Genomic DNA, 144179 nt, shown 5'->3' with positions numbered 1-144179 from the left:
ACGGAGATAATACTGCAGCTTACTACGGTTTTATCTCCAGCCAAAAATCCAGAACACTTGCCGGAATGCCGGATCTGGCATTTTTTTTCCATAGGAATGTATTAGTGCCGGATCCGGTATTTTAAATACTGCAATGCCGGATCCGTTTTTCCGGATGACACCAGAAAGACGGATCTGGTATTTCAATGCAATTGTAAGACAGATCAGGATTCTGATTAGTCTTACAAATTTCCATCAGTTGGCATACGTTTGACAGATCCGGCAGGCAGTTCCAGCGACAGAACTGCCTGCCGGATTCCTCTGCCGCAAGTGTGAAAGTACCCTTAGAGAGAAATGAAAGTTGTTGCTCCCAGAGGATGTAGGAGGAGTTCAAGTTTCCAGGCAAGAGAGATGGTGTGCTGCGTCCCTGCTGAGGTGTACAGAGAGAGTCTGCTGTTGTGGGACAGAGCTACAGGGACTATAAAGTGATTTTTCCTGGTTGCTGTGGGACAGATCAACAGAGACTGCAAAGTGTGTTCCAGAGAAGCAAAGTGTTCAATTCAGAAACCTGTGACAGGACGGGTTTCTCCTATGAGAGCTGAACTATGTGGATGCCTGCAATCTAGAGAGAGAGGACAAGACCGCGCGGAGACAAGCAAGCGACCGGATCAGGAGCCAGACTGCAACCGCCTTCACGTGCCAGACCAAGACAAGCAGCTTCCTGCAGAATTGTGAGTGTGCACCGGTGCTAATCTGTGGTAGGACATAGAGCAGGAGACTTAGTCAGTGCATTTTAGAAATGTGCCCTGGTTAGCAGGGACAGACAGGAGAATATTAGAGGAGAGTAGCTTGCATTTTTTTATGTGTTCAGTTCCTGGGTCCAGTTTTCCTTCCTGTACATTTATGTAAACCTGTTTACACTATTTCTGTCATTTGTCGATTGTGCCTCTGGTGCATCTGCGCAATACTGTTAATCCGATTTTCCGGCCGATATATTTTGCCCTTTAATAAAGCCGGTATCTGCTTCAGCCTCCTTGTCTACTGTACTGTATTTGAATCGTGCCCTGCAGTCTTTTCCTCCCCGACCGCTACATACGAAAGCCAAGCCATCATCTTCATGGTGGGAGAGTCTGTTTGTATACAGCACCAAAGTTACTTTGTTTTTCAATCTGCCAATTAACCCTGTGAAAGTCCTTTGTTTCCTGGTGGTCTTACCTTGGACTGTTCTTCATTTACCGACAGATGAAAGGACTGGCCAGCCAAATACAGCAAGGCCAAGGAAAAAGTCATGAACTAACAAAAAGACGGGTTAAGGACTTGACTCGGATATGGTCCTGTGGCCCCAAAATTGTGCATATTTGTATTTCTTCAACAAATGTACCCATAGACACTCTAGGTGTAAATGTGTGACAGCCTATACCCAGAGAAATTCACCCAACATACTGCATTGAGTTGGTATATGGGTGTACATATATTTGGAACCTATAGTTGTTTCCCATTGACACTTGGGTTTGTGACATGCACGTGTTTGTGGATGTGTAAGGAAGATATGCTATGTTGCATAAGTCTCTCTGGGTCTGAGAGGGTTATAAGACAGTAGGAACCACTAGGGACAGATAAGGTAACCACACTGTTTAAGGTATTTGCCACATCAACTCTAGGAATGGTGGAGTTTGTTTGCGATGGATTGAATGACGGTAGTGATAGATGGTGTTTGTTACAGCGGTTAGGATTTAGGTTCTGTGACATCACCTCCTACTCAGGGATTCTGACCTGCCTTAATAAAGACCTGCATATTTTTTTATGGAAGAAGTAAACTCGTCGATGATCCCTACTTCAATCAAGGAGACAAGAAGAAGTGTTTGGTGAAAGTCATGTTGAGAGGATGCCATTCAGGTTCACCGTACCCCAAGATGAAGGAGGTGCTGTGTCGATATAATGGACTGTGAGAGCAAAGCCATTCCTCAATCTGACCAGGCAAATTTGGAAAAAGACAACTTTGAGATAGGCTGGTACCTTACCCTCGGCAGAGATAAGACAGCAAAGAGCTTCAATCCTGACGTGAGAAAAGAGAAGTAAGATCAAGGAAGGCAAAGATGGTTTATTCTGTAGGAGGAGACGTTGGGTCAGAGTGACGGGCAGGAAAGAGTGCAAAATTATACTTCATTCCATCCTGGACTGTTACCAGCAACAAGTAGGGTTGAGGAGGCAAATATAGCCCAACACAACACTTCCCCAAATTTCATTGTTGTGTTCCTGAAAACAGGGGGATTGTAAAGGGAAGTGCTGTTTATGGCATGTGTTTATCTATCTATCTTTCTATAAGTGTGTGTGTGCCATTGTGTCATTTCATTTCCTCTCAGGACTACTTGGGCGGGAGGATGCTTTCATTTACACATTGGACAGGAATTGTACCCTTTACTGTACAGATCCTGAGACCCTATGTTCTAGTAGCCTCAAGCCACAGGGGGGTCTTTGTCAGTTACCTGTTACAATCTGAGACCTGCATTTCTGCACACGCACATGATGATATCATATCCCTGTACCTTAGGGCCCATTCATATGGGGGTCAGCATAAGACATGGTCTATCTTTTTTGCGGGGCTGCAGAACAAAAGTACAGATGTGGATCATGAGCCAATAGATCATGAAACATAGAAACATAGAATGTGTCGGCAGATAAGAACCATTTGGCCCATCTAGTCTGCCCAATATACTGAGTACTATGGATAGCCCCTGGCCCTATCTTATATGAAGGATGGCCTTATGCCTATCCTTCACTGTATTCACTGTATTTGCAGCTACCACTTCTGCAGGAAGGCTATTCCATGCATCCACTACTCTCTCAGTAAAGTAATACTTCCTGATATTACTTTTAAACCTTTGCCCCTCTAATTTAAAACGATGTCCTCTTGTAGCAGTTTTTCTTCTTTTAAATATTCTCTCCTCTTTTACCTTGTTGATTCCCTTTATGTATTTAAAAGTTTCTATCATATCCCCTCTGTCTCGTCTTTCTTCCAAGCTATACATGTTAAGGTCCTTTAATCTTTCCTAAGTTTTATCTTGCAATCCATGTACTAGTTTAGTAGCTCTTCTCTGAACTCTCTCCAAAGTATCAATATCCTTCTGGAGATATGGTCTCCAGTACTGAGCATAATACTCCAAATGAGGTCTCACTAGTGCTCTGTAGAGCGGCATGAGCACCTCCCTCTTTCTACTGGTAATGCCTCTCCCTATACACCCAAGCATTCTGCTAGCATTTCCTGCTGCTTTATGACATTGTCTGCCTACCTTTAAGTCTTCTGAAATAATGACCCCTAAATCCCTTTCATCAGATACTGAGGTTAGGACTGTATCACTGATTTTATATTCTGCTCTTGGGTTTGACAGGTCCATTTAATAGCATAGAATGCGGAATTATTCTGGCAAAAATATCAGAACACCTATATGTAGGGGTGTTTTCCACAGCAGGTAGGGTTGAGGGTGCTATAATAATTGAACAGGCAGCAGATGGGAAGAAACAAACTCAAGAAGGCATTGCTACATAGAGGTTTAAAAGCATGGTGGTTACAGTTGACTACACAAATAGAGGCACAGTCTTATAACACAGTGATGCTGCTACAAATTCTGTTACAGACACACCTTCTGAGACTAGTAGACCTCTGGGGCTTCTGTATACATACACATTACAGAATGGACTGGCTGCTTTGTCTTACTGTTAAAGCCTCCTGCAATGTTTTGTATGGATGCTTTTTTGGTCTTCCATATTTCTCTACTGGGTGACACTGCTCCTGACCCCCTTTACTAGGGGGCCTCCTATTAGCTACTAATTCCACTGCTATACTGTGTGGAAAACCACCAGCCTAACATGTCAGCATTAGGCTACGACCGTTATGTGTTTTGCGGTCCGCAAATTGCGGATCCGCAAAACATGGATGGCGTCCGCGTGCGTTCCACAATTTGCTGAATAGCACGGACAGCCTTTAATATAACTGCCTATTCTTGTCCGCAAAGCGCTGACAAGACTAGGACATGTTATATTTTTTTTGCGGGGCCACGGAACGGATGGGTCCGCATCCGAGCCGCCAATACTGCGGCTCGGATGCGGACCAAAACAACAGCCGTGTGCATGAGGCCTTAGTTGGCTGATATTTTTAAAGATGTAAGCACAAAATATGTAAAACATAAAAAATATACAAATGGACCATATTAACCCCTTCCCCGAAATAAGTCTGCCCTAAAAAAGAAAGAAAGTGCAATTCATGTGCAAAACATATCAACTTGGCAATTCCAACAGTCAGTCTCCATATCTTGTAGAGAGGGTGCTGCCACTCCTCTACTTACTGGAACCTGACAGATCCCATGATAAGGAATTGGGATTCTCCGGGTTCTACTGGGATCATTTCAAAAAGATCTGTGCCATTTAGGACAGTCTGGATGTAGATGAAAAAGAGAATAAAGGGTGTATTAGACAGGCAGATTGTTTGCCAGTAGTAACGCTCATTAGCGATGATCTGGCAGTGCAATACTGCTACCGATTACCCAATGAACGACCCAATGCTTGATGGTTTAAAAATCATAATTTGCTGGTGGCAGGTTGTGCCGTGTAATCACGACCTGCTGCTCGCAAATAAAGATTCAGTATGGCATTAGCGATCACTTCTCCCCATACTGAGGAGGAGATTGCTGCATGATAGATGAAGCTTTATTGCAAGATAAACGTGTTCCTTCCCGACAATGGCCTGCTCCTCAGGGGAGGTGACCGCGGTCCGCTGAGGAGCAGGCGATTGTCAGGAAGGAATGCTTCTCTCCCGACAATTGTGCGCATATTGTCCCTATTATTGGTAAGTAGAGGAAGCTGCACCTATCTCGTACGGCCGAGGTTGACGCAAAGGGTTAAGGCGCTTCGACTCCCCCTCTGTGCGCGTCCAATTGGCCGCATGTTCTTCACTCCTCCTGGGGGTGTGGCTAACTCCCCTTTATATTCCGCCAGCTTGCGCGGCGGCCTCTCGGCCGCTACAGAGCCGGAGGTGCTGTCACACAACACCAGTGTGGCAGCATATGATTCCACTACACGCTCTTTGAATTTGCTTTATATTCGCTCCTGATGAAGCTCCAATGAAACGCATCGAGCCTGCATACGCAGCATACTTGGGAACTTCTTGTTAGTGGTGGGCAGGTTGTGAGGTGTCTTTAGAGCTTTCCCATTTTAGGTGGTTGTTGTTAGATACAACCATCCGGTGGGTATCACATAGAAGGGGTCAGTCTGTGGCTGCTGGTCATATTCCAGTGAGCAGTATACTGACCACTAGGATATACTTATAGTCATCATACACCCAACCTTGTCCTATTAGTTACCTCAATATTGAAACTGGGCATGCAAAATAGACCAAATCTGACTATTAGGTATTTGGGACAGGTGATTTTATATGAGTAAACATTGTTATATATCCCCCTGTTTTTACTAGTATCAATATCAAAGTATAAATTAGTTTTAGTGTCCCAATTTTCCGTGATAGTAGCCTGTGCTTTATGTCGTGTTACGCTCAGTACGTTGAATGGTATTATTTATTTAGTGCTGCCTCTTGTCCTGCTGAGTACTATATATGTTTGATGGCAACAAATAGACAATAAAGCATTTTCAATCAAAAAAAAATATATAATCTGTCATGGATGTCACTGCTGTTATGAAGGGAAGAAATTACGCTAGTGTGAATAGAGCCTAAGGCTAGCCGAATACAACCTGACCCCAACAGAGCCCTTTCACTAGAATGGGACTCGGCAGGGATCTGGCCTGTTTCTGGTATTAGTGCCAAGATTCGGCCGGACAAAAACTGTTGCTTGTAGCGCCAATGTATTTGTCCAGCCGAATTACGGCACTAATGCCGGAAACAGGCCAGATCCTTGCCGAGTCCCATTATAGTCAATGGGGCGTGGCGGTGCTCTGGCCTTTTCCAGCTATGCTGGATATAATGTTTTCTGACAGGCTGTTCCTCTGCTGGAAGAATTTAGCGGTAGTGTGAAACTAGCCTAACATATATAAATGGAAGGACAGGTGCTGTGGCTGGGCATTACAGAGGCCATCATCTTATTTCAGAAATATTTTACTGTGAGAAGATGCAACAAAAGGGATGGGGATGGGGTGAGCTGTTGGAAATGAACAGCAGAACTTCCAACTACAAGGGAAGCATAGGTTTCTATCTGACCTGATGAACAGAACTGTCCGCTCTGAAAGGTGTTCACTATAGATATAGAAACCTGCATACCTGTATACCTCGTACTTGGAAGTTCTGCTGTTTCTTTCTGGCAGTACATCCTGGACCCACTGCTTCTATTTTTATCTTCCCTCAAGTTTAAGGCTACTGCACACAACCGTATCTGTTTTTTCAGTACGCAAATCGCAGATCTGCAATATATGGATACCGGCAGAGAGCCTGCTGCCTATTTTTTTTTACTCCTTCAGAAAGGTCCACAAAACGGACAAGAATAGGACATGTTCAATTTATTTTGAGGGACCGCGGGACAAACTTATGGATGCAGACACATGAGTGTTCTGTTCTCATCTTTTGCGGCCCCATTGAGATGAATGGATGTGGCAGGAGCAGCACTATGAAGTGCCTTTTGCGTTGCGCTGTGGCATTAGAAGAATTTTGATATCTCTGACCTTTTAGTCTAACCAGACTGTCCATTACTCTGTAATTCCTCTAGCGCCGTTCTATGGAAACAGTAGGTTTAAAGAGCACACCAAATGCTTGAAATAACTTCTTTATTAACTTCAACTTTTCTTCATATACAGTCATGTGAAAAAATTAGGACACCCTTTGAAAGCATGTGGTTTTTTGTAACATTTTTAATAAATGGTTATTTCATCTCCGTTTCAACAATACAGAGAGATTAAAGTAATCCGACTAAACAAAGAAAACTGAAGAAAAGTCTTTTCAAGATCTTCTGTAAATGTCATTCTACAAAAATGCCTATTCTAACTGAGGAAAAAGATAGGACACCCTTGCCCCTAATAGCGAGTGTTACCTCCTTTGGCTGAAATAACTGCAGTGAGACGGTTCTTGTAGCCATCTACCAGTCTTCGACATCGGTCTGAGGAAATTTTACCCCACTCCTCAATGCAGAACTTTTTCAGCTGTGAGATGTTTGAGGGGTTTCTTGCACGTACAGCCCTTTTCAAGTCACCCCACAGCATCTCAATGGGATTCAAATCTGGACTTTGACTTGGCCATTCCAGGACTCTCCATTTCTTCTTTTTCAGCCAATCTTTGGTTGATTTACTAGTATGTTTTGGGTCATTGTCATGTTGCATGGTCCAGTTCCGCTTCAGCTTTAATTTTCTAACTGATGGTCTCACATGTTCTTCAAGCACCTTCTGATACACAGTAGAATTCATCGTGGATTCTATGATGGTGAGCTGACCAGGTCCTGCTGCAGCAAAGCAGCCCCAAACCATGACACTTCCACCTCCATGCTTCACAGTTGGTATGAGGTTCTTTTCTTGGAATGCTGTGTTTGGTTTACGCCAAACATGTCCTCTGCTGTTGTGTCCAAATAATTCAATTTTGGACTCATCTGTCCAAAGAACATTATTCCAGAAGTCCTGGTCTTTGTCAACTTTATCTCTGGCAAATGTCAGTCTGGCCTCGATGTTTCTCTTGGAAAGCAAAGGTTTCCTCCTTGCACACCTCCCATGCAAGTTAAACTTGTACAGTCTCTTTCTGATTGTAGAGGCATGTACTTCTACATCAACAGTAGCCAGAGCCTGCTGTAGTTCTCGAGATGACACTTTAGGGTTTTTGGAGACCTCTTTTAGCATCTTGCGGTCTGCTCTTGGGGTGAACTTGCTGGGGCGACCAGTCCTGGGCATGTTGGCAGTTGTTTTGAAAGCCCTCCACTTGTAGACTATCTTCCGGACAGTGGAATGGCTGATTTCAAAATCTTTTGAGATCTTTTTAAATCCCTTCCCAGACTCATAGGCTGCTACAATCTTTTTTCTGAAGTCCTCTGACAGCTCTTTTGCTCTCACCATGGTGCTCACTCTCACTTCAACAGTCAGGAGCACACCAAACTAAATGTCTGAGGTTTAAATAGGGCAAGCCTCATTCAACATGCAGAGTAACGATCTACTAATTATGTGCACCTGGTGTGATATACCTGTGTGAGATCTGAGCCAATTTAAGAGGGAATACATGTGAGGGTGTCCTATCTTTTTCCTCAGTTAGAATAGGCATTTTTGTAGAATGACATTTACAGAAGATCTTGAAAAGACTTTTCTTCAGTTTTCTTTGTTTAGTTGGATTACTTTAATCTCTCTGTATTGTTGAAACGGAGATGAAATAACCATTTATTAAAAATGTTACAAAAAACCACATGCTTTCAAAGGGTGTCCTAATTTTTTCACATGACTGTAACACTGCCGCCTCCGCAGCAGATAGTACATGTACATAACACGTGTTGAAAAGATATCACAAAATGGCGGCATGCATAAGATGGTGGTTCAACTGTTCAATCTTGTCATTCAACATAAAATGGTGGAAATATTTCTCTCTTGAGTATCTGTACTCTCACTTTAAGTTATTTAAGCACTTTATGATCTCTCTGAGAGGTATATCTGAGGTCTAACTAATAGTTTACTTTCTGAATATGGTCACAATTTGCAAGATGCAGTTAGCAGTAACTATTTACAGATTGGTTGAGTATGATCTGGTATGGTTGTATGCAATTTGGATTGCAATATGGAATTTGAATCTGAATTGTGAACTTTGTAGTTTGCAATTGTATGGTATTTGCAATTGGTAAGTAAGCACACATATAACTGGTTCAGTATACAGTTCTAATCACTATATTAACAATAGTAACATTATATAACTGTTTTAAATACCTATTTGGCCTCTCTGCTTCTCTCTCTGGTGAATAATAATTTCTTGCAGCTCCTGCTAGGGAATTTCCCACACAGGCTGTGTGTGAGGCTGGCTGTGATTGACCGAGACTCCTGCTGTGTGTAAAGTTGGCTGTGATTGGTCTAGACTCCTGCCCAGCAACAACTGTTTAACTCTATGCTTTCTGTTGTTTCTGCTGTGTTATTGAGCTTACCTCACATCCATATAATGAATCTTAAAGGGTTTCTGTCACCCCATTAAACCGTTTTTTTTTCTTTTCTTTACTAATAATCCCTACACTGCGATCTCCTCATACATAATCTAATTAATGATTTTGGTTCAGTAGAATTTCTTAAAAATCGATTTTTATAATATGTAAATTACCTTGCTACCAGCAAGTAGGGCGGCTACTTGCTGGTAGCAGCCGCATCCTCCGATGGTAATGACGCCCCCTCTGCTTGTTGATTGACAGGGCCAGCGGATGGGATCTTTCTCTGCTGGCCCTGCCTGTTTTGATTCAATATCTTGCGCCTGCGCCGCGGCCGTACCTATATTCAATCTGCGCAGGCGCCCTGAGAGGCGGCCACTCACTCGGCCGCTCGCTCCTCAATGCGCCTGCGCCGGGTGTAGACGTGACGTCATCGGCGCAGGCGCATTGAGGATGGAGCGGCCGAGTGAGTGGCCGCCTCTCAGTGCGCCTGCGCAGATTGAATATAGGTACGGCCGCGGCGCAGGCGCCAGATATTGAATCAAAACAGGCAGGGCCAGCGGAGAAAGATCCCGTCCGCTGGCCCTGTCAATCAACAAGCAGAGGGGGCGTCATTACCATCGGAGGATGCGGCTGCTACCAGCAAGTAGCCACCCTACTTGCTGGTAGCAAGGTAATTTACATATTATAAAAATCGATTTTTAAGAAATTCTACTGAACCAAAATCATTAATTAGATTATGTATGAGGAGATCGCAGTGTAGGGATTATTAGTAAAGAAAAAAAAAATAAACGGTTTAATGGGGTGACAGAAACCCTTTAAAGGCATATTATCTTTTCTGCTTCTGTTAACACAATATACAGTACAGACCAAAAGTTTGGACACACCTTCCCATTCAAAGAGTTTTCTTTATTTTTTATGACTATGAAGGCATCAAAACTATGAATTAACACATGTGGAATTATATACATAACAAACAAGTGGGAAACAACTGAAGATATGTCATATTCTAGGTTCTTCAAAGTAGCCACCTTTTGCTTTGATTACTGCTTTGCACACTCTTGGCATTCTCTTGATGAGCTTCAAGAGGTAGTCACCTGAAATGGTCTTCCAACAGTCTTGAAGGAGTTCCAAGAGATGCTTAGCACTTGTTGGCCCTTTTGCCTTCACTCTGCGGTCCAGCTCACCCCAAACCATCTCGATTGGGTTCAGGTCCGGTGACTGTGGAGGCCAGGTTATCTGGCGCAGCACACCATCACTCTCCTTCATGGTCAAATAGGCCTTACTTTCAAAGTTTTCCCAATTTTTCGGCTGACTGACTGACCTTCATTTCTTAAAGTAATGATGGCTACTCGTTTTTCTTTACTTAGCTGCTTTTTTCTTGCCATAATACAAATTCTAACAGTCTATTCAGTAGGACTATCAGCTGTGTATCCACCTGACTTCTCCTCAACGCAAAAGATGGTCCCAACCCCATTTCTAAGGCAAGAAATCCCACTTATTAAACCTGACAGGGCACACCTGTGAAGTGAAAACCATTTCAGGGGACTACCTCTTGAAGCTCATCAAGAGAATGCCAAGAGTGTGCAAAGCAGTAATCAAAGCAAAAGATGGCTACTTTGAAGAACCTAGAATATGACATATTTTCAGTTGTTTCACACTTGTTTGTTATGTGGTAGGCAAACGTGTTTGCCGTATTTGTGGGAGGGGAGGCTGGTTACCCTATATAAACCCCCCTCCCCCCAATAGGGTTCTCGACGGCGAATGCTTAGAGCAGCGCTACTCAGCTGACAGGCACTTCCGGTTTCACGGCCAGACGAGGTTCGCGTTCATTGCAGCAAGCAGCGTGCAGAAGATTGTGGTAGGATCGGGGCTGGGTTGGGGAGGGGAGGGAAAAGCTCTGGACGGTAACCTGGCGCGGGTAGTTGGGGGGCGAGGGGGATCGCAGGCAAGCCTGATCATGCAGGGGTTTGATGTCGGCATTAGCGCCGCGGCAAGGGGGCGTGTATCGGGTGCGCGGCGTTCTCTCAGCTCGACACTGACGCTCAGGTCGGGGATGCTTTATACTGGCCTCTGGTGTAAGGGGTAGCATGGCAATATGCGTGTGATAAATGGAAGTGAGGTCGTAGTAATACGGGAGATGCAGCAGAGGACATATATAAAAAAAAAAAAAAAAGAGAGGGGGGGGCAGGGAAGTGGGGGGGAATATATGGGCTAAAAATATATACTATAGGATAGATTGTAGTAGGTTTTAGGTGGCGCAAGCAGGGGTTGAAAAAAAAAAAAAAAATAGAGACAGGGAAGTGATTTAAAGTAGATTACAATAAAGTTATATCATAGAGGGGGGAGGGGAGTTTTATAAAAAAAAAAAAAAAAGGGGGGGGGGGGATAGGTACATAGTGGGGATTATTCAGTTAGATATACAGTTAGGTTAGTGGCTACGCTGGTAGCTTAAGTCTATAATATAATGCATTTCGCAGGTTACAAGCTTGTCGACTGGTAGGAGTATACGGCTCGTCACTTCAATTTTTGTTTCGTTGGAAGCCTGATAGCAGGTAATAAAAAAAAAAATAAAAAAAAGGGAAGGGGAGGAATACAGTCAAGGGGGAAGGGAGGAGTGTGTATTAAAAAATATATATACATTGTTATTTCAGCATACGTTCAGATACAGCATAAAGACCTGCGCATCTTTAAAATTCGATTTTTCAAGCGAGAAGGCTGTCACGTCTACAGACTCAATGTAAGTCCTGTCACGCCTTCAGGCAAGTGTACGTGCTGCCACGTCTGCAGCTATTAAGACCACATCCTCTATCAACACCCTCTTCTAATCTGAAGTAATAACTCAGATATATGTATACACCACAATACAGGCAGAAGTCTTCCCAATAAAAACAATAATTATCCAACTAAAAGAACACCTGGATCCCCAATCCCCCTCTCTATATACATACATATATATACAATTAGGGAACCATAATACTCAGGAATCCACCTCCAATATAACATATCCAACATTGTTGATAATATCCCCAATCTAGAGGTCCCAGACTTATACTCATTCCTACATTCACCTTCGTAATAGAATGTAAGGACTCCTCTATAAGCTGACGATACGTATATATGTATATTCACATATACAAAAATGTGTATTGATACACACATAGCTATATTGATTTTATGAATTTTATTCTGTTTTTATCTTATCTTATTTTCATCTTTATTTTTATTTTTATTTTTATCTTTATTATTATTACAAATATTATACATTGAGATACAATATTGCCGTATCTTGTCTGTCTGTTTTTTATATCCATCACATTGTTCTGTTTGAATCCAATCCATTCTACCTGCAAGTCCAGGACAATTGTTACTAAACACCGATTATCAAAGTCCTTAACCACGCCTCCAGAACCTCAATTGGATCCAATCAGGACCATATATATAGGACAAAGTAAAAAGGCTACCAATTCCCACTGATGAAGGAGCAGCAAGCTCCGAAACGCGTATGGGGTAATTTGAGGTAGCCATACTCATACCAAGCTAGCTAAAAGGATCCTAGAATCTCAAAAGCTCCGGAGCTCCCTTAAACTTTTGAAAAAGCCGCAGCCTCTCATTCCCGCCATCGGACACCACGTGTAACGCCGATGAGAATCGAGCGGGAGAGTCAGCAAGCGCAAGTGACGTCACCGGAAGTGACGATCAGCCACAGCAGAAGACAGGCTGAGCACACAGCTCCGTAAGCAGAAACAAAGATTTCGAGCGGGAAGAACACACGTGGACGCCACCCGCCCGCCAGGAGCCGCTCACCAACCTACCTCTGACCTACAGGAGGGTAACGTATCTGCTAAATCAGCAGCACTTTATTATAACACTACTGTTGGACAAATTGTGGAAACAAAACTACCGATCGGAGGTGAAACACCCTATTGATCCAGAACAAAGGGGGCAAACTTAGATCGGATTGAACTACTATTTCCCACAAAAGGGATGTCCCCAGTTCTCACCCACAGCTGTTCCCTTTCTTACCTCATTGGACAGTATACCTGCACCTATCTCCAATAGGTTTATTTGACCTTTGTATATATATTTTTATCTGACTTCTATTTATTGTAAATCTACCTCCTATGCATTGGTATTATTTGTGCATTGTCTAAACATTTACCTCCAAAGTTTACGCCAACTGGCCTAATACTATTATCTACATTATGTCCAGCTGACATAGACCAGTCATATTGGCTCATACCGGCAATTAACTTTTTATGCATTGTTGTTATATCCACTATTTATGCATTGTTATTATTCTGTCTCTATTTTATACTTCTAGGAGTACGATATTTTATACCTAAGTTTTATTACATGATCCAATCAACTTTTATACTTATATTCATTGCCAACAGCTGGTATCTACCAGCCAGTTAATACTAATAAAATACTCATTTCCATGCATTACGTATGACTAGAGTGCCATCCCTTTACTTTTCCTACAGCTATTAAGACCTGTCACGACTTCAGGCAGTGGGTTCGGTCTGGCACGTCTTCAGACATATAAGTCCTGTCACGGCTTCAGGCGTCACGTATAGTCTGGCACGTCCTCAGACTCAGTAAGTCCTGACATGACTTCAGGGTCTCATATAGTCTGTCACGTCTTCAGACTCAGTAAGTCCTGACACGACTTCAGGCACTACGCATGGGGGCCTTACATATCACATTGTGGTTCCGGTCATTGCACGATTGCGGTTCATGGGTCAGGCACAGAGTTGGGTTTAAGAGCACTAGCTGGGGTTATAATTATTTCATCTTGTCTGCAGGGGAGTGGTTCCTTTATACAGAGTTCTGTTGATAGTTCTGCACCTTTCAGGTGGGTGGCAGGGGCTTGGTGATGGGCCTTTTCATAGTGAGATTACAAGTTCTATGCTCAAAGTTCTCTTACTATTCTAGTGCAAGATGTCTAATATCTCGGAAATTGGGGAGACTCCTAGCTGTCATGGGAGCATTGATCTACAGTCTGAGAGTGGAGGACCTACCTACAGGTCATGGACCGTGCCTAAACTGATGGCAGAATTAACGAGAAGAGGGGTCCCATTTTCCACCGCAGCCAGGAAGGCTGAACTATATAGACTATTACAGTCAGAGTCTGCAGGGTCAAGTCAGGACGTGGTCTCTATAAACACAATTCAGACGTCCCTGACGCAACTGCACACTTTGATCAATTCAATGGCTACCTCACTGTCTGAGGTGCAATAATTGGGATCCAACCTTACAAAAACATCAAATTACTGTGATGTAAGGAGGGACAAACAACAGTCATTAAGGGGGAAGACAAAGTAAAGGGGAGAGAGGTGGGGGGGGAATAGAATAAAAAGAGAATATGAAATCAAGCCAATAAGGTCTGATACTCTGGGGTGTTTTGGAACGTCCATGTAGTGGCAAACACTTCGTGGATGTTTCTCAAAGTAGCAGTCAGTTCTTCCATTCTCCGGATATCCTCTACTTTCTGGATCCAAAGGTCGGCCGATGTTGGGATTGGCGATTTCCATCTCGCTGGTATACAGGCCGTAGCAGCACTAACCAAAGGCCATATTATGGACTTATTAAGTAACCGGTTAGGTAACTCTGAGATTAGCAGCAAGAAAAATCCTGGGGTGTTTGGGATGGGGAAGGAAAAGATTGAGTACATGGTCCAACTCCCAAAAGTTTCTGAGTTTGCTGCAATGTCAGAAAACATGGATCAAAGACCCCTGTGCTGAATCACATCACCAACATAGTGGAGTAGCCGAGGGGAACATTTTATGAAGGCGAGTCGGGACATAATACCATCTCGACAACAGTTTATATCCAGCTTCCTAAAATTTGCTAGCAATCGAGGACTTATGAGTGAAATGGCATAGTTTAGGACATTGGTCAGAGGGAATTTCCACTCCCAAGTCAGAACTCCATTTGTCAATGTACGGAGGACGGAAACTTGGGTCAGGAGCGACCAGTTCTCTATAACCTTCAGCCAGGGAGTGTCGGTAAATACCTAAGCCAATACATGCTTTTTCGAAAGAAGTAAGAGATCTATCCAGGCTCGTTGTAGAGGGGATAGAAGAGAGAAAGTGTGCAAGTTGTCTGACCCTCCAAGGACCCAGAGAACACGGTTCTAATTGATCTAGTAATTCCGTATACAGGTGAAACACGAAAAATTTGAATATCGTGCAAAAGTCCATTTATTTCAGTAATGCAAATTAAAAGTAAGTGCATTAATGCAGATTAAAATTAGAATTTTGTGAAAAGGTTCAATATTCTAGGCTCAAAGTTTCACACTCTAGTCAGTTAATTAATCCATACCCCCTGAGCAAAGGGTACCTCAAAATTGAGACTTTGGGGTTTCATAAGCTGTAAGCCATAATTATCCAAATTATAACAAATAAAGGCTTAAAATAGCTCGCTTTGCATGTAAGGCTACTTTCACACCTGCGTTCGGGTGTCCGCTCGTGAGCTCCGTTTGAAGGGGCTCACAAGCGGCCCCGAACGCATCCGTCCAGCCCTAATGCATTCTGAGTGGATGCGGATCCGCTCAGAATGCATCAGTCTGGCAGCGTTCAGCCTCCGCTCCGCTCAGCAAGCGGACACCTGAACGCTGCTTGCAGCGTTCGGCTGTCCGCCTGGCCGTGCGGAGGCAAGCGGATCCGTCTAGACTTACAATGTAAGTCAATAGGGACGGATCCGTTTGAAGATGACACAATATGGCTCAATCTTCAAACGGATCCGTCCCCCATTGACTTTCAATGTAAAGTCTGGACGGATCCGTTCAGGCTACTTTCACACTTAGAATTTTTTCTAAGTTATAATGCAGACGGATCCGTTCTGAACGGATACAAACATCTGAATTATAGGAGCGGATCCGTCTGAGCAGACATCAGACGGACCCGCTGTGAACGCTAGTGTGAAAGTAGCCTAAGGCCTCAGGCACACGACCGTAGTTATGGTCCCCATCCGAGCAGCAGTTTGCGGCTCGGATGCGAACCCATTACCTTCAATGGGGCCACAAAAGATGCGGACAGCACTCCATGTGCTGTCCTCATCTGTTGCACCGTTCCGTGGCCCCGCAAAAAAATATAGTGCAACAGCACTCTTCAAACCAAATAGAGTACAAAAGTATATTATATTGCAAATGCTATGCTATGCTAATAACTTAGAGATGCTTAGCAAATACATTTTGTACAAAATCATTTGAGCCCGTCTGCCGCACGCCAAGGCCATTTTGGCACCACACAGATATAAACCAAAAGGGGCCCAGCATGCACATGGGACCTGCACTTCCTGAATTTCATGGTCGCTGTCATGGCACCCAACAGGTGAGTTTTAGTGTTAGGGCCCGTCTTATAGAGATCGCCTTGGCATGCGGCAGACGGGCTCAAATGATTTTGTACAAAATGTATTTGCTAAGCATCTCTAAGTTATTAGCATAGCATTTGCAATATAATATACTTTTGTACTCTATTTGGTTTGTAGAGTGCTGTTGCATTATGTGTTTGCCCGCAAAAAAATATAGCATGTCCTATTCTTGTCCGTTTTGCGGACAAGAATAGGCATTTCTACAATGGGCAAATTGCGGAAGCGCACACGGGCGGCTTCAGTTTTTTGCAGATCCGCGGATTGCGGACCGCAAAAAACGGCACGGTCGTGTGCATGAGGCCTTATGAGTCTATCTCATATATTAATTTCAACTTTTAAGTTGCATTACTGAAATAAATGAACTTTTCACAATATTCTAATTTTTCGAGTTTCATCTGTACGTGTATCATCGTCTCGTAGCTCTAAAGAATGGGGCTCGACATTTACCTGCCCTTCACCACTGTGTAAAAGGGCCAGGTGGCCAGACGGCTGGAAAGTCCGGGTGGCCCAGGATAGGAAATAGTGGGGAGGGGGTTGGTGAGATCCCTCTCCTATCAGCATTCCTTTGATATTGGAGTAAAGTCGGGCCTATGATGGGGTGAGAGGAGAGCGCCGAGGGGGTTTTCATAATCGCGCAGGGCAATAGATCAAGGGGATATTGGGAGCATAGTTGTTCAATGGTAACCCATCCAGAACCCGTTGGAGCATGGAGGCTGCATAATATTTACGAAGGTCAGGTATCCCCAGACCTCTCTGTTCCTTCGGAACATGTAGCAATGAGCGGGATAGCCTTGGTCTACGCCCCCCCCATATGAATCTGAAGAGGTACCTGTGGGCGGAGACGAAGAAGCTGGAGGGAAGGTGTATGGGGAGTGTTTGAAAAAGATACAACAAGCGTGGAAGTACATTCATCTTATAGATGACACACCTACCAAACCATGTGTATAGGCCTTTAGACCATCTCTGTAGATCTTCTCTTATCCGAGTAAGGAGAGGGGTAAAGTTCCTGCTGTAACTTTACCATAGATCCCTCAGGAGCCATGTTTCCAGGCATTTGATTGCTTCAGTTGTCCATCTAAATGGGAAAGCGGTAGCCAGGACTGATTCCTGTGAGCTTGTCAGTGATATGTTTAGCGCTTCTGATTTTTGAACTATCATTTTCAAGATAGCAAAAGAGTTATATGTGTTGAATTCTGTAATTAAGTTTGAGAATGAGGTCAGTGTCTAGTAATGGTAAGCATCTTAAATTCCTGGTCGCCAACTGAGATGCCAGTGATATTGGGGTTCATTTGTATTTTGCGGAGCAGGGGCTCCAGGGTAAGTACGAAAATTAAAGGGGACAGGGGGCACCCCTGACGAGTTCCATTTCTTATGCCGAACTCAGAGGATAGGACCCCGTTAACTTTCATTGAGGCAGTGGGGAGGTATAGAGGGAACGGATCCAGGCCATCATAGAGTCACCTATACCTATATGGGTTAAAACCTCAAAAAGAAAAGGCCAGCTTACCCTGTCAAAAGCCTTTTCGGCATTTGTAGACCGGAGACATAATGAGGAGCTTTGTAGTTTGACCTGGTGAATCAGAATTACAACTTTAGTCGTGTTATCACAGGCCTCTCTGGAGGGTATTAAACCTACTTGGTCGGTGTGGATAAGGTCTGTTAAATGAGGGATCAGGAGTGAAGCTAAAATTTTTGTAAATAGTTTTAGGTCTACTTTTAATAGGGAGATCGGGCGTTAGCTTCTGCAGGCTGCTGGATCCTTTCCCTTTTATGTATAACTGTGATATGTGCATGCGTCATGTCTCTAGGGAGTGTGTTCCCTACTGCTATTGAGTTCAGCGCCTTCATGAGTGGAGTTTTTAGAAAGTTTAAAGGGCTTCTGTCACCCCACAAAAGTCATTTTTTTTTATTTTCGATAGTTACATTCCTTATAGCGCGATATAGGAGAATATAATCTTATCACTTACTTTCATGCGGCCGTTTCTTTAGAAAACGAAGTTTTATAATATGTAAATCCGGTCTCTACCAGCAAGTAGGGCGTCTACTTGCTGGTAGCCGCAGCAGAAAACCGCCCCCCTCGCCGTGTTGATTGACAGGGCCAGCCGTGATCTCGTCCTCCGGCCGGCCCTGTCAGTATTTCAAAAATCGCGCACCTCTGTTCATTCGGCGCAGGCGCTCTGAGATGAGGAGGCTCGTCTCCTCAGAACTCCCTCAGTGCGCCTGCGCCGATGACATCACCTAAAGAGAAGACGTCATCGGCGCAGGCGCACTGAGGGAAAGAAACGGCCGCATGAACGTAAGTGATAAGATTATATTCTCCTATATCGCGCTATAAGGAATGTAACTATCCAAAAAAAAAAATATGACTTTTGTGGGGTGACAGAAGCCCTTTAAATACTTCTTGTAGCACTGGCGGATCCGGGGGGGCAACGGGGCAATTGCCCCCCCCCCAAGCTGGCGGCGCGGCCCTGCTTAGAAGTGGGGGGCGGGGGCAGCGGCGGGGCACAGGGAGATGAGCGCTTCCATTGTGGAAGCGCTCATCTCCATAATGGAAGCGCTCATCTCCATAGTCATCTGTATCGCCGTCCTCAGGACAGCGATACAGATGGCTGTGCTGAGGCAGGGGAGGGAGAGGTGTGTCCCTTTCCCTTCCTCTGATAGGCTGCAGGCACTAGGCCTGCAGCCTATCAGAGGCCAGTGCAGGCGGCGCGATGACGTCATCTCGCCACCTGAGCCGTACAGCGCGGGACACAGGCCGGAAGAGGCCTGCATCGCATCGCTGACACGGAGGTAAGTATAAGTTGTTTTTTATATACACTCACCTAAAGAATTATCTATTTCTCATTAATGCAATTATCTAGTCAACCAATCACATGGCAGTTACTTCAATGCATTTAGGGGTGTGGTCCTGGTCAAGACAATCTCCTGAACTCCAAACTGAATGTCAGAATGGGAAAGAAAGGTGATTTAAGCTATTTTGAGCGTGGCATGGTTGTTGGTGCCAGACGGGCCGGTCTGAGTATTTCACAATCTGCTCAGTTACTGGGATTTTCACACACAACCATTTCTAGGTTTTACAAAGAATGGTGTGAAAAGGGAAAAACATCCAGTATGCGGCAGTCCTGTGGGCAAAAATGCCTTGTGGATGCTAGAGGTCAGAAGAGAATGGGCCGACTGATTCAAGCTGATAGAAGAGCAACGTTGACTGTTACAACCGAGGTATGCAGCAAAGCATTTGTGAAGCCACAACACGCACAACCTTGAGGCGGATGGGCTACAACAGCAGAAGACCCCACCGGGTACCACTCATCTCCACTACAAATAGGAAAAAGAGGCTACAATTTGCACGAGCTCACCAAAATTGGACTGTTGAAGACTGGAAAAATGTTGCCTGGTCTGATGAGTCTCGATTTCTGTTGAGACATTCAAATGGTAGAATCCGAATTTGGCGTAAACAGAATAAGAACATGTATCCATCCTCTGATGGCTACTTCCAGCAGGATAATGCACCATGTCATCATTTCAAATTGGTTTCTTGAACATGACAATGAGTTCACTGTACTAAAATGGCCCCCACAGTCACCAGATCTCAACCCAATAGAGCATCTTTGGGATGTGATGGAACGGGAGCATCGTGCCCTGGATGTGCATCCCTCAAATCTCCATCAACTGCAAGATGCTATCCTATCAATATGGGCCAACATTTCTAAAGAATGCTGTCAGCACCTTGTTGAATCAATGCCACGTAGAATTAAGGCAGTTCTGAAGGCAAAAGGGGGTCCAACACCGTATTAGTATGGTGTTCCTAATAATTCTTTAGGTGAGTGTGTGTGTGTATATATATATATATATATATATATATATTATAGTAAAACAAAAAACAGGAGGCAGCACCGATGCAATATGAAATAGCCGGGTGCACGCTCTGAGGGCTACAGCTTACCCAATTATTATATGTAAAAAAGAGAGCAGCACTCCAGCATCGGATAAAACAAAATCCAAAAGATTTATTCACCCATAGTGTGGCGACGTTTCGGCTCTACAATTGAGCCTTTCTCAAGCAATACATGTCAGTGAGTTTGCTTAAGGATGGCCGATTACACATTCCTAGCGAACAGTAATTAACAGCAGTACCTGCACTTTTAACTTATTATGTACTGAAGCACAGAAGCACTTGCACTTTCATATGTGATTTTATGGTTGTTTTATTTTAACACAACACTAGATATATTGTATGTATAGGTATGTTTATGGAAGTATTTTAATTATTGATTTATACACATGTATCCTTTTTTATCTTTTGTAATTATGACACAATAGATGGTTAAAAATTATTTGTATTGTAACGATCATGCGACACCTTGTTAATGATGTGGGTGTATATATTTGAATCACTGAGTCCCATGTATTGCTTGAGAAAGGCTCAATTGTAGAGCCGAAACGTCTCCACTCTATGGGTGAATAAAACTTTTGGATTTTGTTTTATCCTATGCTGGAGTGCTGCTCTCTTTTTTACACATATATATATACACTGCTCAAAAAAATAAAGGGAACACTTAAACAACACAATGTAACTCCAAGTCAATCACACTTCTGTGAAATCAAACTGTCCACTTAGGAAGCAACACTGAGTAACAATCAATTTCACATGCTGTTGTGCAAATGGGATAGACAACAGGTGGAAATTATAGGCAATTAGCAAGACACCCCCAAAAAAGCAGTGGTTCTGCAGGTGGTGACCACAGACCACTTCTCAGTTCCTATGCTTCCTGGCTCATGTTTTGGTCACTGTTGAATGCTGCCGATGCTTTCACTCTAGTGGTAGCATGAGACGGAGTCTACAACCCACACAAGTGCAGCTTATCCAGGATGGCACATCAATGCGAGCTGTGGCAAGAAGGTTTGCTGTGTCTGTCAGCGTAGTGTCCAGAGCATGGAGGCGCTACCAGGAGACAGGCCAGTACATCAGGAGACGTGGAGGAGGCCGTAGGAGGGCAACAACCCAGCAGCAGGACCGCTACCTCCGCCTTTGTGCAAGGAGGAACAGGAGGAGCACTGCCAGAGCCCTGCAAAATGACCTCCAGCAGGCCACAAATGTGCATGTGTCTGCTCAAACGGTCAGAAACAGACTCCATGAGGGTGATATGAGGGCCCGACGTCCACAGGTGGGGGTTTTGCTTACAGCCCAACACCGTGCAGGACGTTTGGCATTTGACAGAGAACACCAAGATTGGCAAATTCGCCACTGGCGCCCTGTGCTCTTCACAGATGAAAGCAGGTTCACACTGAGCACATGTGACAGACGTGACAGAGTCTTGAGACGCCGTGGAGAACATTCTGCTGCCTGCAACATCCTCCAGCATGACCGTTTTGGCATTGGGTCAGTAATGGTGTGGGGTGGCATTTCTTTGGAGGGCCGCACAGCCCTCCATGTGCTCGCCAGAGGTAGCCTGACTGCCATTAGGTACCGAGATGAGATCCTAAGACCCCTTGTGAGACCATATGCTGGTGCGGTTGGCCCTGGGTTCCTCCTAATGCAAGACAATGCTAGACCTCATGTGGCTGGAGTGTGTCAGCAGTTCCTGCAAGACGAAGGCATTGATGCTATGGACTGGCCCACCCGTTCCCCAGACCTGAATCCAATTGAGCACATCTGGGACATCATGTCTCGCTCTATCCACCAACGTCACGTTGCACCACAGACTGTCCAGGAGTTGGCAGATGCTTTAGTCCAGGTCTGGGAGGAGATCCCTCAGGAGACCGTCCGCCACCTCATCAGGAGCATGCACAGGCGTTGTAGGGAGGTCGTACAGGCACGTGGAGGCCACACACACTACTGAGCCTCATTTTGACTTGTTTTAAGGACATTACATCAAAGTTGGATCAGCCTGAAGTGTGTTTTTCAACTTTAATTTTAAGTGTGACTCCAAATCCAGACCTCCATGGGTTGAAAAATTTGATTTCCATTTTTAAATTTTTGTGTGATTCTGTTGTCAGCACATTCAACTATGCAAAGAACAAAGTATTTCAGAAGAATATTTAATTAATTCAGATCTAGGATGTGTTATTTTTGTGTTCCCTTTATTTTTTTGAGCAGTGTGTGTGTATATATATATATATATATATATATATATATATATATATATATATACTTGAGGCATGCTCATGTCCAGGGATCCAGGCGTCCAGGGATCCTATTTAATCCTGCTACTGGATCTTGGGTGTGTCTCACTCTGGAGTGTTTTGTGAAGCAGAGTCCTGGTGAGGCTCTGTGTGAGTGGTCTCAGCCGGGTGGGCTGAGGGGCCATGAGGCTAGGCGATAGCCTGAACTTTGGGGGACGCGGTGACGCCTGTGAAACAAGGATCACAAGACCAGAGTCGGGAGGACTACTGGGCCACAATCCCCCAAAAGGTATTGAAGTGTCACAGCCTGGAGGTTGCTGGACTGAATGGCTGAGGAAAGCCGCATTTGTGTTCCATGTGTGAACAGGGCTCTCTAAGTGAGTCAGGGATACGCTTATGTGTTTAGTTAGAGCCTAGCCGGGCATGGGTTTGTTATTGTGTATGGATGTCACACGTGATAAGTTGAAGCTGCGACTTCTTAACCTGTGCTTTGCTAAAGTGTCCGCAATAAAGCAAGAGTATGGACATTATAATCGTGTCTGCAAAGATATCTGTGAGTGTGACCCACTGAAAAGAGACGATCCCCCTACAAAATATATATATTTATATATATATATATACACACAGTTGAAGAGAAAGTATGTGAACCCTTTGGAATGATATGGATTTCTGCACAAATTGGTCATAAAATGTGATCTGATCAGTCACAACAATAGACAATCACAGTCTGCTTAAACTAATAACACACAAAGAATTAAATGTTACCATGTTTTTTTCGAACACACCATGTAAACATTCACAGTGCAGGTGGAAAAAGTATATGAACCCCTAGACTAATGACATCTCCAAGAGCTAATTGGAGTGAGATGTCAGCCAACTGGAGTCCAATCAATGAGATGAGATTGGAGGTGTTGGTTACAGCTGCCCTGCCCTATAAAAAACACACACCAGTTCTGGGTTTGCTTTTCACAAGAAGCATATCCTGATGTGAATGATGCCTTGCACAAAAGAGCTCTCAGAAGACCTACGATTAAGAATTGTTGACTTGCATAAAGCTGGAAAGGGTTATAAAAGAATTTCCAAAAGCCTTGCTGTTCATCAGTCCACGGTAAGACAAATTGTCTTTAAATGGAGAAAGATCAGCACTGCTGCTACTCTCCCTAGGAGTTGCCGTCCTGTAAAGATGACTGCAAGAGCACAGCGAAGACTGCTCAATGAGGTGAAGAAGAATCCTAGAGTGTCAGCTAAAGACTTACAAAAGTCTCTGGCATATGCTAACATCCCTGTTAGCGAATCTACGATACGTAAAACACTAAACAAAAATGGATTTCATGGGAGGATACCGCAGAGGAAGCCACTGCTGTCCAAAAAAAAACCATTGTTGCACATTTACAGTTTGCACAAGAGCACCTGGATGTTCCACAACAGTACTGGCAAAATATTCTGTGGACAGATGAAACCAAAGTTGCTTGGAAGAAACACACAACACTATGTGTGGAAAAAAGAGGCACAGCACACCAACATCAAAACCTCATCCCAACTGTGAAGTATGGTGGTGGGGACATCATGGTTTGGGGCTGCTTTGCTGCGTCAGGGCCTAGACGGATTGCTATAATCAAAGGAAAAATGAATTCCCAAGTTTATCAAGACATTTTGCAGGAGAACTTAAGGCCATCTGTCCACCAGCTGAAGCTCAACAGAATATGGGTGTTGCAACAGGACAACGACCCAAAGCATAAAAGTAAATCAACCGGAGGGCTTAAACAGAAGAAAATACACCTTCTGGAGTGGCCCAGTCAGAGTCCTGACCTCAACCCGATTGAGATGCTGTGGCATGACCTCAAGAAAGCGATTCCCACCAGACATCCCAAGAATATTGCTGAACTGAAACAGTTCTGTAAAGAGGAATGCCTGTGGCTATATCAGCTAGTCTTGAGTGGGACTCGCAGACTCCTCCCTCCTCCCACTGCAAGCATGGTTTTATGCTGGAGGTAACTGGTGAGTTGTTTGTCAGTCTGCCTCATGCTCCTGTAATTTGCCCACTGGCTCCTGGTATTGCCCATACGGCTCAGTTAGGAGAGTGTTAGGTCCCGGGCTACTTGAGAAACCTTGGCGTGGTGCCCGGGCTTAGACATGTCCTACACTGTAGGATATGTTGACTAATCTCTCAATTTTAAAATCAGTTTGAGGGTTTAGTAAGATTGCAGCGTGCACCTGTCTTTGCTATTATTTTGCTATATTGTTATATTAATTATCACATCCGCACTTGTTACCTTGTGTAGGATGTCTATTGTGGTACTTGTGGTTCGCCGCGGGCATCCTCCACCGTATGCATTTTGCTGGGGATTGCCATTAGCAACGGGCCACAAGTGCAGGATTTGCTCCCCTATATATATGCACGACTGCATGTCGGTTTGAGCACCTCCTGCTAATACCACGCTAGTCTTTTCAGTTTGTATATATAGAGATTCCTGGAGGTGTATAAACTCCAATTTAAATGTGCCTGTTTTCCATCTACAGGTCACATTTAGGTGCACCTGTGAAGCCTGGGCTATATCAGCCAGTCTTCAGTGGGACTCGCAGACTCCTCCCTCCTCCCATTGCAAGCATGGTTTTATGCTGGAGGTAACTGGTGAGTTGTTTGTGAGTCGGCCTCATGCTCCTGTAATTTGCCCACTGGCTCCTGGTATTGCCCATACGGCTCAGTTAGGAGAGTGTTAGGTCCCGGGCTACTTGAGAAACCTTGGCGTGGTGCCCGGGCTTAGACATGTCCTACACCGTAGGATATGTTGACTAATCTCTCAATTTTAAAATCAGTTTGAGGGTTTAGTAAGATTGCAGCGTGCACCTGTCTTTGCTATTATTTTGCTATTCTGTAAAGAGGAATGGTCAAGAATTACTGTGCACGTCTGATCTGCAACTACAGGAAACGTTTGGTTGAAGTTATTGCTGCCAAAGGAGGTTCAACCAGTTATTAAAGGGAACCTGTCACCCGGATTTTGTGTATAGAGCTGAGGACATGGGTTGCTAGATGGCCGCTAGCACATCCGCAATACCCAGTCCCCATAGCTCTGTGTGCTTTTATTGTGTAAAAAAAAAACGATTTGATGCATATGCAAATTAACATAAGAGTCATATCTTACTTGTGTGACCAGAGAAGAGTCATATTTTCAAGCTCTGACTCATCTCAGGTTAATTTGCATATGTATCAAATCTGTTTTTATACACAATAAAAGCACACAGAGCTATGGGGACTGGGTATTACAGATGGGTTGCTAGATCGCCGCTAGCACATGTCCCCTCAGCTCTATACCCAAAATCCAGGTGACAGGTTCCCTTTAAATCCAAGGGTTCACATACTTTTTCCACCTGCACTGTGAATGTTTACATGGTGTGTTCGAAAAAAACATGGTAACATTTAATTCTGTGTGTGTTATTAGTTTAAGCAGACTGTGATTGTCTATTGTTGTGACTTAGATGAAGATCAGATCACATTTTATGACCAATTTGTGCAGAAATCCATATCATTCCAAAGGGTCCACATACTTTTTCTTGCAACTGTGTATATATAATATATATAATACTTTTACTGGCACATTGGGGGGGAGGGGCTGTTATTACTGGCACATGAGGGGGCTGTTATTACTGGCACATGAGGGGGCTGTTATTACTGGCACATGAGGGGGCTGTTATTACTGGCACATGAGGGGGCTGTTATTACTGGCACATTGGGGGGGCTGTTATTAATGGCACATTGGGGTGGCTCTAATAACTGGCACATGATTGGGGGTTGCTCTTGTTACTGGCACATGATTGGGGGTTGCTCTTGTTACTGGCACATGATTGGGGGTTGCTCTTGTTACCTGCACATTATTGGGGGCACTATAGAAGCATCTGAGGCCACAAAGAAGGGGAATTTTATAAGGGGGGCTCTGTACAGTAGAATTTTATACTGGGACACATTATGGTGGGTACTATGGGGAAGGGGGAAGAGGAGTACTATGGGGTCATCTACGGGGGGCACTAATAAGGGGTATTTTATACTTGCAAATTATGGGGGAGACTGAGGGCATCTACTGGGGCATTATATACTGGTACATTATGGGGGCACTAGGAGGAAGGGGGAGAGGAGCACTATGGGGGCATTTACTGGGGGCACTATATATTGGTATTTTATACTGGCACATTATGGGGGCACTATGGGGACATTAGCTCAACTGGGGGCATTACAAGGGGGTATTTTTTGCACTGTCACATTATAAGGAGAATTTATTTCTACTGGGGGTGGCTTTATTACTCCCCCATGGTATGACCCCCTAGTAGCAGCACCAGCCTCTCCCTGCTCTGCTATCCCTCTGCCCCTTCTCCAAATCCTTATTATGAAATCTTTCTCATTAGGATACAACACATCTGCTCCACCGAGCCCCCCAGCCAAAGTGTTGAAGTGGGGTCCGAGATCCCCAAGGGCCAAGCCAAGTAATTGTAAGTTTTCATGTGAAATATGTTTGTTATACACAAATAGCATACACTGTGCCACACAATATACAGTATACCGCTACACTGTGTAGTCTGTTCTATAAGCACCATTATTTTCTGTCCGCCGCCACAAAACAATCTGGAAGTGCCCCTCCCGAGACCAGGCTCTGGATCCGCCACTGTCTTGTAGTAAGAGGCCGTTAGTCCGTCCGGGCCTGAGACTTTACTTGATTACATTGATTTTAAAGCTTCCGTTATTTCCTCATCTGAAATAGGTTCATTAAGGGCTGTGAGAGCGTCCCGTGGGATTTTCAGGAGCCCAGATTCCATCAGGTATTTGAGCATTATCATATTCTGGGTCTGGCTATTATGGTTTTAACAAGGGAGGTTATATAAATCCCTATAGTATAGCGCAAAAGCCTCTGCTATCTTTTCTGGATTATTAAGATTGGGAGCCCTGGGGGAAGTAATCAAAGGCACATAATTTCTTGCTCTTTGTTCTCTTAAAGACCGGGCCAACGTTCTACTACATTTATTGCCATATTCAAAAAAAATGTCTTCTGCCCCTAGTAAGTAGAGTTTTGCTGCGTATGTCAAGTTTCCCCCTTGCAACTAATAGAGCTGAACGAAAGGCTAGGGCTTGTTTGTGTGTTTGTTCTAAGCGGGAGACCTCAGTAAGGAGGTGTGATATTTCGGCCGCTCTCTCCTTTATTCGTCTTTCTCTATGTTTAATGAGTGCCCCTCTCACTACGCACTTATGAGCAGTCCATACTGTCAAAGGGGAGATGTCACCCACTTGATTCTCTTAAAAATAATGTGATAGGACCTGTTTGATGTCTTGCGATACTTCTATGTCTTGTAGCAGTGATTCATTTTGTCTCCACTGCCAAGACTTAGGAGTGGTAAGTGGGGTTTTCAGGGAGACGTGTAGCATTGCATGGTCTGAGAAAGTCAGAGTCTATAAAGGAGGAGTCCAGAGATGACATTGCCGCATGCTGGATCAAATAGTAATCCAGTCTAGAGTATACACCCCTTGCTGAAAAGTAATAAGTATAGTCTTGGACTTCTGGATGAATCGCTCTCCAGACATCCACCAGTTGGTATGAGTGTAGAAGATGCTAAATGCGGTGTAAGTATGAGTAGACTAAATGGGAGGCTCCCCTGGATACATCTACCAATGGGAAGTTTAAATCCCCTCCGACCAATAGCGTACCTTCTGTGAAACCTTCTAGTCTAGATAGAATACTCAATAGGGTCTTTAATTAGTTAGTATTGGGTAAATATACGTTGGGGGGCGGGAGAAGGGGAGACAAGAACACAAGGAGAGGGTGGGTACCAGCAAAAGATTACCCTACAATTAGGGGTGTACAAAAGGGTAGCTTCATGAACTAAGTATCCGTACCAGCTACTCCAGAACAGGAAAAATACAACAGTAGGTGAACCAAGACTGTGGAATCAAAAATCCACTTGGCAGTTCTAGGAAAGCCCAAAAAAACAGGGGAGCCGACCCAGAACCGCTGCCCTATATGGGGAAGGGAAGAGCACTTGAAGTTGCTTCCCTTTCCCTGAACCCAGTATATTGGATATACCAAATGACCTTTCGCGGCGAACAGGGCGAGTGTAGGAGAAAACTGTCCTACCACTAAGGGCCAGGATTTTGTCACTCTTTTAGTAAGAGGATGGAATTATGCTAAGGAGGGAGCTCCCTAAAAGGTGAGCAATAACTGAGGTGAGAAACATAGCAAAGAGCTTTAGACCCCATTTGTCAGAGTGGTATCCCCCGGAGGATCCTGAGCTGCTGACTGCGTCCCTTGAGAGAGTTTGTTTGAAGGCTTGTCACGGGAGCAATGAGGCATTGTGGCTGCTAAGGGTTTGTAGATAGGGAGATCCAGCCAGTCCGGTAGAGAGATTGATGGCATTTCCAGGAATCTGGCTAGATCCCCTGCTTGATCCGGGGAGTGTAAGGCGAAGGAGAGACCATTCCTACGAATAATGAGATGAAATTGGTGACCCCATCGGTAAGTCTCAATCTGAGATGGATTGTAAGAGAGGTTTCAGGGTACGTCTCATTAGTAGGGTTCTCCTCGACACATCCGGAAGCAATTGAATCTGGGTGTTCTCAAATATAATGGAGCCCTGTCTCCATGCTCACTGTAGGATCTCCTCTTTTTCCCTGAAGAAGTGCAGTCTGCATAGCACATCTCGGGGTGTGGGATTATCCGGACGTCTAGGTCCCAAAACCCTATGAACTCTATCCAATTCGATCTCTGTGTCCATAGGTCTTGAAAGGAGGGTGTTGAAAATGGTAGCCACAACCCTTTGTAGATCAGTCGCCTGGACATCTTCAGGGATCCCCCGTAGTTTGATATTACTGCGACGGCCTCTATTCTCCTGATCATCTAATTGCAGCAGTATGTGCCTATTCGTATCACGCTGTAAAGCCAGAGTGTCTTCCATCTTGGTAATTCGGACATCTAAAGTAGAGGAGGCTTGTATCTGTGCTGACAGCTGGTTTGAGACACTGATCAGGTCCGATTTTACTTCCGCTATGGACTGTTCTTGTTTGGATTCCACCCTTAGTGTGTCTTCCAGATAATCTTTTGTAGGCACTAGGCAGGTTATGGAGCAGACACCAAATATCTTTCAATTTTGGGTGCTTGGAGTGCCTGCTTTCGGAAGAAGAGGCAGAGGACTGCGTCTCAGGGTCATCTGAGAGAACGGGGGTGTGGAATATTGCAGGCGTAGATGGCGGGTCTGGAGCGGTATTCTGTGTGACAGGGAGTCCTTTGCCATTGTTGGGCTCAAAGTCCTTGGCAGATATAGACAGGGCTCTTGTATGCAGCGTATGTGAGGGTGATTTGCCGCCGTTTTGTGGAACTACGTGTTCCATGCCATATGCGGGGCACCTCATATCAGGAGGGTTGGGTATTGCACGGCCCACATGCTTATCATGTATTGTGGCACTCACCGGCATCGGCGTCTAGGCAGTACCCATCTCCTTTTGTGTGCTTACCTGGGGAAGCCAAGATAAAAGCATCGGGGGTTGTGTGCCTGGATCAGGAGTTGAGGCGGGTGGGTTGTCTGGTGTGAATGCACCTCCAAAGGCCGCATAGAGCTGTTGTTCTGTGGCTGCTGTTCCTGTCTCGCCCATCGCGCCATCTTGGATTCTGCTGTGACACGCACTGTAGCCGAGTTGTGCCTGAAATAGTGGGCTATATGAGGTTCTGGAGCCAGGTATGAGGTTCCGCGGCGTCCTGATCGCCTGACCATTCTCCCGTTTGGGGAAAAATTAGCTATGTGTAGCGGTAATGTCAGTTTAATGGCCCAGGGTCCGGGAGCTCTGCAAAAGTACGTGCTCACAGCAGCATGGTTAGGCCGCGCCCCTATTTCAGCCTTTTTGGGCTCACAGACAAGTGCAGGCACTAACCACATAGACTTGTTGAAACATGGACTCAAGTCACTTATAACTTGTTGCTAGGTAAACATAACTCATACAAAATAGTACAAGTGTTCAGTAAATTGCAGTAGTCATCCCATGAAGCATTCAGCAGGCATGCAAAGCATTCAATGACCCATCGTTCTCCCGGTGATACCGCATTAAAGAGTGTAAAATAACATTTATTATTACACAACCAGACGTTGCGTGATGCAGAGAGAACAATTCCTTGTAATTTGGCAATGTCTCATGACGTTACTTTACTTCAAATGCAGAAAGTGGGTGTTTTTCAATACAAAGCATTGTCCTGTTAGTTACTGTATATACAGGTGAAACTCGAAAAATAAGAATATCGTGCAAAAGTCCATTTATTTCAGTAATGAAAACTAAAAGGAATTGCATTGATGCAGCTTAAAATTAGAATATTGTGTAAAGGTTCAATATTCTAGGCTCAAAGTGTCACACTAGTCAGCTAATTAATCCAGATCCCCTGATCAAAGGGTACCTCAAAATTGAGACTTTGGGGTTTCATAAGCTGTAAGCCATAATCATCCAAATTATAACAAATAAAGGCTTGAAATATCTCACTTTGCATGTAATGAGTCTATCTCATCTGTTAGTTTCACATTTTACGTTGCATTACTGAAATAAATTAACTGCACGATATTCAAATTTTTCGAGTTTCACCTGTATATTCAGTATCTGTGTATATTGCCCTATACTAGTCACTAATGGAGGCCTGACAGAAAAATAATAATGACAGAAACATGCAACAACTGGGAACTGAAAATGTAGATGACAGCTGTGGACGATGAAAGTATCCTTTAGTAGTTCACATTGATATTATGTACCTTTTGGCCACTTACCACTGAAAGGCATGTCATGTTCCTCCCGCTATTACAGAGGTCTCCAACTGATTACATCAGAGAGATGGTCACACGTACATGTTGGTATATCCATTAGAATCATTAAAAAGGACCTGTCTCCACATCTGACGTGTCTGTTTTAGTAAATAATTGCATTCCCCATGACATGACAATTCTGGAGCATCTTTTCTTTTGACTCTGTTGTGTCATTCCTCTATTATGCCTAATAGAAGTTTATGGATACATTGACAACTGGGTGTTACCAGTTAGGGGAATGTCCCCAAGCCTGACACAATCCAACCTGTGCAGTCAGTGGCACACTGTGCAGGGATACACTGCTTTGATAAAGGGGCTGGTAGGAACAATTTGCCAATTTATCCATACACTTCTAATAGGCATAAAAGAGGAACTGTACAACATACAGTTATAAGAATAGATGCTCCAAAATTGTTATTACACAGAGAATGCAAGTAGTAACTAAACAGACAAGTAGTAACTAAACCAGCCTCCAGGGCAGACTAACTGGTCAGGTGTGCATGACTGCATGGAGATCGCCACGCCTCCAATATATACTACAAAGAAAAAATGTGGGGGATTCAGTCAGCACAACCCTGTATGCAGGTGCACATCGCTATGGCGAAATACATATACAAAGAAAAATACACAAATGCAATAGCACTCTGCAACCGCACTCCGCCCTGCCTTAAATATTGATGATGTAGGCAACAGATTCCCTTTAACAGGATCTTTTTTTCTATAATGAAACTGCCTAAACATCACTCCTGTTCAGTGTCGGACTGGGATGCTTAGGACCCACCTGGGGTGCCGCTGTAAAGTTACTTGCAAATACTATTTGCTTGCACATGGTTGCCTATGGGTGTCCCCGCAGCGACTTTGAGAAAGCAGGTCCATAATGAAAGAGGATAGTGGCTGGCATACCTCTGTACCTAGAAGTCATTTCAGCCACCCAATGCATCTGTAATAATAGACTGGGAAATAATCCAACCAGTTTTTTATATGAACATACAGTAGGTTGGTTGAGGTGCTGTATATTGCCTACCTACATGTAATGCGGTCTACTGTGCCATGTGCCACTTGTGTAGAGGGTGGGGGAATATGGGCCCACATTGCTCAGGGCCCACTAGTGGATCCACCTGTCCCCCTGTGGGCCAGTCTCAGGCTGTACAGGGATAAACATGTTTAAAATTTGGGTCAGATGTCCCATGGGGATCTTTAGGAAATGGAAGCTTTAGGCAATTGGCAAGTTTGCCACCCCCTAAACCTGTCCTAGGTATAAAATATTATGATGAGGACCATAAGAGTATATTCACAAACTACCGAACTGTAGAAGATATTTTTGCAACTGTTCCATTCATCAGCAGAAATCCATGGCTTGTAGTGAAGGATAATAAGTAGGGATGAGCGAACCCGAACTGTATAGTATACATTTTCGTAAAAGTTCGAGTTCGGTGTTCGGCGCTTTCTTGGCTCTTTTTGAAAGGCTGCAAAGCAGCCAATCAACAAGCGTCATAATACTTGCCCCAAGAGGCCATCACAGCCTTGCCTACTATTGGCATGGCTGTGATTGGCCAGTGCAGCATGTGACCCAGCCTCTATATAAGCTTGGGTCACGTAGCACTGCACGTCACTATGCTGATACAAGCATAGGGAGAGGTTGCTGCTGCGACGTTAGGGCGAGATTAGGCAGATTAACTCCTCCAAAAGACTTCATTCTGTGATCGATCTCCAGCTGTGGATCATTGAAGTGCTGATATTGAATTGCTCACTTTTTTTAGGCTGCCCAGAGCGTTTTTATATCACTTTTTTCTGGGGAGATCTGCGGCCATTTTGTGGCTTGTGGTGCGCCAGCACAAGCTACCACCAAGTGCATTTAACCATCAATAGTGTGGTTATTTTTTGCTATATCCTACATCAGGTGCAGGCTGAGCCTGTGTCACCGAAGTGCACTTAACCATCAACAGTGTGGTTATTTTTTGGCCATATACTACATCAGGTGCAGGCTGAGCCTGTGTCACCCAAGTGCATTTAACCATCAATAGTGTGGTTATTTTTTGCTATATCCTACATCAGGGTCAAGCTTTCATCAAGTGCATTTAACCATCAATAGTGTGGTTATTTTTTGGCCATATACTACATTAGGTGCAGGCTGAGCCTGTGTCACCCAAGTGCATTTAACCATCAATAGTGTGGTTATTTTTTGGCCATATACTACATCAGGGGCAAGTTGAGCCTGTCACCCAGCGCCTAAAAAATAGGCCTGACATTTCTGTTTCTCCAAATCAGTACAGTTTTAGCTGGTCAAGTTATATTTAGTGACCGTAAAAGCACAGTTTTTGTTCTGGGTTGAAAAACTATTCCCAAATTTGCCATTCTCAAAATTAGTAGTTTCTGCTATATCAGGCCTACTTTAAATCTATCCCAAAAAGGATATCTTAGATTGAAGGTGCTGATAGTGTCATTCTGAAAAACTTAACACACACGCTACCGTGCAGATACAAGTCTAATTCTGTGATTAAAGGTATATCTGTCACACAGCGCGTAAAAAATAGGCCTGACATTTCTATTCCTCCAAATCAGTACAGTTTTAGCTGGTCAAGTTATATTTAGTGACCGTAAAAGCACAGTTTTTGTTCTGGGTTGAAAAACTATTCCCAAATTTGCCATTCTCAAAATTAGTAGTTTCTGCTATATCAGGCCTACTTTAAATCTATCCCAAAAAGGATATCTTAGATTCAAGGTGCTGATAGTGTCATTCTGAAAAACTTAACACACACGCTACAGTGAAGATACAAGTCTAAGGCCTCATGCACACGACCGTTGTGTGCACACGTGGCCGTTGTGCCGTTTTCCTTTTTTTTTCGCGGACCCATTGACTTTCAATGGGTCCGTGGAAAAATCGGAAAATGCACCGTTTTGCAGCCGCATCCGTGATCCGTGTTTCCTGGCCGTGAAAAAAATATGACCTGTCCTATTTTTTTCACGGCCAACGGTTCACGGACCCATTCAAGTCAATGGGTCCGTGAAAGAACACGGATGCACACAAGATTGGCATCCGTGTCCGTGATCCATGGCCGTAGGTTAGTTTTTATACAGACGGATCCGAAGATCCGTCTGCATAAAAGCTTTTTCAAAGCTGAGTTTTCACTTCGTGAAAACTCAGAACCGACAGTATATTCTAACACAGAGGCGTTCCCATGCTGATGGGGACGCTTCAGGTTAGAATATACTAACAGAACTGTGTACATGACTGCCCCCTGCTGCCTGGAAGGTGCTGCCGGGCAGCAGGGGGCAGCCCCCCCCTGTAGTTAACTCATTGGTGGCCAGTGCGGCCGCCCCCCCCCTCCCCTGTAGTTAACTCATTGGTGGCCAGTGGGCCCCCCCTCCCCTGTAGTTAACTCATTGGTGGCCAGTGCGGCCGGCCCCCCTCCCTCCCCTGTAGTTAACTTGTTGGTGGCCAGTGGGCTCCCCCCTCCCTCCCCTGTAGTTAACTCGTTGGTGGCCAGTGGGCCCCCCCCTTCCTCCCCTGTAGTTAACTCGTTGGTGGCCAGTGGGCCTTCTCCCCTCCCTCCCCCTCCTAATTAAAATCTCCCCCCTATCATTGGTGGCAGCGGAGTGTAACGATCGGAGTCCCAGTTTAATCGCTGGGGCTCCGATCGGTAACCATGGCAACCAGGACGCTACTGCAGTCCCGGTTGCCATGGTTACTTAGCAATTTGTAGAACAATTATATTTACCTGCGAGCTGCGATGGTCTGCGTCCGGTCGGGAGCTCCTCCTACTGGTAAGTGACAGGTCCGGCCGGGAGCTCCTCCTACTGGTAAGTGACAGGTCATGGGAGGGAGGGGGGCCGGCTGCACTGGCCACCAATGAGTTAACTACAGGGGACGGGGGCCCACTGGCCACCAATGAGTTAACTACAGGGGAGGGAGGGGGGGGGGCGGCCACACTGGCCACCAATGTGTTAACTACAGGGGGGGGGCTGCCCCCTGCTGCCTGGCAGCACCTGCCAGGCAGCAGGGGGCAGTCATGTACACAGTTCTTTTAGTATATTCTAACCTGAAGTGTCCCCATCACCATGGGAACGCCTCTGTGTTAGAATATACTGTCGGATTTGAGTTTCACGATATAACTCAAATCCGACGGTATATTCTAACATAGAGGCGTTCCCATGGTGATGGGGACGCTTCAAGTTAAAATATACCATCGGATTGGAGAAAACTCTGATCCAATGGTATATTAACTCCTGACTTTACAATGAAAGTCAATGGGGGACGGATCCGTTTGAAATTGCACCATATTGTGTCAACGTCAAACGGATCCGTCCCCATTGACTTGCATTGTAATTCAGGACGGATCCGTTTGGCTCCGCACGGCCAGGCGGACACCAAAACGACTTTTTTTCCATGTCCGTGGATCCTCCAAAAATCAAGGAAGACCCACGGATGAAAAAACGGTCACGGATCACGGAAAAACGGAACCCCGTTTTGCGGACCGCAAAAAAATACGGTCGTGTGCATGAGGCCTAATTCTGTGATTAAAGGTTTATATTCAACCAAATCTGTCATTACTTGTGTGCCTGTATTAGTGTAATACGGTACCTAAATAGATAGCCAGACAGTGTTAGGTGTCTGTAAAAAAAGGCCTGAATTTTAATTCAATACATTGGCCCGAATAATATTTTTCTTATTGTGGTGAATGGTAACAATGAGGAAAACAACTAGTAAGGGACGCGGACATGGTCGTGGTGGTGTTAGTGGACCCTCTGGTGCTGGGAGAGGACATGGCCGTTCTGCCACAGCCACACGTCCTAGTGTACCAACTACCTCAGGTCCCAGTAGCCGCCAGAATTTACAGCCATATTTGGTGGGGCCCAATACCGTTCTAAGGATGGTAAGGCCTGAGCAGGTACAGGCATTAGTCAATTGGGTGGCCGACAGTGCATCCAGCACGTTCACATTATCTCCCACCCAGTCTTCTGCAGAAAGCGCACAGATGGCGCATGAAAACCAAGCCCATCAGTCTGTCACATCACCCCCATGCATATCAGGGAAACTGTCTGAGCCTCAAGTTATGCAGCAGTCTCTTATGCTGTTTGAAGACTCTGCTGCCAGGGTTTCCCAAGGGCATCCACCTAGCCCTTCCCCAGGGGTGGAAGAGATAGAATGCACTAACGCACAACCACTTATGTTTCCTGATGATGAGGACATAAGAATACCACCTCAGCACGTCTCTGATGATGACGAAACACAGGTGCCAACTGCTGCGTCTTTCTGCAGTGTGCAGACTGAACAGGAGGTCAGGGATCAAGACTGGGTGGAAGACGATGCAGGGGACGATGAGGTCCTAGACCCCACATGGAATGAAGGTTGTGCTGACTTTCACAGTTTGGAGGAAGAGGCAGTGGTGAGACCGAGCCAACAGCGTAGCAAAAGACAAAGAGGGAGCAGTGGGCAAAATCAGAACACCCGCCGCCAAGAGACTCCGCCTGCTACTGACCGCCGCCATCTGGGACCGAGCACCCCAAAGTCAGCTTCTTTAAATAATGTGCTGACAACAAGACCCGAGTGGTTTGCACGCTTTGCCATCAGAGCCTGAAGCGAGGCATTAACGTTCTGAACCTTAGCACAACCTGCATGACCAGGCACCTGCATGCAAAGCATGAACTGCAGTGGAGTAAACACCTTAAAAACAAAGAAGTCACTCAGGCTCCCCCTGCTACCTCTTCTGCTGCTGCCGCCTTGGCCTCTTCTGCTGCTGCCGCCGCCTCGGCCTCTTCCTCCGCCTCTGGAGGAACGTTGGCACCTGCCGCCCAGCAAACATGGGATGTACCACCAACACCACCACCTGCGTCACCAAGCATCTCAACCATGTCACACGGCAGCGTTCAGCTCTCCATCTCACAAACATTTGAGAGAAAGCGTAAATTCCCACCTAGCCACCCTCGATCCCTGGCCCTGAATGCCAGCATTTCTAAACTACTGGCCTATGAAATGCTGTCATTTAGGCTGGTGGACACAGACAGCTTCAAACAGCTCATGTCGCTTGCTGTCCCACAGTATGTTGTTCCCAGCCGGCACTACTTCTCCAAGAGAGACGTGCCTTCCCTGCACAACCAAGTGTCCGATAAAATCAAGTGTGCACTGCGCAACGCCATCTGTGGCAAGGTCCACCTAACCACAGATACGTGGACCAGTAAGCACGGCCAGGGACGCTATATCTCCCTAACTGCACACTGGGTAAATGTAGTGGCGGCTGGGCCCCAGGCGGAGAGCTGTTTGGCGCACGTCCTTCCGCCGCCAAGGATCGCAGGGCAACATTCTTTGCCTCCTGTCTCCTCCTCCTCCTACTCAGCTTCCTCCTCCTCTTCTTCCACCTGCTCATCCAGTCAGCCACACACCTTCACCACCAACTTCAGCACAGCCCGGGGTAAACGTCAGCAGGCCGTTCTGAAACTCATATGTTTGGGGGACAGGCCCCACACCGCACAGGAGTTGTGGCGGGGTATAGAACAACAGACCGACGAGTGGTTGCTGCCGGTGAGCCTCAAGCCCGGCCTGGTGGTGTGCGATAATGGGCGAAATCTCGTTGCAGCTCTGGGACTAGCCGGTTTGACGCACATCCCTTGCCTGGCGCATGTGCTGAATTTGGTGGTGCAGAAGTTCATTCGCAACTACCCAGACATGTCAGAGCTGCTGCATAAAGTGCGGGCCGTCTGTTCGCGCTTCCGGCGTTCACACCCTGCTGCTGCACGCCTGTCTGTGCTACAGCGTAACTTCGCCCTTCCCGCTCCCCGCCTCATATGCGATGTGCCCACCAGGTTGAACTCCACCTTGCACATGCTGGACAGACTGTGCGAGCAGCAGCAGGCCATAGTGGAGTTTCAGCTGCAGCACGCACGGGTCAGTCACACTGCGGAACAGCACCACTTCACCACCAATGACTGGGCCTCCATGCGAGACCTGTGTGCCCTGTTGCGCTGTTTCGAGTACTCCACCAACATGGTCAGTGGCGATGACGCCGTTATCAGCGTTACAATACCACTTCTATGTCTCCTTGAGAAAACACTTAGGGCGATGATGGAAGAGGAGGTGGCCCAAGAGGAAGAGGAGGAAGAGGGGTCATTTTTAGCACTTTCAGGCCAGTCTCTTCGAAGTGACTCAGAGGGAGGTTTTTTGCAACACCAGAGGCCAGGTACAAATGTGGCCAGACAGGGCCCACTACTGGAGGACGAGGAGGACGAGGATGAGGAGGAGGTGGAGGAGGATGAGGATGAAGCATGTTCACAGCGGGGTGGCACCCAAAGCAGCTCGGGCCCATCACTGGTGCGTGGCTGGGGGGAAACACAGGACGATGACGATACGCCTCCCACAGAGGACAGCTTGTCCTTACCTCTGGGCAGCCTGGCACACATGAGCGACTACATGCTGCAGTGCCTGCGCAACGACAGCAGAGTTGCCCACATTTTAACGTGTGCGGACTACTGGGTTGCCACCCTGCTGGATCCCCGGTACAAAGACAATGTGCCCACCTTACTTCCTACACTGGAGCGTGATAGGAAGATGCGCAAGTACAAGCGCACGTTGGTAGACGCGCTACTGAGAGCATTCCCAAATGTCACAGGGGAACCAGTGGAAGCCCAAGGCGAAGGCAGAGGAGGAGCAAGAGGTCGCCAACGCAGCTGTGTCACGGCCAGCTCTTCTGAGGGCAGGGTTAGCATGGCAGAGATGTGGAAAAGTTTTGTCACCACTCCACAGCTAACTGCACCACCACCTGATACGGAACGTGTTAGCAGGAGGCAACATTTCACTAACATGGTGGAACAGTACCTGTGCACACCCCTCCACGTACTGACTGATGGTTCGGCCCCATTCAACTTCTGGGTCTCCAAATTGTCCACGTGGCCAGAGCTAGCCTTTTATGCCTTGGAGGTGCTGGCCTGCCTGGCAGCCAGCGTTTTGTCCGAACGTGTATTCAGCACGGCAGAGGGCGTCATTACAGACAAACGCAGCCGTCTGTCTACAGCCAATGTGGACAAGCTGACGTTCATAAAAATGAACCAGGCATGGATCCCACAGGACCTGTCCATCCCTTGTGCAGATTAGACATTAACTACCTCCCCTTAACAATATATTATTGTACTCCAGGGCACTTCCTCATTCAATCCTATTTTTATTTTCATTTTACCATTATATTGCGGGGCAACCCAAAGTTGAATGAACCTCTCCTCTGTCTGGGTGCCGGGGCCTAAATGTGTGACAGTGGCCTGTTCCAGTGGTGGGTGACGTGAAGCCTGTTTCTCTGCTATGACATGAAGACTGATTCTGTGCTGACATGAAGCCAGATTCTCTGTTACGCGACCTCTCTCCTCTGCCTGGGTGCCTGGGCCTAAATATGTGACAGTGGCCTGTTCCAGTGGTGGGTGACGTGAAGCCTGATTCTCTGCTATGACATGAAGACTGATTCTGTGCTGACATGAAGCCAGATTCTCTGTTACGGGACCTCTCTCCTCTGTCTGGGTGCCGGGGCCTAAATATGTGACAGTGGCCTGTTCCAGTGGTGGGTGACGTGAAGCCTGATTCTCTGCTATGACATGAAGACTGATTCTCTGCTGACATGAAGCCTAAATCTCTGTTATGGGACCTCTCTCCTCTGCCTGGGTGCCTGGGCCTAAATATGTGACAGTGGCCTGTTCCAGTGGTGGGTGACGTGAAGCCTGATTCTCTGCTATAACATGAAGACTGATTCTGTGCTGACATGAAGCCAGATTCTCTGTTACGGGACCTCTCTCGTCTGTCTGGGTGCCGGGGCCTAAATATGTGACAGTGGCCTGTTCCAGTGGTGGGTGACGTGAAGCCTGATTCTCTGCTATGACATGAAGACTGATTCTGTGCTGACATGAAGCCAGATTCTCTGTTACGGGACCTCTCTCCTCTGTCTGGGTGCCAGGGCCTAAATGTGTGACAGTGGCCTGTTCCAGTAGTGGGTGACCTGAAGCCTGATTCTCTGCTATGACATGAAGACTGATTCTGTGCTGACATGAAGCCAGATTCTCTGTTACGGGACCTCTCTCCTCTGTCTGGGTGCCAGGGCCTAAATGTGTGACAGTGGCCTGTTCCAGTGGTGGGTGACGTGAAGCCTGATTCTCTGCTATGACATGAAGCCTGAATCTCTGTTATGGGACCTCTCTCCTCTGCCTGGGTGCCTGGGCCTAAATATGTGACAGTGGCCTGTTCCAGTGGTGGATGACGTGAAGCCTGATTGTCTGCTATGACATGAAGACTGATTCTGTGCTGACATGAAGCCAGATTCTCTGTTACGGGACCTCTCTCCTCTGTCTGGGTGCCAGGGCCTAAATGTGTGACAGTGGCCTGTTCCAGTGGTGGGTGACGTGAAGCCTGATTCTCTGCTATGACATGAAGACTGATTCTGTGCTGACATGAAGCCAGATTCTCTGTTACGGGACCTCTCTCCTCTGTCTGGGTGCCTGGGCCTAAATATGTGACAGTGGCCTGTTCCAGTGGTGGGTGACGTGAAGCCTGATTCTCTGCTATGACATGAAGACTGATTCTCTGCTGACATGAAGCCTGAATCTCTGTTATGGGACCTCTCTCCTCTGCCTGGGTGCCTGGGCCTAAATATGTGACAGTGGCCTGTTCCAGTGGTGGGTGACGTGAAGCCTGATTCTCTGCTATGACATGAAGACTGATTCTCTGCTGACATGAAGCCTGAATCTCTGTTATGGGACCTCTCTCCTCTGCTTGGGTGCCTGGGCCTAAATATGTGACAGTGGCCTGTTCCAGTGGTGGGTGACGTGAAGCCTGATTCTCTGCTATGACATGCAGACTGATTCTCTGCTGACATGAAGCCAGATTCTCTGTTACGGGACCTCTCTCCTCTGCCTGGGTGCCGTGGCCTAAATATATGACAATGGACTGTTACAGTGGTGGGTGACGTGAAGCCAGATTCTCTGCTATGGCATGAAGACTGATTCTCTGCTGACGTGAAGCCAGATTCTCTGCTATGGGACCTCTCTCCAATTGATATTGGTTTATTTTTATATATTTTATTTTTATTTTTATTCATTTCCCTATCCACATTTGTTTGCAGGGGATTTACCTACATGTTGCTGCCTTTTGCAGCCCTCTAGCTCTTTCCTGGGCTGTTTTACAGCCTTTTTAGTGCCGAAAAGTTCGGGTCCCTATTGACTTCAATGGGGTTCGGGACGAAGTTCGGGTCGGGTTCGGATCCCGAACCCGAACATTTCCGGGAAGTTCGGCCGAACTTCTCGAACCCGAACATCCAGGTGTTCGCTCAACTCTAATAATAAGGTGATTTTAGGTTGTTATCATTGTATAGAAATTCCCTGTTAAAAACTATGCCCCAGGAACAATTACATTCATTCCTGTCTGTCCTTGCTTGAATTGTGATACAGTGTTACATAGTACCCCTAATTGCTAACCCTACATGTTTCAATACACATTCTTCCATCAGCGGTATAGTGGCACCATCGGGTGCTTATATTTCATAACAAATTGGTACAGCAGTATCTGGCAGCTGATTCTGTCTAAAATGTAGACCGTATGGAGGTCATTTTGAACAGATATATACCACTTTTGTGGCATATATCTGGTGCAGATTCTATCATACGCAGCTGAATCTACAAAATCTTCCCGGCTCACACCAGGTCTAAAAAAGGGGGCATGGCGTGGGCGGAGAAGGAATTTTCTATGCCTGGTTTAGGCGTAGAAAATGGTCTAAATGTAAGTCAGCAAGGAAGCTGTCTTACATTTAAAATCAGCGGTGGATGCGCCATACTTATGTAGAGGCCGGCGCCTCTATTTAACTTCGGTGATCCAGTGCAGGGGCTTATTAAGACTGGTGTCTAAAGCTTAGATCAGGCAGTTAGAAGGTGAGCCAAAATCATCACAGTAGCTCACGCTGTATTATATATTTGGTGAATTGCACTACACATATTAGATACTTTTCCTTATACCACTTCTTGTTTGGCTTAGATTACACAAAAAGTAATATTACACAAATAGGTAAAAACTATGTAACTATATTTAGTATTGCTGCATCTGTACAAATCTAAGGCTACTTTCACACTAGCGTTTCTATTTTCTGGTATTGAGATCCGTCATAGGGTCTCAATACCAGAAAAAAAACACTTCCGTTTTGTCCCCATTCATTGTCAATGGGGACAAAACGTAACTGAACAGAACGGAATGCTCCAAAATGCATTCCGTTCCATTTTGTTGCGTTTTCATACCAGAGAGCACACCACAGCATGCTGCGGTTTTCTTTCCGTCATGGGATGCAGAGCAAGACGGATCCGTCATGACCCACAATGCAAGTCAATGGGGACGGATCTGTTTAACTCTGACACTATCTGACACAATAGAAAACTGATCCGTCCCCCAATTCACTTTCAATGGAGTTCATGACAGATCCGTCTTGGCTATGTTAAAGATAATACAAACGGATCAGTTCATAACGGACGCAGATGGTTGCATTATCAGTAACGGAAGCGTTTTTGCTGATCCCTGCCGGATCCAGAAAAAATGCTAGCGTGAAAGTAGCCTAAACTATACAATGATGATGTAAATTATCAACATGATGAACACAGCAAAAAAAATAAAAATTCTGAATTACTGTTTTTTGTGTTACGATTGTGGCTCAGGTGCCACATCACCTAAACCGCTTCCCATTGTGCTTTAACGGCGGTCGATGTGCCTGTTGCTGCCCCCTCCTCGGTTGCAGGCTGTAGCCTATGCACTTGGGTCTTCAACCTTAGGGTGTGCACACGCTTCTCAGCGCACCCTTAGTTTTCGCTGTCCTATAAAAAGGTCACTTCTGGGTATTTAAAGCACTCTCTCCTAGTCGTGGGTGCCTGAGCTTAGGTTCCTAGCTTGCTAGTCTGACCAGTGAAGGTGTGCTACTCTGTCCATGTACCATACCTCTAAATGTTACCGACTTTGAGATGATGCTAGCCTATCTACCGTGCTGACCCCTTGCTTTCTGCTCTGACCTCTGCCTGTTGACTACGAGTATTGCCTGATCTTCCTAGAGTTTCACACTGGTGTATCTGACCCCCATGGGTCAGCTGCCAACTACATCAAGACTATTCCAAGAGGTAGAGGCCTGGTAGCCCGCATGCAACGAAGACCAGATCCCTCTATAGGGGCTAAAGGGTGAAAACCAGGGGATCACTAGGGTAATGCCCTTAGGAATACCACAAAGTCAAACCGGTTAGTTGGCACAGTGGGTCCATTCTTATTGTCTGTTAAATTTTGCTTATACACCACACAAAAAGGAACAGAAAAAAAAGATCAAAATCTTTTATGTTCCCAAAAATGGTAACACCGAATACTACAAGCTGTGCTCTGTTGAAATAAAAAATAAAGTTATGGGTAAAGATGAGCGAAGTTTTCACTTCGACAAATTTCTCCAAGAAATTAGCTTCATTACAAATTTATTTGTCATGAATCCCGTTTAATCAGGTATATCCTGGCCTGCAGTTAAACTTTAGGGAGAATGTATCTCGGTGTGCATTGCAGCAACATAGCATAGCTAGTGCTTTATGGTAGCGAAACAGTTACTGTGCATCAGAATGACAGGCAGATCACATATATGGATGTGCACATCATCGTGCAGGCCACCAACAAACAGTCCTAGCTAATACCTAGCTAAACAAAAAGAAAAGCATACAGCAGCCTTCAGTAAAGCAAAAAATAAATAAAAAAAACACACGTCCCTGCAGGAGCTGAGTCCCAATGACTTTAGTCAAGGATATAGAGGCAGCACCAATAAAATAGAGGAGAAAAAAAAGGTTCTATTAATCCACGTTGCAATGCAAACACATGTGTTCCCTTCTGTTAGCTGTAGAATGACTGTGCGTGAATATTAGGCTTAGTTCACACTTCTCTTATTTGGTCAGTTATTCTTATCAGTTATTGTCAGCCCAAAGCGGGTTTGGGTCAAAACAACAGAACAGGTGCAGATCTATTCATGATACCTAATCTGAGAGTAGGCTTGGCTCACAATATAATACAATGGAAATAACTGACCAAATAACTGAAGTGTGAACTCAGCTTTACAGGTCAATCTTAGTGTTAGGTCTAATTTATCAGCGTGAACTTGACCGTGCAGTGGCCAAAGATTCTAGTAGTAGCCCCATTACAGTGGAGAGTGTGTCAGCAGTAAGACTATGTTCACATCACTGTTTATTTTTCTGTTCTGATCTGTCAGAAGAACGGCACAAAAAAGGCGGGTCCTGTATTTTGAGCATTTGCCTTCAACCTGTCAGTATTTGGTCAGCAATTGAGCATTATTTGTAAGGCAAAAACTGGAGTGGGTCCAAAACAGAGATAACATGTGATGGAAAGACCTGCATGTCTTCTGTGTTTTGGACTCACTCTTGCTTTTGGCTTACCTGATCAAACCTGATGCCAAATTACTGACTGTGTGATAGAAGCCTTATAGATGCTGAAACAGGAGGGTGGCAACAGCAGGAAGAGTCACAATAGTGTCCACATAAAATACTAGTGAGGGTGTAAACAACATGAAGTGTCACAAAAGTATAGTGGCCCTGGAACAGAGTGGTGAGGGTGGCAACATCATGAAGAGTCACAATAGTGGCCCCCAAAACAGACTAGTGAGGGTGGCAACAGCATGTAGAGTCACAATAGTGTCCACATAACATACTAGTGAGGGTGGTAACAGCATGAAGTGTCACAAACGTGGCCTCGGAACAGAGTGGTGAGGGCGGCAACAGCATGAAGAGCCACAATAGTGGTCCCAGAACAGAATTGTGAAGGTAGCAACAGCATGAAGAGTCACAATATTTGCCCCGGAACAGAGTGGTGAGTATCGCTACAGCATGAAGAGTCACAATAGTGGCCCCCGAAACAGACTAGTAAGGGTGGCAACAGCATGAAGAGTGACAATAGTGGACCCGAACGGAGTGGGGCAACAGAAGTGGCAGTAATGGCACAAGATGGTGGTAAGTCACAGTAGGAGAAGATGGCAGTAGAAGCAGCAGGTGTGTGGCATCAGGCGGGTGGCAGCATCAGAATAGTGGCAACAGGACGTGGCCAGAAGTAACAGGCCATTTGTCACGATGTTCCTGTGTGGAAGTACACTACGGTCAGAACATTACTGCCAGAATGATCTAGTCTGTTGCATCAGGCACCGATGTCTGGAAATGCTGAATGATCCACACCTGATTCATCTTTAGAAAGGTGAGTCCTTTTTGGGGTAACTATGCCACGCATTGCACTAAATACCTGCCCAGATTCCACACTACTTGGCTGGCAGGAAAGCTTACCCAGAGCAAACTCGGCCAGTTGCAGCCAAATTCAAGTTTTGCTGCCCAGTAGTCCAGGGGATCTTGGATCTGGGGTGACAGCATGCAGTCCAAGTATGCCACCACCTGCTGGTTCAGGTTCTGCTCCATGCCCTGCTGGTTTCTTGAGTGGGCGGCTGAATAAAACTGCTCATCAGAGACTCAAGACTTAAGTTGCTGTTAATTGAGCTGGTACCTGGCTCCTGGGACCCATACCCCTCCAGCAGTCATGGCAATGTAGCATGAACTCAGAGGGTCCCAAAGTTTAGACCTTTGTGAGTATTGGCGAGGCGCACATAGGCAGCGACCAACAGACCACAAAGGATGTCTCGATAGAAGTTGAGTTTTTCATTCCTCTCAGAATGTGTAAAAAAAGGCTCCCATTTTGGAATGGTAGTGAAGATCTAACATTGTGGATAGCCAGTAGTTATCCCTCTGCCGAATGGTGATAATGCGGCTGTCACTATGCAAGCAATGCAGCATGCATCTGGCTATTTGCGCAAGGGACTCAGAGAGACTCCCTGCCTCCATCTCCACTGCATACCGCAACAGTCTGTCAGGTCATCTGTGTCATCTTCGTAGTTGCCCTCTAGCTCCTCATGCTCCTCCGCTGTCTCTTGGGGAGATAAACCACCTAGTTCTATATAGAATTCCTGGCCATTTATGTCCTCCTCCTTGTCCTCATGCTCGCCCTGTGCCAGTTCAGCCTCCACAGGGCTCTGGTGGCCGTGAGATGTAGGCGCCACATCTTCTGTCCCTTCACCAGTCAGATTTATTAGAATCTCCAGGACATGAAGTAGTGGAATGACTCATTCATCCCGTAGTCTTGGCGACTGACAAATAAAGTGGCCTCCTCAAAGGGCCTAAGAAAATGGCAGGTGTCACGCATGAGCTGCCACTGTCTAACATCAAAGTTACATTGGGGAGTAGTGCTGTCCGTCTGCATCATCAAGAAATCGGTCACAGGTTTCTTCTGCTAAACAGTCGGTCCAACATGTGGGTCGCAGAGTTCTAATGTGTGTAAACATTGCATTTGAGGTGATGGAGGGGAACCCCATTCTGCCTTTGCAGCTCAAGGAGGGCGTGTTTTCCATGTTAAGAGTGGCTGAAGTACATGCAAAGTTTCCTTGACATTTCCAAGACGTCTTGCAGTTGGGTGGAAGACTTCAGGAACCAGGTGATAGGCAAGCTCAAGGACTGGCCACCTTAAGCTCAACATATGTGTGTAGGGCTGGTAAGTAATGGCGCCTTGTTTGGGCACAAGCCATCAGTTCTCTGAAATGTTCAGAGTCCAAGATATGGAAAGGGAGGGACTGTAGTACCAGCAACTTGGCTAGGTGCACGTTCAGCTTCTGCACCGTTGGATGAGTGTACGCATACTGTTGTCTCTATGCAATTGCCTTTATGATAGATTGGTGGTGAAACACATGACGAGGAGTAGGAGGAGCATCAGACGAAGGGAAAGAACAACAGCTTCCTTCTGATGAGGATGAGGAGCCCTGACTGCTGGAGAAGGGGTCCGGACCACTGGGAGATTTAGTGGTTACAGTGTCAGGCTGTCCCACCACATTAGTGCCACAGTTTTCCCAGGCCACTTTATGTTGACGCTCCATGTGTTGACGCAGGGCCGTGGTGCCAACATTAACACTAGGGATGAGCAAATCGATTTCGGATGAAACATCCGAAGTCGATTCGTATAAAACTTAGTTTGAATACTGTACAGAGCGAGCACTCCGCACAGTATTAGAATGTATTGGCTCAGATGAGCCAAAGTTATTACTTCTCGCAGTACTGGGGGTAATAACTTCAAAAATTAATTTCTACTGTTCAAAACCTTTTCCTGAACTCGGTTCCAAGTGATACCTTAATAACTTCGGCTTATCTGAGCCAATACATTTTAATACTGTATGGGGCGCTCGCTCCGTACAGTATTCAAATGAAGTTTTATGCGAATCGATTTCAAATGTTTCATGCTTCACCTTCTGCCCACATATCCTGCATACTGCCACGCTAACATCCTCCAGTAACATGATAAAAAATTCCCACACTGCCAAGTGTGGCATTTTACACTCACCACTGCTGACTGCCTGCCTCTGCCTTTATGAACCCGTGCACTGCTAGATGTCTCCTGACAGGGAAGCTCCTGAGTAGCAGATGGTACAGATCTCCCACTTCTTCCATCCTGCTGGCTCAACGGCATGCTGCCACCCTGCTGTTGTCTCATGAGCTTGCTGCCACCCTCACCCCCTGATGATGATGCCCCTTCTTCACCCGGATCCCACGTACGATCGGCTACATCATCATCCAAAACTGTCTGTTCGTCACTTATGCCACCAATCTCATGGCCACAACACATGCTTTCACTCAACTGTCATCATCGCTAGTTGCGGCCTAATGGAGGATGCAGTGGACCTCTCTTTCATACTTCAAACTGTCCTCACTAAGCTTGTCCTTGCTGAGTAGAGCTGGCAGCATATATTACTTCCCAAGCAGAAGGAGCAGCAAAAGAAAGAGGCAGTTGTAGGACAGGTGAGTGCACAGAGGTTGTTCCTGGGCCATGCAAACTAATTGTGGTGTCACTAAGTGTGTATCTGTTGTCACCTGAGATGATGTTGAAGAGTGAGTCAACCATTCCAGTACAGCTGGATTGTTGGTCAAAACACAGCCGCTGGATGACACTGGCACCTCTGGCCTGTTGAGGCGGCTGCTGCCACCACCACCACTTTTTCTGCAGCTATTTGGGCCGGCTACAGCAACATTATTGCCACTGCCCATTCTTTTTTCTGGGCCCAGGCAACTGTCTGTTGGCTATAGTGTACAGTAACTGAATCAGTAATGTAACTATGTATTAATGGCGCAGCAGGTGAACTAGATAAACGCACCTATATATTAGAATGTCTGTTGACAATTAGTCTGATGCACAGTAAGTCTTTGTATATGTCACCGCCAGTTCAGTGAGAAGGTCTGTTAGACGTTCTTCTCTACCTCTTGCATGATGTTCTTTGTTTTGGTTTCACTTTGCCATCTCCTTTCCTTCTCCCAGCTGTCACCTATTTACACTAATTGTCTCCCTTTATATTCCCTCCCATACTGCCTCACTTTGCGGTTTATACTACTTCCTGGATGAGTTGTTCACTGCTAGAGGCTGCTACTGCTGATTCCTCAGATAAGTCTTTTTCCTTTACTTGTGTTTCCTTGCTGGCTTGATTCTAGGTGACCCTGACTCCGTCCGTATTAAGTGCAGGGAGCCGGTGGTCATGTCCCCTCACTATTATAGGGTTTTTAGGTGTCACACAGTATTAGGTACGTGGGCATGCAATCGTCTTCCATAAAGACCTTTGCATGGGCATAGCAGTCAGGGAGAGCTCTAGGGGTTTTATAGGGCTCACCCATATGCTCCTTGGTTTGGGATCAAGCCAGTCGGATGTTTATTTATAAGTTCCAGCTTTCTGCAACACCACCCGTGACAGTATAATGGAACAGATTAAGTATGAATGGCGCAACAGATGAACTAGACAAACGTGCCTATATATTAGACCGCCTGTTGACACTGAGTCTGATGCACAATAAGTCTATGTATAACAGAAACGATTAAATATAAATGGCACAGCAGTTGAACTAGATAAACAAGCCTATATATTAGACCTCCTGTTGACAATGAGTCTGATGCACAGTAAGTCTATCTATAACAGAACACATTAAAAATGAATGGCGCAGCAGTTGATTACACTAAGCCTACACTGTCCCTGCAGTCTCCCTATTCTCTCCCTACGATCTCCCTACACTGTCCCTGCACTCTCCCTATACAATATTCTAAAATTAAAAGCTTTCTAACACACTGTCCTTATTGCTTGCCACGTATCTCCCTATGCTCAGTTCACAGTAAAATGGCGGCAAACACGCACGATGAGGCATTTATAGGGTTGTGACATCACAGGGGATGGCTATCTGCTGATTGGCTGGCTTACAGGTCATATCACGTTCCTGGTGTAGCCACCATTTTAGGAAAAAAATATTTACCACGAAGCACAAGGAAATTTGGATTCATGGCGAATTTAACTTTTTCTGAAATTAGGATGGTTATGGGTCTTGAGATGTAGTAATGCAAACCTTTTTTCTTAAGGGTTTTTTATTATGCAAAAGTAGTAAAAGAAAGAAAAACTATACATTTAATATCCCTGTCATCAAGTGCTGCTTTTTTTCAATTCTCCCTACACAGAGTTAATAAAACTTGAAATTAGTATGTTATGTGTACACCAAAATGGTGTCACTAAAATGCAACTTGTCCTGCTAAAAATAAGCCCTCATATGACTACATTGACAGAAAAATTAAAAAAAGTTATACTGGAGCTCTTAGAATGCACCAATGAAAAAAAAACAGCTTGATCATTAAGGCCCAACACAGGGGTTAAATAGGGATTAGGTTGTTGCACATGTTAGTGACTACTACAACAGCAATTTGTATGCAGGTCAAGGGTTGCACCACATTTTACTTGTCTTGTTTGGTCTATTTTTGTCTACTGTAGAAATGCATAGACTCAGATCTGCTTGATTTCACATGACCGTATGTTACCTCTTACCCCTTGTATTCATGAGTCATTGGAATTCTTTGTTCACTTTTCATTTTCTTAGTCCATTACAGAGCAGTCAAACCACAATTTGTATTTGCTGATGCAGTATATCTTTATCATGCATTTATTCACTTGATCACAATGGTTTACAAAAGTGCCACCATTGTATGAGATGTTCATTTATTTTTCAATTCTTTAGACTTTTTATAGGCAACAGAATACAGTCATGAGAAAAGAAAGTACCGGTATGTCCTCCCTCAGTTCTATGCTGGGCATAAATAACAGTTGTGTGACCTTAACTTATTTTTGATTAAATAAGTAATAGGAATAGCTCACTCCTATACGATTAGGGCCAGGTGCTCAAGTCCAGAAAAACTGTATCACCCGTACAGGAAAAATATTGGAAATAAATAGATGGACTGGACTGGCACTCTGTATGTATGGCGTAATAAGAATAGGGTACGGTAAAATATAATAAAATACTATTAAATATGAATAAGTAATGTATAAATACGATAAATACAATATGAAGTGATCACACAATTTAATAACAATAAAATATAATGTAAAATAAATCACTGCGATAGTGGACACTGCACAATAATATAAATATAAAACACTGCAAATGACAATCAATTATATCGAGTTAATACCGAAAAAAGAGTCCTTCATGTAAATCCTTAGATGAAAATAGAATAGAAGTAGTAGGTATAATGTCCTTCTTCTCAAAAACCGCTTATATGCAGTGTGTAGTTTTAATCCACGATTTGAAAAAAACTATGCAGAGAAAGGGTATCTAGATGGCTTTTTAGTTTTGATCCAAATATGCTGGATAAAATGCTATATGTTCTCAAGTAGCAGTATTATAGCCTAGACCCAGGTAATTTTCAAAGGTACCGCATACCCAATTATAGACAATTTCGTCTTATATCTGAGAACGCCAAAGTAGCGAGGTCTGTGGCGTACTACTTGCTGGTAGATACAGTGCTGTATGCTCTCAGGTAACGATAGTCTTACCTTGACCCAGATACTGTTCAAAGATACCACATACCGGATTGTAGACGGTTTCGTCCTGTATCAGAGGACGCCAAGGTAGCGAGGTCTGTGACGGGTGACCGGACTGTTCGTGTCTCAAGACGTCGGCGTCTCACGTGACCTATGACGTACCTATGTTCCGGGATGACTGAAATTAAGTCATCACAAAACAATTTCTCTATGACCATAAAAAAAATTTTGAGCTGCAATTCCTCTAGTGTAATATATTTAATCCAATGTCCTTGTGGAAAACAGTATATTGGAAGGACAAAACGATGCCTAAAAACAAGAATAAGCGAACATTTACGCAACATTAGGAATGGTTATTTGAAACACTCCTTATCAAAACATTTTAAAGAGGTCCATAATAAAGATCCCAAGGGTATGTCTTTCATGGCATTACAAAAAATTGACACACATTGGCGAGGTGGCAAACATGTAGAGAAGATGTCCAGGGCCGAGTCACGATTGATTTTTGATTTTGGGAGTTTGATCCCGATGGGCCTAAATGCCGACTTAGAGATTTTTGGATTTTTATAGATATGGGCTGCATGTCCGTTTTCCGATGGAGAACCTCAGGATTGCTGTTTATCAGCACTGAGCCTCTCCCTTGGAAACGGACATGCATCCCTTTAACATCATACAACATTTTAGGATACAACATTTTATGATCATGCAACATTTTGTAATTCTATATAACATTTTAATAGTCGTTGGTCGTTATGATATATCTTATGTGAAATGAATGTATCTGTAATATGCTCCGTTTATTTATATATTTTATATGTTGTTTTATTGTATAAATACATTGTTTTTAGCTTGTATTTTATCAATAAGTGCAGCTGCAATTCTAATTTTCTTTCTAGATTGACTAGATCAAATATTGCACATGATATTTTGAAAAAACGCAATAGCAGTTAAATAACGCATAAATACCGCATACAAAATTTCTCATTAAGAACTGGATTTTCTGCGGAATTTCGAATCCAGACCGCTTTTTGGTTTTCTCTGATGGACCTATAAAAAGCCAATCTAAGATTGGGAGATCAGCTGCCACTGAAGAAGGGGAAGAGATCCCCGAAACGCGTTTGGCGTAACCAGCTGATAGCTCCCCACTCCGTCTAAGGCCTTTTCACAGATGATATCAAGTTTGTGAACTTTTCTGCAAAATTTGGAGCGCTCCAAGAAAGACTTTGCTACACAGAAATCGCCGAGTTCACCTCCCGCGATAATCTGACACAATCCCGGAACATAGGTACGTCATAGGTCACGTGAGACGCCGACGTCTTGAGACACGAACAGTCCGGTCACCCGTCACAGACCTCGCTACCTTGGCGTCCTCTGATACAGGACGAAACCGTCTACAATCCGGTATGTGGTATCTTTGAACAGTATCTGGGTCAAGGTAAGACTATCGTTACCTGAGAGCATACAGCACTGTATCTACCAGCAAGTAGTACGCCACAGACCTCGCTACTTTGGCGTTCTCAGATATAAGACGAAATTGTCTATAATTGGGTATGCGGTACCTTTGAAAATTACCTGGGTCTAGGCTATAATACTGCTACTTGAGAACATATAGCATTTTATCCAGCATATTTGGATCAAAACTAAAAAGCCATCTAGATACCCTTTCTCTGCATAGTTTTTTTCAAATCGTGGATTAAAACTACACACTGCATATAAGCGGTTTTTGAGAAGAAGGACATTATACCTACTACTTCTATTCTATTTTCATCTAAGGATTTACATGAAGGACTCTTTTTTCGGTATTAACTCGATATAATTGATTGTCATTTGCAGTGTTTTATATTTATATTATTGTGCAGTGTCCACTATCGCAGTGATTTATTTTACATTATATTTTATTGTTATTAAATTGTGTGATCACTTCATATTGTATTTATCGTATTTATACATTACTTATTCATATTTAATAGTATTTTATTATATTTTACCGTACCCTATTCTTATTACGCCATACATACAGAGTGCCAGTCCAGTCCATCTATTTATTTCCAATATTTTTCCTGTACGGGTGATACAGTTTTTCTGGACTTGAGCACCTGGCCCTAATCGTATAGGAGTGAGCTATTCCTATTACTTATTTAATCAAGTCCATTTTTGGTTCACTCAATTTGGAATTTAGCTCCTCCGACTACGAATATGGATGTATGGAATCATATGGAACATAAAATTAAGAAAGTTGATACATTTATATTTGATGTTTCAGAGGATTTTTCACCAGTAACTAGAGAGAAATCCACATCTGAGGTATTCAGGGAATTGGAGACCCTATTATTAAAACAATTAAGACAACATTGGGAGATTAAATCACTAAAGCAGTTTTTGAGCCAAAATATAATACCAAAAGGTTTACAACTAACAAAAATACCGGCTCAAGATTTATGGAGTGAAGAATTCAACCAGGAATGGGATAATTTTTTAAATATACAATCACGGGGATTAATTGAATTAATTATCAAACGCAGAACACAAATTTTAGCTACAATAGCTGAAAAAATAAACCAAATTAAAGGGAATATGGAACATCTGGCGAAAGATGAACTATATAATAGTTGGCAAGATAAAATCTGCAGGAGTTTAGATAAGACTGAACAAGACATTATATACAAAAAAAGTAAAAAATTAAGAAAATTTGATGCACAAGTATCTAAATCTAAACCCAATGAGATAATAAATGACATTGAAAATATTGAGGAAATAATCCCCATTGAAAGACAAAGGTATAATATACCAGTGAGAAATCGATTTGAGAATTTCGCAGAACAATCTTTTTTAGACCGGACTCCACCTCATCATTCTACACGAATAAGACACAAAAGATCAGTATCTCCAACACACAAGAAAACTTCACCTCCCCCTCCAAAACACTCTTACAATTTAAGACATCACAACCCACACATAGAGAATTATTACCAACCGAGATACCCACGAGCACAGAGACACGGAGAACAACAATTCACAACACCGATACACCAACAACACCATTTAGATCAAAGAAAACACGGAGAGGACGGAAGAAGACACAAGGATCACAGAAGAGATTATTAGATAAAAATGACAACATTATCAATTTAAGTGATGTAGATTTTACACAAACACAAATTTCACTTTTAAACAAAGGGCTTAAATTTGCCCCATCTGCGAAATTGAACAAATTCGATACCTACATTGGTATACAAAAGTTTATAAAAAATATCTGCCTAAAAAAATATTTTTTAAAAAACCCCTTGGTTCCGCAAACATATACAATTGAAAAATTCCCACATACTGCTCTTAAAAATAAGTCAAAAATTTTTCCTAGAAATGAAATAGGTCCAGAAATGGCAGGATTCCAAAAATGTGTTGAGATGGATTTAAGGAAGTTAAAAGAAAAACAAATATACAATAATAATCTATCAAGAAAAGAAGTTTTGGCAATAAGGGAACTCCAAGATAAAAAAGAAATCACTATACGCCCCGCAGACAAGGGGGGCGCGATAGTGATTCTGAATACCCAAGATTATAATAGAGAATGTTTAAGACATCTATCTGATGTTGATACTTATAAGCTACTTAAAGGAGATCCTACTACCTCCTTTAAAGAAAAATTATTAGAATATAGCACAAAAGGATTACATTCAGAAATTTTAAATAAGACTGAATTTAATTTCATTATGGGAACACCAGGTAAACTTCCGGTACTATATTGCCTACCAAAAGTTCATAAGAACGCTACTTGTCCGCCAGGTCGTCCCATAATATCTGGCATTGGATCTTTAACCGCGAACTTGTCAAAATACATAGATTCGTGGTTACAACCGTTAGTTAAAAAAACAAAATCGTACTTGAAAGATACAACAGAAACTATTGAAATATTGGAGAAATTAAAAGTTGAGGATGACTGGATTCTAGCGACCCTAGATATAAAATCACTATACACAGTGATTAATCATGATCAAGGCATTCATGCCCTCAAAGTTCAATTAGAAAAAGAAAATTTTAAACAAGAACAATTATATTTTATTACGGAAGGAGTTAGACATATATTAGAACATAATTATTTCTTTTTTGAAAATAATTATTACCTACAGATCACGGGGACCGCCATGGGCACCAGGTTTGCCCCCAGTTATGCAAATTTATTTTTGGCATATTGGGAAAGTTTATTCATTGATCCTAATTTAGGGGGCAACCTGGTGCTCTGGCGTAGATATATTGACGATGTCATCCTGATCTGGAAAGGGAATGAAACTAGTTTACTTTCCTCCATTTTAGAACTTAATAATAATATTTATAATTTAAATTTTACAGCGAATATAAATCAATCAGTAACTGAATTCCTAGACTTGAATATAACCAAAAAAGAAGACAAATATATATGCTGTACTTTTCAGAAAACAACTGCGAAAAACGGCTATATATTGTATTCAAGTTGCCATTTGCCGCAATGGCTGATAAATGTTCCCTTTGGACAATTTCGCCGTTTAAAAAGAAATTGTACTGAGGAGTTGCAATATCAAAAAGAAGCTGAACTATTGAAAGATAAATTCATAGAGAAAAAATATCCTATGGACATCTCAGAAACAGCATCTCAAAAGGTAGATAAAATATCGAGAGAAACCTTTTTTACAAAAGATCCTAAAAATTCTGAGGAGGGTACAAATAATACAAAAAATGGTAAACGAACGGATTTTAGGATTGTATTACCTTTTTCCACTCAATATAAAAATATTTAACGGATAATCAACAAATACTGGCACTTATTAACACAAGATAAAATAATCGGTCCACTATTACCGACAAAGGCACTTATTACTTATACACGAGCACAAAATTTAGGTCTTAAAATTGCACCTTCAATAAAACATAACCCTAAAAAACCTTCGTTAAGTGGAAATTGGATGAGCCTCAAGGGATTTTATAGATGTGGTAAATGCCAAGGATGCAAAGTAACAAAATTCCCTAAAAAAAACGACTGAAATTAAGTCATCACAAAACAATTTCTCTATGACCATAAAAAATTTTTTGAGCTGCAATTCCTCTAGTGTAATATATTTAATCCAATGTCCTTGTGGAAAACAGTATATTGGAAGGACAAAACGATGCCTAAAAACAAGAATAAGCGAACATTTACGCAACATTAGGAATGGTTATTTGAAACACTCCTTATCAAAACATTTTAAAGAGGTCCATAATAAAGATCCCAAGGGTATGTCTTTCATGGCATTACAAAAAATTGACACACATTGGCGAGGTGGCAAACATGTAGAGAAGATGTCCAGGGCCGAGTCACGATTGATTTTTGATTTTGGGAGTTTGATCCCGATGGGCCTAAATGCCGACTTAGAGATTTTTGGATTTTTATAGATATGGGCTGCATGTCCGTTTTCCGATGGAGAACCTCAGGATTGCTGTTTATCAGCACTGAGCCTCTCCCTTGGAAACGGACATGCATCCCTTTAACATCATACAACATTTTAGGATACAACATTTTATGATCATGCAACATTTTGTAATTCTATATAACATTTTAATAGTCGTTGGTCGTTATGATATATCTTATGTGAAATGAATGTATCTGTAATATGCTCCGTTTATTTATATATTTTATATATTGTTTTATTGTATAAATACATTGTTTTTAGCTTGTATTTTATCAATAAGTGCAGCTGCAATTCTAATTTTCTTTCTAGATTGACTAGATCAAATATTGCACATGATATTTTGAAAAAACGCAATAGCAGTTAAATAACGCATAAATACCGCATACAAAATTTCTCATTAAGAACTGGATTTTCTGCGGAATTTCGAATCCAGACCGCTTTTTGGTTTTCTCTGATGGACCTATAAAAAGCCAATCTAAGATTGGGAGATCAGCTGCCACTGAAGAAGGGGAAGAGATCCCCGAAACGCGTTTGGCGTAACCAGCTGATAGCTCCCCACTCCGTCTAAGGCCTTTTCACAGATGATATCAAGTTTGTGAACTTTTCTGCAAAATTTGGAGCGCTCCAAGAAAGACTTTGCTACACAGAAATCGCCGAGTTCACCTCCCGCGATAATCTGACACAATCCCGGAACATAGGTACGTCATAGGTCACGTGAGACGCCGACGTCTTGAGACACGAACAGTCCGGTCACCCGTCACAGACCTCGCTACCTTGGCGTCCTCTGATACAGGACGAAACCGTCTACAATCCGGTATGTGGTATCTTTGAACAGTATCTGGGTCAAGGTAAGACTATCGTTACCTGAGAGCATACAGCACTGTATCTACCAGCAAGTAGTACGCCACAGACCTCGCTACTTTGGCGTTCTCAGATATAAGACGAAATTGTCTATAATTGGGTATGCGGTACCTTTGAAAATTACCTGGGTCTAGGCTATAATACTGCTACTTGAGAACATATAGCATTTTATCCAGCATATTTGGATCAAAACTAAAAAGCCATCTAGATACCCTTTCTCTGCATAGTTTTTTTCAAATCGTGGATTAAAACTACACACTGCATATAAGCGGTTTTTGAGAAGAAGGACATTATACCTACTACTTCTATTCTATTTTCATCTAAGGATTTACATGAAGGACTCTTTTTTCGGTATTAACTCGATATAATTGATTGTCATTTGCAGTGTTTTATATTTATATTATTGTGCAGTGTCCACTATCGCAGTGATTTATTTTACATTATATTTTATTGTTATTAAATTGTGTGATCACTTCATATTGTATTTATCGTATTTATACATTACTTATTCATATTTAATAGTATTTTATTATATTTTACCGTACCCTATTCTTATTACGCCATACATACAGAGTGCCAGTCCAGTCCATCTATTTATTAACTTATTTTTATTAACAAACAACCTAAGAAATAAATAGAAGAAAACCACAGAAATAAGATAATAATGCACTTAGTAAAGTAGATGCAAGCATTATATATGGACAAAGTCCTCACTCTGATATGATAATATCTGAGACACTTAGCCATATATTTTGATCAAAACACATCTGAGCCCGCCTACCAAGCGCCAAGGTGGTCTCAGGTCAGGCGTGTCCTATGCTAAACCTACCTAAGCCATTGGGCTTCTATGTTGAGGAGCGCAGACGCCGCACATATGGTGTGCTGCTCCTAGTCACCTTCATGTGCATCAAGCAACCAATGGGAGGAAGAGCAAGCACACCTATATGTACCACCTAATCAAGGCGCTCTATTAGATAGGAAGGGCAAAAGTGCAGAGGAATGCTACTCCCACAAATACTACATGGTTGCTTGATGCACATGGAGGTGACTAGGAGCAGCATACCATATGTGCGGCGTCTGCGCTCCTGAACATAGAAGCCCAATGGCTTAGGTAGGTTTAGCGCAGGACCCGCCTGACCTGAGACCACCTTGGCGCTTGGTAGGCGGGCTCAGATGTGTTTTAATCAAAATATATTGGCTAAGTGTCTCAGATATTATCATATCAGAGTGAGGACTTTGTCCATATACAGTATAATGCTTGCATCTACTTTACTAAGTGCATTATTATCTTATTTCTGTGATTTTCTTCAATAATATGGCCAGTGACATCCGCAGATTTGTATATCATACCATGCAGGATGTTTTTATCTTAGTTTTTTCAGTGATTTTTTTTGTCTAAGAAATAAATAGATTTCAATGTTGTCATTTTTTCCTAAAGGTAAAACAATATTTAGGAGCCAGGTGGAAAAAATAAGTAAACCCTTCCTACCTCTACAATCAGTGGATCCTCACATAACAGCCCCACCATAATCAAACACTTTGCCTGAGTGGGTTTTACCCCAAATCAATGCAATTTTCAAATAGATTTTTAATGTTAACGTAGTTTTGCGGGTAAGCAGAGCAACCTGTGACTGCTACATGAGCCTTAAACAAGGTTTTCAATATCAGATCGGTGGGGGTCTGAGTCCTGGCATGCCTGCCGACTAGTTGTTTGAAGAGAAGGCTGCGCTCGTGCAAGCGCAGCCTTCCCTCCATTGTTTACCTGCTTGCCGACAACATTGCAGTGGTGAGCAGGTGTAATTACAAATAGCCGTCCCATTCACTTTTAGGCCTCTTTCACACAAGACCGTTTTTTTTTTTCCATTTACGGGCCGTTTTTTTTGCGAAACCATCTTAAAAAATGTTATTCCCAGCCCAATTTTTTCTATATAATTACTGTATACTGTATATGCCATACGGAAAAACGCCATACGGTCATGTGAAAGAGGTCTTATGGGACGGCTCCTTCCTATTCAAGTGTATAGGAAAAAGTCGTCCCATTGAAGTGAATGAAACGGCTTCTTGTAATTACACCTGCTTGCCACTGCGATGTCGATGACGAGCTGGTAAACAATAAGGGATGGCTGCGCTGGCACGGAGCGCAGCCTTCTCTTCAACCAACTGATCGGCGGGGGTGCCGGGTGTTGGATCACTGCTGATCTGACATTGATGACCTATCTTGAGGATAGGTCATTAATATTAAAATCCCAGAAAACCCCTTTAACGCCTTTGCACATTATGACGTACAGTTAAATTATAATGCCTCAGGGGATGTATGGAGCGGGTCTCTGCAGTGAGCCCTCTCCATACACGGCGGGTGCTGGCTGTATGATACATGCCCACACTAAGGCCTCATGCACACGACAGTATTTTTTCACTGTCTGCAAAACGGGGTTCCGTTGGTCCGTGATCCGTGATTGTTTTTTCGTCCGTGGGTCTTCCTTGAGAGCCAAACTGATCCGTCCTGACTTACAATGCAAGTCAATGTGGACGGATCCGTTTGACGTTGACACAATATGGTGCAATTGCAAACGGATCCGTCCCCCATTGACTTTCAATATAAAGTCAGGAGTTAATATACCATAGGATCGGAGTTTTCTCCAATCCGATGGTATATTTTAACTTGAAGCGTCCCCATCACCATGGGAATGCCTCTATGTTAGAATATACCATCGGATTTGAGTTAGATCGTGAAACTCAGATCCGACAGTATATTCTAACACAGAGGCGTTACCATGGTGATGGGGACGCTTCAAGTTAGAATATACTGAGAACTGTGTACATGACTGCCCCCCGCTGCCTGACAGCCCCTGATCTCTTACAGGGGGCTGTGATCCGCACAATTAACCCCTCAGGTGCCGCACCTGAAGGGGTTAATTGTGCGTATCATAGCCCCCTGTAAGAGATCAGGGGCTGCCAGGCAGCAGGGGGCAGACCCCCCTCCCTCCCTAGTTTGAATATCATTGGTGGCCAGTGTGCGGCCCCCCCGGTTCCCCCTCCCTCCCTCTATTGTATTATCATTGGTGGCCAGTGTGCGCCCCCCCCCCCCGGCCCACCCTCCCTCCCTCTATTGTATTATCATTGGTGGCCAGTGTGCGCCCCCTCCCTCCCTCTATTGTATTATCATTGGTGGCCAGTGTGCGCCCCCCCCGGCCCCCCCTCCATCCCTCTATTGTATTATCATTGGTGGCCAGTGTGCGCCCCCCCCCGGCCCCCCCTCTATTGTATTAATATCATTGGTGGCCAGTGTGCGGCCTCCCCTCTCTCCCCCCCGATCATTGGTGGCAGCAGAGAGTTCCGATCGGAGTCCCAGTTTAATCGCTGGGGCTCCGATCGGTAACCATGGCAACCAGGACGCTACTGCAGTCCTGGTTGCCATAGTTTCTTAGCAATATTAGAAGCATCGTACTTACCTGCTGCGCTGGCTCCTCCTACTGGTAAGTGACAGGTCTGTGCAGCGCATTGCTTAATGATCTGTCACTTACCAGTAGGAGCAGCTCCCGGCCGGTCACAGACAGCGCAGCAGGTAAGTATGATGCTTTTAATATTGCTAAGTAACCATGGCAACCAGGTCTGCAGTAGCGTCCTGGTTGCCATGGTTACCGATCGTAGCCACAGTGATTAAACTGGGACTCCGATCGGAACTCTCCGCTGCCACCAATGATCGGGGGGGGGGGGGGGAGGCCGCACACTGGCCACCAATGATATTAATACAATAGAGGGGGGGCCGGGGGGGGGCGCACACTGGCCAGCAATGATAATACAATAGAGGGAGGGGGGGGGGGGGGGGGGCGAACACTGTGCCACCAATGAAAATAATACAATAGAGGGATGGAGGGGGGGGCCGCACACTGTGCCACCAATTCAAATAATACAATAGAGGGAGGGAGGGAGGGGCCGGGGGGGCCGCACATTGTGCCACCAATGAAACTAATACAATAGAGGGAGGGAGGGGGGCCGGGGGGGGCCGCACTGGCCACCAATGAAATTAAAACTGGGGAGGGAGGGGGGTCTGCCCCCTGCTGCCTGGCAGCCCCTGATCTCTTATAGGGGGCTATGATATGCACAATTAACCCCTCAGGTGCAGCACCTGAGGAGTTAATTGTGCGGATCACAGCCCCCTGTAAGAGATCGGGTGCTGCCAGGCAGCAGGGGGCAGTCATGTACACAGTTCGTAGTATATTCTAACTAGAAGCGTCCCCATCACTATGGGAACGCCTCTGTGTTAGAATATACTGTCGGATATGAGTTTTCACGAAGTGAAAACTCAGCTCTGAAAAAGCTTTCATACAGACGGATCTTCGGATCCGTCTGTATGAAAGTAACCTACGGCCACGGATCACGGACGCGGATGCCAATCTTGTGTGCATCCGTGTTCTTTCACGGACCCATTGACTTGAATCGCGGCACCTGTGAATAAAGGCAGAGAGATGCGTACTAGGCCCCTAAGGCCTCTTTCACATGGGCGTCGCGTGTGAGGGCCGGATAGGATGCAGGTGCGTTGCTGTGAGTGCAAAGCGTTTTAATGCATTTTGTACGCGCGTGAGAAAAATCAGCATATTTGGTACCCAGACCCGAAACCAGACTTCTTCACAGAAGTTCGGGTTTGGGATTGGTGTTGTGTAAATGTTATTATTTTCGCTTATAACATGGTTATAAGGGAAAATAATAGCATTCTTAATACAGAATGCTTAGTAGAATAGGGATGGAGGGGTTAAAAAATGTTTAAAAAAAAATTTAACTCCTCATCCACTTGTTCGCGCAGCCCGGCTTGTCTTCTTTCTTGTTCTTTAAGGACCTGGGAGAAAAAGACCTTTGGTGACATCACTGCGCTCATCACAACCATGTTATAAGGGAAAATAATAAAGATCGGGTCCCCATCCCCATCGTCACCTAGCAACCATGCGTGAAAATCGCACCGCATCCGCACTTGCTTGCGGATGCTTGCGATTTTCACGCAGCCCCATTCACTTCTATGGGGCCTGCGTTGCGTGAAAAACGCACAATATAGAGCATGCTGCGATTTTCACGCAACGCACAAGTGATGCGTAAAAATCACCGCTCATGTGCACAGCCCCATAGAAATTAATGGGTCCGGATTCAGTGCGGGTGCAATGCGTTCACCTCACGCATTGCACCCGCGCGGAAAAATTGCCCGTGTGAAAGGGGCCTAAGGGGTCTAATAGTTGTTGTTTTTTTAAAAGTAAAAAAAACAACAAACATCAATATATTTTAATGTTTAAATCACCCCCCCTTCCCACTTTTACATATAAAAATACTGTATATTAGGTATCGACACATCCAAAAATGTCTGAACTATTAAAAAAAAAAAATTTATTCGTGTATGGTGAATGTCGTAACGGGAAAAAAATGTAATACACGCGATTCGCCATTTTTTTGTCATCTTATCCTCCCCAAAAAATTTAAAAAGTGATTAAAAAGACGTACATTCCACAAAAATGGTACCAATAAAAAATACAGTTCGTTACAGACAAAAACAAACACTCATATGGCTCTGTAGACCGAAATGTAGCCAAGTTATGGCTGTCAGAATATGGCAAGGCAAAGAAAATTTGATTTTTTTTTGTAGTAAAACAAGTAGTAAAACAAAAAAAAAAACTATACAAGTTTAGTATCGCCGCATTTGTATTGAGCCACAGAATAAAGACGTCAGGTCATTTTTAGAGCACAGTGAACGCTGCGATTTCAAAACCCCAAAAACCTTGGCAGAACAGTTTTTTATTTTTCAATTTTGTCACCCAATTTTTTTTTTTTCCAGCAGGAAGCTGTAAGTGTATTACATTCAGTAATACATTTACAGCCAATGCTTTACAATACAGAAGTATTGCAAAGCATTGTAAATGGGATCAGACCCCCACAAGTTGAAGTCCCAGAGTAGGACAAAAAATAAAGTGAAAAAAAAAAGTTTTACAAAAAAAATTTAAGTTTCAAGTAAAAAAAAAGCGTCCTTTTCCCAAATTAAAGTACATTTTTTTTGTAAAGATAGGGAGGAAAAAGACATATTAGGTATCGCCACGTCCGTATCGACCGGCTCTATAAAAATATGACATGACCTAACCCTTCAGATGAACACCATCAAAAAAAAAAAAAAAACTGTGCTAAAAAAAAATAATTTTTGGTCACCTTATATCACTAAAAGTGCAACACCAAGCGATGATAAAGGCATATGCCCCCCAAATAGTGCCAATCTAACAGTCACCTCATCCCGCAAAAATGATACCCTACCTAAGACAATCTCCCAAAACATAAAAAAAGTATGGCTCACAGAATAACTAAAACACATGACCTAACCCCTCAGATGAACACCGTCAAAAAAATAAAATAAAAACTGTGCTAAAAAAAACATTTTTGTCCCCTTACATTCCTAAAAGTGCAACACCAAGTGATCAAAAAGGCATATGCCTTCCAAAATAGTACCAATCTAACCGTCACCTCATCCCGCAAAAAATGATACCCCACCTAACACAATCGCCCAAAACATAAAAAAAACTATGGCTCTCAGAATCACTAAAACATGATTTTTTTTTGTTTCAAAAATGATATTATTGTGTAAAACTTAAATAAAAAAAAAGCAGACATATTAGGTATTGCCACGACCATAAATGACCAGCTCTATAAAAATATAAAATGACCTAACCCCTCAGGTGAACACCACCAAAAAATTTAAATAAAAACTGCGAAAAAAAAAAAAAAATTTTGTCACCTTACATCACTAAAAGTGCAACACCAAGCAATAAAAAAGGCATATGCACTCCAAAATAGAACCAATATACCCATCACCTCATCCCGCAAAAAATGAGCCCCTACTTAAGACAATCGCCCAAAAAAATAAAATAACCATGGCTCTCAGAATATGGAAATTTGCAGACACTAAAACATTATATATTTTTTTGTTTCAAAAATGCTGTTATTGTGTAGAACGTAAGTAAATAAAAAAGTAGACATATTAGTTATTGCCGCGTCCGTAAGAACCTGCTTTATAAAAATATCACATGACCTGACCCCTCAGATGAACACCGTAAAAAAAAAAGAGATAAAGTGTGTCAAAAAAGCTATTTTTTTGTCACCTTACATCACAAAAAGTGTAATACCAAGCGATCAAAAAGTCATATGCACCCTAAAATGGTACCAACCATACCGTCATCTCATAACGAAAAAAATGAGCTCCTACATAAGACAGTCGCCCCCAAAAACATACTACGACTTTCAGAATGTGGAGACACAAAAAATATTTACCAACAAAACTTCTACCTTATTCCGTAGTTTCCAAAATGGCATCACTTTTTTGGAGTTTCTACTCTAGGGGTGCATCAGGGGGGCTTCAAATGGGACATGGTGTAAAAAAAACAGTCCAGCAAAATCTGCTTTCCAAAAACCATATGGCGTTCCTTTCCTTCTGCACCCTGCCGTGTGCCCATATAGCAGTTTACGACCACATATGGGGTGTTTCTGTAAACTACAGAATCAGGGCAATAAATATTGATTTTGTTTGGCTGTTAACCCTTGCTTTGTTACTGGAAAAATTGATTAAAATGGAAAATCTGCCAAAAAAGTAAATTTTGAAATTTCATCTCCATTTTCCACTAATTCTTGTGGAACACTTAAAGGGTTAACAAAGTTTGTAAAATCAGTTTTGAATACCTAGAGGGGTGTAGTTTCAAAATGGGGTCATTTTTGGGTGGTTTCTATTATGTAATGCCTCTTGAACGGATCAATTTTTCCGTTTTTTGTTTCAGTAGTGTTTCTTTTTCTGTTTTGCCGTTCTGTTTTTCCGTTTGTTTTCCGTTTTTTAGATCACAAATGAAAACGGAAGCATGGCATAAACAGTATACAGTAATTACATAGAAAAATTGGGCTGGGCATAACATTTTCAATCGATGGTTCTGCAAAAAAGGAATGGATACAGAAGACATACGGATGCATTCCGTATCCGTTCCGTTTTTTTACAGCCCCATTGAGGCCTCTTGCACACGGCCATATGGCTCTTTCAGTATTTTGCCGTCAGCAAAAAATGGATCCTCAAAAAATACGGATGACGTCCGTGTGCATTCCGTTTTTTGCGGAACTGAACAGCTGGTCCCTGATAGAACAGTGCTATCCTTGTCCCTTATGCGGACAATAATAGGACATGTTCTATCTTTTGAATGGAACATAAGAACGAAAATACGTAAACGGAATGCATACGGAGTACGGTCAGGTTTTTTTTTGGGACCCATTGAAATGAATGGTTCTGTATACGAACCGTATACGGAACCCAAAAAACTGAGCGTAAATGGGAAAAAAAAACATTCGTGTGCAAGAGGCCTAAGGGCTCATGCACACGAACATATTTTATTTCCGTGTCCGTTCCTTTTTTTTTGCTGACCGTATGCGGAACCATTCATTTCAATAGGTCCGGAAAAAAAATGGAAGGTACTCTGTATGCATTCTGTTACTCTGTAGAACATGTCCTATTATTATCCACATTACAGACAAGGATAGTACTGTTCTATTAGGGGCCAGCTGTTCTGTGCCGCAAAATACGGAATGCACACGGATGTCATCTATATTTTTTGCGGACAGCAAAATACATACGGTCGTGTGCATGAGGCCTAAGCTTCACCAAGTGACTTCAGACCTGAACTGGTCCTTAAAAAGTGGGTTTTGGAAATTTTCTGAAAAATTTCAAGATTTGCTTCTAAACTTTTAAGCCTTCTAACGTCCACAAAAAATAAAATGGCATTCACAAAATGATCCAAACATAAGGTAGACATATGGGGAATGTGAAGTAATAACTATTTTTGGAGGTATTACTATTGTTACACAGTCAGAGGTTTGGTCTGGGAAAACAGGTATTTTCCTCCCAGCATGTGTTGCTGGGCTGATTTACAGCCAGGTGAGGTCAAATACCGGACCGTATTTTAAATGCCAGTCCGGGTTTTGGTAGCACCTGACTGTCCTTAAATAGGCAGCTGGGCTCAGAAGCCAGGTCTCTGTGTTGGGATTTGGGAGCCTTGTGTCTGGAAGAAGGTTTGCGACCTGTTTGGTGTAAAAACAGGTTGGTGCTGCTATCAGCAAGGACTCTTTGAGGCAGAATTGCTGCATTGTGTGAATTACCACCAACACCGCAAGGTGACTTTTTGTTTGAATATGACTGTTTGTTTTGTCACTTGCCTAAAGTGTGAATAAAACACTGAACTGTTTGATCCAAAGAACTTGTTGTTGCCTCTATACTGTGTCCGCTAATCCTGTGTACTAGAGCGAGTCCCTACACTATCTATTATAAAAGTAGAGAAATTGAAATTTGAAAAGATGCACATTTTTCAAAATTTTTGGTAAATTTGGTATTTTTTTTATAAATAAAAATGAAATGTTTTGACTCCATTTTACCACTGTCATGCAGTACAATATGTGACGAGAAAACAATCTCAGATTGGCCTGGATAAGTAAAAGCATTTTAAAGTTATTACCACATAAAGTGACATGTCAGATTTGCAAAAAATGGCCTGGTCCTTAAGGGGTTAAAATTCATCTAGCTCTGAGCCTTCATTTCCCAAAAATTTTCTCGTGAAGAAGCCAATTATGATATTGGGAATTGACAGTTAGTGCTTGTTCACACGACCGTATGGCTTTTTCAGTGTTTTGCGGACCGTTTTTTCACGGATCCGTTGTTCCGTTTTTGTTTTGTCAGAGCCGAAACAATGCCAGAACAGGTCAGAAGCACAGAGGTTAAGAAATGATAAGCTCAGAGTCCTGTCTACAAATGCTCGCAGTTTAGGTAAAAAAATCAATGAACTTGGGTCAATAATGGCATCTGAGAATGTAGATTTAGTGGCTGTTACGGAGACATGGTTTAATGAAAGAAATGACTGGGACATAACCATACCAGGGTACTCTTTATACAGAAGAGACAGAGAAGGCAAGAAAGGAGGAGGAGTGGCCCTGTATGTGAAAGATAGCATTAAATCTAACCTAATACAAGTTGGTGAGGCCAACATAGAGTCAGTTTGGGTTACGTTGCAGTTTGCTAACCATGCAGTAACTCGTGTAGGTGTGATATATAGACCACCTGGTCAAGTTAAAGAACTAGATGATCTACTAGTTGAAGAAATAGCTAAAATGACAATGAAAGGAGAAGTTATCATTATGGGAGATTTCAATCTTCCAGATATAAACTGGAAAACCAAAATAGCAAGTTCTACCAGGAGTACAGATATTCTAAATTCCCTACTGGGGTTATCTCTACAACAAGTGGTTGAGGAGCCAACCCGGAGGGAGGCCATTTTGGATTTGGTATTCACAAATGGGGATTCGGTATATGATGTCATTGTAGGCGAAACCTTGGGATCTAGTGATCACCAGTCAGTGTGGTTTAATATAAGAACTGTGAAAGAGTCCCACCACACAAAAACAAAAGTTTTAGATTTTAGAAAAACAGACTTTTCAAAAATGAAATTAGTCATAAATGAGTCCTTATCAGACTGGAACGGATTACATGGAGTCCAGGAGAAATGGGACTACTTAAAAGGTGCATTATTGAAGGCAACAGAAAATTGCATTAGACTTGTCAGTAAAAGCAAAAAAAGGAAGAGACCACTGTGGTACTCAGCAGAAGTGGCCCAAATCATAAAAAATAAAAAGCTAGCATTTTGTAATTATAAAAAAACCCAGAGCAATGAAGATAAGGAAATCTACAAGATTAGGCAGAGAGAGGCCAAGCAAGTTATAAGAACTTCTAAAGCGCAGGCAGAAGAAAAACTAGCTCAGTCTATGAAAAAAGGGGATAAGACATTCTTCAGATGTATAAATGAAAAAAGGAAATTAAAACAAGGAATAACTAAATTAAAAACAAAGGACGGAAGGTATGTAGAAGAGAATAAAGGGCTAGCCGACTGCCTTAATGAATACTTCTGTTCAGTTTTTACAAAAGAAAAAGGAGAAGGACCTCCACTAGAAAGGATGACTAATAAATCGTTTGATGCATGTATCTTTACAGAGGAAGATGTTCTAAGTTTGCTGTCTAAGGTGAAGACAAATAAGTCACAGGGGCCTGATGAGATACACCCAAAATTATTAAAAGAGCTTAGTGGTGAGCTGGCAAAACCGTTAACAGATTTATTTAACCAATCATTAGTAACAGGAGTCGTCCCGGAAGATTGGAAATTGGCAAATGTCGTGCCCATTCACAAGAAAGGTAGTAGGGAGGAATCGAGCAACTATAGACCAGTGAGTCTGACATCAATAGTAGGCAAATTAATGGAAACCCTATTAAAGGATAGGATTGTGGAACATCTAAAATCCCATGGATTGCAAGATGAAAAACAACATGGGTTTACTTCAGGGAGATCATGTCAAACAAATCTTATAGATTTTTTTGACTGGGTGACTAAAATAATAGACGGTGGAGGTGCAGTAGACATCGCATATCTAGATTTTAGTAAGGCTTTTGACACTGTCCCACATAGAAGACTTATCAATAAACTGCAGTCATTGAGCATGGACTCCCATATTGTTGAGTGGATTAGGCAGTGGTTGGGTGACAGACAACAGAGGGTTGTAGTCAATGGAGAACATTCAAAACAAGGTCATGTTACCAGTGGGGTTCCACAGGGATCTGTACTGGGACCAATTTTGTTTAATATCTTCATAAGTGATATTGCAAATGCCTCGATGGTAAGGTTTGTCTTTTTGCTGATGACACAAAGATATGTAACAGGGTTGATGTTCCTGGAGGGAAACGCCAAATGGAAAAGGATTTAGGAAAACTAGAAGAATGGTCAGAACTCTGGCAACTGAAATTTAATGTGGATAAGTGCAAGATAATGCACCTGGGGCGTAAAAACCCAAGGGCAGAATATAGAATATTTGACACAGTCCTGACCTCAGTATCTGAGGAAAGGGATTTAGGAGTAATTATTTCAGAAGACTGAAAGGTGAGAAGACAATGTAATAGAGCAGCACGAAATGCCAGCAGAATGCTTGGATGTATAGGGAGAGGTATAAGCAGTAGAAAGAGAGAAGTGCTTATGCCGCTGTACAGAACACTGGTGAGACCTCACTTGGAGTATTGTGCGCAGTACTGGAGGCCATATCTCCAGAAGGATATAGATACTCTAGAGAGAGTTCAGAGAAGAGCTACTAAACTAGTACATGGATTGCAGGATAAAACTTACCAGGAAAGGTTAAAGGACCTTAATATGTATAGCTTGGAAGAAAGAAGAGACAGAGGGGATATGATAGAAACTTTTAAATACATAAAGGGAATCAACTCGGTAAAGGAGGAGAGCATATTTAAAAGAAGAAAAACTACCACAAGAGGACACAGTTTTAAATTAGAGGGGCAAAGGTTTAAAAGTAATATAAGGAAGTATTACTTTACTGAGAGAGTAGTGGATGCATGGAATAGCCTTCCTGCAGAAGTGGTAGCTGCAAATACAGTGAAGGTGTTTAAGCATGCATGGGATAGGCATAAGGCTATCCTTCATATAAGATAGGGCCAGGGACTATTCATAGGATTCAGATATATTGGGCAGACTAGATGGGCCAAATGGTTCTTATCTGCCGACACATTCTATGTTTCTATGTTTCCGTTGTTTCCATTTCTGTTCAGTGTTTCCGCTCCGTTTTTCCATATGGCATATACAGTAATTACATAGAAAAAATTGGGCTGGGCATCAAATTTTCAATAGATGGTTCCGCAAAAACTGAACGGATACGGAAGACATAGGGATACATTTCCGTATGTGTTCTGCTCTTTTTGCGGATCCATTGACTTGAATGGGGCCATGGAACATGATTTGCGGACGATAATAGGACAAGACTCAAATGTAGCGGAATGGAAATGCGGACATATGGAAACAGAATGCTCACGGAGTACATTCCGTTTTTTTTGCGGACCCATAGAAATGAATGGTTCCGTATACGGACCGTATAGAGAACGCAATAAACGGCCTGTATACGGAACGCAAAAAACGTTAGTGTGAACAATCCCTAAAATGGACGTTCAAGGGCGGCAGTACACTGTCACTGCAATCACTGATCATAACAATCTAATGTATTTAGAGTTTAAGTCCCAAACAAGCTAGAGGGACAGTGTTTTTGTTCAAGAGCAGATATTTTCTGGCCTTGGGCCTAAGAACATCAAAGCTGATGTGCTGCTACCATACCACCTGCACGGACCGCTCAGGGTCTGTGTGGAATCACCCTTATTGGGGTGGTTCTTTTGCTATATGAAGGGATCTACTTGGTGATAGGGGGGTTCAGAGTATGTCCTCCATATCCTACTTCTTGCTAAACTGAGTGTCTAGCATCAAGCCTGGCAGTGGATGTGCGTTTTGCAGGACAGGTTACCACTATTATGACATTTCCCTATTTTTTTTCCGGTCATATTGAAACAAAATGTATATTGTCTCAGGTGAACTGGGTGGCTTTGACAGATGAGATGAGCGAATCAAAGTTGACGAAGTGGACTTCAACTTCTGGAGGTCTGATCCCCTTTACAAAGCATCACAATACTTGTAATGCATTGGCTGTAAGTGTATTACTCACTGTAATACACTTACAGCCTGCTGTCACGGAAGGCAGCCACAGTGTCTAAGGAAGGCATTGATGGAAGCTCCCTCTCCAGACATTACACGTGCCGCAGTCAGCACTGACCGCGGCACATCTAGGGTTAATGCGCCAGCATCAGTGTTTTCCGGACCCCTGCCGATCAGAGCGCCGTAGCTGTACGGCGCTGGGATTTCAGACCCGGATATCAGCGCCGTACATGTGCGGCGCTAGTATCCTATGGGTTAAAGAGTTGTCCTGCCTAGAAGCCAACAACCCACTTTCACTTATACAGGGAGTGCAGAATTATTAGGCAAGTTGTATTTTTGAGGATTAATTTTATTATTGAACAACAACCATGTTCTCAATGAACCCAAAAAACTCATTAATATCAAAGCTGAATATTTTTGGAAGTAGTTTTTAGTTTGTTTTTAGTTTTAGCTATTTTAGGGGGATATCTGTGTGTGCAGGTGACTATTACTGTGCATAATTATTAGGCAACTTAACAAAAAACAAATATATACCCATTTCAATTATTTATTTTTACCAGTGAAACCAATATAACATCTCAACATTCACAAATATACATTTCTGACATTCAAAAACAAAACAAAAACAAATCAGTGACCAATATAGCCACCTTTCTTTGCAAGGACACTCAAAAGCCTGCCATCCATGGATTCTGTCAGTGTTTTGATCTGTTCACCATCAACATTGCGTGCAGCAGCAACCACAGCCTCCCAGACACTGTTCAGAGAGGTGTACTGTTTTCCCTCCTTGTAAATCTCACATTTGATGATGGACCACAGGTTCTCAATGGGGTTCAGATCAGGTGAACAAGGAGGCCATGTCATTAGATTTTCTTCTTTTATACCCTTTCTTGCCAGCCACGCTGTGGAGTACTTGGACGCGTGTGATGGAGCATTGTCCTGCATGAAAATCATGTTTTTCTTGAAGGATGCAGACTTCTTCCTGTACCACTGCTTGAAGAAGGTGTCTTCCAGAAACTGGCAGTAGGACTGGGAGTTGAGCTTGACTCCATCCTCAACCCGAAAAGGCCCCACAAGCTCATCTTTGATGATACCAGCCCAAACCAGTACTCCACCTCCACCTTGCTGGCGTCTGTGTCGGACTGGAGCTCTCTGCCCTTTACCAATCCAGCCACGGGCCCATCCATCTGGCCCATCAAGACTCACTCTCATTTCATCAGTCCATAAAACCTTAGAAAAATCAGTCTTGAGATATTTCTTGGCCCAGTCTTGACGTTTCAGCTTGTGTGTCTTGTTCAGTGGTGGTCGTCTTTCAGCCTTTCTTACCTTGGCCATGTCTCTGAGTATTGCACACCTTGTGCTTTTGGGCACTCCGGTGATGTTGCAGCTCTGAAATATGGCCAAACTGGTGGCAAGTGGCATCTTGGCAGCTGCACGCTTGACTTTTCTCAGTTCATGGGCAGTTATTTTGCGCCTTGGTTTTTCCACACGCTTCTTGCGACCCTGTTGACTATTTTGAATGAAACGCTTGATTGTTCGATGATCACGCTTCAGAAGCTTTGCAATTTTAAGAGTGCTGCATCCCTCTGCAAGATATCTCACTATTTTTGACTTTTCTGAGCCTGTCAAGTCCTTCTTTTGACCCATTTTGCCAAAGGAAAGGGAGTTGCCTAATAATTATGCACACCTAATATAGGGTGTTGATGTCATTAGACCACACCCCTTCTCATTACAGAGATGCACATCACCTAATATGCTTAATTGGTAGTAGGCTTTCGAGCCTATACAGCTTGGAGTAAGACAACATGCATAAAGAGGATGATGTGGTCAAAATACTCATTTGCCTAATAATTCTGCACTCCCTGTATAGCACTAACATATTCCGCAGAACTTTACAGACATTATCGTCAAACAAACATACAGTAAAATGGTATATGCCACCAAATTCCATAATAACATATAAAAAAGCATATAAGACCAAGATATACAAAAATTTTCAATCTTTATTAGAAGTTACAATATTAATAAAAAAACGTTTTTTGCTATTTGGCATTAAAACCGTGAATGTAATACTGAAACAAGAGAATCTTTGCATGTAAACTGTGTTACACAAGTTATTTTCTTTATGGACATAGCATATAGTAAGTGCTGCCACCAACATCTTTGCACAATATATACAACCAGATGAAATGTTTGAGGACTCAAAGTACAAGACATGTACCAAGAAGCTTCATTAAAGCCTGAAGTTGTAGAGGGCATGTAGAGATATAAAAGGAGGAGCTGGTGTTCCTCGAACATTACCTTGAAAAATATGATGTGAAAGTCAGATAACTCAGTCACTTTAACAATAGTGATGAGCGGCAGGGGCTATATTCGAATTCGCGATATTTCACAAATATTTGGACAAATTTTTGTCATATATTCACGAATTCGCAAATTCGAGATTATTTTCTTGATTGCGAAAAATCAACAATGTAATATTCACGTAATGTGTGCGAAATACAGGCGTGGGTCACTTATGCTACATTTTCCAAGCTGCTAGAAGTTTCCTGAGACTGGAGCAAATGATTGGCACGGCAGAACATTAAAAATGGCTTTCGCAATTGCGCTAATCAGCACTAATGATGGGAATATTTTGGCTCAATACGTGAAACTTCACATTTTAGCAGGTCTGACTACATATTACTGATTGGTGCACTATGTATTGTTGTAGCATGTATGTATGGACAGCAGAACCTAACACACTGCACTGGAACAGCTACACTATATCAGGATATAACCTACACTGACTAGCTCCCACTAACTATCTGTAATATATATATATATATATATATATATATATATATATATAAGCTATCTAACTAACTGATGTAGTGTGGAAAGCACAGAGCACAGCAATGACACTGCTGTCTCTCTCAGAACTTTAAAAAACTGCAGAAAATGGCTGCTGGGGAGGTTCTTATATGGTAAGGGGTAGGCAACTTTCCTATTGGTTGCTAGGGATGTTGCTAAGCTCGGACAAAGACATTACAGCCTTCTAATTGGCCCACAAGCTAGACCGGAGGTTACTAATGAAAAAAAAATCTAGAATATTCTAAATTACGAATATATATCACTATATTCTAAATATTCGTGAAGTGTCGATATTCGCGTTTAATATTTGCGATTCGAATATTCGCGCCCAACACTATGTAACAGTTAAAGGGATTCTGTCACCTGCTTTTACCATTTTAAGCTGGCACCATCGCTATGTTGACTAAAGTACCTTATTTCCAGCAGTTGTCTTTTTACTTTATTTCGTTTTGTAGTTTTGATATAAAAGCGCTTTTTATGTTATGCTAATTAGGGTCCAAGGTGCCCAGAGGGGCGTTTTTTTCACTCTCCGGTGCCCAGTGACGCCCCCCTGCAGTGCCCAGCCCGCCTTAATTTGAATTCCAAGAATGCCTCCTGATCATCAAATAACCTCCCACAGCCCCGGCAAACGGTTCCGCCCCCTCCCCACGTCATAGTCTACCTTATAGAAATGCCCCGTCCTTCTTCCTGTCTGCGGCCAGAAAACTCGCGCAGGCGCAGTACTGCCAGCGGCCTGCGCGATTATCAACGTCCTGAGGGCAACAGCCTCAAAAGTCTCACTGGGCATGCGCCGAGCCCAGTGATGTGACCTGAGCGCTGTTGCCCTCAGGACGTTGATGATCGCGCAGGCCGCTGGCAGTACTGCGCCTGCGCGAGTTTTCTGGCCGCAGACAGGAAGAAGGACGGGGCATTTCTATAAGGTAGACTATGACGTGGGGAGGGGGCGGAACCGTTTGCCGGGGCTGTGGGAGGTTATTTGATGATCAGGAGGCATTCTTGGAATTCAAATTAAGGCGGGCTGGGCACTGCAGGGGGGCGTCACTGGGCACCGGAGAGTGAAAAAAACGCCCCTCTGGGCACCTTGGACCCTAATTAGCATAACATAAAAAGCGCTTTTATATCAAAACTACAAAACGAAATAAAGTAAAAAGAAGACTGCTGGAAATAAGGTACTTTAGTCAACATAGCGATGGTGCCAGCTTAAAATGGTAAAAGCAGGTGACAGATTCCCTTTAAATTTGGACTGCGAATGACCAGTTGTAAGCCATCTTTACCTGCAATACACTTTGAGAACTTGTGCACATACTTCCATACATAGCTCATTCTTTTTTGGGAAAGATGTCCTTGGAATTTTGACAACCATATTGAAAGTATGAGTCTTGCGCTTAGTGTGTCAGACTGTGACCAATTTAGAAATACTGGAGGTGGAATTTATCATTCCTCACAAAGTTCTTATAATAATAAAAGCAAGCAATAGAGAAACCATGCTCAACGATTGATTTTAACACTGGTCTCCTATGTTTATTTGTTTTGGTTCTCTGTTTCACTAAGTCTATCAAATTATTTACTTTGTAATCAGCAAATGAGAATTTTCATTTTTTTTATTTATAGTTTCATATTCACACATTGCAGAGGATGTAATGTAACCTGTACCCAACATATTCCCCATCATATATCACCCATTTTTCATGAAAAATAAAGTACTTTGTATATTTTATATTAATGGATTAATTTAGTCACACTTAGGGATGAGCGAACCCGAACTGTATAGTTCGGGTTCGTACCGAATTTTGGGGTGTCCGTGACACGGACCCGAACATTTTCATAAAAGTCCAGGTTCGAGTTCGGTGTTCGGCGCTTTCTTGGCGCTTTTTGAAAGGCTGCAAAGCAGCCAATTACAGCCATGCCTACTATTGGCATGGCTGTGATTGGCCAGTGCAGCATGTGACCCAGCCTCTATATAAGCTTGGGTCACGTAGCGCTGCACGTCACTCTGCTGATACAAGTGTAGGGAGAGGTTGCTGCTGCGACGTTAGGGCGAGATTAGGCAGATTAACTCCTCCAAAAGACTTAATTCAGTGATCGATCTACAGCTGTGGATCATTGAACTGCTGCTATTCAATTGCTCAGTGTTTTTAGGCTGCCCAGAGCGTTTTTCAGTCACTTTTTTCTGAGGTGATCGGCGGCCATTTTGTGGCTTGTGGTGCGCCAGCACAAGCTGCCACCAAGTCCATTTAACCATCAATAGTGTGGTTATTTTTTGCTATATCCTACATCAGGGTCAAGCTTTCATCAAGTGCATTTAACCATCAATAGTGTGGTTATTTTTTGGCCATATACTACATCAGGGGCAAGTTGAGCCTGTCACGAAGTGCATTTAACCATCAATAGTGTGGTTATTTTTTGGCCATATACTACATCAGGGGCAAGTTGAGCCTGTCACCCAGCGCCTAAAAAATAGGCCTCACATTTATATTCATCCAAATCTGTCATTACTGCTTTAGCTGGTCAAGTTATTTTTAGTGTCCGTCAAAGCACAGTTTTTGTTCTGGGTTGAAAAACAATTCCCAATTTTGCAATTCTCAAAATTAGTGGTTTCTGCTGTATCAGGCCTACTTTAAATCTATCCCTAAAAGGGTATATTAGATTCAAGGTGCTGATAGGGTAATTCTCAAGAACTTCACACACACGCTACAGTGCAGATCCAAGTCTAATTCTGTGATTAAACGTATACCTGTCACCCAGCGCCTAAAAAATAGGCCTCACATTTATATTCATCCAAATCTGTCATTACTGTTTAAGCTGGTCAAGTTATTTTTAGTGTCCGTCAAAGCACAGTTTTTGTTCTGGGTTGAAAAACAATTCCCAATTTTGCAATTCTCAAAATTAGTGGATTCTGCTGTATCAGGCCTACTTTAAATCTATCCCTAAAAGGGTATATTAGATTCAAGGTGCTGATAGGGTAATTCTCAAGAACTTCACACACACGCTACAGTGCAGATCCAAGTCTAATTCTGTCCGTAAACGTATACCTGTCACCCAGCGCCTAAATAATAGGCCTCAAATTTATATTCAGCTAAATCTGTCATTACTGGTGTGCCTGTATTAGTGTAATACGGTACCTAAATAGATAGCCAGATAGTGTTAAGTGTCTGTAAAAAAAGGCCTGAATTTTAATTCAATACATTGGCCCGAATAATATTTTTCTTATTGTGGTGAACGGTAACAATGAGGAAAACATCTAGTAAGGGACGCGGACATGGTCGTGGTGGTGTTAGTGGACCCTCTGGTGCTGGGAGAGGACATGGCCGTTCTGCCACAGCCACACGTCCTAGTGTACCAACTACCTCAGGTCCCAGTAGCTGCCAGAATTTACAGCCATATTTGGTGGGGCCCAATGCCGTTCTAAGGATGGTAAGCCCTGAGCAGGTACAGGCATTAGTCAATTGGGTGGCCGACAGTGCATCCAGCACGTTCACATTATCTCCCACCCAGTCTTCTGCAGAAAGCGCACAGATGGCGCATGAAAACCAAGCCCATCAGTCTGTCACATCACCCCCATGCATATCAGGGAAACTGTCTGAGCCTCAAGTTATGCAGCAGTCTCTTATGCTGTTTGAAGACTCTGCTGGCAGGGTTTCCCAAGGGCATCCACCTAGCCCTTCCCCAGGGGTGGAAGACATAGAATGCACTAACGCACAACCACTTATGTTTCCTGATGATGAGGACATGGGAATACCACCTCAGCACGTCTCTGATGATGATGAAACACAGGTGCCAACTGCTGCGTCTTTCTGCAGTGTGCAGACTGAACAGGAGGTCAGGGATCAAGACTGGGTGGAAGACGATTCAGGGGACGATGAGGTCCTAGACCCCACATGGAATGAAGGTCGTGCCACTGATTTTCACAGTTCGGAGGAAGAGGCAGTGGTGAGACCGAGCCAACAGCGTAGCAAAAGACAAAGAGGGAGCAGTGGGCAAAAGCAGAACACCCGCCTGCTACTGACCGCCGCCATCTGGGACCGAGCACCCCAAAGGCAGCTTCAAGGAGTTCCCTGGCATGGCACTTCTTTAAACAATGTGCTGACGACAAGACCCGAGTGGTTTGCACGCTGTGCCATCAGAGCCTGAAGCGAGGCATTAACGTTCTGAACCTTAGCACAACCTGCATGACCAGGCACCTGCATGCAAAGCATGAACTGCAGTGGAGTAAACACCTTAAAAACAAGGAAGTCACTCAGGCTCCCCCTGCTACCTCTTCTGCTGCTGCCGCCTCGGCCTCTTCTGCTGCTGCCGCCGCCTCGGCCTCTTCCTCCGCCTCTGGAGGAACGTTGGCACCTGCCGCCCAGCAAACATGGGATGTACAACCAACACCACCACCTGCGTCACCAAGCATCTCAACCATGTCACACGGCAGCGTTCAGCTCTCCATCTCACAAACATTTGAGAGAAAGCGTAAATTCCCACCTAGCCACCCTTGATCCCTGGCCCTGAATGCCAGCATTTCTAAACTACTGGCCTATGAAATGCTGTCATTTAGGCTGGTGGACACAGACAGCTTCAAACAGCTCATGTCGCTTGCTGTCCCACAGTATGTTGTTCCCAGCCGGCACTACTTCTCCAAGAGAGCCGTGCCTTCCCTGCACAACCAAGTATCCGATAAAATCAAGTGTGCACTGCGCAACGCCATCTGTGGCAAGGTCCACCTAACCACAGATACGTGGACCAGTAAGCACGGCCAGGGACGCTATATCTCCCTAACTGCACACTGGGTAAATGTAGTGGCGGCTGGGCCCCAGGCGGAGAGCTGTTTGGCGCACGTCCTTCCGCCGCCAAGGATCGCAGGGCAACATTCTTTGCCTCCTGTCTCCTCCTCCTCCTCTTTTTCCACCTGCTCATCCAGTCAGCCACACACCTTCACCACCAACTTCAGCACAGCCCGGGGTAAACGTCAGCAGGCCGTTCTGAAACTCATATGTTTGGGGGACAGGCCCCACACCGCACAGGAGTTGTGGGGGGGTATAGAACAACAGACCGACGAGTGGTTGCTGCCGGTGAGCCTCAAGTCTGGCCTGGTGGTGTGCGATAATTGGCGAAATCTCATTGCAGCTCTGGGACTAGCCGGTTTGACGCACATCCCTTGCCTGGCGCATGTGCTGAATTTGGTGGTGCAGAAGTTCATTCACAACTACCCCGACATGTCAGAGCTGCTGCATAAAGTGCGGGCCGTCTGTTCGCGCTTCCGGTGTTCACATCCTGCCGCTGCTCGCCTGTCTACACTACAGCGTAACTTCGGCCTTCTCGCTCCCCGCCTCATATGCGACGTGCCCACCAGGTGGAACTCCACCTTGCACATGCTGGACAGACTGTGCGAGCAGCAGCAGGCCATAGTGGAGTTTCAGCTGCAACACGCACGGGTCAGTCGCACTGCGGATCAGCCCCACTTCACCACCAATGACTGGGCCTCCATGCGAGACCTGTGTGCCCTGTTGCGCTGTTTCGAGTACTCCACCAACATGGCCAGTGGCGATGACGCCGTTATCAGCGTTACAATACCACTTCTATGTCTCCTTGAGAAAACACTTAGGGCGATAATGGAAGAGGAGGTGGCCCAGGAGGAGGAGGAGGAAGAGGGGTAATTTTTAGCACTTTCAGGCCAGTCTCTTCGAAGTGACTCAGAGGGAGGTTTTTTGCAACAGCAGAGGCCAGGTACAAATGTTGCCAGACAGGGCCCACTACTGGAGTACGAGGAGGACGAGGAGGAGGTGGAGGAGGATGAGGATGAAGCAGGTTCACAGCGGGCTGGCACCCAACGCAGCTCGGGCCCATCACTGGTGCGTGGCTGGGGGGAAACGCAGGACGATGACGATACGCCTCCCACAGAGGACAGCTTGTCCTTACCTCTGGGCAGCCTGGCACACATGAGCGACTACATGCTGCAGTGCCTGCGCAACGACAGCAGAGTTGCCCACATTTTAACGTGTGCGGACTACTGGGTTGCCACCCTGATGGATCCACGGTACAAAGACAATGTGCCCACCTTACTTCATGCACTGGAGCGTGATAGTAAGATGCGCGAGTACAAGCGCACGTTGGTAGACGCGCTACTGAGAGCATTCCCAAATGTCACAGGGGAACAAGTGGAAGCCCAAGGCGAAGGCAGAGGAGGAGCAAGAGGTCGCCAACGCAGCTGTGTCACGGCCAGCTCCTCTGAGGGCAGGGTTAGCATGGCAGAGATGTGGAAAAGTTTTGTCACCACGCCACAGCTAACTGCACCACCACCTGATACGGAACGTGTTAGCAGGAGGCAACATTTCAATAACATGGTGGAACAGTACCTGCGCACACTCCTCCACGTACTGACTGATGGTTCGGCCCCATTCAACTTCTGGGTCTCCAAATTGTCCACGTGGCCAGAGCTAGCCTTTTATGCCTTGGAGGTGCTGGCCTGCCCGGCGGCCAGCGTTTTGTCTGAACGTGTATTCAGCACAGCAGGGGGCGTCATTACAGACAAACGCAGCCGCCTGTCTACAGCCAATGTGGACAAGCTGACGTTCATAAAAATGAACCAGGCATGGATCCCACAGGACCTGTCCATCCCTTGTGCAGATTAGACATTAACTACCTCCCCTTAACCATATATTATTGTACTCCAGGGCACTTCCTCATTCAATCCTATTTTTATTTTCATTTTACCATTATATTGCGGGGCAACCCAAAGTTGAATGAACCTCTCCTCTGTCTGGGTGCCGGGGCCTAAAAATATCTGACAGTGGCCTGTTCCAGTGGTGGGTGACATGAAGCCTGATTCTCTGCTATGACATGAAGCCAGATTCTCTGCTATGGGACCTCTCTCCTCTGCCTGGGTGCCTGGGCCTAAATATGTGACAATGGACTGTTCCAGTGGTGGGTGACGTGAAGCCTGATTCTCTGCTATGACATGAAGACTGATTCTCTGCTGACATGAAGCCTAAATCTCTGTTATGGGACCTCTCTCCTCTGTCTGGGTGCCGGGGCCTAAAAATATCTGACAGTGGCCTGTTCCAGTGGTGGGTGACATGAAACCTGATTCTCTGCTATGACATGAAGACTGATTCTCTGCTGACATGAAGCCTGAATCTCTGTTATGGGACCTCTCTCCTCTGTCTGGGTGCCGGGGCCTAAAAATATCTGACAGTGGCCTGTTCCAGTGGTGGGTGACATGAAGCCTGATTCTCTGCTATGACATGAAGACTGATTCTCTGCTGACATGAAGCCTAAATCTCTGTTATGGGACCTCTCTCCTCTGTCTGGGTGCCGGGGCCTAAAAATATCTGACAGTGGCCTGTTCCAGTGGTGGGTGACATGAAGCCTGATTCTCTGCTATGACATGAAGACTGATTCTCTGCTGAGTCGCTGACATGAAGCCTGAATCTCTGTTATGGGACCTCTCTCCTCTGTCTGGGTGCCGGGGCCTAAAAATATCTGACAGTGGCCTGTTCCAGTGGTGGGTGACATGAAGCCTGATTCTCTGCTATGACATGAAGACTGATTCTCTGCTGACATGAAGCCTGAATCTCTGTTATGGGACCTCTCTCCTCTGCCTGGGTGCCTGGGCCTAAATATGTGACAATGGACTGTTCCAGTGGTGGGTGACGTGAAGCCTGATTCTCTGCTATGACATGAAGACTGATTCTCTGCTGACATGAAGCCTGAATCTCTGTTATGGGACCTCTCTCCTCTGTCTGGGTGCCGGGGCCTAAAAATATCTGACAGTGGCCTGTTCCAGTGGTGGGTCACGTGAAGCCTGATTCTCTGCTATGACATGAAGACTGATTCTCTACTGACATGAAGCCAGATTCTCTGTTACGGGACCTCTCTCCTCTGCCTGGGTGCCTGGGCCTAAATATCGGACAATGGACTGTTCCAGTGTTGGGTGACGTAAAGCCTGATTCTCTGCTATGACATGAAGACTGATTCTCTGCTGACATGAAGCCAGATTCTCTGTTACGGGACCTCTCTCCTCTGCCTGGGTGCCTGGGCCTAAATATCTGACAATGGACTGTTCCAGTGTTGGGTGACGTGAAGCCTGATTCTCTGCTATGACATGAAGACTGATTCTCTGCTGACATGAAGCCAGATTCTCTGTTACGGGACCTCTCTCCTCTGCCTGGGTGCCTGGGCCTAAATATCTGACAATGGACTGTTCCAGTGTTGGGTGACGTAAAGCATGATTCTCTGCTATGACATGCAGACTGATTCTCTGCTGACATGAAGCCAGATTCTCTGTTATGGGACCTCTCTCCTCTGCCTGGGTGCCTGGGCCTAAATATCTGACAATGGACTGTTCCAGTGTTGGGTGACGTGAAGCCTGATTCTCTGCTATGACATGAAGACTGATTCTCTGCTGACATGAAGCAGATTCTCTGTTACGGGACCTCTCTCCTCTGCCTGGGTGCCTGGGCCTAAATATCTGACAATGGACTGTTCCAGTGTTGGGTGACGTGAAGCCTGATTCTCTGCTATGACATGAAGACTGATTCTCTGCTGACATGAAGCCAGATTCTCTGTTACGGGACCTCTCTCCTCTGCCTGGGTGCCTGGGCCTAAATATCTGACAATGGACTGTTCCAGTGTTGGGTGACGTAAAGCATGATTCTCTGCTATGACATGCAGACTGATTCTCTGCTGACATGAAGCCAGATTCTCTGTTATGGGACCTCTCTCCTCTGCCTGGGTGCCTGGGCCTAAATATCTGACAATGGACTGTTCCAGTGTTGGGTGACGTGAAGCCTGATTCTCTGCTATGACATGAAGACTGATTCTCTGCTGACATGAAGCCAGATTCTCTGTTACGGGACCTCTCTCCTCTGCCTGGGTGCCGGGGCCTAAATATATGACAATGGACTGTTACAGTGGTGGGTGACGTGAAGCCAGATTCTCTGCTATGGCATGAAGATTGATTCTCTGCTGACGTGAAGCCAGATTCTCTGCTATGGGACCTCTCTCCAATTGATATTGGTTAATTTTTATTTATTTTATTTTTATTTTAATTCATTTCCCTATCCACATTTGTTTGCAGGGGATTTACCTACATGTTGCTGCCTTTTGCAGCCCTCTAGCTCTTTCCTGGGCTGTTTTACAGCCTTTTTAGTGCCGAAAAGTTCGGGTCCCCATTGACTTCAATGGGGTTCGGGACGAAGTTCGGGTCGGGTTCGGATCCTGAACCCGAACATTTCCGGGAAGTTCGGCCGAACTTCTCGAACCCGAACATCCAGGTGTTTGCTCAACTCTAGTCACACTATCAATCCTCTCATAAGGCCTTGTTCCATTTTCCACCCTCTTACACAATATAGAGAGACTACAGTTTCTATCAACGCCCTTTCAACTACTGTAATGTGTGCCCATCTTTCACTTTGTAATGTATTGTAATTATCTGAATGCATGCAACCTCTCAGTCCTGAAGGTAGTTACATGAAGCTATCCGATCTTCTCCTGTGTCTTCCTTGTCATGTCCATTTGTTTCGAGCCTGGTCTTCTGCTTTCTGCTTAGTCCTGTAAAGTGAATGCCCATCTAATTAGCATTGCCAAGGTGAAGGTGGAGCTGTAAAACCCTCTACAATTTCAGTAGCAAAGTGGCAAGCTTTTGGTCCATGTGCTTCACTAGCAGACACCGGAACGAAGCAAAGAATTGAGCTGTTGACCTGTCAGCATGCGCAGGAAGTTCCCTGCATCGCTGCCGAGGATGCAGAGGATCTTAGAGCCCACATACTTCATGCCAATGGTAATAGATGAGCTTTCTCTCTACAGGACAAGCAGAGAGCAGAAGACCAGGCTGAAAACAAATGGAAGTAACGTCACAGGAAGTTGAAGGTGAAGAGAGGACAGGGTGAGGTAACGCATCCCAGATCAGGAGACAGCGTCCGTTCGTATAATTACAATAGGTTACAACGTGAAAGATGAGCACTCATTAGATTAAAAGAAACTGAAAAAACATATGGACATACATTTTTTTTTCGGGTTTTCATATTTCCAGAGACAGTCTTATGAGGACTTGTTTTTTGTGGAACAAGTTGTATAGTTGTATTTGTACAGTTTTGGGGTATATAAAATGTATTGAAAAACCTGTATTGATTTTTGTGAGCAAAAATGAATATTTTTTTAATATATTTTTTTTACAGTGTTGACCATGCTGTATAAATGACTGGTAAACTTTATTCTGTTGAGCAGTGTGATTATGGCAGCACCAAATTTACATAGCTATATTTGCACTATAAAACACGAAAGCACTTATAAAACAAAAAAAATAGTTTTTTGTGTCGCACTTGATATATTCTGAGAGACTTAACGTTTTATGGACACAGCTGTCTGAGGGATTTTGTTGCTGACATTTTCAAAATACCATTTTTAGGATTGCATACAATTTTTGATCACGTTTTATTTAGTTTGGGGGGGGGGATGAACAAAAACAGCAATTATGGGATTTATTAAATGGCTTCACAGGTTAAAGAACAATTTTATGGTTCAAATTATTACAGACTGGGCAATACTAGTGTAATAATGTATACTTTTGCTTTCTATTTTTCTTATTTTTTATTGGAAAACATGTTTTTGCTTCTTTCTTTTTTTCTTTCACTTTTTTACATTGATAAGTATGATCCAGATAACTCTTAAAATACACTGCAATACTTCTTTATCACTGCATGCATATTGAAACTGTGGCATGACAGTTCTCTTAGCTTAGTGGAGCAGGCAGAAGCAGGAGCCCACTCCGCTCAGCTAATCCTGGCATAGCACAGGGGTACAGGGTACCACTGTGCTATGCCAGGAGTTAGTAATTGTCTGGGGAGCCAGAGCAGGAGCAGCAATTTTAATTTTATTTTTATTTGGGGGACTAGGGACAACATATTAAAAAGTTTTATAAAAGTTTAGTTACTCTAAGTGTATTTTTGTCATTTTTTTAATGGTGTATTGCCACATGTTATTTTAGAGCCTATAGTGAAATATAAAATGCAGTACATTACAAAGTGTTTTTGGCCTTTCAAATATTATAACCTAAAAAGATGCCAACAAAACTCCCTTATAATAGGCTTGAAACATGACCTTTTTTTACATGACTTTAAAAACAGTGAAAATTGTGTGTGGGAAAGCAGTTTAGAGCTGTTTAGAGCTTCAAGAGACTTTTCTGCTAGAGAATATTCATATGGTTTTACACAACTAACCTGTGTGCTATTGTAACATTGGTTTACAAAGCATTTAAAAGTAAATGTGGCTGTGCACATGTTGTAGACTTTTAGTTAAATATGCATAGTGGACCCTGAGAATTATTTCTTCAGTTGGGTCTAAAGTAGCCCAGTGTGACCCTGCCAGGTAAGTTACATTATCAAGAGAAAAAAAAGAACACTTTTGTGGGAGACCAAGATTACTTCATAATACAAAAGACCAGTAAAGGAATCTCTCTAATGAGATTTGTGTACATATAGAGAAAATAAGGGAATTATTAGCATAAGAGCAGGGAGACTGTGGAACTCTGCTGAATGATGTGCTGATTAATGATTTATTAGATTAGTTTTGTGAAACAAAGTGGATGCAGATCCACTTTGTCACTTGAACGCAGATAATGTGGGTCTACTCCAAAGGGCATTATCTAAGTATCCCACCTGGTCTTCACCCTTCAACACCTGTACAGTGATGTAAATTCCGCTGCAGGAGAGCTACTACGCCACTACCTCTTGGAGTAGTCATTGTTCAAGTGACTGCTGACCCACGGGAGCTAAGAGACACCAATGTGGAGTACCAAGGGGTCAGGCAAAATCAGGACAGTCAGACTTTGTGCAATCAAATAACCAGTCAGAGGTCAGGAAGAAGTCAGGTTTGTCAGTGAAGGGTCAAATCCAGGAGTCAGGCAGAAGTCAGTACACAGAACAGGCAAACAAGCTAATGGCACACCTAGCATCCTAGAACCTATTGCTCAGGCCCTTTCCCACAGATGAAGATGCCTAAAATTTACCACCAGGGTTGCGAGCCATAGCCTGGATTAGAACTAGGTGCATGTGCTGGCAGTTTTACAGTCGGAGAGCACATGGGTGCATTACAGGCAGTAAGAGACATTGTCGGCATTAAGCAGGCCTTAGACTGCATAAAGAAGGTAACATCGCTACTCTGGCAGTCGGGCCTGCTGGGCATGTGAAGATGGACATCATCGCCAGTGGGCCTGGACCGCTAGAAATCTTGGGAAAATAAAGCTGCTGTTATTTAAATAAGTTTACTTTGACATGGGCAATTGTTTCAAAATGGCAATTGCTACATTGGTGCCTGTCTGTAGCAGACTTCATATCCTTATTCTCATTTCATACAAAGGACAATTTTATATGAAGCCAATTGACCGGTATGCTTTGGACTTGGTCTCTGTCAGACCTCTGCAGTCCAGCCATATAATTGTTTTATATGGTAACATTAATATATATATATATATATATATATATATATATATATATATTTGTGGGGGTTTTCTCTGGTAGACAGGTTAGCGAATGCAGTATAGAGGCAAGGAACCAGGTTATAAATTAACTTCAGTGTTTTATTCACACCCAGAAAAAACATCACAGTCTTGGTGCTTGCTCACACACCGCAAAACATAACAATGGTCACCTGTAATTCTTGGTGTCAGTTCACACCCGGCTATATGCTCAGCCACAGACAAGTTCACTGGCAGGCTTCCAGGCAGCCTGCACGCCTGTTTGCAGTCCTCAGCACAGAGTACTTCACAGCTTTTCTGTCAGATGGAGGATAATCCACACCACCTGATAAAGCTGACTGCTTTTTATAAGCCTCCCAAGACCCGGCCTGAAACGTGGGGTATAGCCACCCACCCAGTACTTTGGCTACTCCCAGTAAGAGCCATCCCGGATTGGCTTTACAGCCATACTAAACAGCTGAAGTGTCAGACTGAAAAGCAATAATGACACTTCAGGGGGAAAAAATGGCTCTTACCTCACCGAGGGCCAGGAACCTCGGTGACACGTACTGACCATCAATGATGGCCCCTTGTTCCTTCCTATATACCTCCCCCTTTGTTCAGTGTACCCGGGACAGGGCATCCGCGTTTCCTAGTAACCGGCCTGCCCTGTGTTCCACAAATTTTTTTGCAAAGACAGAAACCACCGGATGACCCGGGTATTTCTGTCCTTGGCCTGGCTCATCCATTTGAGAGGGGAGTGGTCAGTCACCAGATGAAACTTTCTCCCCAACAAATAATAGCGGAGAGACTCGAGTGCCCACTTAATAGCCAGGCACTCTCTCTCCACTATACTATACCTGGTCTCGGCTGGGGTAAGCTTCCGGCTGAGGAAGACAATGGGATGCTCCTCCCCATTGACCTCCTGAGACAGTACAGCACCGAGACCCACCTCAGAGGCATCGGTCTGTACTATAAACTCTCTTTTGAAGTCAGGCGTCACCAAAACCGGGGACCCACACAGGGCCAACTTCAAAGCGGAGAAAGCCTTTTCCGCCTGCTCATTCCAGTGGACCGTCACTGACTTGTGTCCCTTTTAAAAGGCCTGTCAATGGTGCGGCCATTGTGGCAAAGTGGGGGACAAACCTCATATACTATCCCACCATTCCCAGGAATGACTTTACTTGCAGAGTAGTGACAGGACAGGGCCAATTCTGAATTGCCTCAATTTTGTTCACCTGAGGTTTGATAACTCCGTGCCCAATTACATACCCTAGGTCTCTTCTAACCCTATCGCACACTTTTTTGGATTAGCGGTTAAGCCAGCCTCCCTAAGGGAGTCCACTACAGCCTGTACTTTAGGTAGGTGACTTTCCCAGTCAGTACTGTGGATAACGATATCGTCCAGGTATGCTGAAGCGTACCGACGATGTAGACGGAGTACAATGTACATTAGCTTTTGAAATGTGGCGGGAGCGCCATGTAGACAAAGGGTAATACTTTGTACTGATACAGCCCCTCTGGTGTGATGAAAGTCATCTTTTCCTTGGCAGCCTCTGTCAAGGGTACCTGCCAGTACCCTTTGGTGAGGTCCAAAACAGAAGAATACCGGGCTTGGCCTAACTTCTCAATAAGCTCATCTACTCGGGGCATGGAATATGCATCAAACTTGGAAACCTCATTAAGTTTGCGAAAGTCGTTACAGAACCGTCACATTCCGTCCGGCTTTGGTATTAAGACTATCAGACTGACCCATTCACTTTTTAGCTCCTAGGTGACACCCAGCTGTAACATCAGCTGCACTTCTTCCGAGATGGCTTGTCGCCGCGACTGTACACGGTATGGTTTCAATCGGATTCTGGCCTGAGGCTCAGTGACAATGTCATGTCGAATGATAGCAGTGCGTCCAGGGAGGTCCGAAAACACATCCATGTTTCTGCTGACGAACTCCCTGGCCTCCTGAGTCTATTTAAAAGAAAGGTTGTCAGCAATCTTTACTGTGGCAACTGCTTCCCTCGCATCAGACTGTGGGACTGGAAATTCTACCGCCAGAAAACTCGGCCGGGGACTGTTGTCCGTACTGGTCTCCCTATCTTTCCACGGTTTCAGTAAGTTTACATGGTACACCTGCTCCGGCTTTCTCCGCCCTGGCTGGTGTACCCTGTAGGTTACCTCCCCAAATTTTTAGAGCACTTCGTAGGGACCCTGCCACCTAACCAGGAACTTACTGTCCACCATTGTCACCAGAACCAAAACCCGCTCTCCCGGGTTGAAATTCCGAACCCGAGCCTGGTGATTATAGACCCTACTCTGGGCTCGCTGGGCTGCCTCTATATGTTCCTTAACCAGCGGCAACACTGTTTCCACCCGCTCTTGCATCCGAGTGAAATACTCAATCACACTTTTATGCGGTGTGGGTTGTTGTTCCCACGCCTCTTTGGCTATGTCCAACAAACCACGCGGATGTCAACCATACAGCAGCTCGAAGGGTGAGAACCCAGTAGAGGCCTGGGGCACCTCTCGCACTGCGAACATGAGATAGGGCAGTAGCAGATCCCAATCCCTTCCATCTTTAAACACCACCCACTTTAACATGTTTTTCAAGGTTTGATGAAATCTTTTTACCAGGCCGTCCGTTTGCGGGTGATAGACGGATGTCTGCAACTGTTTGATCTGTAGTAGTTTACTGAGTTCCCTCATGACTTTTGACATAAAAGGGGGTCCCCTGGTTGGTCAGGATCTCTTTAGGTAGGCCCACTCGGAAAAACATCTCCACTAACTATTGGGCTATGAGTTTGGTATGTCGCAGCAGCACCGCCTCCGGGTACCGAGTGGCATAGTCCAGGACTACCAGGATGTGTTGGTGACCTCTAGCGGATTCTGGTACTGGGCATATGAGATCCATAGCGATCCGCTCGAATGGAACCTCAATAATCGGGAGAGGGACCAGGGGACTACGGAAATGTGACTGGGGGCTGGTTATCTGGCAGGTTGGGCAAGACTTGCAATAATCTTCCACCTCCCTGAACACACTCGGCCAGTAAAACCGCTGTAGAATACGGTCCTGCATTTTCTGCTGGCCCAGGTGTCCCCTAAGAACATGTTGGTGGGCTAACTCCAACATGAGCTTGCGATACGTCTTTGGCACCACCAACTGTTCAATATGCTCACCCCGTAGTTGATTTACCCGTTACAGCATCTTCTGTTGAACCACAAAATGGGGGAACATAGACTCGGCCCCCCGGTTGTTGTGGCTCACCCTCAACTACTACCACATTTTCCCAGGCTCAAGATAGTCTGGTCCTGGTGCTGTGCTGTACCAAAATTATCTCTGGAGACTTTGAGGTCTGCCAACTCCGGACCTGGTGGCAAGTCCTCCACGGCTCCCACCATCACACTTAGCGGGGTTGTCTCCCATTCTTCCACCGAAGTGACAGTCACCCCTACCGCTGGCCCTTCGGTCTCAGGTTCCGTGGGTTCTGGTCTCCCCCCTGAGCCGAGCCACTCTGCTAGGGTTACCCCTGTCTCATGGGTATTGGTGACTCTCGCCTCAGGCCACAATAACGGGAAACCGGGGAAGTCTCTCCCAATTATTAGTTCATAATGTAACTTTGTGGCGACGGCCACCTCATGAGTCCACCCGCCGGCCACCGTGGATAGAGTCACCAGGGCGGTGGGATAGTCCTTTAAGTCTCCATGGATGCACACAACGCAGACTTTCCGGCCAGTATATTCGGCGGGCTGCACTAGGGCAGCTCTTACCAGGGACAACAGGCTCCCTGAGTCCAGCAGAGCCACTGCCAGGGTATATCCCACTTGTACCTGGCACAGGTGACTATTGTCTCAGGGGTACCGGTGGCACACAGCCTCCCTGCATACATTGAGGGGCGGTAGCCAAAGTTAGTTTCCATGGGTTCCCCCTGATGGGGACAGTCGGCCCTTATGTGACCAGGCTCTTGGCACTGCCAACAGACCATTGGAGCTGAGTCTGTAGGGAGTATATCCCGAGCGGGTTTGGCTGGCACTAGCTGCCTGGTCGAGGTTGGAGATTTCCAGGGTTTAACTGGCCCCCTCCCAAAAGAATCCCCCTGTAGATTTCTGGTGGCCTCATAGCGCTCCACCAGGTCGACCATCTCTAGGGCATTACCAGGAGACACTGGGCCAATCCAGTGCTGGAGAGGGTACGGCAAAGCGCTCCAGAACACATCCGCTAACAGACAGTCCAGCATAGCAGTGGGACTCAGTACGTCAGGCTGCAGCCATTTTTGCAACCGGTGTAGCATATCATAATACTGCGGTCTGGCGGGTTCAGCCGGGTTAAATTCCCACTGATGCACCCGACGGGCCCAAACCAATACACTGACCCCCAGTTTTTCCAGAATCTCACCTTTTACGGTCGGGTAGTCGGCTGCTTGATCATGTGGTAGGTCAAAAAACACCTTCTCGGGTCCAGATGCCTGGAACGGAGCGACGACCTCAGCCCATTGATCTCGGGGTAACTCCTCCCTCATGGCCACCTTTTCGAATACTGCCAGATAGGTCTCGATGTGATCCGAGGGGGTCATCGCCGCACGGACAGCTTTCCGGGCATCATGGACGCTCTGGGACGCTACTGCCGCTTGTAACGCCATCACATGCTGTAATAGCAGCTGGTTGGTTTCCTGCTGCTGCTTGTTAGCCTCCCGCTGCTGCAAGTTAGCCTCCATGAGGGCTTTCGCAACCGCCTCCGTTTTGTTAGGGGACACGGGTCGTAACTTTGCCGGCTTGATATAGGAAATACACCCGTGCCCGGGGGGAAAAAAAAAACTTTTCGGCCTTCAGGTCAGCCTCACTGCGTTTGCCTGCATCCGACACCAAATGTGGGGTTTTGCTCTGGTAGACAGGTTAGCGGACGCAGTATAGAGGCAAAGAACCAGGTTGTAAATTATCTTCAGTGTTTTATTCACACTCAGCAAAACATCACAGTCTTGGTGCTTGTTCACACACAGCAAAACATAACAATGGTCACCTGGAATCCTTGGTGTCGGTTCACACCCGGCTATATGACAGACAAGTTCACTGGCAGGCTTCCAGGCGGCCTGCACGCCTGTTTGCAGTCCTCAGCACAGAGTACTTCACAGCTTTGCTGTCAGATGGAGGATAATCCACAACCCCTTCCTTCCTAACCCCTAATTAGATTAGCTTTTTAACAGACTAAATATTATATGATGTGTGCCTTTTATGAACTATTTTTGCAGACTATTCACTTTGGAGAACTATTGATATATCTTTCTATGTCACAGTAATAAACCTTAGTATGCAGAACTCAGACCATTCAGAATATAAATCATTGAACACAAGTGTCCAGAGATATCTTTGATAATCCATCACTTAAACATGGCTTTACACCTGAATGGTTTCTAAGGCAACATGATATGCCTACATGATATGTCCCATGCAAGAAAAAGGCAGTTTAGTTACCGTTGCCAAGGACATGGATGTTGCAGGGTATAGCCTGGTATCAAGGAGAGTTACAAACATAGTTAGGCTGGGTTCACACGAGCGTGTCCGGATTAGGTCCGGATGCGTCCCGGTGTGTTGCGGCAAAACCGCGCGAGTAGGAATGCAATTGCAGTCAGTTTTGACTGCAATTGCGTTCCGATGTTCAGTTTTTATCGCGCGGGTGCAATGTTTTTTGCACGCGCGTGATAAAAAACCGACACTGGTACCCAGACCCGAACTTCTTTACAGAAGTTCAGGTTTGGGTTAGTTGTAGTGTAGATTGTATTACTTTCCCTTATAACATGGTTATAAGGGAAAATAATAGGATTCTGAATACAGAATGCATAGTACAATAGGGCTGGAGGGGTTTAAAAAAATAAACTCATTAACTCACCTTCTCCTCTTGATCTCGAAGTTCCCGGTCTCTTCTTTACTTGAGTTGTGGGCTAAAGGACCTTTGAGTTGAGTTTACTGATGAGTTGTGGGCTAAAGGACCTTTGGTGATGTCAGATCTCATGCTCCAATCACATGGTCCATCACCGTGGTGATGGACCATGTGATTGGAGCATGAGATCTGACGTCACCAAAGGTCCTTTAGCCCACAACTCATCAGTAAACTCAACTCAAAGGTCCTTTAGCCCACAACTCAAGTAAAGAAGAGACCGGGAACTTCGAGATCAAGAGGAGAAGGTGAGTTAATGAGTTTATTTTTTTAAACCCCTCCAGCCCTATTGTACTATGCATTCTGTATTCAGAATGCTATTATTTTCCCTTATAACCATGTTATAAGGGAAAGTAATACAGTTTATAGACTGTCACCTAGCAACCATGCGTGAAAATCGCACCGCATCCGCACTTGCTTGCGGATGCTTGCGATTTTCACGCAAACCCATTCACTTCTATGGGGCCTGCGTTGCGTGAAAAACGCAGAATATAGAGCATGCTGCGATTTTCACGCAACGCATAAGTGATGCGTGAAAATCATCGCTCATCTGAACAGCCCCATAGAAATGAATGGGTCCAGATTCAGTGCGGGTGCAATGCGTTCACCTACCGCATTGCACCCGCGCGGAAATCTCGCCCGTGTGAACGCAGCCTTAGAGTTGTGGTATTATTCTGCTCTTTTACTTAGTCCTAACTTCATGATCTTCATAAGGATGATGTGATTGCCTTCAGATAGTATGTATTTGGCTGTTTTTATAAAAATAAATGAATAATTAAAAAAAGGATTGTAGTGATTTACTACATAAAAGTGGAGGAGCACCATGCGACTATGATACTTGGAAAGTACTGCTGTATGTTCACAGTTTGAACATTTGTCCTAAGTAAGGCATTGGACAGCTAACAGAACATTTTCAGTAATATATGGTGGCTAGATAGAGATGGCCTCGCGGTTCGCCCGGCGGTCGTTTCGCGGCAAACTTTGCTCGTTAGCTGTCCGGCGAACATATGGCGATATTCGCGCTCGCCATATTCTTTTACATTGTGAAGAACTTTGACCCATCACACATCCATCAGGTGGTACAGGACAGCCAATTGAGACGTTTCAGCACATGAACATACCCCCTACTTTATAAATAAATCTGATCTGGGCGCCATTTTACATTCAGTCTTTTGCCAGTGTAGGGAGAGGTTGCTGTGTGGAGCAGGGACAGACTGTTAGGGACACAAAACACTAGCTAATAGGGCCACAAAAGTCCTTTTAAGGACTGGTATAGTCCTTTTAAGGACTGGTATAGGTGTGCTATCGATAGGTGTGACATACTGAGGGGTGTGATATACTTATAATATACTTTTTAACATAGAAAGTATATTATAGTGCAATTGTATTGTGCAGCAGTTGTGTGCGGTTCTGCTGCGATACTGCAGCCACACAGAGTGCCAAACGCTATTGGCACAAATAATTTCTACTGGTGTGATTTACCAGTTGCCCCCCCAAAAAACTGATTGAAGCAGGGGTGTTATATACCAATATTATACTTTTTATATAGTGCATTTAGGTAGTGCAGCATTGTCTGCGGTTTTGCTGTGTTACCGCATCTACACAGAGTGAAAAACACTATTTGAAGAAATTATTTCTACTAGTGTGATTTACCATTTGCCCCCCAAAAAAAAATGATTGAGGCAGGGGTGTGATATACCTTCTTCCACAAATAATGCTCTTCTATAGGGACTTTTGTCACAGGGTCATTTTGAAAATGACAGGCAGATGAAGAGGCAGGCCATTCCGCAGGGGTGGTAGGGGTCGGGTAGGTGCACCAGGCCGGAGCCTAAGTGGGAAGTTGCAGAAGGTGCGTGTGATTACGTCAAAGGATGCACCAGGCTTGGTTGAGTGGCTCACTCAGACTTCTGCAGCCTCCTCATTCTCTCTATCTGCACCCTCTTCACTCTCTGCTGTGTGCACCCCCAAAGACACCACCACCACCACCATATCCCCTTTGATCGAGTCAGAGGAATTATTTTCCCATCCAATACAAGACCTTACCGTTGCGCAGCCATTATTGGCATCTGATACGGAAGAGGAGGTATCAACAGTCGCCACCCAGCAGTCTAACGACAGTACCCAGATCAGCCCAAGGAGGGTGGTCCCCGCTGTTGCTGCATACTCTTAGATCTCTAATGTCAGTGGTGGTGAAGGTGAACAATTCGATGATGACATGTCGATGGACGTCACGTGGGTGCCCACAAGAGAGGAATTGCATTCATCTGGCAAAAGGCAGGCTTCCTTGCCCCAAATGTTAGAGCGAAAAAAGATGATAACCCTCTCGCCCAATGGCTGACCGCTGGCTTGTCAGAACTGCTAGCTCGCCAACTACTGCCATATAAACTGGTGGACTCTGAGTCCTTTTAGAAAATTTTTCGCCATTGGAACACCCCAATGGAAGGTCCCCGGAAGGAAATATTTCTCCCAGAAGGGCATACCAGAGCTATATGGCCACGTTCAGCAGCAAGTGAATGTATCTCTGGCACACAGTGTCGGTACCAAGATACATCTGACCACAGACACGTGGTCTAGCAAACACGGGCAGGGAAGGTACATAACTTTTACTGCCCACTGGGTGAACCTTCTGACGGCCGTCAAGCATGCAACCCATGGCACCCATGTAGATTTGGTGTTACCGCCACGGATTGCATGCAGGCCTGACTCTTCTTCTCCTACTCCATCCTCCCTCTACTCCTCGGCTGACTAGTCTTTTTCTGCTGCTAATGTCTCTTCCGCTGCGCCCCCAAGCTCCCCAGAACCTATTCAATGTGCCAGGTGAGAGGTTGCCATGCTGTGCTGCATCTGTTGTGCCTAGAAGCCAAGAGCCACACTGGTCCTGCATTCCTTTCAGCTTTGCGGTCACAGGCCAATCAGTGGCTAACCTCGCTCAATTTGACAGTTGATAAAGTGGTGTGCGACAACGGTGCCAATCTGCTGAGCGTGCTGAAACAGGGCACAATGACACACGTGCCGTGCATGGCACACGTCCTGAACTTAGTCGTGCAGCGATTTGTTGCCAAATACCCCGGGGTCCAGGACGTCTTGCGGCAGGCCAGGAAAATCTCTGGCCATTTTAGAAGATCTTACACGGCCATGGCTCGCCTTGCTGACATTCAGTGGCGACACCACCTGCCCGTCAGACGTCTGATTTGTGACTGGAACTCCACCTTGTATATGCTTGATAGGCTGATCCAGCAGAAACGTGCAGTTAACGACTACCTGTACGAACTCTGCGGTAGGACAGGTTCTAGGGGGCTCGGTTTTTTTTCACCACGCCAGTGGCTGCTCATGCGCTATGCATGCAGACTTCTGCGGCCATTTGATGAGATCACCAAACTGTTCAGTCGCAACCAGGGTGCCATCAGTGACATTGTACCTTATGCCTTCTTTCTGGAGCGTGCATTGCGTTGTGTCATTGATCAAGCCGTCGAGGAGCAGGAGCAGGAAGATGAGGAAGTCGCAATGTTGGATGAATTCCCAGGGGGGCTACTCCATCTGAGACAAGTCAACAGGAGTCTGAAGAGGAGTCAGAGGAGGATGGTGCCAGGGCAGAGGAGGAGCAAGAAGAGCATGCTTTAAACTTTTCTGGGATCCCAGGTGTCGTCCGTGGCTGGGGGAGGAGAACCAGGGCGACATTATCCTGGATGATGAGCAGGAGCCAGGCCACTCTTCATGCTTTAGTGTTTGAAGAGGGAGCCCCGTATAAAGAGCAAGGACCAGTACTGGGTGGCAACGTACTTAGACCCCCAGTACAAACACAAAATGGTGGAAATGTTACCACCATCACAGAGTGCTGTCAGAATGCAGCACTTCTAGGCCTTGCTTCGAGAAATGCTGCATTCTGCTTTTTGCAGGTGCTGGCAGAGGAATTTCCACTCACAAAGGGGTCATGCACACGACCGTATGGCTTTTTCAGTGTTTTGCGGTCCGTTTTTTACGGATCCGTTGTTCCGTTTTGTGTTTCCGTTCCGTTTTTCCGTATGCCACATACAGTATACTGTACAGTAATGCCATAGAAAAAATTGGGCTGGGCATAACATTTTCAATAGATGGTTCAGCAAAAACGGAACGGATACGGAAGACATACGGATGCATTTCCGTATGTGTTCCGTTTTTTTTGCGGACCCATTGACTTGAATGGAGCCAAGCACCGTGATTTGCGGACAAGTATAGGACATATTCTATCTTTTCACGGTACGGAAATACGGAAATACTGAAACGGAATGCACACGGAGACACTTCAGTTTTTTTTGCTGAACCATTGAAATGAATGGTTCAGTATATGTACCGCATACTGAACTCAAAAAAACGGCCAGTATACTGAACGCAAAATACTGTCGTGTGCATGAGCCCAAAGAAACAGTTGAGGGTACCAATCCAACAGCGCATGCAAGAAGAGGGCGGTTTGAAGATGTGTTGTGACTTCGGATATGAGATCATTCTTGCAAGCAACCCATCGACAGCCGTCCTCCGGATCCAGCCTCGGGGAACACCTAGACCGACAGGTGTCCAACTACATCGGGTTAACGGCCGATGTGGATGCTCTGAGAAGTGATGAACCCCTGGACTGCTGGGTGTGCAGGCTTGACCTGTGGCCAGAGCTGGCACAATTTGCCATGGAACTCTTGGCTTGCCCCTCGTCCAGTGTCCTGTCCGAAAGGACGTTCAGCGCAGCAGGGGATATTGTGACCGATAAGCGCAGCCTAGCTTACGACAGTGTGGACTACCTCACATTTCTAAAAATGAATGAGGCATGGACCTCTGAGGAATTCAACACATTTGTCGACCACGTTTGATTAAAATTCCTCATGACAGCCCACAAATATCCACCACCACCCAGAACAAATCATGGTCCCTGTCTTAGGTAAATACAGCAGCATAAAAGGCCTTTTATGTCCGTTGAATGCCTAATTTTTGGGCCTGTACTGGCCGACAGTTACATTTTTATCCTGTGACCGCCTAATGTACCACCAGCCACAGAATCCAAAGTTCTTTGCAGTCAGGTGAATGCCTATTGGCTAATTTTTGGGGCCTGTACTGGCCGACAGTTACATATTTATCCTGTGAACGCCTAATGTACCTCCAGCCACAGAATCCAAAGTTCTGTGCTGTCAGGTGAATGCCTATTGTCAAATTTTTGAGGCCTGTACTGGCCGACAGTTAAATTTTTTATCTCTAGCCACATAATCACACCCTTGTCTCATTCCTCTGCCTCTCATTATGGTGGCGTATGAACCGCATTCACCATAGGGACCTTCTAATGTCACTGGGTCATGTGACTTTGCCCCCCACCCTGTACCGTGCCCCTCACCCCGTACTGTGCCCCCTTATACCCTGCATTGTGCCCTCTTACCAAACCCTGTGCAGTGCCCCTAGTTATTCCCTGTACTGTGCCCTCTTATACTCTTTTATCCAGTAACGGTATGGCACTGTTATCCGGTCACTGTGCAGAGGTGTTATCCGGTAATGTATGGTGGTGGTATCCAATATCTGGATGGCCATAACTGTATCCCTTTCCCTGCCCACGCCATCCTTTTTTAAACCTGGCATGAGCAGGAAAAATATGCAGATTGCTGTGCTAAGGATCTCTGCGCCACAATCTGTGTCAGAAATACGCCTAACATAGACGTATTTCTATATAATAAATAACCACCTAATTGTATTATTATTCGGGGGTAGGGCTAATATCTTTCCCAGTAGAAAATGATCCTTGGGAAGCACAGTCCTCATCCCTGACCACCAGGACCAGGTAACGCTCTGTCAGTACATGGCGGCCTCCACTCTCCGCCACGCTGCTCCGCTGTGTACTGGTGCTTATTCTGACACTAGGGCTGGGTTCACATCCTATTTTTGCCCATCCATTTAATGCATAACAAAAATGTATGTGCTAACAGATGCCTCAGATTGATGCCGTACAGTGGCGTCCGTTTACCATGCAGTTCCATGGTAGAAAAAAACTTACATTAACGTTTGCAATTTTTTTAATAGACTGCAGGATACAAAAAGGTGGAGTGCTGCACATTTGTATACATCAAACCGATAGGAAATAAAAAATTTCTAGGCTCCAGCAGGGCATATTTTTGAGAGTTTCCCTTTAAGACGCATAAAAATGGCCCCTGAATAAAATACATATTCTTTGTGGGAATTTTTGCCAATGATCCCCCTCTGGTATATCACTGTCCATGTTGTGGGACTATTTGTGTACTAGTAAGTGTTTGCTGCCTGCAAATATGAGTTGAAGGTTTTTCAGGTTCGCCTGCCATTAAAGTGAATGGGGCCTGCCGCGAACTTGCGGTTCGCAAACATTTGGTCACGTTCGCGAACAGTCCCGGCCGATGTTCGTCCATCACTATGGCTAGACATGTTATACACTGCTATTTTGATGTAAGGGACCCTGACCATGAGGGTGAGAAAAAATGTGAATAAGTTTCATAAGCACAACTAAAAGGTATTCATATTTCTGGATGGTAGAAGTTGGCGCAAGTTTTATAAAGGCAAATAATTATACATACAGATGTAGCCGAGCTAACATTGACTCTGATAACTCTGATAACAGATGTCACAGTGTTATCTCATCCCACCTTGTAACAAAAGCCATTGAAATACATTGAAAGGGTTAGTTAACCATTTTGAGCCCTTGTTAATTAACACGTTAACAATCAAGTTTAGCTTGGCTGCATCTGTAGTAGAAATAGTATCAAATATTTTCTTATCTAACTTTATTAAGAGTGTCATTAAATGGGTAATGTTTTTGGCATTAGCTGTTTCAGTACACAATGCATGTACTGAGGGCATAGTCATTGCTGCATTGTTAGGGAGGTTATAAACAACCCATTCTGTCATGTTAGATTTTTTGAAAGCTTCAGTCAAAGAAAATCGCATGACCTAGACAGCTAGAGAGTGAGGGGTTTCGGTTCAAATTCCCCCAGCCGCATAGCTAAAAGACTGCTTACACAGCGGGAACAATTGATCATTGTAAGGGAAGATGTTGGAGCAGTCTCGAAAATGATCTTATTCGATGTCTTTTGATAGTAGTCTGTCAGCTTTGCACATATATAGTGCTTATAATGGGTGTACTGATCCTCACTGAAGACACCCAGCTGGTATAAGGAGACTTATTTTCAGGTAGTGCTACATGGGAAAAATATGTTAATTAGCTAATGTCATCCAAAACAGAGACTCCTCCATAAGGAAGAGTGACCCTTCAGTAGACAGTGTCCAGCTTCCTGCCTTCTTTCAGTACAGAAGATGATGATGCTGCAGCCAGTGACTATTTTATTTTTTATATTTTCTCTGTACTTTAGCTGTATGAGATCTTGTCTTTTGCAGGATGAACTTTATTTTTTTTAGGAACCATTTTGGGGTTCATATAGTGTATTAAATAACTTTTATAGGGGGGAAATAAAAAAATGTAATTATTAACATTTTGTGAGGTTTTTTTATTGAATTTTTCTTTATTTAACGAAGTCACATTGTACAAAATAAAGTACAACAATCATCAACAACAAAAACAGAAGTCCTGCTCAAAGTAAGCATCCCTGTCTTTATAAACTTTAGCCTGCATTTCTACTCATCACAGCGAGATTCTTCAAAACATCTTGCACCCCACATAGCGAAAATATTGCAGTCCATAGTGACATTGTAGCTTAGCTAACACCCCCTTCAGCTGTTCAGTTAGATACCATTGGGTCAAAATGAAGGGCTGCATCACCACCCCGATCTCAGATTTGGATAGGAGCTGAACTATAAAGCAGCTGCATTTTTATTTTTGATTTTCCTTGTGTGTGTCCCTCTTTGTGTCACTCCACTTCCCTACGCTCCAGTGTCATCAAGCCCTTCAGTCCCTGAAGGACCGTTTTCCTAGATGGGACAATAGGCTGCAACTAATGTTGTAGAAAACACTTCTTAGTTACCAAACAAATAGCATGTAAAAGGACCGGGAGATGCTTTTCATTAGTACCTTCTCTACCTGGCTCCTTCCAATAGTGAAAAATATAAATCATGAAGCTTAGGGGATATCGATATCCCAAATATCTCTAACTAATTGTGCTATTGACCACCAGAGTGAATGAGTCTGTGGGCAAACAAATCTGTGTGTGGCGTGAGACATTTTAGACAACTCCATAACCTGTCTGGTCTACTAGGTGCAGATGGCAAATTAAAGGCATATATGGCATTGTGCATTATCCTGAAATGCGTTTCCCTCCAGGCTTCATTCAGTACCGACTTTCTCAAAGCCAGCCCCCCCCCCCCCTTAAAAATCTTGTCCCCTGCCTCTTGGTCTTCCAGGAGCTGCGCTTATGACATAAACCATAGGAAGGCAATCCATCCTTCTCCCAGTGCTTCCCTAACTTGAAAGCATAGGAAAGATATTGATTGGGGGCCTGTGCGGCTGTGCCCCTCATAATGATCTTGTGTAATTTATTTTGGTTCACTTCTTTAGAAATATCTTCCAGCCTGTCATTGAGGAACTTCCTTACCTGGGAATATTGAGTGCTCTGAAAGAGGCTATGTTGATATTTGTCCTTAACCTCTTGACAAGTCAACCACCTTTGGTCTGGCCCATGCAGCATATGTTGAACTGTGAGGATCCCTTGGGTCTCTCCATTCTCTAAAAAAGCTGTTCACTAAATGAAATGGTTTCCCCAGTGGTGGTGAACCTATGGCACGGGTGCCAGAGTGGCACTCAGAGCCCTCTCTGTGGGCACCCACAATCTGGAAAAAGTCCAAGGAAGTACCAATATGCCTTAGACTTTTTCTGCCAATTATCAGCGCAGGGCACGCTATTAACAGCACAAGCATCCCTTGTGGAACAGCATACATCAGATTTGTCCTTTTTTTTCAATATCCAAGTCAACCTTAAGGTGCGTTTACACATCGAGCAACAGAAGATTGTCGGGAAGGAAGAGTTCAGAGACCACTGTATTTACATGCAGCAATCACCTCTACAGTATGCGATTGAGGGATCGCTATTGCTATCTATTGTTTTCATAGAGCTGCATTGTTTCTGGGAAGCAGATTACTGTTTAGATAGCATGATCTACTGCCCAGAGACGATAAGTTAGGTGCCTGCACGAATTACAGAATCACCCGATGCTCGAGTGTTTCGCCAGTTCTTCAGGTGATCGGCGGGACCTTTACACGGGCAGATTGTCGGGAACATTAGTTCCTGATAATTTATCGGAGAATCTTTTTGTAAATCCACCTTTACATACAAGAACCAATCTTGCGTACTTAACCCATAATCCTTTTGCAAACTAACAAGACACCAGTTTTTGTTCAGTATATAATTGATTAATAAATCTAATAGCTTTCTCTATCCGCCCACTGTAACCTTAAATTTTTTCCCCAATTATATCCAAATGATCCCAAATTGGTATTTATACAGTAGATTTTATTTTTGTGGAGGCCCAATTCCTTTAGGGGTTTACAAATCCCCTTATCCTGATCATTTCAACCATATCTAAACCCTTATCCTCCCAAGGCACACTATTCAAAAGTATCTTTTTGAATTCCAGAGTGACCAACTGCTATGATTGATGCACTTTGAGCAGCCAGGCAATAAGACTTCCATTTAGGGTTAGTTAACCCCCCCCCCCCCCCCCCTCTTTTCCTACAGGACATCGTATATACCCTTTACTTAATTGTGTGTTCCCATTTTTTCCATATTAAAGTGGTTGTCTTACTTCAGCAAATGGCATTTATCATGTAGAGAAAGTTAATACAAGGCACTTACTAATGTATTGTGATTGGCCATATTGCCTCCTTTGTTGGTTTGGTACATTTTTCGATCACATTATACACTGCTCATTTCCAGGGGTTATGGCCAACACTGCAATCCAACAGTGGTGGTCGTGCTTGCACACTATAGTAAAAAGCGTCAGCCACTCTGGTGGCCAGGACTGTGGCCACCTCATATCTGTGCTGCAGCGGTTACCGTAACACCTGGAAACAAGCATTGTATAATGTCATGGAAGAATGAATAAAGCCAGCAAATGAGGCAGTATGGACAATCACAATACATTTTTGCTCCATAAGACGCACTGGACCATAACATGCACCGGACCATAAGATGCACCTGGAATATAGAGGACAAAAATATATAAAACTATATATATTTTTTATCACATCTTAGATCAGATCCCTATCAGACCCCCAAGCTCCATTAGACCTCAGATCAGACCACCATTCTTTCTTAGACATCAGATTATATCCCCATCGGATCACAATTTCTCCTTAGATCAGGCCCACAAGCGCCATCAGACCTCAGATCACACCCTCAATCTCTATCAGACCTCTGTATCATAACTCCATCAGACCCCTATTCCTTCTTAGACCTCAGATCACACCCCCATCAGACCTGCATTCCTCCTCAGACCTCAGATCAGACCCTATCAGACCTATGTTTCAGACCCCTAACATACCCCAATTCCTCCTCAGACCCCCATCATACCCAATTCCTCCTAAGACCTCTGTATAAGACCCCCCTTCCTCCCAAGACCTCAGATCAGACCGCCAAGCTCCATGAGACAAAATAAATAAATAAATGAACTTACCTCTCCTGCTCCAGACACTCACCACTCCCTGTTTTTTTCTGACCTGTGCGACACTGTGACTTGACGTCGCACAGCATCACATCATGGTGGGTGTCTATATGCTGTACGCAGTCTGGACATGTGCAATGCAGCTCCTGAAAAAAGACCAGTGCGTGGTGAGTAAATCAGCACATAATGTAAGATATCATTAGCATTCACACCATAAGACGCCATTTTCCCCCCGCTTTTGGGATTAAAACATGCGTCTCATATTCAAAAAAATACAGTAAGTGCCTTGTATTAACTTTGTCTACATAATAAATGTAATTTGCTGAAGTGAGACCACCCCTTCAACTCCCTAGTTAACATATCTATTGTCCTAAATATACTATCAGGAATTACTAACTAACTATTCCTGAGCAAATACAGTGCCGTGACACCTAAATAATTTGAATTAAATCAATCTTCGTTGCCATTGACAAACCAACTAAAAGCCCCTTTACACTGCCCAAACATCGAGCAGATCGTCGCTAACAAGCGAAGTATGTAGGTTGGAAAAGCACACCTAGGCAAAGGAATGAGGTGCCGCTAGAAGGGTTCTTCAACCCAATAGACACTCGAAAGAAAAATTCAGCGCACACTCTTAAAGTTAAAATTGATAGTTATTCACATTTATCACTGTGATTTTACAGCAATTTAATTTAGTCTCCAATATATTAATGCCAGCAGTGAAGGGTTGTATATTCAGATGAAATGACGACTTTTATGGTCGGAATAACCTTTGTCAAGTCTCATCTGTACGAGAGAACTTGAGATAGTAATAGGGTGAAAATAAGTAGGGAAAAGTTGTAAAGGGGAGGGGAAGGATGGACAAGTATAAATAATAAAGACATAATGGTAGCAAGGATAAATAATACCAGTTACACAGAAATTTGGAGTGAGAATAGAGGAGGTCATATGTGTAAGAGGATTGATATGTGTTATGCATAAAGATGGGCAATGGCGTGTGTCTAGGGCACAGAATAGAATGTATATGTAGGTAAATAAGGAATGGGGTATTGCAAGATGCATTGTGAAACATTAAGAAGGGAATTTATCATGAGGAGAATATTTAAAGTCAGTTTTGCTTGAGTCTGTGTTGGAGTACTTTGTGCCACATTCATCAAATGTCACAGGTTGTTTGATAAATTTGGCTTGTCCTTAAACCTAACACTTTTGTCTAGAGAAGCTATTCCACTTTTCCTACTCCACCCTCCTCCTGGAGTGAGATTGCGACTTTTTAGCGACTTTAAAAAAAAAGTCGCATTGATAAATCTGGAGTGAAACTTATTAACATAACTAACCACGCCCACTTTTCCACCCATATTGCAAAACTGGGGTGAGTGGTGTAAAAATGCTAAAAGTCACAAAATTTTGCGCAAGTGCATGTAAAAAGTCGCAAATATTTGCTCAAGCACTTACATTTTGCGCAAGCAAGTGCAAAAAAGTCGTAAAAGCCGTAATTTGCGACTTTTTGACTCCAGAATTCTGGACTGAAGGTATGAAAAATCAGGGCCTAAGTTCTGAAATGTCATGTCACGTCATGTCAAGGATAGCAATGCGGGATATGAGGCATGAGTGTAGAAGCTATAAGAATGTGTGGTGCAGCAAGAATGTTCTGTGAATAAATAGCAAAACTAAATAATGACAGTGGTACAGGTCTGTGTCTTTAAGGGTAACAAAATTACATGGCAAATGCCTCTCCTATGACCGACGCTCACCTGGGAATCAGGAAATAGGCATCTACCGCTGCAGATGGAGACGGGGTCTCGTGTATTTACAGTTTCAAGAAAAAGTATGTGAACCCTTTTGGAATTATATGGATTTCAACACAAATTGGTCATAAAATGTGATCTGATCTTCATCTAAGTCACAACAATAGACAATCACAGTCTGCTTAAACTAATAATGCACAAAGAATTAAATGTTACCATGTTTTTATTGAACACACCATGTAAACATTCACAGTGCAGGTGGAAAAAGTATGTGAACCCTTGGATTTAATAACTGGTTGAGCCTCTTTTGGCAGCAATAACTTCAACCAAACATTTCCTGTAGTTGCAGATCGGACGTGCACAATGGTCACGAGTAATTCTTGACCGTTCCTCTTTACAGAACTGTTTCAGTTCAGCAATATTCTTGGGATGTCTGGTGTGAATCGCTTTCTTGAGGTCATGCCACAGCATCTCAATTGGGTTGAGGTCAGGACTCTGACTGGGCCACTCCAGAAGGCGTATTTTCTTATGTTTAAGCCATTCTGTTGTTGATTTACTTCTATGCTTTGGGTCGTTGTCCTGTTGCAACACCCATCTTCTGTTGAGCTTCAGCTGGTGGACAGATGGCCTTAAGTTCTCCTGCAAAATGTCTTGATAAACTTGGGAATTCATTTTTTCTTCGATGATATCAATTCGTCCAGGCCCTGACGCAGCAAAGCAGCCCCAAACCATGATGCCCCCACCACCATACTTCACAGTTGGGATGAGGTTTTGAAGTTGGTGTGCTGTGCCTCTTTTTCTCTACACATAGTGTTGTGTGTTTCTTCCAAGCAACTCAACTTTGGTTTTATCTGTCCACAGAATATTTTGCCAGTACAGCTGTGGAACATCCAGGTGCTCTTGTGCAAACTGTAAACGTGCACCAATGTTTTTTTTGGACAGCAGTGGCTTCCTCTGTGGTATCCTCCCATGAAATCCATTCTTGTTTAGTGTTTTACGTATTGTAGATTCGCTAACAGGGATGTTAGCATATACCAGAGACTTTTGTAAGTCTTTAGCTGACACTCTAGGATTCTTCTTCACCTCATTGAGAAGTCTGTGCTGTGCTCTTGCAGTCATCTTTACAGGACAGCCACTCCTAGGGAGAGTAGCAGCAGTGCTGAACTTTCTCCATTTATAGGCAATTTGTCTTACTGTGGACTGATGAACAGCAAGGCTTTTGAAGATACTTTTATAACCCTTTCCAGCTTTATGCAAGTCAACAATTCTTAATCGTAGGTTATTATGAGAGCTCTTTTGTGCGAGGCATCATTCACATCAGGCAATGCTTCTTGTGAAAAGCAAACCCAGAACTGGTGTGTGTTTTTTATAGGGCAGGGCAGCTGTAACCAACACCTCCAATCTTATCTCATTGATTGGACTCCAGTTGGCTGACACCTCACTCCAATTAGCTCTTGGAGATGTCATTAGTCTAGGGGTTCACATACTTTTTCCACCTGCACTGTGAACGTTTACATGGTGTGTTCAATAAAAATATGGTAACATTTAATTCTTTGTGTGTTATTAGTTTAAGCAGACTGTAATTGTCTATTGTTGTGACTTAGATGAAGATCAGATCACATTTTATGACCAATTTGTGCAGAAATCCATATCTTTCCAAAGGGTTCACATACTTTTTCTTGCAGCTGTATGTGTGGCACGCAGTCAGTGTGTGTAACATCAACATGCTGTGTACATAGACGTCACAAGTAGGGATGAGTGAACACCTGGAAGTTCGGGTTTGCCGGGTTCAGCCGAACAGCATTTGGTGCACTAAAATGCCTGTAAAATAGACATAGTAAGGGCTAGAGGGCTGCAAAAGGAAGCAAAATGGGGGTAAGAACAGGACATTTGCCCTGCAAACAAATGTGGATAGGGAAATTATTTAAAATAACATAGAATAGAAAAAATATATATAATAATAATCTTGAACTAGGAGACGGAGGTCAAAGTGGAGTAGGAGGTTGAGGAGGCGGTGTAGCTGGAAGTGGCGGTGGAGGAGGAAGAGGTAGCCAACACAGTTTTTTTTTTTTTTTAAATTTCTTTATAAATTTGGGAAGACCCCAAAACATTGGGAAATAGAAAAGAGAAAGCAAAGAGAAAGTGCACTGCCGGTATACTTGTCTGCTCAGCACAAGGTACGGACAAGTCCTGTGGGATCCATGACTGGTTCATTTTAATGAACGTGAGCTTGTCCACATTGGCTGTGGACAGGCGGCTGCTCTTGTCTGTGATCACCCCACCTGCCGTGCTAAACACACGTTCGGACAATACACTGCACACAGGGCAGGCCAGCACCTCCAAGTCGTAAAGGGCAAGCTCAGGCCCTGTGCCCAATTTGGAGACCCAGACGTTGAATGGGGCAGACTCATCAGTCAGTAGGTGTAGGCATATGCACACGTATTATTCCAACATGTTGCCAAAATGCTGCCTCCTGCTAAGACGTTCCATATCAGCTGGTGGTGCTGGTTGTTGTGGCGTGCTTACAAAGCTTTTCCACATTTCGGCCATGCTAACCCTCCTTTCCGAGGTGCTGGCGGTGCCCCAGCTGCGTTGGCGACTCCTTACTCCTCCTCTGCCTTTGTCTTGTGCTTCCACTGAGCCCCGCTGTCAGGTAGGAATGCCATCAGAAATGCGTCTACCAGCATGCGCTTGTACTTGCGCATCTTCCTATTACGCTCCAGTGACGGAATTAAGGATGGCACGTTGTCCTTGTAGCAGAGATCCAGCAGGGTGGCCACCCAGTAATCAATACTGGTTAGAATGTGGGCAACTCGGCAGTCGTTGCGCAGGCACTGCAGCATGTAGTCGCTCATGTGTGCCAGGCTGTCCTCTATGAGAGGTGTATTGTCTGTGTCCTTTGTATCCCCCCCAGACACACTCCAGTGATGCCCATGAGCTGCTTTGGGTGCCACACTGCTGTGAACACAGCTCCTCATCCTGCAGAACTGTGCCCTGGCTGGACAGTTGTGTGCCTGGCCTCTGTTGGTGCAGGAGCCCACCCTCCGAGCCACTTGTGAATGACTGGACTGATAACCGTGGAAATGATCCCTCCTCCTCTTCCTCCTCCTGTGCCACCTCCTCTTCCATCATCGCTCAAAGTGTTTTTTTAAGGAGACATAGAAGTTTAATAGTAACGCTAAGAACTTATCAGCACTGGCCATATTAGTGGAGTACTCGAAACAGTGCAACAAAGCACACAAGTCCTGCATGGAGGCCCACTCGTTGGTGGTGAAGTGGTGCTGTTCCGCAGAGCAACTCACCCGTACGTGCTGCAGCTGAAACTCCACTATCGCCTGCTGCTGCTCGCACAGTCTCTCCAGCATGTGTAAGGTGGAGTTCCACCTTGTGGGTACGTCGCATATGAGGCGGTGAACTGGAAGGCCGAAGTTATGCTGCAGTGTAGACAGGCGAGCAGCGGCAGGGTGTGAACGCCGAAAGCACACAGAGACAGCCTGAACTTTCTGCAGCGGCTCTGACATATCGGGGCAATTTTTCAGGAACCTCTGCACCACCAAATTCAGCACATGCGCCAGGCAAGGCATGTGCGTCAAACCGGCTAGGCCCAGAGCTGCTACGAGATTTCGCCCGTTATTGCACACCACGTCGCTGGGCTTGATGCTCAGTGGCACCAACCACTCATCGGTCTGTTGTTCCATGCTCGTTCACAGCCCCTGCACGGTGTGTTTTTTTCCCCCCAAACAGATGAGTTTCAAAACTGCCTGCTGTCATTTCCTCCTGGCTGTGCTGAAGTTGGTGGTAAAGGTGTTACGCTGACCAGATAAGGAGGTGGTAGAGGAGGAAGTGGAGTAGGGGGCAAAGAGAAACGTCCTGCAATCCTTGGTGGTGGAAGAACATGCGCCAAACTGCTATCCGCCTCAGGCCCAGCCGCCACTGCATTTACCCAGGGTGCAGTTAGGGAGATATAACGTCCCTGCCCGTGCTTACTGGTCCATGTATCGGTGGTTATGTGGACCTTGCTACAGATGGCGTTGCGCAGTGCACACCTAATTTTGTCCGCCACTTGGTTGTGCAGGGCAGGGATGGCTCGCCTGGAAACGTAGTGGCGGCTGAGAACCACGTACTGTGGGACAGCCACCGCCATAAGGTTTAAGGTTTTTAAAAGTCTCCGTCTCCACCAGATGGAATTACAGCATTTCAAAGGCCAGGAATTTTGAAATTCTGGCATTCAGAGCCAGGGATCCGCAGGTGGGTAGGGTACAGTCACGTATGCAATGCAGGTGCACCTCAGACTAAAAATGGGTATATGTCACCCACCGAACTAACAGACGGATTAACTGTATTCATTTCCCTGTCACGTATGCAATGCAGGTGTACCTCACATAAAATATGGGAATATGTCACCCACCAAGTTAACAGACGGATTAAGGCTGAATGCACACTGCCGTGGAACATGGACGTGAGCGGTCCGTGGTATCCCGGCCTGGCATCCTGCTGACAGCAGGAGCGCACGGCGTCATTGGTTTCTATGACGCTGTGCGCTTCATGCCGCCGCTGCACTACAGTAATACACTCGTATGTCAGCAGGATGCCAGGCCGGGAAACCACGGACCGCTCACGGCCGTGTGCATTCGGCCTAACTATATCAATTTCACTGTCATGTATGCAGTGCAGGTGTACCTCACACAAAAAATGGGAATAGGTCACCCACCGAACTAACAGACAGATTAACTATTATATTTTTGTGTCAGGGGTACAAAGTATGTGGATTGCACCCACAAAAAAATCGCTATAGGTCACCCACAGAATTAATAGCCAGATTAATTATTACATTTAACCCGCAAAAAATCTTTATACTGTAGGTCACCCACAAAACAAATAGCTAGATTCCTAACGCTCTCCCTCACTCCAGCTGCCTGCTTCCTGTCCCTGCAATACTCAGAGCTGATGGGCGGTGCTACATGTGATCCAGCTTTTATAGAAGCTGGGTCACATGATGCACCGGCCAATCACATCTAAGTGCCTACAGCTTAAAAGCTTGTTGATCGGCTGCCCTGCAGCCTTTGAACAAGCTTTATTAAATGCCCGAACACCGAACTTGAACCAGAACTTTTCCGGCAAAGTTCTGGTTCAGGTCCAGGTACCTAAATTCGCAAAGTTCGGTACGGACCTGAACTTTACAGTTCGGGTTCGCTCAACACTAGTCACAAGTAAGCCGCACATGCGCACCAACCTCCTGAGGCGCCTGCATCATTGAGTACAGTGAGATGGAAGAGCGCTATGTGTGTCATCATGGCAGCATTAAAAACGTCACTGCGTCGGTATCAATGAACTGGAAAGGGAAGGAGGTATGTGGGAGCATCAACGGAGGGCACAGAGACCTAGGAATAAAGGCAGTGTTATTAAAATGAAATAAATACATAAACATGAGGCCCATGTTATATAGTCTATGATGGTAAGGTTTGTGGGGTTGAGCATGTTGGTGAATGAAATATGGAATGGAGTCTAAAATATGGTGGCGTCAATGTGACATAAACTGTAGAGGTGATATGGATATGTATGTCAGCGTATGAGAGTGGATAAAAGTGCATGTATGGAATATCAAAGGACTACATAAATTAAATGAAAGGGAAGATGTGTATCAGGAAATTATATAGTAACCAATTAGAAAATTAACGAAAATAGAAGCTAATACTGTAATGCCATAGTAAATAACCTAAACAACATATATAGACTAGATATGGGGCCAATAAAGGAAGAAACAACGGATAGAACCATATACTGGTAGAGACACTCATATATTCACGGTTAAGGCCCAAGGGTTCTAGAGTTTGTAGGGTATGTATCCAGTACTCCTTTCTCATTTTCAGGATAGTGGCTCTATCTCTGCCGCGCTGAGGAGGTGGAACGTGCTCGATCACTTGGAATTGTAGTTGTAAGATTCTGTGGTTGGCTCTCTTAAAGTGGGACGGTAGTGGTAGAAGTTCCCTTACGCACCTGATCATGGTATCTCTCAGTACAAGTCTATCACGTATGCGCTGTGTTGTCTCGCCTATGTAGGCTAGGCTGCATGGGCACTTTATTAAATAGATTACATAGTTGTAGGTGCAGGTGAAGCAGCCTCTGATGGGGAAACGTCTGCCCATTCTTGGGTTAGTGAAGTATGCACCCTTTGTGATAGAAGAGCATTGTCCACAGTGAAGACATGGAAAAGTACCGTTGCGTGGTGTAGATAGGAAGGTCTGGGTTACAAGCCGTATCAAACTGCCGATGTTGACTCTTATTAAAATGTCACATGTTTTTGCTACCTTTATTTCATGGTATAATGGGTAAATTTAATTCCTGTATCTCTGGATAAGCTTGCTCAAGGAGGGGCCAGTGACGTTTCAATATATTGATATTTATTATGTTGCTGAACGGGTGATACCGGTGGACAAAAGGTACTCTAGGAGAAGCTTTCTTGTTAGTTTTGGCCTATGGTGTGTTACGGATACTTTCAAGTAATTTTCAAGCATTCATATGAATGCTCATTAGTGATAATATGCTGGTGTAAAGGTGCCGTAATTTAGATCTTTCATGCGGACACCTAAATCATTGTGTTAGCTCAGTGCTCCGTACCTGCGCTGCTGCCCCTACACACGGGCACGGGCGCTGGGCTCCCTCATTCCCTCCTGCTGCTGTGCACTGTGCTGACAAGCGTCGGCAGCAGGTAGCTTAAAGTGTTGTATCTGCACTCTGTGCTGGAGCTTCCTTTCTGCTTGAGTCCTGTACTGTTTGTTAGGCCATGCACGGGCATGTCTCTCCTCCTCCACGTCCTCTATCTCCCCAGCCTATGGCTGGGTTGCAGGATGTATTTAAAAGTGCTTACTACTCCAGGAAGGCGCCTGAGCAATCTTGGTCGCTAGCCAGTCTAGTTCCTTGTGTGAAGGTGTTTGGTAAAGTTTCTGCTTTACTGTCTACCAGACCCTGACCATGGCTCTGACTTCCTGACCACGTCTTCCCTCGGTGCTTTGCACTAGTATCTCTGACCCCCCAGGTCAGCTGCCACTGACCCAGGGACTGGTCTGGAGTGGTACCTCGTAACTACCCTAATGTCCCAAGCCTATCGTCACCATCAGAGGCTCTAGTGAAGACCAGTTAGTCACTTAGTTACGCCCCTCCAGGGTATAGCTGGTCAGTGGCGCAGTGGGTCCACACCAGCTTGCATAACACATTGTTTGCGGGTAACAGATTGTGCCATCTAAACTGCACTCTGCTGCCAACAAACAATGAATCTGTGTGGGGACGAGCGATGGCATTAGCAATCACTTCTCCCCATACTGTGGAGGCGATCACTGCATGAAAATGCAGCCGTGTCCTTCACTGACGAGAGGATTGTCAGGAAGCAATGCTTCCTTCCCAACAATCGCCTGCTCAATTGATCAATGTAAAGGGGCCTTTAGACCAGACTGACTTCTGTTTCTATTTCCTTATTTTAGTACATATTACAAAGTCCTCCTATTTAACTATGACATCAAACCAAATAGTTTTGTTTATTCTTAATGTTTTACAAGGAATAGGACACAATAGATGTAATAAAACTGAGATTTAGGAGTTGAAACTCTAAAATTAGCACAGCTCTTTAAAGCTAGGTGGTATAAAGCTTCAAACACTGAAACAGCTATAATTTACTGTTTGGCGTTGTTTTGAGGGACGTGATTAGCTGCGTTTTTATGCAGCTTTATACCTCATGTCTTTATTTTGATCTTTTGGGAGCACAAAGGTGAATACAGTGGATTATTCATAGTTATAGCATACAAATTGCTGATTGCCTAATATTTCTATATAAAAACTCATGGTCATGGATATTCAGCAAGCTACAATTTTTAATAATCATAAAAGGTGTTAGGTGAATTGGTTAGACAAGTGGATAGCGACACTTTTATATAGCTAAGCCTAAAAATGGTTAAACTGTACCTACCGTTTAATATAAAATGTAGGACTGTGGTTATTTTTTTCCATTATCCATAACTGTTACATGTTCTACATAGGAACATGAAAAACTTTATAATACATCTTATAAGGAGTACCTTTTTTGCCCACCATCAGCCTGCAGATCCTCTTGTAAAAGTTCCCAAAGTTCCTCAGTAATCCCCAACCATATGTAATGTAAAACATTAAATCATAAAGGAAGAGGACGGGAGGGGGAGATGCAGCTGCAGTTCCTCATTCAGTGTTTCAGAGAAACGGCATGAGGGAGGAGAAGGGCAAAATGGAAAGACATCTCTGATTAGCTCAAAGAACACAGAACGGCTTTCACATCACACCAGGAAGACCCACCTTTGCTTTCTCAAAACCAGCAAAGCAAAGGAAAAGGACCCAAAATATGTGTAATGGCCGACGACACGCACAGGGAGGAAAACAGGGAAAGCCCTGCCCAAGGGAGAGGGAAAGGTGGTGACCCCTAACTCACCTTGCGGCTGGCACCTGACTGCCCTGACGTCCCTAGACGGGTTCCTCACCCGTGCGGCGATCGCGTGCCTAAACCCTGGCTTTCCCTAATATGAGCCCTGGATAGTGAACAGGCCGGTGGGATCGCTAGTCCACACCACTATCACTAAGAGGGAAACACCAGGGAGAGGACAGACAAAACATACAAACACATACACCCAGGTGGGCGACCACAATAAACCAAAAAGGTCCAACAGGGATCTGGAGGGTAGCGTACTGGACCAACTACCAGCGAACGCAGCAACACAGCTCCAGAAGGTCAGAATAGATGTCCAGGCAGGAAGCTCTATCTCTGGCAACCAGAGAAGTGTGAGAGAGAAATATAAGGAGGTCTGGGAGTGCTGGACAAGGAACAGCTGAGGAGAAGGAGCTACGGATCCCTGAGTGAGCCAAAAGGGTTTGCTAAGCAAACCCAGAAAGCTACCATAAGGAAAACAGCCCTATCTTAAATAGAGCGTGCAGCCAACCGCTGCGACTTCCTGACCCCGGGTATAACGGAGTCAGGCGTGGTCCTCGACACCCTCGTGACAATATGCAGCTTAGACCCAACATTTCTATGTATAATATACATCCTAAAAGAGTAACTAAACCTATATCTAAACTTTTAATATGTTCTACCTAATGCCCTAATAAAACTGTCTAATATAATGTCTAATATACTTTATTAATGAATTTTCTATTTTTACTACACTTTTTGCAACCTGTAGTGTACCATTACTTGGTGCGCTTAAAACTCTGTTCTCTGTACACCGCTGAGCTGTCATCGATGTACGGAGTGCTCCCTGCCCGTACTCTTAGCATAGTACAAGGGTACCCTGTACCACTGTGCTATGCCAGGATTAGCTGAGTGGAGCGGGCTCCTGCTTCTGCCTACTTCACTAAGCTAAGAGAGCTGACGTGCACATGTGCGAGCAACATGGAGGCGATATTGGCAAATGCAGTTTTGTGCTTTGTTCAGTTTAGAACAGGTAACAAAAGGAGGAGATAGAGAAAAAAATTTATTGCAAAAAGAGGCAGAAATTATCATAAAAACCAGGGCATTGGGCCCTCTAGGGTTAAACGATAGGAATGACCTTAGTGTGTTTTTATGAAGTATCTCCGAAAGGAGCGCAATACTGTAAGGTTAGGGTGAAATTCCTGGTCTTTCAGATACACATTTTTATCCTTGTTTATAGTGTTATGATTTGTATAATGTGCTGTATAATGTGGTAATTAAGTGCCTTTAACCCCTTAAGGACACAGCCATATTTCACCTTAAGGACCAGGCCATTTTTTGCAAATCTGACCTGTGTCACTTTATGTGTGAATAACTTTAAAATGCTTTTACTTATCCAGGCCATTCTGAGATTGTTTTTACATCACATATTGTACTTCATCCCCCCCCCCCCCCCCCCCCCCGCTATTTATTATCATACATATTGTACTTCATGACAGTGGTAAAAGGGAGTTAAAAAAAAATCTTTTTTATTTATAAAAAAAATACCAAATTTACCAAAAATTTAGGAAAATTAGCAAATTTGCAAATTTAAATTTCTCTACTTTTATAATAGATAGCAATACCTCTAAAAATAGTTATTTTACATTCCCCATATGTCTACTTCATGTTTGGATCAATTTGGGAATTACATTTTATTTTTTGGGGACGTTAGAAGGCTTAGAAGTTTAGAAGCAAATCTTGACATTTTTCAGAAAATTTCTAAAACCCACTTTTTCAGGACCAGTTCAGGTCTGAAGTCACTTTGTGAGGCTTACATAATAGAATACACCCAAAAATCACCCCATTTTACAAACTACACCCCTAAAGGTATTGAAAACTGATTTTACAAACGTTATTAACCCTTTAGGTGCTCCACAAGAATTAATGGAAAATAGAGATAATATTTCAAAATTTCACTTTTTTGGCAGATTTTTAATTAGAATCCATTTTTTCCAGTTACAAAGCAAGGGTTAACAGCCAAACAAAACTCAATATTTATGTCTCTGATTCTGTAGTTTACAGAAACACCCAATATGTGGTCGTAAACTGCTGTACGGTCATACAGCAGGGCGCAGAAGGAAAGGAATGCCATACGGTTTTTGGAAGGCAGAATTTGCTGGAATGGTTTTTTGACACCATGTCCCATTTGAAGCCCCCCTAGAGAAGAAACTCCAAAAAAGTTACCCTATTTTGGAAACTACGGGATAGGGTGGCAGTTTTGTTGGTACTATTTTAGGGTACATATGATTTTTGGTTGCTCTATATTACACTTTTTGTGAGGCAAGGTAACAAGAAATAGCTGTTTTGGCATCGTTTTTATTTTTTGTTATTTACAACATTCATCTGAAAGGTTAGATCATGTGGTATTCTTATAGAGCAGGTTGTCACAGATGCGACAAAACCAAATATGACAACTTTTTGGGGTTATTTGTTTTAGTTTTACATAACAAAGCATTTAAAAAAAATATATATGATTTTTTAGTGTCTCCGCATTCTGAAAGCCATAGTTTTATTTACTTCTTGGGCGACTGTCTTGTGTAGGGGCTCATGTTTTTCGGGAAGAGATGAAGGTTTGATTTGCACTATTTTGGGGTGCGTATGACCTTTTGATCGCTTGTGTTTACACTTTTTGTGATGTAAGGTGACAAAAAATAGCTTTTTTTACAATTTTTTTTTTTTTACGGTGTTCACCTGAGAGGTTAGGTCATATGATATTTTTATAGAGCAGGTTCTTACGAACGCGACGATACCAAATATGTCAACTTTTTTATTTATGTAAGTTTTACACAATGATTTCATTTTTGAAACAAAAATAATCATGTTTTAGTGTCTCCATATTCTGAGCCATAGTTTTTGAATTTTTTGGGCGATTGGCTTAGGTAGGGGCTCATTTTTTGAGGGATGAGGTGACGGTTAGATTGGTACTATTTTGGGGGGCATACGCCTTTTTGATCACTTGGTGTTGCACTTTTTGTGATGTAAGGTGACAAAAATGGCTTTTTTTTACACCGTTTTTATTTTTTTTAAATTTATGGTATTTATCGGATAGGGTGGATAATGTGATATATTTATAGAGCTGGTCATTACGGACACAGAAATACCTAATATGTGTGGGGTTTTTTTCTTTCTGTTTTTCATTATAAAATAAGGAGAAAGGGGCTTTTTTTAAAACTTTTTTTACTTTACTTTATTTCTGATGTTCCATTTTGGGGGTCTGATCCCCTCTGCAATGCATTACAATACATTTGTATTGTAATGCATTGCCTGTTCGTGTACTACAGTGAGTAGTACACAAAACAGGTTGCCTAGGAGACCCAGCCTGAGGCTGGATTTCCTCGGCTCCCGTAGAAGGCATCGGGCTGCCTTCTGAGACAACGATTCCCCGCCAATGATTTGAGCAGGCACCTTGTTCCGATCACCGCCGCGCGTCGGGTAGGTACGCCCTGTGTCCTTAAGTACCAGGACATCAGGGCGTACCTGTACGCCCTGTGTCCTTAAGAGGTTAAGGAGCATGCCACAGTTTGTGTGGGAAGGCCAGACGAAGTGCAGGTATGCCACCAAACATCCGTCGCCTAGATGTTCATGTCCATGTTTATGTAACCTGCAGAAAGCAATAAAGCAAGAAGATTTTTACTCCCGAGTGAGTGCCCTGTTATGCTCTACTACACATTGTTCATGGACTCTTTAACCCCTTCTACCCCGGGCCAGTTTTCGCCCTTCTGCCCAGGTATTTTTTTGCAAATCTGATGTGTCACTTTATGTGGTAATAGCTTTGGAACACTTTTATTTATCCAAGCCATTTTCTCGTGACACATTGTACTTCATGATAGTCATAAATTTGAGTAAATATATTTCACCGTTATTTATGAAAAAATCTAAAATTTACCAAAAATTTATAAAAATTTGCAATTTTCAAAATTTCAATTCCTCTGCTTTTAAAACAGAAAGTGATACCTCGTAAAATATTTATTACTTAACATTCCCCATATGTCTACTTTATGTTGGCATCATTTTGTAAATATTATTTTATTTTTTTAGGACGTTAGAAGGCTTAGAAGTTTAGAAGTAGAGTTGAGCGAACACCTGGATGTTCGGGTTCGAGAAGTTTGGCCGAACTTCCCGGAAATGTTCGGGTTCGGGATCCGAACTCGACCCGAACTTCGCCCCGAACCCGAACCCCATTGAAGTCAATGGGGACCCGAACTTTTCGGCACTAAAAAGGCTGTAAAATAGCCCAGGAAAGGGCTAGAGGGCTGCAAAAGGCAGCAAAATGTAGGTAAATCCCCTGCAAACAAATGTGGATAGGGAAATGAATAAAAATAAAATAAATTTAAATTAACCAATATCAATTGGAGAGAGGTCTCATGGCAGAGAATCAGGCTTCATGTCATAGCAGAGAATCAGGCTTCACGTCACACACCACTGGAACAGGCCATTGTCAGATATTTAGGCCCCGGCACCCAGACAGAGGAGAGAGGTCCCATAGCAGAGAATCAGGCTTCATGTCATAGCAGAGAATAAGGCTTCAAGTCATAGCAGAGAATCAGGCTTCATGTCACCCAACACTGGAACAGGCCATTGTCAGATATTTTTAGGCCCCGGCACCCAGACAGAGGAGAGAGGTCCCATAGCAGAGAATCAGGCTTCATGTCATAGCAGAGAATCATGCTTCATGTCACCCAACACTGGAACAGGCCACTGTCAGATATTTTTAGGCCCCGGCACCCAGACAGAGGAGAGAGGTCCCATAGCAGAGAATCAGGCTTCATGTCATAGCAGAGAATCAGGCTTCAAGTCATAGCAGAGAATCAGGCTTCATGTCATAGCAGAGAATCAGGCTTCATGTCACCCACCACTGGAACAGGCCATTGTCAGATATTTAGGCCCCGGCACCCAGACAGAGGAGAGAGGTCCCATAGCAGAGAATCAGGCTTCATGTCATAGCAGAGAATAAGGCTTCAAGTCATAGCAGAGAATCAGGCTTCATGTCACCCAACACTGGAACAGGCCACTGTCAGATATTTTTAGGCCCCGGCACCCAGAAAGAGGAAAGGTTCATTCAACTTTGGGTTGCCCCGCAATATAATGGTAAAATGAAAATAAAAAAAGGATTGAATGAGGAAGTGCCCTGGAGTACAATAATATGTGGTTAAGGGGAGGTAGTTATAAATGTCTAATCTGCACAAGGGATGGACAGGTCCTGTGGGATCCATGCTTGGTTCATTTTTATGAACGTCAGCTTGTCCACATTGGCTGTAGACAGGCGGCTGCGTTTGTCTGTAATGACGCCCCCTGCCGTGCTGAATACACGTTCAGACAAAACGCTGGCCGCCGGGCAGGCCAGCACCTCCAAGGCATAAAAGGCTAGCTCTGGCCACGTGGACAATTTGGAGACCCAGAAGTTGAATGGGGCCGAACCATCAGTCAGTACGTGGAGGGGTGTGCACACGTACTGCTCCACCATGTTAGTGAAATGTTGCCTCCTGCTAACACGTTCCGTATCAGGTGGTGGTGCAGTTAGTTGTGGCGTGGTGACAAAACTTTTCCACATCTCTGCCATGCTAACCCTGCCCTCAGAGGAGCTGGCCGTGACACAGCTGCGTTGGCGACCTCTTGCTCCTCCTCTGCCTTCGCCTTGGGCTTCCACTTGTTCCCCTGTGACATTTGGGAATGCTCTCAGTAGCGCGTCTACCAATGTGCGCTTGTACTCGCGCATCTTCCTATCACGCTCCAGTGCAGGAAGTAAGGTGGGCACATTGTCTTTGTACCGGGGATCCAGCAGGGTGGCAACCCAGTAGTCCGCACACGTTAAAATGTGGGCAACTCTGCTGTCGTTGCGCAGGCACTGCAGCATGTAGTCGCTCATGTGTGCCAGGCTGCCCAGAGGTAAGGACAAGCTGTCCTCTGTGGGAGGCGTATCGTCATCATCCTGCGTTTCCCCCCAGCCACGCACCAGTGATGGGCCTGAGATGCGTTGGGTGCCACCCCGCTGTGAACATGCTTCATCCTCATCCTCCTCCACCTCCTCCTCATCCTCGTCCTCGTCCTCCAGTAGTGGGCCCTGGCTGGCCACATTTGTACCTGGCCTCTGCTGTTGCAAAAAACCTCCCTCTGAGTCACTTCGAAGAGACTGGCCTGAAAGTGCTAAAAATGACCCCTCTTCCTCCTCCTCCTCCTCCTTCTGGGCCACCGCCTCTTCCATCATCGCCCTAAGTGTTTTCTCAAGGAGACATAGAAGTGGTATTGTAACGCTGATAACGGCGTCATCGCCACTGGCCATGTTGGTGGAGTACTCGAAACAGCGCAACAGGGCACACAGGTCTCGCATGGAGGCCCAGTCATTGGTGGTGAAGTGGTGCTGTTCCGCAGTGCGACTGACCCGTGCGTGCTGCAGCTGAAACTCCACTATGGCCTGCTGCTGCTCGCACAGTCTGTCCAGCATGTGCAAGGTGGAGTTCCACCTGGGGGGCACGTCGCATATGAGGCGGTGAGCGGGAAGGCCGAAGTTACGCTGTAGCGCAGACAGGCGAGCAGTGGCAGGATGTGAACGCCGGAAGCGCGCACAGACGGCCCGCACTTTATGCAGCAGCTCTGACATGTCGGGGTAGTTGTGAATGAACTTCTGCACCACCAAATTCAGCACATGCGCCAGGCAAGGGATGTGTGTCAAACCGGCTAGTCCCAGAGCTGCAACGAGATTTCGCCCATTATCGCACACCACCAGGCCGGGCTTGAGGCTCACCGGCAGCAACCACTCATCGGTCTGTTGTTCTATACCCCGCCACAACTCCTGCGCGGTGTGGGGCCTGTCCCCCAAACATATGAGTTTCAGAATGGCCTGCTGACGTTTACCCCGGGCTGTGCTGAAGTTGGTGGTGAAGGTGTGTGGCTGACTGGATGAGCAGGTGGAAGAAGAGGAGGAGGAAGCCGAGTAGGAGGAGGAGGCAACAGGAGACAAAGAATGTTGCCCTGCGATCCTTGGCGGCAGAAGGACGTGCGCCAAACAGCTCTCCGCATGGGGCCCAGCCGCCACTACATTTACCCAGTGTGCAGTTAGGGAGATATAGCGTCCCTGGCCGTGCTTACTGGTCCACGTATCTGTGGTTAGGTGGACCTTGCCACAGATGGCGTTGCGCAGTGCACACTTGATTTTATCGGATACTTGGTTGTGCAGGAAAGGCACGGCTCTCTTGGAGAAGTAGTGGCGGTTGGGAACAACATACTGTGGGACAGCAAGCGACATGAGCTGTTTGAAGCTGTCTGTGTCCACCAGCCTGAATGACAGCATTTCATAGGCCAGTAGTTTAGAAATGCTCGCATTCAGGGCCAGGGATCGAGGGTGGCTAGGTGGGAATTTACGCTTTCTCTCAAATGTTTGTGCGATGGAGAGCTGAACGCTGCCGTGTGACATGGTTGAGATGCTTGGTGACGGAGGTGGTGGTGTTGGTGGTACATCCTCTGTTTGCTGGGCGGCAGGTGCCAACGTTCCTCCAGAGGCGGAGGAAGAGGCCGAGGCGGCAGCAGCAGCAGAAGAGGTAGCAGGGGGAGCCTGAGTGAGTTCCTTGTTTTTAAGGTGTTTACTCCACTGCAGTTCATGCTTTGCATGCTGGTGCCTGGTCATGCAGGTTGTGCTAAGGTTCATAACGTTAATGCCTCGCTTCAGGCTCTGATGGCACAGCGTGCAAACCACTTGGGTCTTGTCGTCAGCACATTGTTTGAAGAACTGCCACGCCAGGGAACTCCTTGAAGCTGCCTTTGGGGTGCTCGGTCCCAGATGGCGGTGGCCAGTAGCAGACGGACTCTCTTGGCGGCGGGTGTTCTGCTTTTGCCCACTGCTCCCTCTTTTGCTAGGCTGTTGGCTCGGTCTCACCACTGCCTCTTCCTCCGAACTCTGAAAGTCAGTGGCACGACCTTCATTCCATGTGGGGTCTAGGACCTCATCGTCCCCTGCATCGTCTTTCACCCAGTCTTCCTCCCTGACCTCCTGTTCAGTCTGCACACTGCAGAAAGACGCAGCAGTTGGCACCTGTGTTTCGTCATCATCAGAGACGTGCTGAGGTGGTATTCCCATGTCCTCATCATCAGGAAACATAAGTGGTTGTGCGTCAGTGCATTCTATGTCTTCCACCGCTGGGGAAGGGCTAGGTGGATGCCCTTGGGAAACCCTGCCAGCAGAGTCTTCAAACAGCATAAGAGACTGCTGCATAACTTGAGGCTCAGACAGTTTCCCTGATATGCATGGGGGTGATGTGACAGACTGATGGGCTTGGTTTTCAGGCGCCATCTGTGCGCTTTCTGCAGAAGACTGGGTGGGAGATAATGTGAACGTGCTGGATCCACTGTCGGCCACCCAATTGACTAATGCCTGTACCTGCTCAGGCCTTACCATCCTTAGAACGGCATTGGGCCCCACCAAATATCGCTGTAAATTCTGGCGGCTACTAGGACCTGAGGTAGTTGGTTCACTAGGACGTGTGGCTGTGGCAGAACGGCCACGTCCTCTCCCAGCACTAGAGGGTCCACTAACACCACCACGACCATGTCTGCGTCCGCGTCCCTTACTAGATGTTTTCCTCATTGTTACCGTTCACCACAATAAGAAAAAAATTATTTGGCCCAATGTATTGAATTCAAATTCAGGCCTTTTTTTACAGGCACCTAACACTATCTGGCTATCTATTTAGGTACCGTATTACACTAATACAGGCACAGCAGTAACGACAGATTTAGCTGAATATAAATTGTAGGCCTATTATTTAGGCGCTGGATGACAGGTATACGTTTATGGACAGAATTAGACTTGGAAATGCACGGTAGCGTGTGAAGTTATTGAGGATGACCCTATCCGCACCTTCAATCTAATATACCCTTTTATGGATAGATTTAAACTTGGCCTGATACAGCAGAAACCACTGATTTAGGGAATTGCTAAGTTGGGAATTGGATTTCAACCCAGAACAAAAATATATCCTTTGCCAGACAGCAGACAGTATTACAATTGGCTAGCCACAGCTGAAACACCAGATTTAGGGTACTGATATTTTGGCAATTGTATTTTACCCCTCAATAAAATAGCTAGCACAGCCAAGCCCCTGATGTAGGATATAGCAAAAAAAACAACACACTATTGATGGTTAAAAATGTACTTGGTGGCAGCTTGTGCTGGCGCACCACAAGACACAAAATGGCCGCTGATCACCCCAGAAAAAAGTGACTGAAAAACGCTCTGGGCAGCCTTAAAACAGTGAGCAATTGAATAGCAGAGGTTGTATGATACACAGCTGTACATCGATCACTTCAGTAAATAAATCCCTGCCTAATCTGGCCCTAACAGCAGCAGCTGCATCCTATCCCTACACTGATCAGAGCAGAGTGACGTGCGGCGCTACATGACTCCAGCTTAAATAGAGGCTGGGTCACATGCTGCACTGGCCAATCACAGCCATGCCAATAGTAGTCATGGCTGTGATGGCCTCTTGCAGCCTTTCAAAAAGCGCCAAGAAAGCGCCAAACACCGAACCCGAACCCGGTTTTTTACGAAAATGTTCGGGTTCGCTCATCCCTATTTAGAAGCAATTCTTAACATTTTTAAGAAAATTTCCAAAACCCACTTTTTAAGTACCATTTCAGGTCTGAAGTCACTTTGTGAGGCTTACCTAGTAGAACCCCCCCCCCCCCCCATAAAATGGAGATGAATTTTAAAAATTTAGCTTTTTTAGCAGATTTTCCATTTTCATCCATTTTTTTCTTTAACACATTAAGGCCTCTTTCACACTGGCGTGTGCACCCCGTTGCCGTATTGCGGACCGCATTTGCGGATCCGCAATACACGGGTGCTGTTCCGTGGGCATTCCGCATCACAGATGTGGACCCATTCACGCCAGTGTGAAAGAGGCCTAAGGGTTAACAGCCAAACAAAACTCAATGTGGTCGTAAACTGACGTAAGGGCACACGGCAGGGTGCAGCAGAAAAGGAACGCCATATGGTTTTTGGAAGGCAGATTTTGCTGGACTGGTTTTTAGACTCCATGTCCCATTTGAAAGCCCCCCTGATGCACCCCTACAGTAGAAACTCCCAAAAAGTGACCCTATTTTGGAAACTAGGGGATAAGGTGCTAGTTTTATTGGTCCAATTTTTGGGTACATATGATTTTTGGATCATTAATTATTACACTTTATGGGGCACAGTTTTTATTTATTTATTTTTACAGCGTTCACCTGAGGTGTTAGGTCATGTGATATTTTTATAGAGCAGATCGTTACGGACATGGCAATACCTAATATGTATACTTTTTCTTATTTATTTAAAGGGCTTCTGTCACCCCCAAAACCCTTTCTTTTTTTTTTGGGCTTGTTAAAATCGTTATTTAACGACTATTCCCTATATAGGGATCTTACCTTTGTCTGTGGCTTCTTTTCATTAAAAAACAATCTTTTAAAACATGCTAATCACTTTACTACCAGCAAGTAGGGCGTCTACTTGCTGGTAGCTGCCGCAAAAAAAGCCCCCTCCTCTTGTTGATTGACAGGGCCAGCAGTGCTCTCCACCTCTGGCTGGCCCTGTCAGCATTTCAAAAATCCCGTGCCTGTCTTCATTCGGCACAGGCGCTCTGAGAGAAGGAGGCTCGCCTCCTCAGCACTCCCTCAGTGTGCCTGCACCGATGACGTCTTCTCTTTCGGTGACGTCATCGGCGCAGGTGCACTGAGGGAGTGCTGAGGAGGCGAGCCTCCTTCTCTCAGAGCTCCTGCAACGAATGAAGACAGGCGCAGGATTTTTGAAATGCTGACCTAGATTTGTTTTAGTGTCTCCATAGTCTGAGAGCCATAACTTTTTTATTTTTTGACCGATTGTCTTAGGTAGGGTCTCATTTTATGCAGGATGATGTGACTGTTTTATTGGTACCATTGTGGGACATACGCCTTTTTGATTACTTGGTGTTGCACTTTTTGTGATGTAAGTTGACAAAAATGACTTTCTGAGCACCTGTCATGTTTCCTGAGGTTCTACAATGGCCAGACAGTACAAACACCCCACAAATGACCCCATTTCGGAAAGTAGACACCCTAAGGTATTCGCTGATGGGCATAGTGAGTTCATAGAACTTTTTATTTTTTGTCACAAGTTAGCGGAAAATGATGATTTTTTTTTCTCACAAAGTCTCATATTCCACTAACTTGTGACAAAAAATAATAACTTCTATGAACTCACTATGCCCATCAGCGAATACCTTGGGGTGTCTTCTTTCCAAAATGGGGTCACTTGTGGGGTAGTTATACTGCCCTGGCATTCTAGGGGCCCTAATGTGTGGTAAGTAGTTTGAAATCAAAATCTGTAAAAAATGGCCGGTGAAATCCAAAAGGTGCTCTTTGGAATGTGGGCCCCTTTGCCCACCTAGGCTGCAAAAAAGTGTCACACATGTGGTATCTCCGTACTCAGGAGAAGTTGGGCAATGTGTTTTGGGGTGTCATTTTACATATACCCATGCTGGGTGAGATAAATATCTTGGTCAAATGCCAACTTTGTATAAAAAAAATAGGAAAAGTTGTCTTTTGTCAAGATATTTCTCTCACCCAGCATGGGTATATGTAAAATGACACCCCAAAACACATTGCCCAACTTCTCCTGAGTACGGAGATACCACATGTGTGACACTTTTTTGCAGCCTAGGTGGGCAAAGGGGCCCACATTCCAAAGAGCACCTTTCGGATTTCACCGGCCATTTTTTACAGATTTTGATTTCAAACTCCTTACCACACATTCGGGCCCCTAGAATCCCAGGGCAGTATAACTACCCCACAAGTGTCCCCATTTTGGAAAGAAGACACCCCAAGGTATTCCGTGAGGGGCATGGCGAGTGCCTAGAATTTTTTATTTTTTGTCACAAGTTAGCGGAAAATTATGATTTTTTTTCTTACAAAGTCTCATATTCCACTAACTTGTGACAAAAAATAAAAACTTCCATGAACTCACTATGCCCATCAGCGAATACCTTGGGGTGTCTTCTTTCCAAAATGGGGTCACTTGTGGGGTAGTTATACTGCCCTGGGATTCTAGGGGCCCTAATGTGTGGTAAGTAGTTTGAAATCAAAATCTGTAAAAAATAGCCGGTGAAATCCGAAAGGTGCTCTTTGGAATGTGGGCCCATTTGCCCACCTAGGCTGCAAAAAAGTGTCACACATGTGGTATCTCCGTACTCAGGAGAAGTTGGGCAATGTGTTTTGGGGTGTCATTTTAGATATACCCATGCTGGGTGAGATAAATATCTTGGTCAAATGCCAACTTTGAATAAAAAAATGGGAAAAGTTGTCTTTTGCCAAGATATTTCTCTCACCCAGCATGGGTATATGTAAAATGACACCCCAAAATGGAGCCTTACAAGGGGGTAATCAATGACAGGGGGGTGATCAATGACAGGGGGGTGATCAGGGAGTCTATATGGGGTGATCACCCCCCTGTCATTGATCACCCCCCTGTAAGGCTCCATTCAGACGTCCGTATGTGTTTTGCGGATCTGATCCATGTATCAGTGGATCCGTAAAAATCATACGGACGTCTGAATGGAGCCTTACAAGGGGGTGATCAATGACAGGGGGTTGATCAATGACAGGGGGGTGATCAGGGAGTCTATATGGGTGATCACCCCCTGTCATTGATCACCCCCCTGTAAGGCTCCATTCAGACGTCCGTATGTGTTTTGCGGATCCGATCCATGTATCAGTGGATCCGTAAAAATCATACGGACGTCTGAATGGAGCCTTACAAGGGGGTGATCAATGACAGGGGGGTGATCAAAAACAGGGGGGTGATCAGGGAGTCTATATGGGGTGATCACCCCCCTGTAAGGCTCCATTCAGACGCCTGTATGTGTTTTGCGGATCCGATCCATGTATCCGTGGATCCGTAAAAAACATACGAACATCTGTATGCAGCCTTACAGGGGGGTGATCAATGACAGGGGGGTGATCAGGGAGTCTATATGGGGTGATCACCCCCGTCATTGATCACCCCCCTGTAAGGCTCCATTCAGACGTCCGTATGCGTTTTGCGGATCAGATCCATGTATCCGTGGATCCGTAAAAAACATACGGACATCTGTATGCAGCCTTACAGGGGGGTGATCAATGACAGGGGGGTGATCAGGGAGTCTATATGGGGTGATCACCCCCGTGATTGATCACCCCCCTGTAAGGCTCCATTCAGACGTCCGTATATGTTTTGCGGATCCGATCCATGTATCAGTGGATCCGTAAAAATCATACGGACGTCTGAATGGAGCCTTACAAGGGGGTGATCAATGACAGGGGGGTGATCAATGACAGGGGGGTGATCAGGGAGTCTATATGGGGTGATCACCCCCCTGTCATTGATCCCTCCCCTATAAGGCTCCATTCAGATGTCCGTATGTGTTTTGCGGATCCGATCCATGTATCCGTGGATCCGTAAAAAACATTCAGACATCTGAATGCAGCCTTACAGGGGGGTGATCAATGACAGGGGGGTGATCAATGACAGGGGGGTGATCAGGGAGTCTATATGGGGTGATCACCCCCCTGTCATTGATCACCCCCCTGTAAGGCTCCATTCAGATGTCCGTATGTGTTTTGCGGATCCGATCCATGTATCAGTGGATCCGTATAAATCATACGGACGTCTGAATGGAGCCTTACAAGGGGGTGATCAATGACAGGGGGGTGATCAATGACAGGGGGGTGATCAGGGAGTCTATATGGGGTGATCACCCCCCTGTAAGGCTCCATTCAGACGCCTGTATGTGTTTTGCGGATCCGATCCATGTATCAGTGGATCCGTAAAAAACATACGGACATCTGTATGCAGCCTTACAGGGGGGTGATCAATGACAGGGGGGTGATCAATGACAGGGGGGTGATCAGGGAGTCTATATGGGGTGATCAGGGGTGATCAGGGGTTAATAAGGGGTTAATAAGTGACAGGGGGGTGTAGTGTAGTGTGGTGCTTGGTGCTACTTATTACTGAGCTACCTGTGTCCTCTGGATGAGGTTATGGTTTTATTGGTAACTTTTTGTTCGACATACATCTTGTTGATCGCTTGGTGTTGCACTTTTTGTGATATAAGGTGACAAAAATGGCTTTTTTTTGACAGTTTTTCTTTTTTATGGTGGTTATCGGACGGGGTGGATATATGTTTAGATATTTATAGAGCCGGTCGTTAAGGACGCCTCGATAACTAATATGTGTGTTTTTACTTTTTTTTTCTATTTTTTATTTTAAACTTTATTTCTGTCCCACTCTGGGACTTAAACTTTTGGGGGTATGATCCCCTCTGCAATGCATTACAATACATCATCTGTATTGTAATGCATTGCCTGTTAGTGCATTACACTGAGTAATCCACTAACAGGTTGCCTAGGAGACCCAGCCTGAGGCTGGATCTACTCGGCACCCGTAGAAGGCAGGTCCCGATGCCATGCAAGACACAGCAGCGCGGGGACTCGATGGGCTCCCTCACCTGCAGCAAACCCCTTCTATGTCGCGGTCAGCGCTGACCGCGGCATAGAAGTGGCTAATCCGCCGGAATCGCTGTAAACAGTGATGCCAGCGGATACAGCAGGGGCCCAGCTATCAGGGACTGCTGGGCCGCTGCAGTGATCGGGCGCGCACCGCTCTGGTGCCCGCCCGATCACCATGACGTACTATTATGTCAAAATGCGTGAAGTCCCTGACTTCCATGATGTACACTGCTCAAAAAAATAAAGGGAACACTTAAACAACACAATGTAACTCCAAGTCAATCACACTTCTGTGAAATCAAACTGTCCACTTAGGAAGCAACACTGAGTGACAATCAATTTCACATGCTGTTGTGCAAATGGGATAGACAACAGGTGGAAATTATAGGCAATTAGCAAGACACCCCCAATAAAGGAGTGGTTCTGCAGGTGGTAACCACAGACCACTTCTCAGTTCCTATGCTTCCTGGCTGATGTTTTGGTCACTTTTGAATGCTGGCGGTGCTTTCACTCTAGTGGTAGCATGAGACGGAGTCTACAACCCACACAAGTGGCTCAGGTAGCGCAGCTTATCCAGGATGGCACATCAATGCGAGCTGTGGCAAGAAGGTTTGCTGTGTCTGTCAGCGTAGTGTCCAGAGCATGGAGGCGCTACCAGGAGACAGGCCAGTACATCAGGAGACGTGGAGGAGGCCGTAGGAGGGCAACAATCCAGCAGCAGGACCACTACCTCCGCCTTTGTGCAAGGAGGAACAGGAGGAGCACTGCCAGAGCCCTGCAAAATGACCTCCAGCAGGCCACAAATGTGCATGTGTCTGCTCAAACGGTCAGAAACAGACTCCATGAGGGTGATATGAGGGCCCGACGTCCACAGGTGGGGGTTGTGCTTGCAGCCCAACACCGTGCAGGACGTTTGTCATTTGCCAGAGAACACCAAGATTGGCAAATTCGCCACTGGCACCCTGTGCTCTTCACAGATGAAAGCAGGTTCACACTGAGCACATGTGACAGACATGACAGAGTCTGGAGATGCCGTGGAGAACGTTCTGCTGCCTGCAACATCCTCCAGCATGACCGGTTTGGCATTGGGTCAGTAATGGTGTGGGGTGGCATTTCTTTGGAGGGCCGCACAGCTCTCCATGTGCTCGCCAGAGGTAGCCTGACTGCCATTATGTACCGAGATGAGATCCTAAGACACCTTGTGAGACCATATGCTGGTGAGGTTGGCCCTGGGTTCCTCCTAATGCAAGACAATGCTAGACCTCATGTGGCTGGAGTGTGTCATCAGTTCCTGCAAGACGAAGGTATTGATGCTATGGACTGGCCTGCCCATTCCCCAGACCTGAATCCAATTGAGCACATCTGGGACATCATGTCTCGCTCTATCCACCAACGTCACGTTGCACCACAGACTGTCCAGGAGTTGGCAGATGCTTTAGTCCAGGTCTGGGAGGAGATCCCTCAGGAGACCGTCCGCCACCTCATCAGGAGCATGCACAGGCGTTGTAGGGAGGTCATACAGGCACATGGAGGCCCCACACACTACTGAGCCTCATTTTGACTTGTTTTAAGGACATTACATCAAAGTTGGATCAGCCTGTAGTGTGTTTTTCCACTTTAATTTTGAGTGTGACTCCAAATCCAGACCTCCATGGGTTGAAAAATTTAATTTCCATTTTTTAATTTTTGTGTGATTTTGTTGTCAGCACATTCAACTATGTAAAGAACAAAGTATTTCAGAAGAATATTTAATTAATTCAGATCTAGGATGTGTTATTTTTGTGTTCCCTTTATTTTTTTGAGCAGTGTAATAGTACTTCACATGTCAGGAAGGGGTTAAAGACACAGAGCACCACTAAGGAGCATGTGAGACTAGAGATGCAAGCACTGATAGCAGCATATGCAGAGCAGTCGCAGTAGTGCCAGTCTGCCTCTTGGTTGTTTTATACACTTTGGTCATGCCTGCAAACTATGCAAAACCCACTACTGCCCCAGGTGCCCATTCATGTAGGAAACATCTCTGCATCTGTTGGATCTTCAATTTCCCTGCATTTCAGTCTGCCTCTAATCTCCGTGCATGCACTGTATAAAAGAAAAACTGTTTGTTGCCCATAGCAACCTATCAGCACAGCTTTCATTTTCCTACAAAGCTTTGTACAATACTGTAAACCTATGTTTACCAACCTGTGGCTCTCCAGCTGTTGCAAAACTACAACTAAGCATGCCCCAACAGCCTACAGCCATCAGGGCATGATGGGAGTTTGAAGATTTGCAAACAGCTGGAGAGCCATAGGTTGGTAAACATAGGTCTACAGTATTGTAAGAAGCACTATAATAAAATGAAAGCTGTGCTGTGATTGGTTGATTTGGGCAGCAAACTGATTTTTACACAGCACATACAGGGAGATAAGAGGCAGAGGGAAAAGCACTGCCTCAGCAGCTACAGTTAGATTAGTATATAAGATGCATGCGGCATCATTTGTCTTTTAGACAGCACATTTAGGGAGATTACCACTCTGAATCACAAAAGGTACAGGTAGATTGAGAAGCGTTGTAGTAAAATGAAAGATGTGCTGTGATTGTTTGCTAAAGGCAAAATGAAACTGTGATTGGGTGCTATGGATAACACACCCAACACATTGCTTTATTAAGGCTGAGTTCACACGGGCGTTGCGGGAAAATGTGCGGGTGCGTTGCGGGAACACGCATGATTTTTTCGCGCGAGTGCAAAACATTGTAATGCATTTTGCACTCGCGTGAGAAAAATCGTGCATGTTTGGTACCCAAACCCGAACTTATTCACAGAAGTTCGGGCTTGGGATCGGTGTTCTGTAGATTGTATTATTTTCCCTTATAACATAGTTATAAGGGAAAATAATAGCATTCTGAATACAGAATGCATACTAAAATAGCGCTGGAGGGGTAAAAAAATAATAATAATAATTTAACTCACCTTAATCCACTTGATCGCGGAGCCAGCACCTCCTTCTGTCTTCATCTTAGCTGTGTGGAGCAACAGGACCTGTGGTGACGTCACTCCGGTCATCACATGATCCATCACATGATCCATCACCATGGTAAAAGATCATGTGATGACCGGAGTGACGTCACCACAGTCCTGTTGCTCCACACAGCTAAGATGAAGACAGAAGGAGATGCCGGCTCCGCGATCAAGTGGATTAAGGTGAGTTCAATTATTATTATTATTTTTTTAACCCCTCCAGCGCTATTTTAGTATGCATTCTGTATTCAGAATGCTATTATTTTCCCTTATAACCATGTTATAAGGGAAAATAATAATGATCGGGTCTCCATCCCGATCATCTCCTAGTAACCGTGCGTGAAAATCGCATCGCATCCGCACTTGCTTGCGGATGCTTGCGATTTGCACGCAACCCCATTCACTTCTATGGGGCCTGCGTTGCGTGAAAAACGCAGAATATAGAGCATGCTGCGTTTTTCACGCAACGCACAAGTGATGCGTGAAAATCACCGCTCATGTGAACAGCCCCATAGAAATGAATGGGTCCAGATTCAGTGCGGGTGCAATGCTTCACCTCCCGCATTGCACCCGCGTGGAATACTCGCCCGTGTGAACTCAGCCTAATAGAACCTGCCAGAACCCTGTCGATTGGACTTGATAACCCCACCACCACCACCACAATTTTAAGTTGGATCATGAAGACGATATGTACCGAGACTGATTGAGATCCATCAAAGCAAAAGAACAAACAAACTAACAAGCAAACATTGACTTTTATATACTGTATATAGATACAAGATTCCAATTTTATTTCTTAAACATTTTACGTTTTTTTTAAACTTGTATTTATTGAGTTTTTCAAACTTTTTGAAACAAAACATGATAATCAGCATTTCAAACCAATATTACATGTGCAGTCATGACAGGGAGATTTCAGCACTTAAGAGCAAATATAATTACCGTATTTTTCGCTTTATAAGACGCACTTTCCCCCCCCCCCCAAAAGTAGGGGGGAAATGGCAGTGCGTCTTATAAAGCGAACACTGCCATGTTTACTTTGGTGACGCTGATACATCGCAAGCCGCGATGTATCAGAGGGGTGGGAGGAGGGGACGGAGGCTGGCAACACTCGCGGCGGGGCCCGATGCAGTCACTGTACTGTAATAAATCGCTCACAGCAATTATCACATGTACAGTCTATAATCTTCAAGCAGTATCTCTGCTTTAAACTAGTTCAATCCTCTGTAGCAGTACAACTCACTATGAAAGCGGCAGGCAGAGCGGCAGCGTAACCTCGCGATGCTCACTCATTCACGCTCCTCCCACTTCATTCATGGGAAGGAAGTGGGAGGAGCGTGAATGAGTGAGAATCACGAGGTTACGCTGCCGCCCTGCCTGCCGCTTTCATAGTGAGTTGTACTGCTACAGAGGATTGCCCTAGTTTAAAGCAGAGATACTGCTTGAAGATTATAGACTGTACATATAGAAGAAAGCAGAGTGTAATGAAGCAGTTTTCATAACAGTACTCACTATGAAAGCAGCGGTCCAGCCGGCACGTGACGTCACTCACTCGGTCATGCTCCTCCCACTTCATTAATGAAGCTGGCAGGAGTGTGACTGACTGAGTGAGTGACGTCACGTGCTGGCCAGACTGCTGCTTTTATAGTGAGTACTGTTATAGAAGAAAGCAGAGCCATTAAAAGATTTTACATATAAAATCTACTGTGTGCCCTGTGGTGTAATGGGGGTCACTATTCACACAGGGACAATATACTGTGACACATATGATACTGTTACCAGCATAAGATCATCTTATGCTGGTCACAGTATCATATGTGTCACAGTATATTGTCCCTGTGTGAATAGTGACCCCCATTACATAAGATGCTATATATGATGCTACATCCCCCGTAGTAGTGTATCATCCACACATCCCCCTCATAACAGTGCGTCATCCACAGATCCCCCATAACAGTGCGTCATCCACAGGTCCCCCCATAACAGTGCGTCATCCACAGGTCCCCCCATAACAGTGCGTCATCCACAGGTCCCCCCATAACAGTGCGTCATCCACAGGTCCCCCCATAACAGTGCGTCATCCACAGGTCCCCCCATAACAGTGCGTCATTCACAGACCACCATTAGTTCAAAACCCCTCCAAAAGCACACCGTTTGGTTAAAAAAAAAAAATTCTTATTTTGCTCCTCAAAAATCTAGGTGCGTCTTATCATCAGGTACGTCTTATAAAGCGAAAAATACGGTATATAATTCAATCAGTCAATTATGGCAAATATGGTCCATCACAGTCAAGCTTAAGTGCAGGCATGTAGCACACTGATAGTAGGAATGACTGTAATGGCACACCAATACACACAAGAATAACACAGATAATAATGGTTGCAGTCATAGAGATGCAGTACCAGCAGATGACAAAGATAAAGTGTCGCCAGGCTCCATCATCCATTCCAGGAAGGAATGACACGTATTAAGAACTCGCACATTCCTAGAGGGGAGGGGGTCACCAATCTCTTTCCAAGCAGCATGCAGTCAGGTGGAAATAGTGTCTTATCTTGTCCAATATTCTGGGAATATCTGAATAAAGTTTCCCAATACCTCAAAGAAAGGTTGCACCCTGTCTTCCTTGTATATACCTGATTTCACCTTATCCATTTGGAAAATGTGAGTAAGCTTCTCCAACAATAACTTCTTGGGAAGGCTCTATGCAAAATAACTTTTATAAACACTGCTGCTACACGGTATAAGAGTTTTCCACTCCCCTAATACAACGATATTCGAATGGGTCCACCCAACCAAAGATTCTCCACTGAGGGTTAAATTGGACAAAAATATTAAGATGATTTAGGGTAACGGTTTTAACCAAAATCTCTGGACAGATAAGCAAGACTGCAGGCAATGGAATATACGGTATATGCATTTGCCTGACTACATTCAAGGCAGTTGGTAGTCTGATATAGCCCCTATGGAGCAATATGTAGGACCTGTGTAAAATATGTAAACCCTCTAGATGACGGTTTTGTTAGCATAGTCAAGGATGTGTAATTACTTGGATGCATCCAATGAGGGGGTGGATTTTGTCCAGTGAAACAGACCAGTTGTTCTCTGACAGTAATCTATCCACAATCTAACCTCTTGAGGTCCAAGGATGTAACAGCACCTCAGGCAAATAATTATTATTCCAATCACCATGGGACAGTTTGGAGCTTAGATATAACATAATTGAAGGCTGCAAAAAGAGCAACAGGCAACACTGAGTACTGTTCCCTAAGTTCCTAAACGGTGAAGGCCTTCCATGTAAGAGAGGATTGGCTTTTACATCAGAATTCGATTATAGGGCAGATGTAACATAGTGGGAAAAGAGATGGTTAGAGAGTGGTTTGCTCTGTCATAGCCTGTGTAGTAAACAAGTTTAGGACTTTCAGCAAATGAGCCCTACCTACGTGACAAGGTTTTACATTTTTGTACAGTGTAACGAAATCTGAGGTGAATAGACAGATAGATAGACAGATGGATAGATCTCATATTCTCCTAAACTTACATTATCAATAGCTAATTGTATAGCAGTGGCTAATTGATCTATTAAGCAAATGCAAATGGTGCCTCTAGATGCCAACTTGTCGGAAGACTAGGTCAGAAACTCCACATTCTCAGAGGAAGCCCCCATTTAGCACATGCCTGCTAATTGTAAACCATTTGGGCATCCTAATGAAGACCTGGGAGGGGGATACTTAAAATGCACAGCCACCCTAGAGATGTTGGCTGCTAGACCAGTGGGTGGTCTAACTAAATAATATCAGAAACCATAATACCGACCTCATGGCACCCACAGCCTTAGAACCCTAATAATTGTGTTCAGCCTGACATGGCAATCGGGCAGAGTCTATGCGTGCCATACTGGACAGGAGGCATTTCTCTGTATTCAGGATCTGGCCTTCTGGAATTCATAACTCAATCACATTTGGTGTCTGTATGACCGGGACGAAGCGTCTCAGATTATGGGATCATACCTGTACCCGCAGTCCCTGTCATACAGCGAGGAATCGTCGTGATTCATATTGCCACCTCAGTCAGTCTTCTGGGAAGGTGGGGCAGAAACCTGAATAATATCAGATATCCCAGAAGGCAGGACTGAAAGGAGGGAGGTTCCCTCACAGCCCACCCCTCGGCTGAGGGGGGATAAAAATGGGTGTTTGGGAACAGGTAATTGTCAACCATTTTGGGGATCCACATCGTTTGGAGTGACTGCCCATATCTTCTTCTGTCCCCACAGCCGGAATATAACTGCTGCTTCTCAGTAAGCCAATATTCTGTATTTTATCCCGTTTATTTTATCTGTTCACTGCATTGTTATTGTATGTATATTTTGTTTTTATCTTTTATCTGACACTTTCTTTTTGTATTGCACTGCACTATTGTGTATTAAATTTAAACATTAATAAGTCCCTTCCTTTTGGTCTTATAGAACTTGCTCTTTCGGAGGGAATAACGTTGCCAGTAGTGTTTCAGAGGATTTTAGGTCCCATATAGATAACCTGTGTTACTGTGTTAAATTTGAGTTGAGAGAATATCTAAGGTATAGGCCCCTATTGCATTATGGTATAGGTGGTGGCAGCTAATGTGATAGAAAATATTGGGGAGTAAGTTAGCATAATTCCGCCATCTAGAATAGGTGGGTGGGAATTTCTGTGGTAACCTTATAAGCTCACTAGTATAATTCACCCCAGTGACGTGACCTATTGAGTAGGGATCGTGACATACAGCAATAGTTAAACTTAGGAAATAAGACAGGGAGTGATTCTGTGACTTTTGTCTGGTAAGAAGGACCTACCACTGTACACATAAAAAGGAGTTTTCAAGCACAAGAGAAGAGGCGTACTGTATAATTACAGGAGCTGTACTTTGGCTCTACATGTGAAGTAAAGATAATTATATTGCTGAAATTTAATGACTAGCAGGTTGACACCCGTGTGAAGCAAATTTTACATCCAACATCTGTGAAATAATGCTCTTACATCTTCCATGCATATCCCTCATATAATCTACAAATATAGAGAAATACCACTATTTTAAATTTAATTAGTACAAATATAACCCTGAAATAACTTATTAGTACATATAATATTGTCTCAGTCATACTGATTAGCTGTTTCCTTGTTAGATTTATGGAAAAACTGTGGAAGAATATGGCTACTATTACAATATCCACAGGGTTTGACACCTTGCTTTGCCAGTCTTCTGAATAGCAAATGTTTCTTGTGAGGCTACTCTAACAAGGCTGTAACATTACCTGAGACTTCTATGGTTCTACTAAACTGGACTTAGAGTGCTATGGTGATCTAAGTTGAGTTAAATAGAATCGTGACAGGCCTGTGCGAGGCACTTGTGTAATAAGCACTGTGGGTGGACTCACTGTGCCAACTAACTAGTTTAGCTTTGGGCTATCCCTAAGGGCAATATCCAGACAGTCACTTGGAATTTCACCTTTCCACGCCTATACAGAGATCTGGTCTTCGCTGCAGGGGAGCCACCAGGCAGCTACCTCTTGGGATAGTTCTGGTGTAGTTGGCAGCAGACCCACGGAGTTCAGAGACACCAAAACACCAAGAGAATAGTCATGTAACTTGCTGAGGTCAGGGCAGACTGTAATGTGGCAATAAGAGAAACAGGCTAAGGCTCCATTCACACGTCCGTGGTGTGTTGCGGACCAGCAAATTGCGGGTTCGCAACACACCAGCCCGGCACCCCCATTGAAATGCCTATTCTTGTCCGCAAGCTGCGGACAAGAATAGGACATGCTCTATTTTTTTGCGGAACTGCGGACCCAAAGATCGGGGCCGCGCACCGCAAATGCGGATGCGGACAGCACACTGTGTGCTGTCCGCATCCATTCCGTCCCCATAGAGAATGAATGGGTCCGCACCAGTTCCGCAAAATTGCGGAACGGATGCGGACCCATTTTGTGGACGTGTGAATGGAGCCTAAGGTCAAGACAGGCAGCGGAGGATCAGAGTCAGTAACACAGGCAGAGGTCCGGTACATAGGCAGATGGTTAGAAATACACACATTTAGGGTCCATTCACACGTCCGTAGTGTATTGTGGATCCACAAATTGCAGATCCGCAATACACCCAGCCGGCACCCCCATAGAACTGCCTATTCTTGTCTGCAATTGCGGACAAGAATAGGACATGTTCCATTTTTTCCAGAGCCGTGAACTGGAAGATCGGGGGCAAACTCCGGCAATGCGGATGCGGACAGCACACTGTGTGCTATTAGGAAGTAGTTGTAGAGCAGCACATAATGGATCTTTTGACCTGTCCGGAATGCATTAGCCGTGGTGGAATCGCCAATCCAACGCCATCCCATCAGTACAAGTGAATAAGAAAAGAGTTTCACAGCAGCATATCCAGTGTGACTTTTTATTTGGGGACCAAAAGTGCACACACAAAAATACACGACGTTTCGGCTTTCTCAAGTATTAATGATTTTATCAAGTAATATTTGAGAAAGGCTACTGCGTAGCCGAAACGTTGTGTATTTTCGTGTGTGCACTTTTGGTCCCCAAATAAAAAGTCACACTGGATATGCTGCTGTGAAACTCTTTTCTTATTCACTCGCGCACTGTGTGCTGTCCGCATCCATTCCTGCCCCATAGAGAATGAATGGGTCCGCACCCGTTCCGCAAATTGAAGAACGGATGCGGACCCATTCTACGGACATGTGAATGGACCCTTACTGGTAATTAGTGAACTAGGAAACTTTAAGGGAGTCTCTGAAACATCCCCCAAACTAGGGTAAGCGATGTATAGTGTAACACTGAGTCACCACTCACTCTAGTTTGGGGGGTATTTCAGAGCTGAGAGATTCCCTTTAAAGCTCAGGCATCCTTACTAGGGGAGGGCGCCTTTAATACCCAGAAGTGACCTGTGATAGGCTGGGGAAGACTAAGGTGTTTGCGTTGGCCCTTTAAGAGCCAGGGAGCATGTACACACCCTGTGGCAGAAGGCCTGAGAAGAGAGTTCAGGTTACAGCCTGCAATAGAGGAGTGGGGCAGTGAGCAGTGCATGGAACGCCGGGGGGCGCACTCACTGCAGGTTGCAGAGGACAGCATGCAGTTCTGGACAACTGGTAAAGCAGAATGGGGTAAGTGATGTGGCATGCTCAGAGAAGAGGGGCAGCAGCAGGCACAGACAACCGTTGTAACAACTTGTAAAACAACCACACATGTAATGCCTATATTTTGGCTGATTAAATGTTGTTAGGTTTTATGTACCAGCACCTTCCACATACAACCGCTGGTAGAAAAATTGTTGAACTGTAAGAATACAGCATGTCTGCAAAAAATATACCAATATATACTACAGTTATACACTAAGAGTAAAGTGGGCCTATCACTTGATAACAATGATCTATAGGCATCAGCTGGTTGAAGAAGGTCTGGAAGGTTTAGGCTGCCTGTAGGATTAAGAAAACAAAACGGCAAAAAAAGAAGAAGATCTTGGCAATATATGTTACAATATATAAACTAAAGTAGGTAGAATGTTCTAATAAATAAGTACTACATGTCAATTTAGTAACATCATAAAGGAGTTTGAAAAGTCCTGAGCCGTACTAAACCTTTATGAATCATCCATAACCAAAGCATAATGCACAGCTCTATGAGAACAGCTCACAGTGTATCCTTTTCTCCGAATAATCTGCTATTCTAAACGCCTACACTGTCTGTGAAGTCACCCAACCAGAATGCTGCAGCAAGATACAGTCTCAGACAGGAAAAGTCACTTCTAGTGGACAGCATCAATTAAGAGTACAAGACTTTACGTCGTGAGATTGCAGCTGAAAGTGTTTCCACGTAATGCAAATGTGGGAACTGAAAGCGATTTAGAATATATATTTAGATGCCATCAAAACACATGCAAAAATACACTCTGAGTATACTTGGGAGTAGGGCTGTGGGCACAAGGGGTCATTTCCACAAGCCATCCAATTTCCAGCACAGGCAGCTAGCTACCAGCAACAAATGCCTGGCAGCTCAGGGGGCATGTCCTTTCTGCTGCAGCTCTCTCTGTAACTGCCACAGCTTCTAACAGAACATATGGCTAGTGGCAGTTGAAGATTTAAACTGACCAGGTTCAACCAGCGAGACAGACAAAAAATTAAGAAAAGAACAAACAGCAGGTGGCCCCAAACATAAACATTTTATTGAATAGCTCACTGGCTATACAAATTTTTTAATGACATGTAATTACAAAAGTATTCAGATCCAGGTGCTGGTTTGGAAAATGTAGAATTCATTTCTTGACACAACCCCTTTAAGAGTTGACATTGGAGTAGAGTATGTAATGCAGTCAACCATCGACAAGCGGCTGCCAGTCTTCCTGATCTGGCTGACTGCTCATAGAGTCGTCCATATGCCAGTGTGATGACATCATAGCTCCATTTACCAGGGGAAATCGGCAGCATTCTTCACCTGGACACCAATTATTGATCTTGGAGCAACGGAAAAAGTACTTTAGAACATATTTCTCCTTTTTGTTTCTAATTTCATCATATTACTCAGTTTAGATTCAGAAACCAAGAGTTTTGGCAAGCATTTACTCTTACTATACCATTACATAACAGTTACGAGATCATTACATGCTGTAGTGTATTGGATGCCCCACCCAAATGATGTGAACATTTTGTGAATGAACTAAACTTTTACAGGGTAATCACTTGAGCAAGAACATTATAATGGTGATGACAATAATAGTTGTATTGCTTTAATGAAGCGTACAAGGACGTCTTCAAACAAAATGTGATATGTGAATATTCCATGTACCACAAGACCAAAACAACCCACAAATCACAAGCTATAAGCGTCTTTACACAGCAAATGTCTCTGCTCATGAGATATCTGCCTATACTTCATGGTGGCACAATGGGGTTTCAACCCAGCATTCCCCAGAAGAAAGTTAACATTCTGTAAAGTTTAATTTACATTGCTACCCTATATCAATGACTCACTGTACACAGAGAGTTAAAAGGATAGCGTCAGTAATGTGTCTGTCCCAGGTAAGAGCAACCCTCATTTGGGAAGCTGTTTTAAAGCACCAGCTATATATAAAAAAGTGACATCTTCAGGCCATGGCTGTGACCACGTGGTATCTTTTGAGCAGTCAGGCTTAATGTGTGCAATACTGTCTGATGTATTTCCTATACAGCATATAACTTATGTTCTTAGGACCTTTTACACAGGCCAAAGAATCAGACAGTTATCAGGGACAAACATTCATATGAATATTTGTTCCTGACAATTGTCTTGTGTAAAGGTTCCTTCAATCACCCAACAGATACTCGTTTGTCAGGTGATCACATCTTTAATGTGGCATCTAAAATTATTTGTGGACAGCACATCAACCTGTGTACAGAGTGAATGATTGCTGCATGTGAATGCAGCCCTACTGCAACTCAACGAACAGGCATAGATTGGGAGCAAATGTTTTATTCCCGATCATTGACTGCAGCATCGACTCATGTAATGTTTATGTCCTTATGACAGATTCTCTCTTAGTTGACCGTGTATATGAGATAGCTTATGACCAAACTGGCTTGTATAGCCAACACCTATGACTCCAAACCTCCTCATGAACATTTATGTTCAGAACAGCCAAGCACATGTGTTTAATTCAATAGTTGACTGTCAGAGGTATCTTGACAGTGACTGGATTGTAGAAATCCAGCATGCCTGATTCTTCTTGCTCCAAAGTCTGACATCGAGAAACAGCCAGGCTTCCTCATGCATATTAGGTGATTGGTCAGCTATGACTAAATTGGTGAGTTTGGCTGACACAAATCCAATGCATATAGCCAGCAGTAGGGTATGACATTGATGGTGGATAGTTCTGCTTCAGCCTATTGAACCATTTTCCTAAGATGTTCAATAGGCTGAGCAATAGTGAAGCAAGTCTAAAGCCCCAACTCATAGTGGAGTACTGTTTGACTTGTGGTCTCGTGGTGCAGTTAAAAATGTTACAAACCAAATTGTGATCAAACTTTAGCTGTTTACATGCCTTTCTGCTGGACTACTAAGGGTCTCATGTTAGAGAGAGGTCTTGGGAACTGCATCGATACCTGGGAGGGAATCTGGCCTCCGGCTGGCAGTTAGGCCTGTACCAACTGGAGTACCTCTGGGTTAAGATGTCAGTTCCACGATATCTCAAAATGGGGGAATTGTGAGGGATGAGAATCCATTTTGTATGAGTATTTCCTCCATCTTGTGCATATGTGGAAAATTATTGAGCCAGCTGGCAGGATGTAGGGAGTCTCTGTGTATATAGATAAAATGTTCCTAGCTCCAAGGCCAAGGTAGCAGCCCCTCCCTCCCTTATCAGAGTTTGACATACAAGAGAGAGTTATGCTCCTTCTGAGTTTCAGGATTTACTGCTGAAGAATGTCAACTTTCAGATAAGATGCTGCAGAAAAGCTTTAATTATTAGAATTCTGTTAGTATGGTGCGGAAGTATTGTCTTATATGAATAACCAATCAAATTGTTAGTTTCGATTTCCACCTCCTTGGCGGGGGCCTGATTTGTCTATGATTATCTGTAGTGTTATAAAGATGTATATTTGTGTGGAATAAAGGGAAGAGAATCTGATTTAGAAGTGTGTCTGTGTCAGCTCTCTGAGCGCTCATAAGGACACTTCACTTGGGATCCCGACAATTATAGAAGGGGGTTTTGCCCCAACAAAACTTGAAGCACACTTCATTGATCTCCCGACAACTTGGATAATCTGGACTGGGATGGACAGATATAAAAGACAGCACTGCAAGGTAAGAGACCTTAAAGAGGACCTTTCACCGATTATTACACTATGAACTAACTATACAGACATGTAGAGCGACGCCCAGGGATCTCACTGCACTTACTATTATCCCCGGGCGCCGCTCCGTTCTCCTGCTATGTCCTCCGGTATCTCCGTTCACTAAGTTATGGTAGGCAGAGTCTGCCCTTGTTTTTCTGTAGCGCTAGCCAATCGCATTGCAGAGCTCACAGCCTGGGAGAAAATAACCTCCCAGGCTGTGAGCTCTGCGCTGCGATTGGCCAGCGCTAGAGCAGAACAAGGGCAGACTCCGCCTACCATAACTTAGTGACTGGAATCTCCTCCTACTATAACTTAGTGAGCGGAGATAACGGAGGGCATAACGGGAGAACGGAGCGGCGCCCAGGGATAATAGTAAGTGCAGTGAGATCCCCGGGCGCCGCTCTACATATCTGTATAGTTAGTTCATAGTGTAATAATCGGTGAAAGGTCCTCTTTAACTTACATTATATCTGTGCCTCCCTGACCGGTTGTTTGGTTCAAGTTATTGTTGAAGGAACGTACATATAAAGTCCTTTTACAGTCGAGTCCATATTGATAAAGAACCTTGAAAGTTGAAAATACTTATGATTGCTGGGTTTAGTTTCTGATCATGAGTAACTTTGATTGGGATGTTTTTGGTCTGGCTTTAGGAGTCACGGTGTACGTTTTGTTTGTTCTTTACTGTGTTTGGAAAATTGCAGAGAATTATAAAAAGGGAAATCAAAGTCCTTGGACTCCGAAGTCCGGTTTGTAGACATTTGATTTGTATAATAAATCTTAGTAACAGAGTACACTAGGGGATGTAGTGAGGAAGAGACATCTGAATTTTGTTATTTTCTATAGTTGTTCTAGTACAGTTAAAGAGCAATGGGGAATAATTTTAGTATACCAGAAGGTTATAAGACAGCCAAAACATTGGTGAAGGAAAGAGGAAGTAAGGAGGGTCTGAAGAATGTGAACAGAGTGTTGGAGAAGGCAGGGATGAAGTATGGGAATCTTAACCCTAGGAGTACTAGTACGATGGCACCCTAATTTAGGGAGGAAGCTCCAAGGAAGCTAGGCTGGGAAAGATTAAGAAGAACACATTGTGGTTGGATAAAGGATCACGGGTGTGAAGAAGTGGTTGATACATGGATAAAAGTAGCTTGTGAGGTTGAAACTGAGGGATGGAGAGGAGAAGTTGTGCGAGGTAGATTGTTGTATACTCAGAAACAGAAAGGGAGTACCATTCCTGGTTGACACGGGGGCAGCCAAAACAGTAGTAGACCAGAGTTTCTTGCGGCCACGTCAGTTAACCCCTTGTTATGTATGGGCTGTGGGATTTACAGGAGAAACTGTTTTTGTCTGTGAATCTGAGCCAGTTAAACTAAAGATAAAAGACAGTATGGTTGTTACCCAATTGTTAGTTAAAGAAAACCTGCCAGAACCTCTTTTAGGGACTGATGTTTTGCAAGCACTGGGAGCCCACATACACTTTGACTCCAATGGCACTGCCCATGTAGAAGAAGTATTATGTCCCTTAATAGCGACACTGGCCCTGCCTCAGACTGAACCGTCAGAATAAACTCTTGTAGACCAAGCTGTTCTTGAGGTGGTACTGAAGGATTTGTGGGCAACATCTAAAACATCTCCGGTCACAGTGCATCTTAAGCCAGGATGTCAGCCCCCTCAAGTGAATCAGTACCCCCTCAGTCAGGTGATAGCAGTGGCCAGTCAAATTGATGCTTTTCTCAAGGCCGGTGTATTGATAAAAACAATCTCCTGCTAATGCCCCACTGTTCCCAATAAAGAAGAAACCAGTTAAGGGACAGCCTGTCAGTTACAGGATGGTTCATGATCTTAGAGTTAACAAGGTGACAGTCATACAAACTCCAATAGTGCCAAACCCACATACCTTACTGTCACAAGTTCCATCCACTGCTACGTGTTTCACAGTGATAGACCTGGCAAATGCTTTCATTAGTGTCCTGCTGCATCCTGACTGTCAGTATCTGTTTGCCTTTACATTTAAGGGTAACCAGTATATTTGGACCGTCTTGACTCAGGGAGCTCAGAACTCCCCGACCATGTATACACAGGCTCTGAAATCTGTCCTTACAAACTGGGCACTGCCCAGCTCAGTGGTCCTGTTACAATACGTGGATGATTTGCTCCTATGTGCTGAAGACAATAAGACTTTCTGTGAGGCAACTATATCTTTTTTAATTTTCCTACATCAGAATGGGTGTAAAGCCTGAAAACAGAAGCTGCAGTTTTGTAAAAACAAAGTTGTATTTCTAGGACACTGTCTCTCCCATGGAGTTCGTCACCTAACCCCAGAAAGAAAGGAGGCTGTTGAAAGAATACAAGTGCCCAAAGGAGCACAAAGCCTAAGGGTGTTTTGGGGGCTGGTGTCATACTGTCACCCCTGGATTAGACATGCCTCCATGTTAATGCAGCCTCTGAATGATTGTCTGTCATCTGACCCATTTCACCTTACAGAAGAGGCAGTGAATAATTTTCATACATTGAAGCTGTGCATAAACTCGTCCCCAGGCATGGGTATTCCAAAATATGACTAGGAATTCCAGTTGTTGGGCTCAGAAATGCAGGGTCACAGCACAGCTGTACTGACTCAGAAACATGGTGACCGCCAGCAGCCAGTGGCGTACTTTTCAGCCAGATTAGATCCTGTCGCCAGAGGCGT

This window comes from Bufo bufo, chromosome 1 (assembly GCF_905171765.1).
Source record: "Bufo bufo chromosome 1, aBufBuf1.1, whole genome shotgun sequence".
In the NCBI taxonomy this organism is placed as follows: domain Eukaryota; kingdom Metazoa; phylum Chordata; class Amphibia; order Anura; family Bufonidae; genus Bufo; species Bufo bufo.
Note: the sequence above shows the minus strand (reverse complement) of the source record.